Source organism: Mauremys reevesii, linkage group 1 (assembly GCF_016161935.1).
Source record: "Mauremys reevesii isolate NIE-2019 linkage group 1, ASM1616193v1, whole genome shotgun sequence".
In the NCBI taxonomy this organism is placed as follows: Eukaryota; Metazoa; Chordata; order Testudines; family Geoemydidae; genus Mauremys; species Mauremys reevesii.
The window spans coordinates 220,506,375-220,650,553 of record NC_052623.1 but is presented as its reverse complement, the minus strand read 5'-3'; the positions used below and the strand labels follow the sequence as shown (position 1 = coordinate 220,650,553).

The 144,179-nt window shown below is 42.5% G+C and overlaps 3 protein-coding genes across 4 annotated transcripts in view; 1 reads left to right on the top strand and 2 right to left on the bottom strand.

Moving 5' to 3' along the window:
- Positions 1-7,936, bottom strand: part of LOC120370641 (oxidized low-density lipoprotein receptor 1-like) — a 12,986-nt gene extending 5,050 nt beyond the window's left edge. The window contains exons 1-3 of the mRNA XM_039485705.1: positions 7,746-7,936; positions 7,007-7,098; positions 5,647-5,826 (exon numbers count right to left, since the gene is read on the bottom strand). Of these exons, the coding sequence (XP_039341639.1) occupies positions 5,647-5,826; positions 7,007-7,098; positions 7,746-7,936 (463 nt within the window). The remainder of the gene's footprint in view (positions 1-5,646; positions 5,827-7,006; positions 7,099-7,745) is intronic.
- Positions 7,937-61,163: 53,227 nt separating this feature from the next.
- LOC120396095 (C-type lectin domain family 9 member A-like) lies at positions 61,164-110,360 on the bottom strand. Its single transcript, XM_039521016.1, has 8 exons — positions 110,276-110,360; positions 68,848-68,943; positions 66,839-66,934; positions 66,320-66,412; positions 64,090-64,257; positions 62,956-63,107; positions 61,881-61,984; positions 61,164-61,281 (listed from the first exon to the last, which is right to left on the bottom strand). The coding sequence occupies exons 2-8, from the start codon at positions 68,939-68,941 to the stop codon at positions 61,164-61,166; spliced, it is 825 nt and encodes a 274-aa protein (XP_039376950.1). The 5' UTR covers positions 68,942-68,943; positions 110,276-110,360.
- A 15,767-nt stretch (positions 110,361-126,127) lies between these two features.
- Positions 126,128-138,113, top strand: LOC120395942 (NKG2-D type II integral membrane protein-like). Of its 2 annotated transcripts, XM_039520776.1 has the most exons (6): positions 126,128-126,215; positions 128,936-129,039; positions 136,534-136,632; positions 136,906-137,057; positions 137,429-137,535; positions 137,634-138,113. In XM_039520776.1, the coding sequence occupies exons 2-6, from the start codon at positions 128,946-128,948 to the stop codon at positions 137,749-137,751; spliced, it is 570 nt and encodes a 189-aa protein (XP_039376710.1). In that variant the 5' UTR covers positions 126,128-126,215; positions 128,936-128,945; the 3' UTR covers positions 137,752-138,113. The 2 variants fall into 2 exon arrangements, with proteins under 2 accessions (XP_039376710.1, XP_039376711.1); XM_039520777.1 differs by lacking the exon at positions 126,128-126,215 and having other exon boundaries at positions 128,757-129,039.
- Positions 138,114-144,179: the final 6,066 nt, after the last annotated feature.

Here is a 144,179-nt window from a genome sequence, read left to right as displayed (position 1 = left end):
GAAGTTAAACCTCTTCAAAATAAAAAAGGTTGGCCATGTAGGGGGCAAATTCCAGATGCGGATTACCTCTGTTTGGAGGTGCCTTGGCCTGTCACCTTTGCACCCTGCGAGCAGGAGCGCTGGAAGCTACCTAGAAGTGGCGGGGGGACACCAGTGCCCAGACCATGGCCCTGCCCCCTCCAATCTGTCCCTCCCCCACTGGGGGAAGGGTTGAGTGGCATGAAGCCCTCCCGGCACCTCTGGTGCTGCACTACCCACCGGCCTTTCCCCACCCTTTAGCTGCAGTGTTTCCCCTCCTGCCCTGGGCTGTTGGGCCTGTGGACCTGGGCACACGTGCTCTCCCTCAGAGGTTGTTCCCCTTCCTACGTGAGCCTGCACTGGGCTGTTGGGCCTTCTCGTCCCTCTACCTGACTATTCTCCCTCCGCCCCCCGGTGCAGTTCTTTGTCTTCACCCCATTGTTTGGTCATATCCTGCACCCTGGCTGCTCTCTGCTCCTCCCCATATTCCCCCTATGGGATCTCCTCCTTCCTGCAGTTGTTGCTGCTTCCTCTGCCACACCCACCTGCCCCCAGCTCTTCGTTGCTCGCTGAGCGAGTGTCAGGTGGGTCTTCGGGGGGGGGAAGGAAGCCTGGGTGTGGCTTGGGGGAGGGACAGAGGAGGACAAGGCAATGGCCTGGGTGCCGATGGGCCCCCCCACTTCTAGGGAGCTTCCGGCACTCCTGGATGTAGCATCCCCAAATGAAAGACTCATGTGCCACCTATGTAAAAGATGTTACCTCATCCACCTTGTCATTGTAATATCTTGGGACCAACACAGCTACAATACTGCAAACGGTTAAGAAGAAAGGCAATTATCCATCACAAAATGGTGGAGGGAAATTTGTTGATCAGCTTTAGTAATTAGTACTTAGCTAAAATAGTGTCATTTTCCTTGGAAAATTGCTTAGCACACTATACACCGGGAACAGGTACAGTCTAGACATTATATGTCCTCATGTACTTTATGTAACACACAGACAGCGCTCTCAAGATGTCTGCTACTCTCTTACAGGAGTGGCTCATGCTTACAGTATGGGCAGCGTCCTCCCAACCTCTCAATCTTGTTATGTTACAGACAGACCATCTCACCACAGATGATCTGAAAATAAAGCTCTGTACCTGGCATATTGGCTTAGTAATAATGACAGCTGTCATTTACATAGAAATTTCCAAACAAAGATCCAAAACTGCTTGTTTTATAAAGGGACAATGAGTTGAAATAACTCTTAAAGAGCACAGACGTGCTATATTTGAGAATGAGTATTTGCTTATGTGAGACTATAAAGAATAAATTGTATCTAATTAGGCACAATGTAGTTAGTCAATACTTTTTAGCCAAATGTTAACCTGGCAGGATACTAGAACAATATTCCTGTTTATCAGGTTTGGGGGAAATGGGTCTGGTTTTGTTGCAGGAGACCTCAGGAGTTCTTGTTTTCCTAGCCCATGTGAAAGACGCTCCATCCAGTATCACAGTGCTCCCTACAACACTGCTTAAATACAAAACCAGTCCCTGCCCCATAACACGAGTAAAGGGGGGGAAAGTTAATGGGAGGATGTTAGCATGAGAAACTTCTCCCACCCTCTCCAGCTATCAGCCAAATATGTTCAGCTATGCCGGGTCTCTTCCAAGCAGATTTGTTCTCTTGCACAAGTGAGTAAACAAACAGAAAATCATCTTTTAACTCACTCTTCGTTCTCAGGCTTTTGTGCCACCCCTCCCAGAGTCTCCAGCACCTTGCACCAGGCAGCTTCCCAGCTCGAGTCAGCTCAGTTCCCTTCTTGGAGCAGTAGACTCACGGCTGCCTCCCTGAGCACTTAGTGCTTTCCTTTGGGACTCACCGCAGGAGCTAGAGCCACTCTACCCTGGCTTTCCATCCATAGGCACTGCCTCGTTCAATCACTCTGTCCTTTGCTTGGCCTCTAGCAGTCCTTTATAGTCCCAGATGTACCCCAACCCCTTCTAATTGGCTGGATTAGGCTCACCTACTGTGCCACAGGGGCACTAGGCCTGGTCTATTGACCAGGACCAGCTACCCTGTGACAGGAGGCATTCTGTGGCTATGGGAAGTGAAGAGAAGCAGTTGGGTGTGCTGGAAGGGGAGGAGTGAGGGGCTGAAGCAGAAGGAGTGGAAGTTTAAATTGCCCACCCCTCAGCATGCCAGGTTGCCTTTACAAGTTTTCACTCCCTTTCTAGTGAGAGAGACAAACTGTGAGCTGGTCAATATGCCAAGGTTATATAAGGCAAGTTGTAGAGCTGGTTTGGAATTATCCATTGAAATGGGTGATGGAAAATTCCCCAAAAATCAGTGTACTCTGGGAACTGCTGAGCTGGCTGAAGTTGCATGTACAAATAGCTGACTGAAGCACACAGAGGCTTACTACATGAAGAGTCCCCAGTTCAGCAAAGCTGAACATGTTACAGCATTCTTAGGCCTGGTCTACAATTAGAAAATTAAGTTAATTTAATTATGTCACTCAGGGTATGAAAAATCCACAGCCCTGAGCAGCATAGTTAAGCTCACCTAACCCCCACTGTAGACAGCACTAGGTCAGTGGAAGAACCTAGTTACCATCTCTCGGGGAGGTGGATTACTTCCACTGATGAGAGAACCCATCTCATTGGTGGAGGCAGTGTCTTCATTGAAGAACTACAGTGGCACAGCTGTGCTGCTGTAGCATTTTAAGTGTGGACATAGAATCATAGAATCTCAGGGTTGGAAGGGACCTCAGGAGGTCATCTAGTCCAACCCCCTGCTCAAAGCAGGACCAAACCCAACTAAATCATCCCAGCCAGGGCTTTGTCAAGCCTGACCTTAAAAACCTCTAAGGAAGGAGATTCCACCACCTCCCTAGGTAACCCATTCCAGTTCTTCACCACCCTACTAGTGAAAAGGTTTTTCCTAATATCCAACCTAAACCTCCCCCTCTGCAACTTGAGACCATTACTCCTTGTTCTGTCATCTTCTACCACTGAGAACAGTCTAGATCCATCCTCTTTGGAACCCCCTTTCAGGTAGTTGAAAGCAGCTATCAAATCCCCCCTCATTCTTCTCTTCTGCAGACTAAACCATCCCAGTTCCCTCAGCCTCTCCTCATAAGTCATGTGCTCCAGCCCCCTAATCATTTTTTTTGCCCTCCGCTGGACTCTCTACAATTTATCCACATCCTTCTTGTAGTGTGGGGCCCAAAACTGGACACAGTACTCCAAATGAGACCTCACCAGTGCTGAGTAGAGGGGAATGATCACATCCCTTGATCTGCTGGAAATGCCCCTACTTATACAACCCACAATGCCATTAGCCTTCTTGGCAACAAGGGCACACTGTTGACTCATATTCAGCTTTTCGTCCACCGTAACCCCTAGGTCCTTTTCTGCAGAACTGCTACCTAGCCATTCGGTCCCTAGTCTGTAGCACTGCATGGGATTCTTCCGTCCTAAGTGCAGGACTCTGCACTTGTCCTTGTTGAACCTCATCATATTTCTTTTGGCCCAATCCTCTAATTTGTCTAGGTCCCTCTGTATCCTATCCCTACCCTCCAGCGTATCAACCACTCCTCCCAGTTTAGTGTCGTCTGCAAACTTGCTAAGGGTGCAGTCCACACCATCCTCCAGATCGTTAATGAAGATATTGAACAAAACCGGCCCCAGCACCGACCCTTGGGGCACTCCACTTGATACCGGCTGCCAACTAGACATGGAACCATTGATCACTACCCGTTGAGCCCGACCATCTAGCCAGTTTTCTATCCACCTTACCATCCATTCATCCAGCCCAGACTTCTTTAACTTGCTGACAAGAATACTGTGGGAGACTGTATCAAAAGCTTTGCTAAAATCCAGAAATAGTACATCCACTGCTTTCCCCTCATCCACAGAGCTGGTTATCTCGTCATAGAAGGCAATTAGGTTAGTCAGGCATGACTTGCCCTTGGTGAATCCATGCTGACTGTTCCTGATCACTTTCCCCTCCTTTAAGTGGTTCAGGATTGATTCCTTGAGGACCTGTTCCATGATTTTTCCAGGGACTGAGGTGAGACTGACTGGCCTGTAGTTCCCTGGATCTTCCTTCTTCCCTTTTTTAAAGATGGGCACTACATTAGCTTTTTTCCAGTCATCTGGGACCTCCCCCGATCGCCATGATTTTTCAAAGATAATGGCCAATGGCTCTGCAATCTCATCGGCCAACTCCTTTAGCACCCTCGGATGCAGCGCATCCGGCCCCATGGACTTGTGCTCGTCCAGCTTTCCTAAATAGCCCCGAACTACTTCTTTCTCCACAGAGAGCTGGTCACTTCCTCCCCATACCGTGCTGCAGAGTGCAGCTGTCTGGGAGCTGACCTTGTCTGTGAAGACAGAGGCAAAAAAAGCATTGAGTAAACTAGCTTTCTCCACATCCTCTGTCACTAGGTTCCCTCCCTCATTCAGCAAGGGGCCCACACTTTCCTTGACTTTCTTCCTGTTGCTAACATACCTGACATACCCTTAGTTATTTTGGCCCCAATACAGCAAAGCTCCTAAGCACATGCTTACATTGCACTGAAATTAATGGGATTGACCCACATCTTCAAGTGCTTTGTTTAATAAGGGCCATAATGACTGAGAAACTATTTGCTAAAAACTCATATTACTTGTGACTAGAAATCCAGCATTTGAATGCTGCTCTCCAGAAGTGAACAGCTGGTGAGTTAATTCAATCCCTCTGTTCATTAGCAGCTGATGTTGATTCAGAACCATATTCTGTGTTGAGATAGGATTTAATGTTCCTGTATGAATTAGGTAGAATAATATTAATTGAAAATTTAATTCAAGAGTTTTTATAATATTAAAAAATAAAACATATTTTTCTTCATTTTCATCCAATTCTCTTCCTGCAACACATAATGGGATAATTCTCTGCTGGCAAAATACCATTGACTTCAATAGAGATGCCAATGGAAAATGTAGGCCCTTATGTATGTTATCAGTTGTTTAGCCCTTTCCTTGAAGAAAGTGTACACAAGGAGCTCATTGACAGATTCTCCCTGTTCCTGTACAAAAGTAAAGCATTCTAATTAAGCTAAAATGTTGCCGCCTGGACAGCAGAAGTGCTGGAAGCCATTAGAATCAGATCATGGTGTAGACGCTGCCCTCCTTTGCCACTCTGGTCATGCAAGAGGGTGGAAACTGGCTTCTAGGGATATCCTTGGAGTGAGGAGTTCCCTGCTGGCAAACACCATGTTCAAGCCCTGGCACAGGGTATGTATTTGGAGAGAGAGTGGGAGGGGCCACAGATCCCCAGATGCCCTTAACTCCCCCAGGGCTGGGGTCTGTGTCAAAACAGCACCGGGATTAAGGAGCTGTAACTGGCTCCTTATCACCACCACCAAGTCCAGCAGAGACTTGGTGGTGGTGATCTGAGTTATATTTCTCTGGTTAGAAAACACTCATTAGAATTAGTTGATTTTTTAAAAAATTGAATTTCAAAAAATGAAGGAAATTTAGAAACAAAAAATAACTAATTTTTCCATTTTTTCCATGCCATTTCAGAAGTTCTGTTGAAAATTACCAAGACTAAAGTTAAATACAAGAAATACAGTTGTCTGCCAAAGGCAAGGTCCTGTACCTTTTGACTGCAAAGTTTTCAAGAAATTAGTATTCTGGATTTGAAGATGATCTCTCTCCCATGCGAGGTTTTCTAGGATTTCTTGTAGCTCACGAGTTTGGTTTTCCAAATTAATTTGCTGGCAGGTAAGATTTTCCAGAATTCCCTGCTGCTGGCTGAAGTTTTGCTGCCATCTGCATACTAGATGTAAAATCAGAAAATAACATCCCAATGGCTTGCAAGATAGAAGGACAAAGAGATGTAAGTTTATTATTTCCTGTTCCAATTATTTTTGATGTTAAACAAATAATTTTTAAAAATTACACTGCTAAGATTTATAAAAAGTCCTGAGGCACCTTATAGACTAACAGACGTATTGGAGCATAAGCTTTCGTGGGTGAATACCCACTTCGTCAGACGCAGCCTGACGAAGATTCTTCTTTCATTTTAAAAATATTTTTCATGTTCAAGGCCTGTTCTAGGAAATCTGGGGTCTCCTGTGAAGCCATATGCTTGGGTGCCTTGAATGCAAAGGCCAATGTTCAGTGTGTGTGATCTCCCCTAACACACCTACCCTGAACTTCCATACCTTGCTATTTGTGGGGAGAATAGGAAATGATTTCAGACATGCTGTGTCTATCTGTGGAGAGAGTTAAGGGAATACTGGATAAAAGTTTCCTTTTAAGTAGGAGAGGCTGGCAAGCAACAACGTGCTCCAGTAAGAGCCACGATAAAGGGGGAGCCATCCCAGTTCCCTGGGGGCTCAAATTGTTACTACAGAGTTTTCAGTCACCACAAAGATTTTCATACTACACAGTATGGAATAGCATAGCATGAGCTGTGATCAGCACACTAGTATTTTCCATCGCTTAGATGGGATCTCCAGGGACCCCTGTGCCACTATAGGTTTAGTAGCTTTGTCTGAATTGGCCTTCTGTAAATGTGGTGTAACTGAAAGACAACAAACTGCCAACCTGAACAGCATCGTTGTTTATTTGTGGCACAGGTAAAACGCTGGTAGTGACGCTGCTGGCTTCACTACATTGCCCAATGGATGTGCCTCCACTTTGTTTTGGAGAGAACACCATTTGGTATGAGAGATGAGTTGTTTCCTGACCTATCCACATTTTCACATCTAGGTGCCAGCAGATGGCAAAAAATTGTGCTTTTAATCTCTCGGAGTGACCTGGATTTGCATTTCTGACCCAGAGATTAAAATCTATTTTATTACCAGTGTCATAAACCAATGGAAGAGATGAGTTTCAGCACAACTGAAATATCAGGCCCAAGGTGTATCAAATTGGTCACTCATAAACTGAGCCCCCCAAAATCAGTGGCGGCTTTTGAAAATGGGTTTTAGTGTCTTCTCTATAGTACTTACCCAGAGCACCCAAGAGCCCTATGTTACCAGCAAAGCCAAGCAGAGGGTTCCAAAGATTATGGCAAAGCGCCTCCACAGAGGAGAAGGAGAATCTAATAAAGAGAGCAAGAACAAAGACAGACAAACTGAGTCCCTCTCCTGAGACCCTGGGGTCAGACTGGGGCTTGTCCAGACTGCAGCAGATTCTCAAAGCCAGAACCCACCCAGCAATTCCCTTAGAATATCAGACCAATAGTCCATCTAGTCCACTGTCTTGTCTTCAAGAGTGGCCCATATCAGTTCTTCAGAGGACAGTGTAAGTTCCCAATAATGGACAACTATGGAATAGCCTGCCCATATAGGAAGTTTCGTCCTAGCCCCCAGCAGCTGGCTTATGCTGTGAGGCATTGAGGTGGATGTGAAATACAGCAACTTGCAAATTAAGAGCTTCTTTTGATTAGATGCTCAATAATTCTGACAACCAGTGAGTGGTTGGGAAAACAGACTTCCTTTTTGGCTGGTAAGTCCATGAACTCTCCACATCTGCATGATTATTTCCTGCATTTGGATCCCACGTCTCCTAGTAACATGAGATTAACAAGCACAATAGAAAGCAAACATAGAACTTTCCAACTCCTGAAATACCCCATTAGAAACAATTGACAGATAGTCGATGAAGAACTTTGACTATGGTCAGTACGGCCAGACCACAACATAGGGCCCTATGTAGCTCCAACTTCCCACCCCCATGTGTCATTGCCCATCTGGAGCAGCAGTGGCAGGACAATCCACTCCCTTCTCAGACAGACAGGTCACCAGCAGAAGCCCCCTTCTCTTTAGAATAGTAAAACGTGGCTGGAGAGGCAGTTCCCAATGTTCACCCCAGCAGCTAGGGTGCATCTGCTTAGATGGGCTGTCGAGCCCTGCTTCACTCATTCTTTTCTGGCACATGTAGACTCTATGGCTGGGGTAGGGTTGGAGTGCAGTGGGCCTTGAAGTTTACAACTGATTATGATGAATAGGGCAGCTCACACTTCTCAGACCAATTGTTTCAAGCTCTTTGCAGATTCGGGCAGGTGTAAGTGCATTAGTTACGGCCAATTCAAATTTTTAAACCTTTTTCTTTTTTCACAAACATAAGGGCTAGAATTTTTTTTTAATTAAAGCTGGGATTCTAATGTAATCACAGGACTCCAGGAGATGGGGTCCTAGGCATGGGCCTATAGATCCTATGTCTTAATGTGGTCCTAAGTAAAACGCTGGCATGTATAGAGTCAATAGCTTGTAATGCAAGGTACCTTTGTTTTTGGTGATCTCAGCTCTTTGTCTGCTTTGCTGTTGAGTAGGAGTGTGAAATTTCAGTTCTGAATAGGTCACCTCCTGCTCGCTCATTCTGGGGGGATATAGGATAGAAAATTTAGACTCTTCTTTGGTGGACTGAGGTGTGTGATGGGGTTGAATGAGGAATTGACATGACAGGGCTGTGTATTTCTGTCACAGAAAGCAAACAAATAAATAAATCACAACTTTTTATGCCCTAATAGATTGGTCTATGGGAGCCAGAATCTTGGGGTGAATTAAAATTTCATATTGAGCAGGAAGTTCAGTAGTTCTTATCATTTTTATCTGCTGCCAGAAAACTTAGTTAAGCTGAAAAGAAAAGTTGTTAGAACATATCAATAGCTAAAACCAAACAAACCCTAAGAAAACTGAAATAAAGCAACCTGATTCCCTGCAACACCCTATCAAAAAAACACAACTGTAAAGGATCATCGCACTCTCAAAAAAGGTGTTAAAATGACACTCAACCAATTCATTCTGTTGTGTGTATTTATCTGCTGTCTTTATTAGCAAAAAAAAAAAAGTTTCATACTTTTTACTCCTGCTCACTCTGCAGACCCTAAACAACTCAGATGGGTTTTTCCTCATGCAACAATGGTCAACAAGCTCAGGCTTTGAGTGAGAGGGCGAGAACCCTGCACCAAAAATGCCTAGCCCATGTTCTCCATAATTCATATCTATCAGCAAGAATTCACTGATTTCAGGTGCACATATTTTGTATAGGAATAAAATGTCTTGATTTCATTTTGCTGGGCCCAATCTATATTTCTAACCCTTTTACATGACTTTTCTAGAGCTCAGAACACCTTTTCTTTTAATATCATTTGAAAATCTTAACATGCTAGTTACACCCTGTTCCACATAAATACTGAGAGAACTATCACCGATTTCATGTAACCACTCCCCGCTGCCCCATTTAGCTGCATACTCTGCATTCAATCTACGTATTTGTTAGCTTTTGTTCCTGGTTCCTCGGCAAGCTTTCAGTTCAAGAGACAATGCTGATTTCCAAAGAGTTTTCTGAAATTAATATATGTATCCCATTCCTTTCCTTTCCTGGTTGGTAGTGATTTTGTATATTTGTAATATAATGACATAGAACACACAGCACTAAATGCAGAAGCAAAATGCTACAGGGATTGCTCAAAATATTACACCCCAAATATGTTTGTCATTTGTACTAAGTTTTACCAGAATTAAAAAAATTTAAAAGTTATAAATGCATTGAATCCAATTACCACTCATATCATGAACAGGAAAGGAGAGGTAAATCACAGCTACACCAATTATCTACTTTAACAAGGAAGACCCAAAGACCACTTGGCGGCAATACCTTTGTATAGATCCAGAGGTCTGTCAAGTGGATTTCTGGAATAGAACTTTATGAGGTGCACTTGTGTAGTCAGTCCTATATAGATGTCCTCAGGGAAAGAAGAGAGTTGAGAGTCTATCCTCTGAGAAGATGTGAGCTGAGACAGAGGGAGAATTCTTTACTCTGCGATGTTCCAGCTGCATCTGCACAGGAAGCTCTCACTGTGCTAACGTGAAGTGCGCTGCCCCTGCACAAGGCGCTTAGAACAAAGGGACTTTCAGTTGTTTGAATAACTAATGAGGCCGATGGTGTTAATTTCAACGCCTGGTTGGAGCCACTGAGATGCTTGAACTTCTGCAGTAAACAATTGTGTCTACCAAAGACTTAGCTGGTGTCCAAACATTTTTTAGAATACAGTTTTACTCTCCCTCAGGATGGGCTCTTTGCCAATCTGTTCTCTAAAACAGGACTTCTGTAACATATTGACTGCACAGAAGGAGATAGGGGAACCTCTCTGCTGCTTCATCTTTTGAATTTTCCCTAGTCTCTGTGAGAACCTTCCATATCAGAACCCTACAATAAAACTATAATTGCCATGGGCACACCAGCATTGTCACTAGAAGAACCAGTGGGAGCAGCAAAATCAGAATCAACATCAGAAGAGCTTTGAAACTAATGGCTTCTGTATCAGCAGCCTCATAGTCTCTTTTATTCCTTTTACTAGTCACTTTAGTGCCTATGTAAGCGGGGTAATGGTCCCACTATTGTGGGGAACTTTCCTGGCTTCTGCGCTACCCCGGTGAAGTGGGCTAGTGAAAGAATCTGAGTCCTCGCTCCCATTTCCTTTACCCAGAGGCCTGCTTGCCCTTGAAGACTCCCCTTCCACTCTCCTGTCTGGCAGAGTTCCCATAACCCCAGCAAGGCTGGGCCCAGGATTCCTGGGGGGCTTGACCCCCAACCTGGGGGGCTCGACCCCCAACCTGTGGTCACCTAGGACGGGGGCTAGGGTGTCCCCACTCTGGGGTACTCTCTCTGCACTGGGCACCTCCCTGACCCACTGATTATTCCATACAATTTAAAGCAAATACAAGTTGTTTAATTAACAATTAATTTTTAAAAAGAATAAGGAAAAATGGGAAAGGTTACAGGAAAACACATCACCCTGCTCCATGGCAGGGAACATTACAAAGAGTGTCTCTGGACATCAAGGCAGTTCACAGTTTGTTCCTTGTAGGTCCCAGGCCTCTGTCTCAGGCCCTGGCTGTGCTGCAGTGATGCTGCGGGTTGGACACTTGCAATGGTGGTGGCCACACACCTCTGGGCTTTGGGTGGTGGGACCTTTCTTCCCAGCATCAGCCCCCCGTCGGGTTAAGATCCCCCTCCCAGACTGGCCTGCAAGGACCCTTGGCTGGGGGTGTCATTCTGCACCGGGCCCTTTGCCCAAGGTCCCCCCCTTGGCTGGCCCCAGTTGCTCACCACACCTGGCTCTATGGCTGCAGCTCTGCTCCCAGCACTGGATCTGCTCTCCCTGGGCTGTGCCTCTGGCTCTGTGGCTGCAGCTCTGTTCCCAGCACAGGATCTGCTCTCCCTGGGCTGTGTCTCGGGCTCTGTGGCTGCAGCTCTGTTCCCAGCACAGGATCTGCTCTTCCTGGGCAGTGTCTCTGGCTCTATGGCTGCAGCTCTGGCCCCTCTGGATCTGGCCCGGCTCTGCTCTCCAGCTCAGCTTTGAGCCCCTGCTTTCTCCTTAGCTCAGCCCCACTCTGTCTGACCCAGGCAATTCCAGCTCACGTGGAGGACGGGACCCACCCTGGCCTTCTGTCTTCTTGATTAGCCTGCCCGCCCTGTCAATCAGGCTGACCTGGAGCATTGGCCTCTTGCCATTGTTCCTGGGGAGTGTCTCAGGGTCCTGATTTCCCATCACTCATCCCCTTTTAGTGCTGGGAACTAGCAACCAAAACACCCCCACTGAATGTTAGTAAGGGGGCAACAGTCCCCTAACACTTAGGTCAAGAGCAGAAACAGGTGCTGGACAAAGACCGTTTCTGACTTGGGTCAGTGGGCAGATGGTGGAAATTGTGCTAGAATGTGACATGATGATAAAAGGAAGAACCGGGGTGAAAGTAACATAGAAGACTTACTGGCACAGGGCCTGGCTCTGGGCTCCTGGAAGGGGCAGGGCCTCTGGCAGAAGGGGTGGGGCTGGGAGTCAGCCTCCCCCTCCAGCCCTTTTGCACTGCCTGGCCCATGCTGCCTGGGGCTCCAGTGGCTGACAGGGTGGGGCAAAAGGAGTAGCAATGTTAAAGCGCTGCTGTGGTAGCACTTTAAGGAGGGTCCTTAAAGTGCTGCCACAGAAGCACTTTTACATTGACTGCATACAGGCCTGTACCGGTGGCCACTTCTTAACCAGGTATGCTGTACCAGCATCCAGCAGGAACCCAACCCAGCCACCACACTGCTCTTAAAATGGAGGAATCTTAGAGTTTGGCCTTGTCTACTTTACACAGTTTTGTCAGAAAAAGGCAACTTTTGTTGACAAAACAGCGGAGGTGCACACACTACAGCGCTCCTCCCGCCAACTAAACTCTCCTGCTTTTCCAACAAAATAAAACCACCTAGACAAGAGGCATGGTGCTTTTTGCAGCAAAGTTACATCGACAAAGCATCAGTGTAGACACTGCGTTTTTTACATCACCATAACTGGCCTCCAGGAGGTATCTCACAATGCCCACCATGACCGCTCTGCTCACTGGTTTGAACTCCACAGCCCGGCATCCAGCTACACAGATAGGTGCCCCTCCTCTTTCAAAGCCCCAGGAAGCTTTGAAATTTCTCAGCATGGCGAGATCACATAGGTATTGCCCAGCTAAGCATGTCGGCTCCCTGCCTGGACTACAGGGGAGGGCGTGGATCTCCTTGGTCTTTGGGGAGAGGCAGCTGTGGGAGAATTCAGAGGGAATCACAGAATCAAAACATCAATGCAGAATCCTGTTCTCCCCGGCACTAGGACCACAGTGGCGGTCAGGCTGCTGCTGGGTGCGGGGAAGAGACTCCTGCTGTGCTGTGCTGTGTAGAGCCAGGGAGGGAGGAGGGGGGCTGATGTTGGGGTGTCCCCCTCCCCCCACTGGTGTACTGGTCTCTGCTGAGCTGGGGTGATGGCAGGGGCGGCTCTACAAATTTGGCCGCCCCAAGCAATCATGCCCGGGAGGCGCCCCCGAGCCGCGGGAGCAGCGGACCTGCCGCGGGCATGACTGCGGAGGGTCCGCTGGTCGCGCGGCTCAGCTGGACCTCCCGCAGCTGCGGACGGTTTGCTGATCCGGCGGCTCCGGTTGGGCAGCCGCAGTCATGCCTGCGGGAGGTCCAGCTGAGCCGCGGGACCAGCGAACCGTCCGCAGTCATGCCTGCGGCAGGTCCGGTAGTCCCGGGGCTCCGGTGGACCTCCCGCAGGCATGACTGCGGCAGGTCCACCGGCGCAGCCTGCCGCCCCCCTGGGAAAGGGCCGCCCCAGGCGGGTGCTTGCCCCGCTGGGCTCTAGAGCCGCCCCTGGGTGATGGGACAGGGGGACACCAGCTGTCTGTGTACCAGCTTCTGCCTCCGGATTGGCTGCTTTCTGCTGCTGTCTGAACTTAATGAAACAGTGTGCTTACATATGCACTCCCCTCCACACCCACTCCATCTCTGTCTCTCTCTCACACACACTCCTTGTCACAAGCCTGGTCTACACTAGGCATTTAAACCGGTTTTAGGAGCGTAAAACCGATTTAACGCCACAACCGTCCACACTAGGAGGCACCTTATATCGATTTTAATGGCTCTTTAAACCGGTTTCTGTACTCCTCCCTAACGAGAGGAGTAACGCTAGTATCGGTATTAACATATCGGATTAGGGTTAGTGTGGACGCTGATCGACGGCATTGGCCTCCGGGAGCTATCCCACAGTGCACCAGTGACCGCTCTGGACTGCAATCTGAACTCGGATGCAGTGGTCAGGTAGACAGGAAAAGCCCCGCGAACTTTTGAATATTTCCTGTTTGCCCAGCGTGGAGCTCCGATCAGCACGGGTGGCGATGCAGTCCGAAATCAAAATAAAAAAAGAACTCCAGCATGGACGATGCGGATGTGATCGCTGTAAGGGCAGGCAAATCTGTTCTATCAGCGCTCCGTTACAGAAGACGAAATTCAAAATCATTTTTTAAATATCTCCAGACAGATGCCATAGCAGGGACTCAGCGCACTGCTGCGTGGCAAGCGTAACGGAAAGCCAAAGAATCAAATGGACGCTCATGGACTGGAGGACTCAAGCTATCCCACAGTTCCTGCAGTCTCTGAAAAGTATTTGCATTCTTGGCTGAGCTCCAAATGCTTCTAGGGTCAAAAACAGTGTCCGCGGTGGGTCAGGGCATAGCTAGGCAATTTACGCACCCCCCCACCCACCCCCAGAAGTGAAAGGGAAAACAATCCTGTCTTGACTCTTTTACATGTCACCCTATCTTTACTGAATGCTGCAGATAGACGCGATGGTGCAGCACTCAATACCAACATCCTTGCTCCCCCCCCGCCATGGGTGACTGATGGTACAATAAGACTGATACCCATTGTCATCATCAGCCTATTGGCACATGGGGCAGTGCAAAAGGCCTGGTAACCATGCGTACTAGCATCGGTCAGGTCGATCAAGGGCGCCTGGCCCTAATTTTTCCTGGTAGATGGTACAATATGGCTGATAACCATCATCATCATAGCAACAGGGGGCTGAGCTTCATCAGCCCCCACCCTTCATGTGTAAAGAAAAGATTCAATTGCCCCTGGACTAGCAGCAGGATTCTGGGCTCCTCTCCTCCACACTCCTTAATGTCCTATGTGGACTATCATAGCAACTGGAGGCTGCCTTCCACTCATTTCTCACTAACAAGTATTCCTGCATTCTTTATTACTTCATCACACAAGTGGGGGACAATGCTATGGTAGCCCAGGAAGGCTGGGGAAGAATGGAATGAACAGGTGGGGTTGTTGCAGGAGCACCCCCTGTGAATAGCATACAGCTCATAATCTATGCAGGATCTGACACAGAGCAGCTGTGCTCTCTGGTTCTCTGATACAGTGGTTCTCTAGTACACTTGCCCATATTCTAGACAGGACTGATTCTATTTTTAGATACCAAAAAGGAGGGATTGACTCAGGGAGTCATTCCCAATTTGTTTTTGCGCCCTGGCTAAGAGCAGCCAGGGGCACTTATGACAGCAGCAAATGGAACAGTGCAAAAGGACTGGTAGCCATGCCCATCTTATTACCAATTTATGGTATGGTAGATGGTACAATATGGCTGATAACCATCGCTGCTATCATGCAAAAGCAAAAGCATGCAGCTGTGTGCCACTGCTGAATCGCCTCTGTGAGCGGCATCTAGTACACATACGGTGACAGTCACAAAAGGCGAAACAGTCTCCATGATTGCCATGCTATGGCATCTTCCAGGGCAATCCAGGGAAAAAAAGGCATGAAATGCTTGTCTGCCATTGCTTTCCCAGCGGAAGGAGTGACTGACGACATTTACCCAGAACCACCCGCGACAATGATTTTTGCCGCATCAGGCACTGGGATCTCAACCCGGAAATTCAAAGGGGGGGGGGAGGCTGCGGGAACTATGGGATAGCTACGGAATAGCTACCCACAGTGCAATGCTCCAGAAATCGACGCTAGCCTCGTACCGTGGACGCACACCACCGATTTAATGTGTTTAGTGTGGCCGCGCGCACTCGATTTTATACAATCTGTTTTACAAAACCGGTTTATGTAAATTCGGAATAATCCCGTAGTGTAGACGTACCCACACACTCTCCCCTTCCACACACACACACTTCTGTGGGCTTCTGTTCAGAGATGTCAGTTTGGTCATATTACTGAGTGCTACTTTAAAAAATTATTTAAAATATGTTACTTTTCGGGCACACATAGCAATCATTCCAAGGTTCAACTCATGGTGCAAACAAACAATGCCAGGCTCAGCACACAACAGAAACACACATTACTGTGCCTCAGAGTTAATATGCTCCTTCAAGGCAAGCCCCAGCCAAGTAGCCCCCACATTGCGATTCTCTTACAGCCTTGTGTTCATAATGCACAGCACAATACTGAACAGCAGTGCAGGAGCCATGCTTTCAGACAGAGATGGCTGGGTTGCAGGTTACCAGGACAGTTTAAAAGTGGCTGGTAATCTAGGCTGCCCATGGAATGATGGGATTGAGAAGCCTTCATCGTGTGATGCTGTACCTGCCCAATAAGGCATTGCAAACGGTCGCTGTGCCTCAGTGGTTCCCAGATGAGAATTCCAGATTCAGGACAAACTGCTGAAAAATAGGTCACACCCACCCCCAATCTGGTGGTTATTCTTCCATAAAATATACCAGGCCAGTAACAAAAGTAAACTTCTATGTTATCACACTGGGCAACAAGAATTCAGAAATGCAGCCTCCAAATCCCAGCCCTTGTTTCACCACCCGAACAATGATGAGTGGCTATTTAAAACCAATTGAACCAAGCAAAGGTTTCTTCTAATCCCAGTAGATCACCCACACAAGCCAGGCCAATATATAACTCAGATCTTACTCAATAATCATGTTGTTGCCAATCCTTTAGTATCTAATACATAAAGGTTTATTTACAAGAGAAAAGAAACACGATAAAGTTATAATGGTCCAGGAAAACAAATGCATACAATCATTGCAAAGTTCTTGTATCAGGTTTGTAGCAATGATGGAATAAACTGCTGGCTTGTAATGTCTCCAGTAATTTAACTTCCAAAAGATTGGAAGTCCTCAGTTGGATTGCTCCTTTTAGTGTAAGTCCGTAGTCCAGAGTTCACAGCAGGAAAGAGGCAAAATGGAGATGCTTCCAGGGCCTTTTATAATTTCTCTCATGTGGAGGGAATGCTCTCAGTCTTAGTTTGTGGAAAAGTACTGGTACGAGACGGAGTCCAGGGTCACATGAGCAAGTCACATGCCCTTGCATGCTTTGATGAGTTATAGGAGCAGCCATGACCCCTATTCTGGCTAAGGTGTCCACAGGAAGGCTCACTGAGTGGGGATAAACTGTTATGGCTCACTGTGTTTGCTAATAGGCTGTCAGCTTGAGTGGTCCAGTCACAATGTGCTGGTTAGATTGGATGTAAACCACCTGGTATGTGTTACCCTAAGAGAAAACACATCTGAAATACTGATACCTAGTCAATATTCATAACTTTCAATACAAAAATGATACACGCATAGAAATAGGGTAATCATATTCAGCAAATCATAAGTAACTCACTAAAGGATTGTGGTGCCTTCTGGTGCAAGAGTCCTCCCCAAGAAATAGATTAAATCTCAGGGTTTAAACAAGCTGGTGCCTCTCTAGAACATTTATCATGAAGTATTACTATAAATAATGGTAACTAGTTGAGTAAAGAGTGTATTTTGTTCATTTAATGCATCATCACTGCTTTTCTAGTTTGTTCACTTCAGGCTTTACCCAAAATCCACTGAAGTCAATAGAAAGAAGCCGACTGACTTTAGCTGGCTTGAATCAGAGCCATGCTTACTAATGCACCTGTCAGAAATTGATAAGAGGGCATTAATGCAAAGCAGTGAGATTAAACAGTATTGGAGGGCTAGGTCCACAAAAAGATATAGGCCAAGATTTTTAACACCTAACTCATTTATTAGTCTAAATCTCATTTTAAAAGTGATTTAGGGATTTAGGAGCCTAAATACCATGAACTCTCAATGGAATGTAGTCTCCTAGGTGCTGAGAACAGCTATTACTAAATAACTTTATAAATCTAGGCCCTAGACACATAGCTACTATTTTAGGCACCTAAGTCCAACATTTAAATCCCACTGAGATCCTGAAAATCCCTGCTCAGCTGCCTCCTAATTCTGTAGGTTCCTAAAGTCCTTTCACAGATGTGATTTAGGTCACATCCCTCTCCTCAACATTTCCTACTGGTTAGCTCCCCAATCAGTGTGTTGGCTTTTGTGGATCCCATTCTTAGGTGCCTAACTCTCTACACACATTGCATAAAGAGCCTGGACATCTAACCTGACGATGTGGATTCCACTAGTTGGCAAGGAACCTTAAAGGTTTAGTGCTGCAACACTGAGAATTGTGGTGTTGTTAGACTGTGTCTACACTATTAAGACAGCCTATACTGACATAAAGGGTTTTTCTGTCAGTATGGGAACACCACCTCCCTGAACAAAGTTGGCTATGTTGACAGAATCATTCTTTCATTGATATAGCTACATCTACACTGGTAATTACGTCAACATAGCTATGTCGGTCATGGGTGTGGTTTTTCACACTCCTGACCAAAGTAGTGATGTTTGCCTAAATTTTAAGTGTAGACAAAGCTTAGGGTCTTTAATAGATCTACTCCAGAGTCTTTTCCCAATTATTTCTGTTCTATGAAGATTTTAAGGCCAATATTTTCAAATTTGGTTTCCTATATTTGGGCACTGAACCAAGTGGTCTGACTTTCAGTACTGCACGCATAGCTCTTCTTGTCTTTAAGATTTGTATCCAATTTTTGCAGAGCATTTTAAAGACTAAAAGTAGAAGTGATCAAAGTTTGTTCTTTGAAAATTACAAAACCCACTTCAAACAATACATTTTTGTGAAAATTTAATATCATTCAAAATTTCTCATTTCAAAATGAAATTTGTCATTTAAAATTGAACTGAAAACTTTTGGTTTTCATTAGTAATATCCTTACTTCTTCCCTGTCCCTCTTTTCTCCTCTAGAAATGCTGGAGAAGGGGACAATGGAAACCCTGGGGATTGGGGGACAATCATGTTTTCATTTCAAAAGGAAACTGAATTTTGTTTAAATAAACAAAAACAAAAAATACACACTACCAAAAAAAATGGGAACATATAATTTCCTTCAAATTGTTTTACAGAAGATAATTGTTATTTTGACCAGATCTAATTAACAGATGAGAGAGAGAGAGAGAGAGACTTCTATTTTATGTTGTTTGACTTAGAATTAACATTACCCATTGTTTTCTAAAGTGATTTGACTTTCCTCTAGGTGAAAACATAATAAGCAAAGTGGATGTAGTTTTCATTCAATTCTACAAAAGAAGATCAAGTTTTTGTTCCCATCTCCCCATGGCATAGTATATACAGTAACTCTATAAAACTGAAATAAGCAATGAAACTAGTCTGAGAACATAGAATCACATAGTGTACCCATCTGAAAGAAAAGAAACAGATTTTTTTTCAGTTTCCACTCTACTGAGTAATCAATTAATATCACTATTTATAGCAGGCAATAAAGGCAGTTCAATTGACAGTAAACAGGAAAATGTTTAGTGGTAATCTAAAATTGGCGTAACTGTACACAGTTTGTGCAAAATGGATGCAGAGGTTTCCCAGCCCCCCATTGAAGTGAGATTTTCCATTAAGATAGTGGCTACCAAGTGGGTTTGACTATAGAGACTTCCGTTGTAAAGAGCTGTCGCAACTTAATAAATGTGTTATCTTGCTTGACCCGCCCTGCAAAAAAAGAGCTGCAGTGGAACAGCAGCAGCTCAGTTTCTCACAGACACTAATACACAGCCTCAACGTGTTAATTGAAAAGCTTAACTAGATCAGCTTAAAAGTTACAGTTATCAAGCAACAGCATCTGCAAACCAAACTAGTTAGACACTTTTACTAAATAATGTGCAATTGTTCAAGTTCAGAAGTGAATCTAAGACCTTCTCTGCACACAGACTTGTGCCAGTGTATTTAAAGGGGATGGACTAGATGACAGTGCACATCAGGGACCCTGCCTGCAGCCCCAGGCTCAGCACTAACACAAGTCTGCTGAAGAGCTCTGCATGGGGACACACTCTGCAGCTGAGGATACCTGAGGCCTGGCTCCAGCCCCCAATTTAACATCATTGCCAGGCTGTTCTGCAGCCTTGCAAGAAGGACATTCTGCTGCTGCTCCTGCTTCGTGTGTTCCTCGGGACCTGCTCCATCCCAGAATTAGTACCTAGCCAGGCTGCTCTATCGCCTGCAAGAAGAGACAATTTGCTGCTGCTGGGGGCACATGAGTCCTGTCTGCATCCCCCAACTGATGGTCTTTCTGGGTTGCTCTATAGCCCTGCAGGGAGAGGAGTCCTGCTAGCTCTGCCAGGGGAACACCAAGCCCTGGTTCCACCCACTACTGACATCACTGCTGTCCCAAAACACAGCTCTAGATGGTCTCCTGTTACTGCAGAGTGACCATGAGGCCTAGCTCCAAATGTAGCATTAATCTCACTGTTAGGCTGGTAAATAGAGCAGCAGGAAGGGAGACATCCATGGCTGCTGCTGCTCTGCTAGTGCTGCTCCCAAGGAACCGTGAGGCCTACCCAGGGCCGGCTCCAGGCACCAACTTATCAAGCAGGTGCTTGGGGCAGCAACTCTGGAGCGGGGCGGCACTTTCAGGTATTCGGTGGCAATTCGGTGGAGGGTCCCTCTCTCTTGGTCAGAGTGAAGAACCTCCCGCTGAATTGCCGCAGATCACGATTGCGATCACGGCTTTTTTTTTTTTTTTTTTTGACTGCTTGAGGCGGTAAAACCCCTGGAGCTGGCCCTGGGCCTACCTTAATACCCTAGAGCGGGCATCCTAGTCACCCTGCTCTACAGCCCTGAAAGGAGCCACACTCTGCTACTTCCCTCATGGCTGGTTTCATCCCTGGAATTGACATAAGTGCTGGTTGCTCGAGTGTCCTGCGAGGAAGAAGGATCAGCTGCTGCCCCACCTTTGGAAGTGATGCACTGGAGCTACTGATTTGTTCTCATGGCTGCCCTCTCATTGCAGATACTAATTCTCTCATGCCCTTATTGTGGATACTGAGATGCTGCTACTATAACTGCCTATATCTCCCTCCCATATGCCCAGGGCTAGGCGAGAGGAAGGGATAGAGACACTCCACTCTGGGGGAAATGCTATTTGGGCTGCTTGTCACCCACTCTGTGTCCTCTTGAAACACAGACAAGAAGTCCCTGCTCCACACAAGGACTGTATTGTTACAGGAGTGATCTATATCTGTACATATGTAAATAGTTAAGAGCTAATATGCCAGTATATGGCACTCAAGAATGTGTTTCACGGTTCCTAGACTCTATGTAGTACCAATAAACATTTGTTTTTGTACACTGAAGGTGGCTTCCTTTGTGCAGCACTTAACACCTAGGTTTAGCCTGGCCTAAGCAGTCATGGAATGGAACTGCTTGCTGGCTACACTACATACGCCCTCTTGCCAACCCTACTCATCTATATAAGGTACCTATATGATCCCCATTACTATAGTATCTGAGATCCTCATAACCTTAAATGTATTTAGACTTACAGCACCCCAGTGAGGTAAGGAAGAAATTTTACACAGAGCTAGTCAAAAATTTTCCAGCAGAACACATTTCTGTCAGAAAATGAGGATAGAGTCAAATCATTCAGTGAGAACATGTTGATTCCATCAAAACTTTTGACAGAAACCCAGCAGGTGAGCAGATAGCAAGCTGGCCAGCCTGCCTGACTCATTTTCTCCAGCTTCCCCACCCATCTCCCTCCCCAATCTCTACAGCTCCTTGGCAGCCTGCTTGGTAGGAAGCTTGGGAGGGCTATAGGGCTCCTTGGACTTTCTGAGCTACCTGGCAGGGAGAGTGGGAGCTGGGGCTCCCTTGGCTTTCAGGCTCCCTGGCAACCCACCTCACCCCCACCTGGGGAGTTGGGTGGTCAGCTCCCTGGACTGGCTGGATTCCCAGGGTGTTGAATTGCCCAGGAAGTTAGCTCTCAAATCCCTTGGGCTGCTGGCTCCCTTCCCACACCGCTTGTCTGCTCAGGCAGCTGTCTCCTGATTCAGGATGATTTTTTTTAAATGACATTTTTCATAGAGGGAAACTCTGTTTCTCAACCAGCCCTACTTTTATGCCATTTTACACATCCTGCAGATTTACATTTTAAAGCCTATGGGGGAGCTAAGTTTTAACTCAACCTGCTAACCCATGTGTAACCACAAAGTGCCTTGACTTCATTAAGATTTTACCTCATGTTAGCTAACTCAAGTTAAGGACACGCCTTTTTATTTCCCCAGTAAAGACAAGGCCTTGCTCATTTTGCTTTTTCGCTAAAACAGTGCAGGAGCTTCCACCTCCCTCTATGTCATGTCGTACAGAAACAATGAGATGCAGATACCACAATATTGTGAAATACGGAGCCTGCAATTTTATATACAAGTATTGTGTAGCTGGGGTAACTACCTCACACTACCCAGCGGGGTTGTTCCAGTGTAGCTCTCAACTGATACCAGTGGACCCAGTGTACTCTAACGCTGAACCCTCACACTTGCCAATGGACCCTGACTAGAAGCCACCATCCCAGTCTACTTCCCTATTACACACAGAGGTAGGAGAGAGCAGACAAGGGGAGCCACAAGCTGCATGATACAGAGAGACACACCCCTCACCATGCAGTGCAGTGCTCAGGGCCATTAGGTTACAGGACCCTTTGCTGGACCCTTTCTAACCCACCAACTGCACTGGAACCTGCCACAGGGGACAACAGCAATCAGCTTGACATCCACCCTCAGCCTGCTGGATAACTAGAAAGGAACTCCACCCACCACTTGAGGTCCTCCAAGAAAATATCTGCCCCCACATCAGAGAAGTGCACTCCATCCTTTGAAACATTTCTGGAACAGCATACTTAGTTCCCACATGGGAAATGAAGGTACCCTGCTCCCTATCATTTTAATATAAGTACCAGCTTCCCCCTTTCATGTCTTTTCCAGCTTGGACAATCTTGCCTAGTCCGGTGGCCCTTAGAAGCATCTCTGACAGTGTGACAGCATGGCTAAGTGAATGGGAGCAGAACAACTGCTGGTGCATCTGACCATTGGGATCTTAGCTGTTGCCCTATGCCCTACTTGAACATGATCATTAAACATCTAAATGTGAATTGAGAAAATTAATTAAAATGAATTTATACCCTGGAAACTACAGAAAAGTAGTAAAAGTGGAAACATGGAAAAATTGCTAAGGAGGAGTACAAAAGAATAGTGCAAGCATGTAGGGACAAAACCAGAAATACTAGGGCACAAAATGAGTTACACGTCAAGGGATATAAAAAGTAATAAGAAGAGGTTCTTTAAATACATTGGGGCAAGAGAAAGTTGAAGGATAATGTTGATCCTCTACTTAGCACGGAAGGAGATCTAATAACTAAGGACCTCAAGAAGGGATGGATGAGTTCCCAGAAGAAATGAGAAGGGCAAACCTATCTTTAAAAGGGGAACAAAGAGAACCCATGGAAATATAGACCAGTAACCCTAACTGATATCTGCAAAGACACTGGAACAAATTATTAAACAATTAATTTGTAAACACCTGAAGGCTTTTAGGTTTATAAGGAATAGTCAGCATGGATTGGTAAAGAACAAATTCTGCCAAACTAACCTAATGTCCTTATCTGACAGAGATACTGGTCCAGAGGGGAAGCAGTAGGTATGATAAATCTTGATATTAATAAGCCTTTTGATATAGTCCCACATAATATTCTCAGAAGCAAACTAGGAAAATGTGATCTAGATAATATTACTATAAAATGCATGTGACATATCAGGGTACAATTTGGACCAGTGGGGGGGGGGTTGTGTCACCCTTCTCCTGCAATCTTGGATGCCTTGCTTTGCTGCAGTAGCTCACCCCGAGCCAGTCACAAACAGCCGTCCAACATACAAGTCATATCCTGAATGTCTGTGTGTAGCTGCAGCCTGCCAGATATGTTTGAGTTACATTCTGGCTCTCACCAGCCTTGGTTATACTGCAGAATAACCCCAACATGCTCCCAGTCCTGGATTTCCCCCCAGAATTGTATGTCTTGTACTGCCCAGACCTCTCCTGGACAGTCCAAATATATTAAACCCATTACTCCTTTCAGGGAATAATACACCAGTTTATTACCTCAAATAGAGTTTGGACACTGTACTCCAGCTGAGGCTTCAACACTGCTAAGTGGAGTAGAACAATTACCTCTTGTATCTTACAAATGATTCTCCTGTTAATACACCCCACAATGATATTAACCTTTTTTTGCAACCGCATCACATTCTTGACTTTTATTCAATTTGTGATCCAGTATAACCCACAGGTCCTTTTCAGCAGTATTATCACCTAGCCAGTAGTTGTACATTGGATTTTTCCTTCCAAAGTCTATTACTTTGCACTTGTCTTAATTGAACTTCATCTTGTTGATTTCAGATCAATTCTTCAATTTGTCAAGGTCATTTTGAATTCTAATCCTGTCCTTCAAAGTGCTTGCAGCCCCTCCCGGTGTGGTGTCATCCACAAATTTTATAAGCATACTTTCCACTCCATGATCCAAGTAATTAATGAAAATATTGAACAGTAACAGATCCAGGACTGACCGTTGTGAGACCTCCACTAGATAGGTCTTCCCAATTTAACAGCAAACCGTTAATAACTACTTTTAGAGTATAGTCTCAATCAGTTGTGGACCCATTATCACAGGCTATGTCCCTGTATTCACATCCTGCACACAATTGTGTAGGGAGGGATAGCTCAGTGGTTTGAGCATTAGCCTGTTCAACCCAGGGTTGTGAGTTCAATTCTTGAGGCAGCCACTTAGGGGTCTGGGGCAAAAAATTGGTCCTGCTAGTAAAGGCAGGGGGCTGGACTCAATGACCTTTCAAGGTCCCTTCCAGTTCTAGGAGATTGGTATATCTCCAATTATTATAATAATCTTTGTACAAGGCATGCCTTGTGAGGTATCATTTGAAAACTCATAACTTGGTCAGTGTTGTCATGGTGAAATATATGTAGCAACCCTGTATGTGAAGTTATAAGATTTCCTTGTATGTTGTTATTAGCACATATTCCAAAACCCACAGCGCTGCCAGGCAGAAGTTGGGAAACAGGCTATATTGCTACATTTATGAAACTATAGAAATGTAGCGTTGGAAGAGACGTCTAGAGGTCATCAAGTCCAGGCCCCTGCGCTGAGGCAGGACTAAGTGATAGCAATTTGTACTGCAGTGCTGAAAGTTCAGGATTCAGGTGTTGCTCATGATGTGGTAATTATATGTAATAGAACTTATTTTTTCCATTCAAAAAAAATAAATTACATTTTTTTAAATTGCTAAAAGAATATTTCCATTACAAACTGAAGCACTCAAAATTAGAAAATGCAAAATTATGATTGCCTGTGCAAACTTAATTCAGCCCCCCTTGTGTTTCATTACAATGCAGTCTTTAATGACATAATCAAAGACACCTATAAATAGGGGACTTCCTAACCTCTGGGTACTTGACTTTGCAATCACAGTGACATTCTTTTAACATAGTTTTCATAAGTAATTATGTTAACATTGACTAATCTTATTCATAAATATTTCAGACCGTGGGGTTTTCATCACTTTTCTCAAAAGAGACTATTCCACAGTATAAGAAGTTGTTTTTATATGTAGTTTAACATTTATATTGAAGCAGGTCAATGAAGTTGGACCCATGGTACTAGTCACTGTACAGACATACAGAAAATTCAGTTGTTCACTGCTAGAATATGAAATCATTGTTGCAACTTCCTGCTGTCAGTGCTTCAGTTTCACATAATTGTTGCACACACAAAGCACACAAGGAGCCTGGGAATGTATAATGACAGTGTAATTAACTGAGAGAAGAAAATATTGTGCAGCTTCCCATATGGTCAGTGATTGATATTCAGTGTTGGTTGGTGCAGGACATAAAAGCTTTTCAACTGACATTAAAAAAGAAATATGCTCAATTGTAATTCATATTAAATAGGCACATTTATGCTGCAGTAGAGCCAAATGAATTGGTTCATAGAATTTCTTTTTTATTAGAGGAGATTTTCCATTTAACAAGCGGCTATTAAATGGGTTTCACTGTAACTAGGAGTGTTACAAAGAGTTTTCATAACGTAATACATTTGTTAACTTGTTTAACCTGCTATGCAGCAAAACAACAACAGTAGATCAGCTTCTAACAGATGAAGTATCCCAGCTCAAGATGGCAACTCTGCAAACTCAAGGGGTGAATTCTCTTTCCCTTTGGAAGGTCCCTGGTTATGATCGCCATGAATACTGTCATCTTCCTTGTGCCAGTTCAGTAGTCTTTTGCCGAGTAGCCCTCTTTTCACAAATACAGCGATATTGGCCTGTACAGTTATGGGAGAAGGCTTCCCCAACTTTGAAAAGTGCACATTTCTCTCCAGGCTCTTGTATCTTTACTGGAAAACTTTTAAAAGAAATATTTTACTGTCAGACACATCAGACTTGGTGAAATCACAAAAAAAACCCTTATAAAATGCCTAAATCTTGGGGGTAGATGCCAGATATATACAAAGAAAGAAATAGAATCATAGAATCTCAGGGTTGGAAGGGACCTCAGGAGGTCATCTAGTCCAACCCCCTGCTCAAAGCAGGACCAAACCCAACTAAATCATCCCAGCCAGGGCTTTGTCAAGCCTGACCTTAAAAACCTCTAAGGAAGGAGATTCCACCACCTCCCTAGGTAACCCATTCCAGTTCTTCACCACCCTACTAGTGAAAAAGTTGTTCCTAATGTCCAACCTAAACCTCCCCCTCTGCAACTTGAGACCATTACTCCTTGTTCTGTCATCTTCTACCACTGAGAACAGTCTAGATCCATCCTCTTTGGAACCCCCTTTCAGGTAGTTGAAAGCAGCTATCAAATCCCCCCTCATTCTTCTCTTCTGCAGGCTAAACAATCCCAGTTCCCTCAGCCTCTCCTCATAAGTCATGTGCTCCAGCCCCCTAATCATTTTGTTGCCCTCCGCTGGACTCTCTCCAATTTATCCACATCCTTCTTGTAGTGTGGGGCCCAAAACTGGACACAGTACTCCAAATGAGGCCTCACCAGTGCTGAATAGAGGGGAATGATCACATCCCTCGATCTGCTGGAAATGCCTCTACTTATACAACCCAAAATGCCATTAGCCTTCTTGGCAACAAGGGCACACTGTTGACTCATATTCAGCTTTTCATCCACCGTAACCCCTAGGTCCTTTTCTGCAGAACTGCTGCCCAGCCATTCGGTCCCTAGTCTGTAGCAGTGCATGGGATTCTTCCGTCCTCTGCACTTGTCCTTGTTGAACCTCATCAGATTTCTTTTGGCCCAATCCTATAATTTGTCTAGGTCCCTCTGTATCCTATCCCTACCCTCCAGCGTATCAACCACTCCTCCCAGTTTAGTGTCATCTGCAAACTTGCTAAGGGTGCAGTCCACACCATCCTCCAGATCGTTAATGAAGATATTGAACAAAACCGGCCCCAGCACCGACCCTTGGGGCACTCCACTTGATACCGGCTGCCAACTAGACATGGAACCATTGATCACTACCCATTAAGCCTGACCATCTAGCCAGTTTTCTATCCACCTTACCGTCCATTCATCCAGCCCATACTTCTTTAACTTGCTGGCAAGAATACTGTGGGAGACTGTATCAAAAGCTTTGTTAAATAGGACCCTAGACAAGGAGAATTGATTAAAAATATGAAAATTGGGGGACTGGATAGTTGATTAGGGCTAGACAGACTGCAGGCTGGTTTTGAGCAAGTTTCATTCACTCCACACAACTCTGGTAATGAACCTCAATCCTGCCTGGCAGCCCCCCTGCCATTCCCAGTCCTGGGCTCCCCACACGGACCTGCCAATGCCACTCAGTCCTGCCCTGTGGCCCCCCTCAAATTCCAGTCCTGGGCTCCTCACATGGCTTGTATAGGTGTGGGCTACTTCCCTTTTTCAGGGACAGACTTTGATCCCCTTACACACATAGGTGAGTAGTCACTCACAGCAGTAATCCTGCAGATATTAATTGGATTATTACTAATGTGGTTAACTGCTCAATAATGTAAATTAGGGGGTCATAATCAGTCTCTTAGTGATGGCTGAAAAGTCTTTCCTCTGAGACAGCTTTTAGCCTTACCTGTTATATGTAACTTATCTCAGACACGTATGTCTAGCAGTCTGACCCACCTAGGGCATTTATAAAAACAGCTTTTTTTCTTCAAAATGATTTTCTGACAATAAATTACTCAACCAGTTCTACTTCGACCTTAATCTCTGTGCCTCAGCTCGCCATCTGCAACACAAGCATCATGCATCCCCCTCACCTCACAGCAGTGTTGTGAAGATAAATTAACCTATGTTTGTGAAACACTTGGATACTATAGTGATGAACGCCATAATTCTGCCTTCAAGTCTGGCACTGAATGCAATAAATAAGGCCTAGGGGCATGTATTGAACTATGGATATAAAGCAAAATATTGCACATCCATTCTGTGCACTGACTGAGGCAGCCATCCTATGGAAATACAATAGTATGTGGTCATGTAACATGAGTAGTCAGTAGGAGCACCATGGGCCAAAACCAGACCTCCAGATGCTTTTGAATGAATGGCAAAATCTATTTATTTACTTATTGTCACTGCAGTGTCAAAAATGTTTCTCTAGAGTCTGGACTTTGACCAAGAAATTTGGACCTTAACAAAAAATAATAGACTACCTCTGCATAATGCTATGCACAAGGGAGCTGAATTAAGTTTGCACAGGAAACCTTAAGTCTGGTATTTTCTAACTTTTGAGTGCTTAAATTTGCAACCCTAATAATATTCTTGTAATGTATTTATGTATGTGTAATGTGACTTTATTACTTTGACCCTTTAAACCCTGCTCAGTTTGGACCATTCATTAACAGCACTTCTAGAAACTCAATAAACAACTCTGATGAAAATTCAATAAGTGATAACTCTGTGCTTCAAAAAGTCTGTGCTCTGAAACCATGGATTCAGTATCTCAGTCTGAATCTTCATGTTTTTATCCATAAAATAACAAAAAAATCCTCACAACAAGAAAAACTCAGCTCTGTAATCAAAACAAAACATACATCTGACAAATCAAAGGTGTCCAGAGACCCTCATCCTGGCTTCCAATCAGCAAACCCCACTCTCTAGTTCCAAGAAGAAGCTCAGCCCAGATATATGATCTTTCTGAACCTACCTAGACTCAGCTGCACCTGATAGCTTGGACTCTGAAACCCCTTGGAGGGATTAAATGAGCCCTTTCCCCATACTGTCTGACTTAATGCCTCTTTCTAGAGGAAACATCAGCCCAGGTGGGTCAGAACTGTGGGACCTACTTGGGGGTATTGAATAATCTTTATTCCCCTTCCCACTGACATAGTAAAAATTTGGCAAGAAATACACAAGGATAAAAAATAACTGAACAATTTCTAGATGTGCCTGAGACTTACAGGTCACTGGGGTGTGCTGTGCCATCCTGCCACACCCAGCCATGACCGATAGCCATACGGGATAGTCCAATCCAGTGAAATGAGGCATGAGACTTTATGAAACCCTGTGTGGAAACAAAAGCAAATCAGCTCAAACCCTGATATGAGTTTGTGGATATAAGGGATGGGAGGGAAGCTAATGAGTCATGCTCACAGCCAGTATGCTGGCCAGATGTTGGCCAAGCACATTAATTATCCAAGGGAATTACTGTGGAAGGAGATGAAACACTCTCTTCACAATGAGCAGAGAGCGCTAGACCAAGAGAAATCTTGGGCCCTTTACTGAGATAGTAGAAATGTGTTTCAGTCTCTTGCCACACCCCCAGCCCCACTCATGTAGCTGTACTGAGCATTAAACCTGAGACCTGGTGTCATCACACTTCCTTTAAGCCCTTCAGGTAGTTTTAGAATTTTTATTCATTCCCTTCTCTGGTGCCCATAGTCTAGTCAAGCTCTCTTAGGAAATTGTACATGGAATACAACACAGGGCAGTTTAGTGGGCCACATTATCCTGACAATATGCCCATTCATTTTATAACCATATTATATCTCCCCATCACAGGGATATATGGAAGTTATAGTTCAGAATATACAGGAAACAAAACAACAGGGTAAATTCCCTACCAGCTCTTTCTTGTTCTCTATTTTAAGCAGTAGGGATCCCCAAGAAGAGCAGTATTCTTTACTCTTGTGCCATGTTTTCATTTCCTTAGAAAAATGGTAACACTTCTCTCCATGCTGTATCCAGCTCTCTGGGCAAGGTCTGCATTTATCGCCTTGAAAAAAATACATTATCAATCCATCACATTTTTGTGTGATGCAGTTTCATGTGAGTGGTCATAACATATTAGCTGCACTGACATTTTCGTGCACAACCATTCTATACTGGAATAGAGTCTTCAAGTGGCACATGTTTGTGATTTGAAACTAAAAGTAATTAATTCTACTGCTGAGTCTGTGTGTCTCAGGTTCAGCTGATGCATTATCTGTAGTTGGCCATGAATTTGGGACAATTAGAAAACAAACATGCAGAATTCAAGAGGTAGCATCCCTGGTCCAGCATAGCCTCACCGTCCTTACTTAGAAGAGGCTAGCACCATTAATGGAACTAGGCCAGGCACCATCTTCCCCAGAGAAGAACATACGTGCAACCAATGTAACAGAGAAGAGACTGAACTGCAGAGTCACTTTCTGATCAAAGGTCCAACATGTATTCAGGTGCAACTAAGAAACATCCCCAAATTATTAGGAATGATAAAGATTTTTTCATTACAAAGTGAAAAGGAAAAACTGGACCTAAGCCTCAACTTATTTTATTTATTTATGTATTTATTTATTTTGAGAAAGACACCAGGATTTCTTTCATCTGTCACCTTTTAGCACTGTCCTTGGCATGTGCATCTGCAAGCATATCTTAAAATGGAAGAGCTTGATATGGGGTTTGGGGAAAATTTTGAACAGGTATATGCTACATCCCACTAGTGTGCTGACAATGTTGATCCACTTAAATGCTGACCCAGTCTTGTCAGTGAATTGCTATTATTGATGGTCACAGAAATTGCAATTATTTGTGGGCCCTATGAACAAGAGAGGGAATGAGAGCACCCAGAGAGGAAGAAAACATTGTATGTGAAACAGGTGACATGAATCATAGATTATTAGGGGTGGAAGGGACCTCAGGAGTTCATCTAGTCCAACCCCCTGCTCAAATCAGGGCCCAGCCCCAAACAGATTTTTGCCCCAGATCTCTAATTGGCCTACTCAAGGATTGAACTCACAACCCAAGATTTAAAAAGGTCAATGAACAAACCACTGAGCTATACCACCTCAGTTTGCCATTTGTGGGACACATCCTGTCACTCCCTAAGGAACAGGAAGGACTTGGGTGACATAAATTGGAAAGAGATATGCCCATGTTACAAACCCCTGAAGTTAGAGTCCCAGGGATCACAGAGTATAACTCATGCTGGATGCCCAACATTTTTGCATGGAATTATTTGTGGCTTTCAGTGTTAACAACAATTAGATCAGGCCCTTGGGTACTGTGTGCACAGGTGAACAGGAGTCTAATGAAACACAAATGTTATTTTATAGCTATAACAGAATACTGAACGTGAGTTGCTACCTTTCATGTTCATAATATTTGTGAGGTTTATGTTCTCTGCTTGGAGATCATCTCTTTTCTGGTGGCAGATTTCCAGTGTTTTCTGCAGTTGGGTGATATTGTCCACAATTTCACATTGCTTGTTGAGGGTTTTGTTCTGCAGAACTAAAATTCAGAATAAATTCACACATACTATACAACTTATAAATACTCTACAAGTATTTACAATACTCTATTAAATACTCTACAAGTATTGACAATACTCTATTAAAAATGTAGTGATCAATGGTTCCATGTCTAGGTGGCAGCCGGTATCAAGTGGAGTGCCCCAAGGGTCGGTGCTGGGGCCGGTTTTATTCAATATCTTCATTAACGATCTGGAGGATGATGTGGACTGCACCCTTAGCAAGTTTGCAGATGACGCTAAACTGGGAGGAGTGGTTGATACGCTGGAGGGTAGGGATAGGATACAGAGGGACCTAGACAAATTAGAGGATTGGGCCAAAAGAAATCTGATGAGGTTCAACAAGGACAAGTGCACTTAGGACGGAAGAATCCCATGCACTGCTACAGACTAGGGACCGAATGGCTGGGCAGCAGTTCTGCAGAAAAGGACCTAGGGGTTACAGTGGATGAAAAGCTGAATATGAGTCAACAGTGTGCCCTTGTTGCCAAGAAGGCTAATGGCATTTTGGGTTGTATAAGTAGGGGCATTTCCAGCAGATCGAGGGATGTGATCATTCCCCTCTACTCAGCACTGGTGAGGCCTCATTTGGAGTACTGTGTCCAGTTTGGGGCCCCACACTACAAGAAGGATGTGGAAAAATTGGAAAGAGTCCAGCGGAGGGCAACAAAAATGATTAGGGGGCTGGAGCACATGACTTCTGAGGAGAGGGTGAGGGAACTGGGATTGTTTAGCCTGCAGAAGAGAAGAATGAGGGGGGATTTGATAGCTGCTTTCAACTACCTGAAAGGGGGTTCCAAAGAGGATGGATCTAGACTGTTCTCAGTGGTAGAAGATGACAGAACAAGGAGTAATGGTCTCAAGTTGCAGAGGGGGAGGTTTAGGTTGGACATTAGGAACAACTTTTTCACTAGTAGGGTGGTGAAGAACTGGAATGGGTTACCTAGGGAGGTAGTGGAATCTCCTTCCTTAGAGGTTTTTAAGGTCAGGCTTGACAAAGCCCTGGCTGGGATGATTTAGTTGGGTTTGGTCCTGCTTTGAGCAGGGGGTTGGACTAGATGACCTCCTGAGGTCCCTTCCAACCCTGAGATTCTATGATTCTATGATTCTATAGGTCTGCTTAGAGATATGTTTAATTTTTCAGATTTTTTTGGTAGCAAAATAGTAAATGCTACTTGGATATTAAAAAAACCACTGGGTGGTTTTTAAATGGAACATATTCAAAAACAATTTAGTTTGATTTCTAATCTCTGGTATGGAGGCAGTGAATATTTTAAGAGACTGAAAGACTGTCAATTCTTAATGGCTGATTCACCACTCTGTAACTCCAGTTTTGTGTCATCATCACTCCAATGAAATCAAAACTAGATACACTGGTGCTGCCAATATCCAAGCTAAGGAGCAAGGAAAACAGGTAGAGATTTAGGTAGAATGAAGTAACAGGAGTTGACATGGATGTGCTCCAAAAAAAATTCTAAAAAGAGATAAAATCCATTAAAATCTTGCTGAAACTCAGAGGTACAGCCCACAACATTGCTACCATGAAATCCAATCAAGCCACATTGCGTTGGATGAGAGAACCTGAAAAATCTGATGCCTTATCAAAAAAGATGGAGAAATCACTGGAAGGAAGGAAGGAGCTGTCCATAAATTACATGACGTTTTTAGGTAATTTTCAAGACCCTCCCACTCCCTTGTAACACTTTGTTACACTGGAAAAACATGTATAAATAGGGACTCACCTACCTAATGCATTATATAATTTATAGACAGTCCCAAAGGAAGGAAGGAAGGAAGGAAGGAAGGAAGGAAAGAAGAAGACCTAGAAGAATAATCTTGAGTGCAACTTTGAAATCAACTACGTAAAAGGTTCAGAAGAAAAGACGAAAGGTGAAAACATTTAACAACAACACTAGACAAAAGAAGGAAGGAATTAATTGATGAAAGAAGGAAGGATTGGTGGAAGGAGTAGACATTTTCAGGGTACAGGGGAGGGAGAAGAGGACAGAAGATAGGGAGGAGTTGATCTTCTCTTTGAAGAAGTCCTCAAGTTTCTGCATCGGGAAAGAGGAATAGTGAGAGTGGGGAAGATTTCAGCATGGAGTCAAAGGCCACAAATAGGTGACAAGAGTTGTAGGAACAGGATTCAATGAGGGTGGAAAATTAGGGTTATTTGGCAAGGAATCCAACCACTTATAACATGAAAATGTCCCATCTTAACAATGTGCTTCATTTCTAGGGGAGGAAACTCTATGGGAAAAGGGAGCAAAGTCAACTGAATTTAAGGACTCTGCCAAGTAGAATGTGGATGAAACAGGCAGATGAACACAATTATGCTTAATGAAAGCATAGAAGAAGATGAGATGAAATGATCATGAATAAATAGCCATTTTTCTGTTGTTGGTTCACCTGGAGCAAAAGACACATCTAGTACTGCTCCATTTACCGGGAACATCTTCAGTGACATACTAAGATTCCAATGGGTTGTTGTGGAGTTTAGTGAACTCAGATACTAGTGACTTGGTGTTTAAAATCAGATACTGATCATTGGCTCCTTACTGACCCAAGTAAAGCTCTCAATGATCTTGTCTAGACTACAGTTTTTGGATGTGTCCACTAAAATATGTTGATTGACACTCAATGAACACCACAACCAAAAATCCAATCTAGACAAGGACAATAATCTCTACTCTCCATCATCCTCTGTCTCCTGGTCCTCTACTCTACACAGATCCTGAACATGATTTTTTGTACAGAGGTTTGTGGGTCATGAACAGAGGAGATGAAGAAAATAAAATACATCTGGGAAAGGCAGCAAGAAACACCAGACAAACAAGAACATGAACATAAAGCAACACTGCAAGGCATAACACAGCATTGTACTCCTCACAACAAAGTGCTTCTGCAACAGGGAACCCACAGCAGCCTTTTTAGTGTGAGTGGGAAATTTGGGAAATTATGGGGCATGGGGAACAGGGGTCTGCTGGAGAAGACAGGAGGTAGAAAATGCTTTAGTCTAATCCCTGGAATTGGCTGAGGAGGATGCAAGGTGCTCAGTGTATCTGGGCCTATTTGTCTGTTGCCATATTCTTCTATCTATATGTGAGTTTATTTTGTTTCAGTGCCATCATTTTTGGGTCCTGCTGTGCATGGATTCCTGTTGCAACTTCCCCAGTGGCCATAGTTTTACAGCCTTTCCCTAGGAGGGTTCATGACTTCATTATTCTCCACCAAGAGTCCCATACAATTATATGACCAGTTCATTTATGATTAGTTTGTCATTATTTGGTGATTTCCTGTAACTCCCAAAGGTACAAAAAGGAATCAGGTGATGCCTATTGGGAATGGATATGCCCATGTCTCAAAACCCTAAAGCTAGTGAGCCAAGGATCATTGAGTACGACCCCTGCTGGGTGCCCAACACTTCCCGCAAAGATTCTTTTGTGGATTTCCTTGCTCTAACAATTAGATCAGGCCGTTGGGCAGTTTGTGCACAGGGAGAGAAGAACCCTGAGAAAGCTCTTTTGTTAATAAGAGCAAGGTGAATGAAACAAAAATCTTACTCTAATGCCTATAACAGAATAGTGAGCTTCAACCGATACCTTTAATGTTCACAATATGTGTGAGGTGTGTGTTCTTTGCTTGGAGATCATCTTTTTGCTGGTGGCAGATTTCCAGAGTTTTCTGCAGTTGGGTGAGGTTTTCGAATAATTCATGCTGTTTGTTGGGGTTTTCATTCTGGAGAACTTAAATTAACAATAAAGTAACAAAGCTGTGCCACATAAAACTGAAACTGCAGTAACCTTTATTAAATCGATTGTCTTTTGCTCTACAGGTCCACTAAGATAGTAAAAGAAAAAGACTGATTTTGTAACCTGACTAACAAACCATGTGCAAAAACATTATATAACCAACACGGATTTTTAATCTCTGTTAAATTGGGGGAAAGGGTAGTGCTACTATCCCAAGCTCAACCCACAGAATAAGTTTTGTTCCATGTTAGTTATCAAAATGAGGTACCACTTATACAGATTGTTTTCAAAATATGATCATGCTTTGAGCTCCACTGGGCTTCTCCTCAGTGGGGCCTGAATATGCCCATGGGCTCTTCTAGGTTTCTTTGGCATGGCTCCTTTTTGTCCAAGAGCGAATTTAAAAAGTATTATCTCCAAAATGCCAGCCATGTCGCGCACCAAAATTAGCTATTTCTCAAGGCAGATTGTGCTGATTTGTGATCCTCCTTCTCCTTTCTTACATGAAGAATTAAATAGTTAAAGTTAACATTTAAATTATTATCAGTGGGCATCTGAGTTAACACCTCACTGAGAGGAATGGAGCAGCTCATCCCTTTCGGGGCTATTGTTCCAGGAATCACTTAGGCATCTCTGACATTCATTTTTGAGGTTTTCTTTGCAACTATAATAATAGATTGACTTTTTACAAATGAAAGCCGGGATTCTGCAAAGCTAAATAGCATCATCTAAAACAAAATCATTAGGGGCTATTCAGATGAGAGGGCACAACAGTGTCACGGGAAACTATTTGCACACCATTGTCTTCCTCATAAATAAGCACTTCTACAAGAGGCAAACCACAACAATCTGCTGAAGGGAAACCACAACCTCGTTTTAGTCAGAGTGGGGAAATTAAGACGTCAAAGATTAGGGAACCCATCTGAGTAGAATAGGAGGTGGGAAATGATCTAGTCTAGTCATAGGAGATAGATGAAAATGTAAGCTTGTTATTATATCTGAATATGTGGTTTCTTCTACATTTGAGTCATCCATAGGGTATGGTTTTCAAATTGTCTGTGAAATTATAGTGTTGATGGTGAAGATAAACAAAGTAGCACATTGTCAGTTAGTGCTGTGGAGAGGGGTGAGCTTGAAGGTCTTTCTGTAGTAAAGCCTATTTGTCTCTTGAATTTGTGAATCTCTTTCTCTCTCTCCATAGGCCAGGTCTACATTAGAAACTTTTGGCAGTTTAGCAATGTCAGCTTGGGGTGATTTTTGCAATATTATTTTACTGACTAAATGCTTGTGTAAACACAGCTTATACTGGTAAAAAAAAGAGTTTTTGCCAGTACAACTTATTTTGCTCAGGGACCCATTATAAACTATGCCATCAAAATCACCTTTTTGCCAGTATAACCTTCATATACTCTAGCACAGTTTGCTGTTATACTGGCAAACCATTTCTAGTGTAGATATGGCCTTATTGATGAGTTTATCTTGTTCCAATGTCATCATGTTAAATTCTTTTGTGCATTAATACTTCATGCAAATTTCCAAGTAGTTATAGTTTAACAACATTTCCTTTAGTGTGTGTCTCTAACTTAATCTCCACCATGTGTCCCATAAAATTATTTGATTACATCAGCTTTGATTAGTTTGTTCTTCCCATAGAAACGAATCATTGCATTTGATAGAGTTCCACATGTGAAAATATTAGTTAAATTGGAGAAGATGGCGATTAATATGAAAACTGAAAGGTGGATAAGGAACTGGTTAAAGGGGAGACTACAACGGGTCGTACTGAAAGGTGAACTGTCAGGCTGGAAGGAGGTTACTAGTGGAGTTCCTCAGTGATCAGTCTTGAGACCAATCTTATTTAACATTTTTATTAATAACTTTCTCACCAAAAGTGAGAGTGTGCTAATAAAATTTACAAAGGACACAAAGCTGGGAGGTATTGCCAATACAGAGGAGGACTGGAATATAATACAAGAAGATTTGGATGACCTTGTAAATTGGAGTAATAGAAATGGGATGAAATTTTAATAGTACAAAGTGCAAGGTCATGCATTTAGGTACTAACAACAAACTGGGAACTTATTAGTTGGAAGCAACAGAGGAGGATGGCTATATTGATTGGTCACAGGATTACTAGGAGCCATCAGTGTGACGCAGCCATGAGAAAAGTTAATGCAGTGCTAGGATACATCAGGCGAAGTATTTCCAGTAGAGACAGGGATGTGTTAATACCATTATACAAGGCACTGGTGAGACTTCATCTGGAATACTCTGTGCAATTCTGGACTCCTGTGTTTATGAAAAATGAATTCAAACTAGAACCGGTGTGTAGAAGGGCTACTGAGATGATCCAAGGAATTGAAAACCTGTCTTATGAAAGGAGACTCAAAGAGCTTGGCTTGTTTAGCCTAACTAAAATAAAGCTGAGAGGAGATATGATTGCTCTCTATAAATACATCAGAGGGCTAAATACCAGGGAGGGAGAGGAGTTATTTAAGTTAAGTTAATGCAGAGGATGGTATGATGGGGTTGCCTATGATAGCATGTGGCCCATCGGCGACTGCCAGTAGCAAAAATCCCCAATGCCTGGAGATGGGACAGTATATGGAGAGGGCTCTGATTTACTACGGAGCATTCTTTCTCAGGTATCTTCCTGGTGGGTCTTGCTCACATGCTCAGGGTTTGACTGATTGTCTTATTTGGAGCCAGGAAAGACTTTTCCCCTGGGTCAGATTGGCTGAGACCCTGCTGGTTTTTTGCCTTCCTCTGCAGCCTGGGGCATGGGTCACCTGCAGGTTTAAACTAGTGTAAATGGTGGCTTCTCTGTAACTTAAAGTCTTTAAACCATGATTTGAGGACTTCAGTAACTCAGACAGAGGTTAGGGGTTTACTTCAGGAGTGGGTGAGTTTCTGTGGCCTGCAATGTGTAGGAGGTCAGACTAGATGAACTCAATTGTCCCTTCTGACCTTACAATCTATCAGTCTATGAATCAAATGGGTATAAACTGAGAAGAGAGGTACCAAGGCATAACTGACTACTGAGGACTCCATACTTCGGTAAAAAACTGTTTTTGAATGAACAATACAGTGTATCTGTCTAAACTTACAGCACTTACTCTTTGAGTACAGAATGCATTATCTGAGAATATACAGGTAAATGTGTTAAAACAATGGAGCTATGCCAATTTACACCAGCTGAGAATCTGGCCTACTTAGTGTCTCCTCTGCAAGTACTTACCCTTAGCAGCCAGGACACCTATTGTTACCAACAAAACCAGGCAGAAGATTCCAAGAATCACTAAAATGAGCTGCAGGTGTGGAGGCAGGGAGGAAGAATCTAACAGAAAAGAGAAAGGAGAAAATCAAATAAAGTGAGCCCCCTATCCTCAGAATCTGGTGTCAGATTACAATTTCTTTAGGCAGTATCTGTGACACATGGACAGAATCCAACCAACCAGGACTAAAATAAGAACACAGGAAATGCCATACTGGATCAGAACAATTGTCTTTCTATTCTAAACCCAATAGATACCATCCTGTCTCCAACAGTGGCTAGTACCTAATATTTCAGAGAAAGGTGTAAATCACATATAAAGGACAATACACAAAACATCCCTGTGGGAAAGGTTTCTTCCTAACCTCAGGTAGTCAGTGATTGACTTATGCTCTGCAACTTGAAGGCGGTATATGAAAAAAACAAAAAACAAAACAGTAATAGTTTACATTCATTACCGGTGTAGCTAATGAAAGTGACTGTAGCAAATAGACACTCTTTGGTGGCAGATTTGTGACTAGCACTGACTGAAAGATAGAAGTTCATGAACATTTTTCATTTTGTTCAAAATTTCTCATTATTTTTATTGTTTTCGTGACAACATTGAAAAAAAACACATTTCAGTTAGTTTCCAAATAAAAAAAAAAGTGTAAGCATTTTGCTTGGGGAGAGGAGGGTTGCCCCATTTTCTGTCACCTTTTATCTCCCCCCGCCATTTTCCTTTGGAAAAAAGGAGAGATAAACGGGGTTTAATAACCAAAACAAAACAAGAAACCCCAAACCTTTAAATTAAACAACATTTTTGAAGTGAAACAATTTTTTTCTTTTCAACACTTTAATTAAATAATAAAAAATTTCAACCAAAACCAAAAAATCAAAATTATTTGGTCAAAAAGCCGTTTTTGTTGAAAAACTTTTTGATTAAAAACTTTTGATCAACAATAGTTAAGATCTCTCTTTCTGCTATAGACAATTTGGGCCCAGATTTGTTATCAGCTTCCAGTAACGGAACATTAGCAAACACTTGTAGAATATAGATATTCAGGCCTGCCTGTAAAGGCCTATACTTTAAGACAGTAATTCTCAAACGTTTGTACTGGTGACCCCATTAACATAGCAAGCCTCTGAGTGTGACCCCCCCTTATAAACTAAAAATACTTTTTTATATATTTAACACCATTAGAAATGCTGGATGCAAAGTGGTATTTGGGGTGGAGGCAGACAGCTTGTGACCTGCCATGTAATAACCTTGTGACCCCCTGAGGGGTCCCGACCCCCAGTTTGAGAACCCCTGCTTTAAGAATTTAGGTGTATTTTTATCACTTAGCTAGTTATAGAGGTATAAAACAAAGAAAAAAATCACAGTCCACCTGTGTATGGGCCTTCTCTCACTAGGATAGTCTGAGGCCTTGTTCTTAGGCTAAGGTCTTTGGCTAAGCAGCAGGGCCAGCCATAAGCTGGGAAGCAAACGGTCACATCCTCACATTCCAAACCAGTCGATTGAAATAAGGTGGTATTGGGCTGTTAGAAAGATGATCCTGTCCTGATAGTGCCCATCACCACCAGATAAAGAAACAGTTCTTAAGAGGGTTAAAGAAAACATAGTTTGATGGCGTCCTGTCTGGCAAAAAATCACTTATCAATGGTTGTGGTTGTGAAACCCTCATTTCTGTATTGTTTTATCTTTATGGCCCCCACTTTTCTATTGTTAATCTGTCTGGTTCTCTCATTGTTTCTGTCTGCTGTATAATTAATTTTGCTAGGTGTAAATTAATTAGGGTAGTGGGATATAATTGGTTAGAGAATTATGTTACAATATGTTAAGACTGGTTAGTTGAATTACAGTAAAATGATTGGTTAAGGGATAGCTGAGAATATTACGATATAAACTGAGGTCAAACAGGAAGTGGGGGGAAGGGAAATTGGAATCATATTTGCTAAGGGGCAGGGAAAATGGAAACAGGGACACAGGCAAGGCTCTGTGGCATCAAAGCTGGGAAGGGGGGACATGGGGTAACTGCCGTGCGGCATCAAAGTTGGGAAGAGGCACATAGGGTAAACACTCTGCGGCATCAGAGCTGGGAAAGGGGACACTGGGGAACAGACTCTATTGGTGTATAGAGATAAGCCCGACTGGTGTGAAGGGCTTCGGAATATGATTGCTTGGAAACTAACCCCAATAAATGTTGCATTGTCGGTGCTTTGGACTTCTGGTCTTTTGCTGCTTGCTGTCTACATGACAAGAACCAGGGCAGGGAGTGAAGGGAAAGCCCTCTAGCAAACACACTTGAAGAAAGTTAGTTACTGGAGGAAGAGGTTTGATTCTTTACAGTGAAACACCAGCATATATAGAATTAGAAGCTTTTAAGGCATAGTACCTTTATTTTTGGCCTTCTCAGCAATCTGTCTGCTTCGCTGTTCATTAGGACTATGAAATTTCAGCTCTGAGTAGATCACATCCTGCTCACTCATTTCTAGTGGGTTATAGAACAGAGAGTTTAGACTCAGGTGTATTGAGATGGGTAATGGGATATGATGAATAACTGACATGACATATCTATGAAACTCCCATCACAGCAAACAAAGAGCACCATTACCTATTTTATGCCACAAATGAGCTGTCTTTTAGAAAAGCCAATCAAGGTTCTTGTGATGAAAAGAAATCATATACTAGAGCAATGAGTCCAGTGTCAATCTCTTCTCACATTTTCTAATACAGTGTGGAAATTTAGTTGAAAGGGGGCTCAGTTTTCAAAACGTTGGGAATTGGGTTCTAATGTCTGTCCTCTATTTATATTTCCAGAGAATAAAATTTCCCAAACTGGACCTGTCAATACATGTTAGTAATTTAAACAGTGAAATTAAAAACAAAACAAAAGACAAAAAATCAGCTCATTAACACGGAAGGTTTATAAAAACAAACATTAGAAAGTAAGGTTTTGACTTAATCTTTAAAAAATATATTTGAAGGGCAACATTTTCAAAGGGCTCTCCTGGAGTTAAGCATCCAGTTTCCACTGAAATTCAAAGTGAATTTTCCTAAGTGTCTTTTAAAATCCCACTTGAAAAGTGTGGTGTGACAGTCTGGGAATCTGTCAATGTACATCTTTTATCTGAGATTTTGAGGTCTCTGTATGTATGTTTATCAAGCAGCAAACACTGTTTTGAATGTGGTGCTGGTTGCCCACTCTTTTCTCTTTTACCTCCACATTGGACAGAAATTCCCATGGGTGGCAACACAGGGAAATGGAGCCTACAAGTCTTCTTTGAAAGAGACATTTATTAAGGGCTATTAAGCAGTGAACAGACCTGGTCCAGACAGAAAAATAGGATAGCTGAAGACTGGGAAAAGCCAGTTTGCAGGGGTTTGGGACTGGAAACTGGGGTATCCCCAGCAGCAGAACAAAGGAATCAGGTGTTGATTGTGAGACATATAAACTTGAGGGACTCAAACAACAGGGAAGGAACAGTAAGCTTTGGACAGGAGAGAGCAAGAGAGGGGCCTGCTATTATAGCAAGGTGTCCTGTTTATCTGCAGTACCAGCCAAGGTCAAACAAAGAGAGCTGTCCAGTGGCCTGGAACAGAGAGAGAGAGAGAGAGAGAGAGAGAGAGAGGGAACAAGAATCCGTGATTCCAGAGAGAAACTGCGTGCAGGAGACAAAGATCCTGGACAACCCAAAGGGCTCTGCCCAAGCCCAATTGCTATCCCAAATGGTGAGGAACCTGAGGCAGGGAGATGTGTAGACAAAATGATTATTTTGCCTAGATCTGTGTATGTCTCTTGCTATCTAAGTAAAGAGTAATGGTGTTTAGAAGCTATTATGAAGCCGATGTGTCTGATGCCTTTGTCACTGATGAGTTAAAACAGTAAATCTAGAATGCTCACAAGGCTGGAGTTCTGCAAGAGGGTGTGTTTAAGCTACAGAAGAGTCTGGGTGGCAGGGGTCAGTACTGGGCCTAGGGGCCATATGGCCCCATTTCCATAAGATGATAACAGACAGCCTACACCCACGAGATGTGCCAGAGAAGCCAGTAGGGGAAACACTACTGCACTCTATTGATAGCCAAAGAAGCTTCAGAGCTCATGGCTCCAGTGGTTTGGGACTCCACACAGCAGCCTGGGGAGTGTCCAGCACAGATCACTCTTCTGGAGCTGCATGTGTGACATATGGGAGCACAGACTCCAGAAAAACTTAAAGTGAGGTGCTACTCTGAAAAAGTAATTATGTAAAATTGATACCCTCTTCCCCAGTGGGTATGTGATCTGTGCATATTCAGATCATAGCTGCTGACTTGGCTTAGTGTCAAAAATAAGTTCGATTTTTTAAAAAAAATCCTTTTAGCCCCATAGAGCCAATATAGCTCAGACAGATGGAACTGGTCTATTTCTACTTGTGCATCACCTGCTGGAATAGAATTGCTTAGTAAGTTCCCATCAATTGTATCTGTACAAACCTATTACCCACAAAATTAAAATATGCTACCTATTGTTGGTATCGTCCATAGCCAGACCCTCACTACATAATTTCTAACACTCTCAATTCTATGATAGAGAGCAAAACTCAAAATCATCATCCCAGATCCAGCTCTGGACAAGCAGTGTGTCATATTCCATCCTCAGAAAAGGCAAGAATGAAAAGATGAGTCTTGCACCATGCCCTGAAGGTCAACAAACCCAGGCTCCACCAAAATAATAAGAGCAATTTAAGGTGAGCACCCTATACCAAAAACTCCTGGGCCAGAGACCACCAGAGTTCTTCTCAAGAAACTGCCAAGAGAAGCAACATGAGTGTGATTATGTTGCATAAAAATAGCACCTTCCCCTTTTCCTGCCCTTATTTCTAACCTCTCCAGGTCCTATTGTATTGTTTCTCTGACTTTTGTAGGGTTCAGATCATCATCTAGTTCAGTATAATCTTATCTACATCAACCCAAATCATACCGACTCTTGATTTAATACACTGGCATGAGCCATCGCACTTTAGTTTTGGACCCTCACCCATGTTTCAATCAGTAGGACTAGAATCATTTCTCAACCAGCTTCAATTCATTTTTTCAAATAGGATTTTTTGAATGTTTGTAAACAAAGCTTTTCTAAACTCAAGATCTGATTCCTGGCTTGGAAAAGATCTTATAACTTCGATGTAAAGTTTTCAAAAGTGCCTACATTATTAGCCATTTTTTTAAATGTTTACCCTTGGTGTTTAATGGTAAAACAACCAAATACATTGCAGAAGGCAAAAGGAACAGAAATGCAAATTCACATGCTGCAGGGACAGCCCATACTAATGCTAATGTTAATGCTGATTAATGCAATAGTAATGTTTATAACCACTTGTACTAAATTTATAAGAGAAAAGAGAAGACTTAGAGTTAAAAAAAAACCTACATCAATTATCCAGTCTAATAACAAAAGCTACTAAGACATTTGGTGATGATACCTGTGTGGATGTCAGAGATCCTTTGCTGGAGTCCTGGAATAGACGTGTTGATATCTTCGTACGGCATATGAATATGAGAGAGAGTTTGTCTATTGTGTTAGTAGAGAGTCAACATAAAATAAGGGAGGAAAAAATTATTTGCTGTGGTGTTCCGACTACAACTGCACAGGAAGTTCGCACATAACTGGTTTGAAGTGAGCTGCCCCCTCACAAAGTGTTCAGAGCAAAAGGATTTTCATCTTTATGGGTTAAAGCATTATTATGACCAGGGGTCAAATTAAAAAACAAAATTAGTGATACTCTTCCAGGCTTCACCCACAAACCAAACTTTCCCCATCTGAGATACGAAAATGTCACACAACTCTCAGCACATTGCATAGATGTTGAAAATATTGTCCTGTGGGGTTTACTTGGCTTTTCAGGCTTCGCTCCCCCTCAGAGAAACAGTCATGGGAAGGCCAGATTAAGGCACAGATGTAATATGCATATGTCCAGTACCACAGCTCCCAGATTGTGTGCTGGGATCAGAGTCTAAGCATTCATGAAAATATGAATTTTCCTAATTTTATGGTTGCAAAGAAAAGGATGGAAATGTGAGCCAAGTGTAACTGATGCAGTGACTTCTACATAAATCTGCAGACAGCCTCCAGAAGAGGTAAGAGCAGGAGCCATCTGTCCCCTCAGCAACCACCAGAGCAGATCTGGGCCCTGTTGCTATGGGGGAGGGGAGTTGACTATTTGGGGATCTTGGATTACCTCACTGGGCTTTGTGGGATTGGTTCCCCCTCAGTGACTTTGTCTTAATCATGTCTCAGAATTTTGTTGATTTACATTCCATTCTTCTCTCAATCCTGGAAGCATATTCCAGCAAATTTTTCACGCAGCATGAACTCCAGCTGGTCTTTTAGATTCCTGGGGTGTGAAAATCTGTTTGGACTGCCTTTATAGATCACCAGATCCCTCCATTCCGTGATATGTAGTGGGGTTCCCATTCTCAGAAACATTTCCCTGGCACAGAATGAAGACTGAAAAGCCACTTCCTTTTTCCATTGAGGTACTTGAAATACCATCCTCCAGTGGATGTCCAGTCTTAAAGAAGAAAATTGAAACTGAGTACATAGTCCTTGGAAGGAATCTCCCCACTATCCTCCAACCTCTTGAGACAGGATGAACTTTTTAAATGATTAAAAACCACTACTTATTTTTGTATCACCATTATATGCAGCTGGTCTTTCCTTATGGGCTGTAGCAGCTTTCTGAGAACCAGGGCACCCGGTGTAGAGAGAGTTACATTTCTTGAGTGTTTAAAAGTATCATTTTGGCCTTTTACAGCAGTTATGCTATTGGAGGCGGAGTCAAGTTTTTTCTCAAGGCCAAACATATAATGTTTTCATGCTCATTGATTTTGCAGATAGTTTAGCTTCTGAAACTGAAACCACCCCAGCAAGAGGGCAAGACCAGAACCCAGGAGAGGGCAGAGGAAGGTGTAAAAGGGCCATGGGCACCTGCTTGCACGTGTGCAGCAGAAAAATCAGGAGCAGTTTAAGAGCACTCTTTGCAGCAAGAGGAGAAAATTCTGGACTAGTTCCTGGAGGCTGAGAGATGGCATCAAGAATGAGAACATACCTCAATGGACTGGCTAATTGGACTAGTGTTTGACAGAGTCCAGCGCCTACCTGTTACTGGGCCCCTCATCAGCCACTTTCTCCTCCTGCTGCTCCTTCATCAGCCACCCAGGTGCTCCTACAGCAGGAGCTCTGCATCTGAACACACACCTCCAGCCAATCAGGAAGACAATGCTAGATCTGCAGGAGTTCTGAGAAAACAGCAGTTAATGGCTTTTGCGACTTCTGTTTGGAGACACAACTGTGTTGGTCCACAAGCCATTCTGCCTCAGCATTCTCCCTTGGTGAACAGACGCAGAACCATTCAAAGAGACTAGATGTGGTCACAATTCTTGGCTCCCAGTTCTGTTTGAAAACATTGTTGTTTATAAACATTTGCCTTCCAAAATAATGTGAAGAAAATTCTACTTGGGAAAGTGTGTTTTGTTTTATGTTTTCAAATTTTGCTCTGAAACTCATTTTGCCACTCATGAGACATCAGCAGTAGTGTGTCTTTGTGTGGTACTGTGGTATTATATGGTTTGATTTGCCCATTTATTCTCTTTAACCTATTAATGTTACCATTTTTAAAAAAGTTAAGTATCTACCTCATGGTTTTAGGGCACAGGCTGGAGCAGGAACCATAACAGGAATAGGCATGGGCTGAAGCAGAGGCAGCAGCAAGCTGGAGCAGGAGTAGTCAGTCAGAACTACCAGGTAACAGGGAGCATCCCCAACAAGGTAGCGCCGTTGAGCAGACTGGAGTGGCTGCTTTCATTAGCAGCCTATATACCAGCTGGTTTGACCCCTCCTCATGGATTGGCTGGGCCATTAGGACTCACAAGTAATTTCAAACAACATTCCCATATAAATTATGACATGTTTCTACACCCCCCATTTTTGCTTTATGTCCCACTCTCTGATATCATTTTTGGACATGTACATTATTGGTGTGGCAGCCATTTTGATTTTTTAATTTTTTTTACGGGCAGCATTAGGGCTGCTTGTGTGTGTTTTTTTCCCACATTGAGAGCTATTTTAAAAGTTTTAAGGTTAGAAGAATAAATACTTTCTTTTCAGAAAAAAATAGGCTTTTACACAGTTAAGTCCTTTTCAGTTTAGTAAGAAGAGGAATAAGTGTGAAGACATAAGTATGTTAATAGGCCTTTTTAGTGAAAAATAGTTTATGCATTGACATTATTTTGAAATAAAGTCTGAATTACACCTTTTTAGAGAAACAATGTATGTCTTTTGAAATAAAGGCATTAAATGTTAGTAACAGAACATGCTTTTTAAAAAAAAAAAAAGAAGAATTTGTATGTATTTTGGTTATTTTAAAATAAAGTCTAAATGACAAAAAAATAGAGAGCAATATTTTTTTTAAATAAAGACATTAAATGCTAGTAATAGAACATGCATTTTTAGAGAACACTGGGGGGAAGGGGTGGTGATTAAACAAGACACAAAATGAGAGAGGCTGTAGAACAGCCAAGTAAAGCAAAAGACTTTCAGCCTGTTACAGACAGGGAGAGAAAATAAAGTGAGAAAGTTGCAGAGAAAGTTTTAAAACAGGAAAGGAAAAAAGCCTGTGTCACTGCCCAAGGAGCAGAGAAAAGAGAAAAGCACCTTACTGCTGCAGCTGCCACTAATCAAATGCCAGTAATTCCAGGACAGTCAGCCTTGGACAAGTCATGACTCTTGGCTGAGCCAATCAGAAGCTATTCTTTAGGTATATCATAGAATTGCACTTTCCTGATAATGTCCCAAGAGGCATAGCTTTTGTCCGCTAACCTGTTTACAAAATGAGTCTTTTCAAGCAACTGAATGAAAAGACAAACTCTGTACATATCACAAGTTTTATAGAAATACACAAGCCTTTTAAAAAAAATAGTGTTAGCTTGCTTTTTAAAGTTTGCCTACAAGAAAACTGCTCTAAAAACTTATTACTTGTAAACTGTAAAGAAAGCTTTAGATTTACACATTTTATACAAAACTCACACAGGCTAACTTAGAAGAAAGCTAGCTTATGTAAAACAGTTGATAGAATTCTTATCTTCTGTAAAAAGTGTTATCTAGTGAAGTGTTAACAAATAAACTTTTAAAACACCAATCCAAAGGAGCATACATGTAAATTTATTTATTTACAAAATGTATGTAAATTTAGCAGTCATCCTTATTTGTTCTTAGTTTTGTACCAGGAACTAAATTACCTCTTTTTTACATAAAGCCTTTAATATTTGTCTTTAAAAATAGTAGAAAGTCCCTCATTAAAGTTATGTCCAGCCTTTCTACACCAGTTTCCCTTATCCCCTTATCTTTAAAAAGCAGTGTTAGTTTGCTTTTTAGAATTTTGCCTAAAAGAATTGACCAGAATGCCACACTGACACACCTACAAGCTTATCACTTGTAAATTGTAAAGAAATCTTTAATATTTAGGGTGTAGTATAAAACCCACAGTTGATGGTTTTTATAATCTAAAATAGTTCTTAAAAAACAAAAGCCATGGTTTTATGACGGCATGAAATCCAGAGATAAGGCTGTAGCCTTTGACTATGTTATCTGAAGAAACAGCCCCAACCCACCCCAACTCCTTTTCTGAGTTTTTTTTTATTTAAAATTTCATCTTTCCATGTTCTTTTTTGCCAAACATACAGATTTTAACCATAGCAAATAAAGTTTTTAAAAATAAACTTTTAGAGGTTTAACATGTAAAGCAGGATAGTGGGGATACAAGAGCTGTCCTAGACTTTAGGAGAATGTTGATAACTAACTGAAATCATTTTTAGTGAAGCAATTTTGTAGGTAGCCATTACTTGTTAGCTGTCATGCTTTAGCATGGGCAAGCATTTATCATACAGAAATATTTTCCCTCTTTGAGGCACTGGACTACCAGAAATAATAAACAAGATTAACAGAAACATTGCGGTATTACATTCTTACAAATATTTTATAGCAACACCTGCAAAGCAACAATTGCATTTTAATTTCTCTTTTATTTATCAATTACATTCAAGGGCCCCTAAAGGTTGATTTTTCTCTTTTAATATAACACTTTATATTTTACTTGTATACACTAATTACATTACACCACGTAAGGCACTGCATTTAGCCATATGGAGTGGAAATCCATCAACCTCACGAAGAAATTTGCACAAGTACAGACAGATATCATCTTCCTCTCCAAATGCAAATGGATGGATAGTCATACCAAATGGACTACAGGTAAAAAATCCACTGCTATCTACATACTACACAGACCACAGTGAGAGATTATGCCATACTCTATCAAAGAAACTGAGGAACCACCTGATCAGCATCCTATACAGCAAACAGGAAAACATCAAAAAAGAGCTCTCCAACCTGGAGACTCTCATAAATAACCAAACTTCCATACAAACAGACTAAAATAAGACAGGAGATCTACATTACTCACTTCACCTCTCTACAAAGGAAAAAGGACTGTAAGCTGTCTAAACTCCTACCTGCCACATGGGGACACAACAGTGGTACCCCTAACCCACCCAGCAATATTGTCAATCTATCCAACTACACACTCAGCCCAGCAGAAAAGTCTGTCCTATCTCGGGGACTCTCTTTCTGCCCTGCCCTGCCACCCCCACAAACATGATACAGTTCTGCTGTGATCTGGAAGCCTACTTTCGCCGTCTCCGACTCAAAGAATACTTTCAGGACAACACTGAACAGCCCACTGATACATAGTTACCCTCCCACCAACAGCACAAGAAGAAGAACTCCACATGGACTCCTCCTGAGGGTCGAAATGACAGTCTGGACCTATACATTGAATGCTTCCGCCGATGTGCACAGGCAGAAATTGTGGAAAACCAACACCGCTTTCCTCATAACCTAAGTCATGCAGAATGCAATGCCATCCACAGCCTCAGAAACCACCCTGACATTATAATCAAAGAGGCTGATAAAGGAGGTGCTGTTGTCATCATGAACAGGTCTGACTACCAAAAGGAGGCTGCCAGACAACTCTCAAATACCAATTTCTACAGGCCACTTCCCTCAGATCCCACTGAGGAATACACTAAGAAACTGCACCATCTACTCAGGACACTCCCTACACTAACACCGGAACAAATCAACATACCCTTAGAGCCCCGACCAGGGTTATTCTATCTACTACCCAAGATCCACAAACCTGGAAATCCTGGATGCCCCATCATCTCAGGCATTGGCACTCTCACTGAAGGACTGTCTGGATATGTAGACTCTCTACTCAGACTCTATGCCACCAGCACTCCCAGCTATCTCCGTGACACCACTGATTTCCTGAGGAAACTACAATGCATTGGTGACCTTCCAGAAAACACCATCCTAACCACCATGGATGTAGAGGCTCTCTACACAAACATCCCACACACAGATGGAATACAAGCCATCAGGAACAGTATCCCTGATGATGCCACAGCACAACTGGTTGCTGAGCTCTGTGCCTTTATCCTCACACACAACTATTTCAAATTTGATGACAATATATACCTCCAGATCAGTGGCACCACTATGGGCACCTGCATGGCGCCACAATATGCCAACATTTTTATGGCTGACCTGGAACAACGCTTCCTCAGCTCCCGTCCACTCATGCCCCTTCTCTACCTACGCTACATTGATGACATCTTCATCATCTGGACCCATGGGAAGGAGACTCTGGAAAAATTCCACCACAATTTCAACAGCTTCCACTCCACCATCAGCCACAGCCTGGACCAATCTACATGGGAGGTCCACTTCCTAGACACCACGGTGCAAATAAGTGATGGTCACGTTAACACGACCACCCTATACCGAAAATCTACGGACTGCTATGCCTACCTTCATGCCTCCAGCTTCAATCCCGGGCACACCACACAATCACACTACAGCCAAGCACTGAGGTACAACCGCATCTGCTCCAACCCCTCAGACAGAGACCAACACCTACAACATCTTCACCAAGCATTCTCAAAACTACAATACCCACACGAGAAAATAAGGAAACAGATCAACAGAGCCAGACATGTACCCAGAAGCCTCCTACTTCAAGACAAACCCAAGAAAGAAACCAACAGGACTCCACTGGCCATCACATACAGTACCTAGCTAAAACCCCTCCAACGCATCATCAGGGATCTACAACCCATCCTGGACAATGATCCCTCACTTTCACAGGCCATGGGTGGCAGGCCAGTCCTCGCCCACAGACAACCTGCCAACCTGAAGCATATTCTCACCAGTAACTGCACACTGCACCATAGTAACTCTAACTCAGGAACCAATCCATGCCACAAACCTCGATACCAACTCTGCCCACATATCTACACCAGCGACACCATCACAGGACCTAACCGGATCAGCCACACCATCACCGGTTCATTCACCTGCACGTCCACCAATGTAATATACGCCATCTTATGCCAGCAATGCCCCTCTGCTATGTACATCGGCCAAACTGGATAGTCCCTACGAAAAAGGATAAATGGACACAAATCAGATATTAGGAATGGCGATATATAAAAACCTGTAGGAGAACACTTCAGTCTCCCTGGACACACAATAGCAGATTTAAAGGTAGCCATCCTGCAGCAAAAAAACTTCAGGACCAGACTTCAAAGAGAAACTGCTGAGCTTCAGTTCATCTGCAAATTTGACACCATCAGCTCAGGATTAAACAAAGACTGTGACTGGCTAGCCAACTACAAAAGCAGTTTCTCCTCCCTTGGTTTTCACACCTCAACTGCTAGAAGAGGGCCTCATCTGTGGGGTTGCATCTTCCCTATGCTGCCTTGGTGGAAAGTTACGGCAGCGGACATCAAGAACAGAGGGATGAGATAAAGTTGTTGTGAGAAAGTAGGGAACTGCCAGAGGGAGGAAGATGCCAGGTGGCCTAGCTGGGATCGGTTTCAAGGTGATAAACAAGTCCATAAATCAGATGAATTGCATGGGAAATGGAAAATCAGTAAGCAAAAGGCCATGTGTGTGAAAAGCGTGTGTATCAGACAAGGAACCAATCAGCAGCAATGTGATGTTGGTGTGTCTGACGTTTGCTAATATGGAGAAGTCTATATAATATGATGCATTGTACTTAATAAACGATTCAGCTTGCAATCATATTGGTTGTTGTGCTTTATCCGGCCCGCATGCATCCTCCCTGATTGAATTAACCTCGTTATCTCTAGCCTGCTTCTTGCTTGCATATATATACCTGCCCCTGGAAATTTCCACTACATGCATCTGACGAAGTGGGTATTCACCCACGAAAGCTCATGCTCCAATACGTCTGTTAGTCTATAAGGTGCCACAGGACTCTGCTGCCATTTCAAACAGTTGACAAGAAGGTGTGAGTAACAGTAGGGTGCAATTAGTATTGGGGAAATTAGGTTTAGGTTTTGTAAATACCCAATCACTCCCAGTCTTTATTCAGACCTAATCTGATGGTGTCTGAAACCTGAAGCCTGTGTCAAATGGCTTACTGAAATTCAGGTAGATTACATCTGCTTCATTTCCTTTGGCTAAAATATCAGTTATCTTCTCAAAGATGGAGATCAGGTTGATCTGGCAAGATCTACCTTTTATAAAACAATGTTGTATTTTATCTCAACTACCATTAATCTCTACGTCTTTAACTACTTTCTCTTTCAAAATTTGTTCCAAGATCTTGCATATAATTGAGGTCAAACTAACAGGTGTATAGTTTCCCAGATCACTTTTTTTCCCTTTCTGAAAAATAGGAACTGTATTAGCGGTTCTCCAGTCATAGGGTACAAGCCCCAAGTTCACAGATTCATTAAAAATCTTTGCTACTGGGCTTGCAATTTCATGTGCCAGTTCCTTTAATATTCTTGCATGGAAATTATCCAGGCCCCCCAATTTAGTTCCATTAAACTGTGTGAATTTGACTTCCACCTGGATGTGGTAATTTCTACTTCTATATCCTCGTTCCCATTAGCCAACCTGCCACTACCCCTAAGCTCTCCATTAGCCTTATTAAAAACTAAGGCAAAGTATTTATTTAGGTGTTGGTCCATGCCTAGACTATCTTTGATCTCCACCCCATCCTCAGTGCTTACTAGTCCCACTTCTTCTTTCCTTGTTTTCTTTTTATTTGTATGGCAATGGAACATTTTACTATTGGTTTTAATTCCCTTTGCAAGGTCCAACTCTGCTTGGCTTTTGGCAGTTCTCACTTTATCCCAACACTTTCTGACCTCCAAGAGATAGCTTTCCTTGCTGATCCCTCCCATCTTCCAATGTTAATAAGTAACTCTGGATGTGACTCTAGGTCAAATGGGTGTGACAGAATGTACCCCTGTAAAGGAACCAGAAGCAGGAGCCAAAGGTTCTGGGGCTGTGTGGAAGTGTCCCAGAGAGCCAGCAGGAAGCTACTGTTTACAGGATCTTTGGGCTGGACCCCAGAGTTGTGGTTGGGCCTGGGTTCCCCTTCCCCCCACACACACACACACACTTGCCGCTGAAGAAGTGGCCAGGCTATGGACTGCCAAGCCACTGCAAGGAGCGGCTAGACTGTTCCGGAAGGAGTACTCCAGAAGGAGGGAACCCGGATAGTGACATGGCCGGAGGGCTGTGCCATGAAGCAGAGGCAGTGAGACTGGAACTGCAGTGGGTCTGCAGGTAGAGACAAGGATGGAAAAGCCACCACCACCAGAGGGCACACCCACTGATAATTCCTGAAATGGCCAGCAGGAGGTGCCAGTGTGATGAGTGACCCCACGACACCCTTTATTCACATCTTACACACTATTGCAAAAATCTTTGAACAAAAGTATACCTTGTAAAGTATCATTTGAAAACTCATACTTTGCTGATATGTATCATCCTGATAACATGTGTGTGGCAGCCGTTCACGTGAAGTTAAAAGATTCCACTTTATGGTGTTATTAACAAATGTTCCAAACTGAGGTTGGCAAACAGGTCTGTCTCAGACAAAGGAATGTGAGCTTTGCTTAAGTTGCATTTAAGCAGTAAACAAAATCATGAAGAATGAAGGGAAACAAAGGAAGCTCAAACAGATGAGAAAAAAGCAACAGGGAATATACTTTAACATACACTCTTTGTATCTTGCTACTCAGTTGGAAATGTTTTCAAGAGGGGGTCTGAAACTATCAAAAGGCGGGACAAACACATCAAGGCGCCCCTCACTGAAACTGAAGGGATAAAGGAAGCAGCTGTTGGACTGAGGGAGGGGGTCTTGACCTCAGAAGTCTGGTAGGTAAGACTGCTGAAAGCATGTGGTGAGAAAACTTTGCTCTGAATTTAAGATATTTTGCTAAGTTAGGTAACAATAATGTTTTATCTTTATTTTTTCTTGTAACACTTTCTGACTTTTTATGCCTCATTACTTGTACTCACTTAAAATCTCTCTTTATAGTTAATAAACTCGTTTAATTGTTTTATCTAATCTAGTGTGTTTAAATTCAAGTGTCTTGAAAACTCAATTTGGGATGGTAAGTTGTGTGTATATTATTTCTATTAAAGAAATAACTGACTTAATGTAACTTTTATTGTCCATGATAGGGATGGGCAGAACAGGACATACATTTCTGGGGGGAAATTTAAGACAGAGGGTGTGTTGGGGGTCACCTTGCAGTATAACGAAAGCAGGTGAGAGCCGGATTGTAAATCAAGTGTATCTGGCAGGCTGCAGTTACACACAGACACTCAGGGTGTGGCTTGCATGCTGGAAGGCTGTTTGTGAGAGGCACGAGTGGAACTCCTTCAGCAAGGCATTGTAAGGCACCCAAGATTGCAGGGGAAGGGTGACACAGCTGCTCATTAGTCTAGATTGTACCCTGGTATGTCACAATGGGATTGTCATATTGTTGATGACATGGTTTGTAACTGCAATAACATACTCTTCATCCCTCTTCAGTGCAGATACAAGGACTTGTCTGTAGGAGAGAGAGAGAGAGAGAGCCTGGAGCACTAGGCCTGGTGGAAGACCTGAGGCCTGAACCATAGTCAGCAAAGTCAGGCCATGCCAGGAACCAAAATCAGGTCATGTGTTAAAGCATATGCTTACAAGTTTACCATCCAATACATGACCTTGGCAAAGGTATTGCTAGTGTTACCAAAATACAGACATTCCTAAGAAACAACAGATATTGGGTATGTTTCCAAAAGATTAGCCCAAGTACATCCTGCCCTAACACAAGATAAGATGGTTTGACTGAAGTGATGAATAGGGATTGTGTTCCTCCTCTACCTTGGTTGGTCCTGCACTTATTTGGCAGATTTGCTCACCTCAGTGATCTGGGTCAACTCCTCCTGTGTCTGATCAGGAGTTGGGAGGTTTGGGGGGAACCCGGGCCCGCCCTCTACTCCGGGTTCCAGCCCAGGGCCCTGTGGATTGCAGCTGTCTATAGTGCTCCTGTAACAGCTGCATGACAGCTACAACTCCCTGGGCTACTTCCCCATGGCCTCCTCCAAACACCTTCTTTATCCTCACCACAGGACCTTCCTCCTGGTGTCTGATAACGTTTGTACTCCTTAGTCACCCAGCAGCCCACACTCTCAGCTACTTGCGCCTCTTGCTCCCAGCTCCTCTCATGCACTTCCTCTCCTCTGGCTCCCCCTCCCTGACTGGAATGAGCTCCTTTTTAAACCCAGGTGCCCTGACTAGCCTGCCTTGATTGGCTGCAGGTGTTCTAATCAGCCTGTCTGCCTTAATTGGTTCTAGCAGATTCCTGATTACTCTAGTGCAGCCCCTGATCTGGTCACTCAGGGAACAGAAAACTACTCATCCAGTGACCAGTATATTTGCCCTCTACCAGACTCCTGTACCTCACTGGCCTGGGTCTGTCACAGGATGTTTTGCCCAAGACACCTGGAGCAAGATACAAGAGGCAGTAACAAGCAGATGTCATGAAACACATAAAGGGATACCTAAGTTGTGTTCTATAAATGTCAAGGTACATCCGTGTAACCCTTTGTGTGGTGTAGGGGACAGCAGAGATTCCTGCTGCTGGCTGATCTGTTCCTTGCCACAGAGAACTCATGTCTTAGTATACCTGTAACCACAGAGCCAGGCACTAGTACTGTGCCATGAGGACAATACACATGTCTGAGTGCCTTTGTCACCAAACCGTACCTGTAGTCTTTCTTTACATTGAGGTCTGCTGAATTAGCAAGCTGTTCTATTGTAACCCACAGGCCTAATAGGGAGATATCTCTTTAAGAGCTCTATTGGGGAGTGGGTAGGAGTGGGTTGTGTCTGGGTCATTGTTGCTAGGCAGATGCACAATTAACACTGCACAACCAGAAGTTTCTGGAATTGGGTGTGGTAGTTTTGGGTATACTCATTAGATTCCATGTTGCTGGGGTCAGACTCCATGAGAGCAAGCAGTCATGGCAGCTGCTTTACAAAAGGCCATGTGCCCTGTGGGGGCTGGGAGAATCTGTGCCCAGGAGCAGAAAGCAGGCTGTTTTCCCTAAGTCTGAAGCATTTTGCAGAAGCTTAGTGATATTGTTAATCCTCCAACATGCAAGTTCTGGCAGATCCGATACCATGGTGATCGGAGCTCTATAAATATATGTAATAATAAAATTATTATAATATTAATAGTGATAATTTGCAGTATCTCAGAATTTCTATACTATGAAGTGTAGTCATATCTGAACATAGTTTTCAGTAACTGTGTTAGGTGAATTGTGGCTGAATATAGTTTATCTATATGTATGGAGAAGAACAAACATTCAGCATTGTGTTAGCTAACCATCACTAAACCCTTACTATGAGCTCCATGATGAAAGCACAGTCTTTTAATCGATGCAGTTTGTTCTGTTGATTGAATTGAGACAAGTCATGAAGTGACTTACTCCTAACAAGAAGTGCAACAGAATCAGACTCATTGTGATTATAACTGACAGCATCCAGGATTTTCCAACAAGATGATCTGACCTCCCGCAAAATGAAGATAAAATCAAAGGGTAGGACATTTTTGATCAATTCTTCATTGCTAGAATGTAAATCATGTCTTCGTTCTCCTGCTGTCACTGTTTGAGTTTCCCATGTGAAGTAATGTGAAGAAAAAAATAAAGGCAAAAAAATGTGTTCATGTGACTGGTTGGATCACAGAAAGCCCCTTGGGATCTGGCACCCGATATGCCAAGACTACTTCTACCCCTGCCTTCCCTGCCAGCTCAGGACCCCAGCATCCTGTCTTGCTGAGCCAGACACTCCCGTCTGCTCCAACAAAGACTCAGGGTCTGAATTACTTGCCCCAAAGCTGCAGGTTTACCTGAAAGCAGCTCACAGAAGTGTGCTTGTCTTTAACATTCAGATGCTAAACTCCTAATGGGGTCTAAACCCAAATAAATCCATTTTACCCCGTGTAAAGATTATGCAAGGTAAACTCATAAATTGTTCGCCTTCTATAACACTGATAGAGAGATATGCATGGCTGTTTGCTCCCCCAGGTATTAATACATACTCTGGGTCAATTAATAAGTAAAAAGTGATTTTATTAAATACAGAAAGTAGGATTTAAGTGGTTCCAAGTATCATAGAATCATAGAATCTCAGGGTTGGAAGGGACCTCAGGAGGTCATCTAGTCCAACCCCCTGCTCAAAGCAGGACCAAACCCAACTAAATCAAGTAGTGACAGAACAAAGTAGGTCACCAAGCAAAATAAAATAAAATGCGCAAATCTATGTCTAATCAAACTGAATACAGATAAGCTCACGCTTAGAGATGCTTCAGTAAGTTTTTTTCCTCAGACTGGACACCTTCCAGGCCTGGGCACAATTCTTTCCCCGGGTAAAGCTCTTGTTCCAGCTCAGGTGGTAGCTAGGGGATTCTTCATGATGGCTCCTCTCCTCACTTTGCTCTGTTCCACCCATTTATATATCTTTTGCATAAGGCAGGAATCCTTTGTCCCTTTGGGTTTCCACCTCCCTTCACTGGAAAAGCACCAGGTTAAAGATGGATTCCAGTTCAGGTGACATGATCACATGTCACTGTAAGACCCCAAGCCTTCATTCCTCCCAGCCTAATTTACAGGAAGGCTTGCCTGTAAACAGAGCCATCCAGTCAATTGTCCTGGTTGATGGGAGCCGTTAAGATTCCAGGTTTCGGAGTAGCAACCAAGTTAGTCTGTATCCGCAAAAAGAACAGGAGTACTTGTGGCACCTTAATGACTAACAAATTTATTTGAGCATAAGCTTTCGTGGGCTACAGCCCACTTTATCAGATACATAGAATGGAACATATAGTGAGGAGATATATATATACATACAGAGAACATGAAAAGGTGGGAGTTGCCCAACCAGCTCTAAGAGGCTAATTAATTAAGATGAACTGTGGTCAGCAGGAGAAAAAAATACTTTTGTAGTGATAATCCAGATAGCCCATTTAAGACAGTTTGATAAGATACTTAACATGAGAGAAATAGATTCAGTGTGTGTAATGGCTCAGCCGTTCCCAGTCTCTATTTAAGCCTAAATTGATAGTATCTAGTTTGCATATCAATTTAAGTTCAGCAGTTTCTCCTTGGAGTCTGTTTTTGAAGCTTTTCTGTTGCAAAATTGCCACCTTTAAATCTGTTAAATCACTATATGTTCCATTCTATGCATCCGATGAAGTGAGCTGTAGCACACAAAAGCTTATGCTCAAATAAATTTGTTAGTCTCTAAGGGCTAGTCTACACTTACCGGCTGGGTTGACGCGGTGAGTTGGACTTCTCGGAGTTCGAACTATCGCATCTAATCTAGACGCGATAGTTCGAACTCCCCGCGCGCTCCGGTCGACTCCGGTACTCCACAATTGCAAACGGTGGTGGCGGAGTCGACCTTGGAGCCGCGGACTTCAATTCCGCAGCGTCTGGATGGGTGAGTAGTTCGAACTAGGGTACTTCGAATTCAGCTACGCTATTCACGTAGCTGAATTTGCGTACCCTAGTTCGACCCCCCTTCTTAGTGTGGACCTACCCTAAGGTGCCACAAGTACTCCTGTTCTTATTAAGATTCCAAACCGCCATTAATGGCCCACACTTTGCATAATTACAATAGGCCCTCAGAGTTATATTTCATATTTCTAGTTTCAGATACAAGAGTGATACCTTTATACAAATAGGATGACTACTCAGTAGACAATAAGCTTTGTAATGATACCTTACAAGAGACCTTTTGCTTGAAGCATATTCCAGTTACATTATATTCACTCATTATCAATTTTTTATAAAATCATATAAACTGCAATGTCACAGTTCACTTTCCACTAAGTAAACTAATTGACCTTAAGTATTGCTTTATTCAGGAAATACAGACTTTTCAAAGGACATCGAACAGGAAATGTTTAGCTGTAACTGGTATTGAATAGGTGCAATTATACTGAATTTGTGCATTATCAGTGAGTGCCTACAATTTTTTTCTATTAGATGAGATTTATTGTTATGCAAGTGACTGTTAAGTTGGCTTTCAAAAAGAAATAAAACTGCTCCAGTGAAACCACAGCAGCAACTCAGCGTCTCACACATGCAGACACCCACCTCAACATGTTAACTTCAAAATGTCAGTGGGACCATTTAAAAGTTATAATTGTTAAGCCAGAGCACTTAAAATTAGACACTCACATGGAGTCCAGGCATTCTTACTAAATAGTGAATCTGGCCCTAAATGTTAAATACAAAAATAGATTTGCTACATCATATATTCAGATCATTAGAAATATCATATATTAAATTTAACCACCTCACTAATCCTCACATTCCATAATTAGTGCACAGCTTTGTCAGGAGTCTTTCCCCATTCCCATAAAATCTTTAGTAGGGTTCTCAATCTGTTGAATGAAATCAAGATTATGACCTTGCTTTACACTACCACACAGTACAGTAACTACAAGATCAAAGCTTAAGTAATCAGAACCCTGAAATATTTGGAGAAGCTGCTCTCATATCTCCAGACTTTCAGCTAATAGGGTGTAAACGTGTTACACTGACCATATTCAAGTACATTTAGGGCTTGATCCCAAGCTCACTGAAGCCCCCTCCCTCCCTTGTGTAGGTTGTGCAAGGTGTGCAGACTGACACTATACGGGAGACACCTTATGGCATTAAGGTAACTCAATTCAGTAAAGTTTAAATCATATTGAATTAGGTTTAATACCTTTTGGGTACATTGTATTAAAAATGTTGCTGTGTCCATGCTTTTGTGGAATTGTATGTAACTGCACCAGGAGCACATGGGTGCTAATGTAATTCCACAGGTCATGAGCCCTTTGTAGCCACATGGAGAGGTTGCCACATATTAGTTCAAACTGGATTCTCTACAGACCAACAGTCAATGAAAGGATTTATGGATAAATAGCCCTGGTTTTAAACAGGATCCCTGATCCACAAAGGGCCCAAGCCTTAGGGAACCATTGGAAGGACTTGGCCTGCTGACTTCTCCCTGATCCTGGGGCTGGCAGGGGCTAACCTGGCCCTGTGAAACTAAGACCAGCTTGGGCAAGATCTTCAGCTAGTATGATCTGGTGAAGTTTCATTGACTTCAGTGGCTCTATATCAAGTCACACCCGCTAGGAATCCAGCCCTTCATCTCTTATTGTCATTTCAATTCTTGTTAAAAAATACTGAACAAACAGGTTGCTGAAGGAGACTGTGAACATTCCAGAGAATAGCTTCAAACACATTTAGACTGGGACTCTAAACGAGCATCCGTAAAGTGCGCAAACAGGAGGGGAGGAGGGACAGCTCTGTTTTCCCAACATTCAGCACAAAGCTCCCAGATTGGTCCTTTGGTACTGGGAGTAATCTGAATATTGTTGTGGTTTTGATAAAGTAACCAATTATCACATAGTCCAGTTTCCTGGGTGGCAAGATAGACTGGAATTCTCCAGGGGACTGGTCTGTGACTCCATAGTAAGGCAGTTATAATGCTTTAGGAGTTCACACTTGTTACTGGGTTTGTGAAATCTAATTATAGAACACACAGCCAGTTTGGGATCTCTGCCCTGCTCCTTGACAGCCTGCCCTAAGGTTGACACTCATGGTCGTGAGCCACCCCAGGAAGGGAAACAGTGCCAAATTTAAGTACTTCATTTGTTTAAGCACAACTCAAGTTGTAGAGACTCGTGATGTTAGCTCTGCAGGCCTCCAGTTCAACCCATGGACGTAACCATGATTGCAGTTGCTATAAAATGGAAGCTGATCTGGGATTCACACTGCTGTGAGCCTGAGCTTTCTCTGTTCAGGGAAAGTATGTAACCCACTATTCAGTGTGAGTGACATATACCCCTGTGTGCCCAACCCACAGAGCATGTGAGTGTGTTACAGCTGCCAGCTGGGGAGTTATTTCTCTAACTCAGGCTTTTAGCTCTAGACATCCACAGCTCAATCCCCAGTCACCAAGATGGTGATTCTCTTCCTCTCCCATTCCTCTTTTGTCTCTGTATGAGCCTCATTGATTGTATTTTGTTTGAATTTACACTCTAAGCTCTTTGGGGCAAATTGTTTTTTTTTTCCGTAAAACACCCAGTGCACAAATAACACTCTATATTTTTTACAAAGTATTTATTAATATTTGCACTAATGGCCTCTGAAATCAACTCTTATCAACCCAGGTGGGAACGACAGTCATTCAGTATGGTGGGAGTGCTCTGGTTGGCTGGAGAACATTCCAGTTTGGGGTCTCTGCCCTGCATCTTGACAGTCTGCTGTGTGTTTTATCACCTGAAACTGCAGCCCCTCAGTCTGAATGGTAACACAGCAAATTGAAGTGATTTCTCTTTGTCTTTGGAACATCCCAGAATACGTGTCTCGGATGCTGTGATCCTCAGGCTTCAGCTAAGCAGCTCTCTTCTCACAAATACATCGATATCGTTGTGTACAATTATAGGAGGAGGCTTCTCTTGCATTCAAAAGTACACAGGCCTCTCCAGGCTCTTTCTTCTTTACTTGGAACCTGGGGTGGAAAGCTACATTTAACACTCAGCCATGCCATTTTTTAAAATCACAAACAGTCTCATTATATTTGGCTGCCTAAATATTGGGGTTAACTTGTCTTACCCATTAATTTCACTTCTCAGAATAACATGTCCTGCAAACTGAGCTATGAAAAGCATTTCTTTGTGATTTGGAATTTTTTTTGGTGTGAGATTGTTAATTTAGCTGAGATGGACTCTTGTTTTCTATTTCCTGCAGTTGTTGTACAATTTAATGTTCTCTTCTTTTTCTCATTAAGTGTAATGGTGGCATCAACCTTAGTCAATGTTTCAGCTTTGAAATGTCTGACTTTAGAATATTTGTGAATGTCTATATTCATTTGTAGCTCAGACAGAGTTACACCTACCACTGTTAATGTTATTCAATTGTTTTATTATGTTGATTCGTTTAGATTTAAAAAATCCAAATGGCACCACTCCTTCCTGTGAGAATTTGTAAAAGTAAAAAATACACAATAATTCTATATGTTCAGTAGCAATGCCAGAGTGCAAATTCTGTAAGAAATACACAAGGATGTAAAACACAAGTGAACAACTTCTAGATCTGCCAGAGACTTACAGGTCAGTGGAATAAGTTGTGCCATCCTCCCACAGCCAGCTTGTAACAGCTCCCGTACGGAATAGTCCAATCCAGTGAAAACACGCCAGTCTGTTTATGAAATCCTGTTTGGGAACAAGACTAAATTATTTACATCAATCCCCATTGGTAGGCGTATGGATACCAGGGATGAGAATGAGGTTGATGTGTCCCAAACAGGACCAGTGTGTTGTAATGCCCATACATTAGCCAATCACACCCCATTTTCTCCAGAAAGTCAGCCATAGATTTTATGGATCTTTTTGCCCAATTTAATCTGTACCTGTCCCTCACGGGAAGAAACACAGCTACCGTCCTGGCTGAGAAGAACTGATAGGATACCCTGGAGAATAAGTCAACACAATTGTCCCATCAGCCAGGGGTATCACTAATGAGAAAGATGAGGAATTCTCTTCCCAATCAGCACAGACACTAACCCAACAGCATTTCCAGCCTCTGTTAAAGAGAGAAAAGGCTTGATTTTATTCTCAGATGGGTTTCATTTCATTGACTTCAGTGGAGGAAGTCCTGATTCATGATGGCGTGAGAACAGGGGCAGCTCTAGGCATTTTGCTGCCCCAAGCATGGCAGGCATGCCTGCGGGAGGTCTGCCAAAGCCGCAGGACAAGTAGACCCTCCGCAGGCAAGCCGCCGAAGGCAGCCTGCCTGCCGCCCTCGCGGCGACCGGCAGAGCGCCCCCACTGGCTTGCCGCCCTAAGCACGAGCTTGGCGTGCTGGTGCCTGGAGCTACCCCTGAATGAGAGGATACTCAGACTCTAGGAAAGGACTCTGTGCCTTCCTCATGCTATACACTCCCTTTAATCACTCCTGAAGTCAGTGATAAAATTTGCATTCTCTCCTTCTCTGGTGCCCAAAATTTGCCCAGTGTCTCTTGGGGACACAGCTCTGAATACAACACAAGCAGTTTAGAGGGTCATTTTACCCTGCCAGTGTTATTTTTCATTTTATACCCATATCCCACTTCACCACCAGATGGATATTGGGCAAGTATAGTTTGGAAAATACAGGAAAATAAGGCAAAGGGTAAATTCCCTACCAGTTCTTCCTTGTTCTCTATCCTCAGCAGTCTGGAGCCATGAGACGAGCAGTATTCTCGACTCTTCTGCCAGGTGATCCTTTCATGTGTAAAATGGTAACACTTCCCTCTGTGCTGTATCCAGCCCTCAGGGCAAGAGCTGCCTTTATCTCCTTGAAAAAGAGAGCAATATAGACCCGGCATATTTCTCTATTGATGGGTGCGACACAGTTTGATACTGAATGTCACCGTGTACTAGCTAGTGTGTATATTTCTCACTGGGAATGTAGTGTTTGTCTTGCCAGCTAGGATGAAGCTGATGTTGGTGCCTGAAAAATAACCTGGCATATGGGATACTTGGGTCAAGGCTCTTTTCTGAATCAGGCAGAGCAGGGACTTAACCCTGATTCTCCCTCATCCCGCGTGAGACCCCTCAACACCAGGCTATTGGCTGCTCTGGGGTTTCTCTGTTTTTTTCATAGAAAATGTAGAAAGGTTTCGGTTTTATCCCAACATGAAATGGGAAAATTTTGAATTCTCAAAAGTGCTCATGGGACAGGAAACTTGTTTCCCATCCAGATCCATTCAGATCACAATGAACAAGAAAGGTAATGAGAGTAATTGTGCAGGAGCTAGCAACAGTGAGATGCCTTTCTGAACAACTTGCTTCTGTTGCAGATGAGTCATAATCATCATGGCCTGGTTTTCAAAGTGATATCAGCGATGATGTTGACTAGGATGAAAACCTGATATCCAAGCTAGCGCAGTGTCAACGCTGTGGGAGGGAAGTGCATGAGGGTCTCTATGTGCAGCAGCCTATTTGTCTGTTGCATTTGTCAAAATCCCTCTGTTTATCAGTGTCTTTCCCTTGTACTGTTGAGAGATGTAAGTTGGGAAGAAGCCACCCAGCTTCCCCTACTTTGAAGCTAGTGAGCCAGGGATCATTGATTATGTCCACTGTTTAGGACACCATATTTTTGCTAAGATTTGTTTGTAGCTTTCCATGTAATTAATATTTAGATGAGGCCCTTGTACATTTTGTGCATAGGGGCAGAAGTACCTTTTGTTGTTAATAAGGACAAGGAGAGCTGGATTCTGATTAAGCAACAATATTACCATAAAGGATATAACAAAAGAGTGAGCTCTGATCGATACCTTCCCTATTCACAACATTTGAGAGTTCTGTGTTATTGGCTTGGAGATCATCTCTTTGTTGCATGCAGTTTTTCAGGGTTTCCTGCAACTGGGTGAAATTTTTCAGAATAGCCTGTTTCTGGATAAGTTCCTCATTCTGTCTTCTCACTTGAAGGGAAGCCTGGAGAACTTAAATCCACATCCCAAGAAATCAGTTAAAACAAAATTCAATACACTTATATAAATTGTTTGCCTTTTGCATTATAAGGATGCTAACAGCGATTGTGACAGTTGTCATTATAGCTTACATACTGGGGCTTGAACTGGAGACCTTCTAAGCTAAAAAGCATAAACTGATACAATTTGAGTGCAAAGACGTAGTCTACCCTGGAAGGATAGGTCAAAATAGCTACAGTAGTCAGGAGTGTGAAAAAAACATTACCCCAAATCATGTAATTATACCAACTTAACCCCAGCACAGATACAGCTATGTAAATGGAAGACTGTGATGCTGCTACCATCATTTCAGGAGTAGTAGGTCACGTCTACACTTTGGGGTTATGCCAGCATAGCTATGACAATTTAGCTATGCTGGTACAGTATCCATAGCATAGACATACCCAAAGACAGAAAGGTCACTAGTCATGTGCTGTAACAAGTCATATCCTCTGTGGATCAGCACACAGGGAGACATGTAACCCACACTCATTAGTGGGTTACACAATGTGGAATTTCAGTTTTATTCTAAAGTTAAAGGAATTGGTGTAACACTGCTTTGCCATTTACAAAACAATCTCCATAGGTTTAAAATCTGACTAACAGAATATGTGCCAAAGATGTTTTTGTCAAAATGTCTTTTTGTTTAAATTTCCTGGCTAGCTGTTCTCATAATTTACACTGATGTAAGTGAGAACAGAATGACATTTCACATTTGAACTGGCAAACTGAGCAAAATTGAAAAATCAGGAAACCATTCAGAAGCACAAAATATGGAGCCACATAGTTCTGTAGCATGATTAAAGCTGAATGAATCATTATTTTTTTGGTTTGGAGCTGAAAAATCTGGAACAAAAATTGATTACTTTTGAACCAAAACTTTTTTTTCACTTTTTCTTGCCAAAACAAAACAAAACAAACAAACAAAAAAATTAATTTCAGAGCTAAAGGCGGCCAAAATAAAATGAAAAAACTGAAACAAAACAAAAAAATTTGGGGGTTGTGGTTCACTTCATTTTAAGGGTGTTTTTCAATCCAAAATATTTTTTCAGTTCTTCCTTTAGTTTTGTTTTCAGGTATTTTTCATACTTTTCATTCTCAAATCATTGAAACAAACCATTTCACTTTTTAAAAAATATATTTTTTTGCCCAAAACTCTTTAACAAATTCTATCCAAATTCATGATTAGTTTCAGTGCGTGGAAAAATGCTTTTTTTGGCTAATAAAATATTCACTGAAAATAATTCACCCAGTCCTAGTCATGATGCCATTTCTAACCACATTTAAACTGTAGTCAGAGTTTCAAATCAACTTTAGTCTTAAATCAGAAGGACTCTTAGGACCACCCCTCTCCCTAGGATTCAGAGCTGGAGCTGCAGCACAAGACGTAGCTTCAAAGTGATGTCTATATAGGTATTTGTAGAGCATTAGTGCAAGCCCTGCTAGCCTTATGGTACGTCCGGTAACCACCGGATTGGCGGTTAGTGATCTATCAGGGATTGATTTATCATGTCTCATCTAGACGCGATAAATCGATCCCCGAACGCACTCCCCGTCCACTCCGGAACTCCACCACGGTGAGAGGCGGAAGCGGAGTCGACGGGGGAGCCATGGACGTTGATCCCGCGCCGTGAGGATGGGAGGTAAATTGATCTAAGATACATGGACTTCAGCTATGCTATTCTCGCATAGCTGAAGTTGCGTATCTTAGATCGATCCCCCTCCCCCCGAAGTGTAGACCAGGCCTGAGTCTGTTGACCTGGGATAAAAGGCTTGCTCCTGCTTGTTCCAAAATGCTGTGTAGACACACCCTTAAAGGCATCTCAGCCTCTCACATGTTTTACTGGTAAAATTCAAATCACAGCTCAGCAGGCTACAGGTTCTGAATACCAATTGTTTTTCACAAAGTAATGCAAACTATGACAGGGCCTCACACATGCATTTACACATATTACTCAAATACTTATTAGAATATCCCTTCTAAATGTTATAATGGTTCAGATAATGGTTTGTTGCCTTCTTGGCAAATACTTACACTTGGCACCCAAAACCCCTGCAGTTACTAGCAAAGCCAGGCAGAGGAGCCCCAGAATCACTGTAATGAGCCATGGTGAAGATGGAGGATAGTCTAACAGAAATAAAAGAGAAAATGAAAGCAAAAATGACTAGATCTCTGGTATCAGGTCAGAACTCTCAGCCACACCAGTCTACCAAAGACAGAACCCACCTGTATGGAGCTAAACCAATCCAATAATAATAGCTATTGAATATGTGCTCAATAAATCTTGTGTGAACTGAGAAGACATGGGGAAAACAGTCGCTCCTGGTGAAGTCCAGATCTGTCACATCCCAATTTCTGCCCAGGCATTGGCACAGTGTGGTCCTAAGTGAGCTCCCATTAACATGCCATTTCCTTCCACAGTAGACAAAATTCTAATTTTATTGTTCCTTAAACATGAGGCCATGGGCAGCGGCTACACAAGGCAGAGGATGTTTGACTATGAACACTTTGATAAAAGAAAGTAAGGAGCCAGAAGCTCATACTGCATAATACCTTTGCTCTCTGCACTTGTAGGTCTTTGTTGCCTCTGCTGCTTTGAAAGAGTGTGAAACTTCAGATCAGAGTAGGTTATTTCCTGCTCACTGGTTTCTGGATGGAAAGACAGCTCTATGAAATTGTCATCACAGTAGGTGGGAACATAACTTCATAGCTGTTAAGGCTAAAAGACACCATTATGAGCATCAGGTCTGAGTTCCTGTGTAATGTAACACAGACCATAGAACCTCATCCTGTAATACCTGTTTCCAAGACTAATAATGTGTGGTTGAATTGGGCCATATATTTTAGAAAGAGAGTAAATCTTCATTTAAAGATTCCAAATGGTGGAGAATTATCACATTCCTTGCTTACCTGTTCCACTGGTTAATTACACACATTGTTCAAAATTGTGTCAGATTTCCAATTTGACCTTTATCAGAGTCATCCAATTAGGAAGCAGAAACAATAGCGTGTGACTTAGGTGACCGATCACATTGATCCAATAGTGAAGTATGAACAGTGAATTCTTGAAGCAGTAGCCACTGCAAATAGTTGACGGACTATACAACATAAACTACACACTGAATAATTTCATATAGAAACCCATCTTTTAAAAATGTAAGCCTGTTCTCAGGTAAGTCATGAACAGAACAAGGGGTGAATTCTCTGAGAGTCAGATTCTTCACTTGTGACTCATGTTGAGTTGTATCTTATTCTGTGAATATGAATAAGGAAAGGAATCAGAATCTGGCCCTGATTTTTTTTCCCCTGCAGTAATGGACAAGTAAGACTGAGTAAAATTTAGTAAGGACATCAGGATTTGGCCCAAAGGCTGTAGCCAGTTAGAGTATGTCCATCCTGGAGAGAAAGCACATAGTAAGGTGGTGAGTACAACATTTGTTTCTTATTAAATTCTGCTATCTTCAAAAAAACCTGACCTTTTGAAGCTACACCCTGCGGAGAGAGCCATTGACTGGGGATTACCTATTCTCAGAAACTGCAGATCAAAGGCCTGAGCTGTACAAAGTAACTGTTGAACTGTCCAGTTGGGTATCTGGCTTCTGATCATAAAAACTGACATGAATTCGGGACCAAGAGTTTGAAAGACTCACCCTGAGCCCTGTGTTGGAGCTGGGGGTGACCTCAGGTAAGCTTTTAGCATGCATATAGGTTCTTTTATTGTTTTAAAATATGTTTTATCTTTAATGCTTTTTCCCTAAGAATAAATACAGTTTGCTTTGTGAAGGTTGGTTGGTAACTGGAATACACTGTTATAGCCCTTGTAAAAGAGTTAACTTCAGGTGCTGGTCCCCGATCAGACCTGCTAGGAAATCACAATGAGATGCAGAGGTACTGAAGGCCTAACCCTCCAGAAGGCTAGATGTGAGTCTCTGCCTCAAGAGATGTGACATCTGGGAAGCTGAAATCTTCAGTGGGTGCCCTCAAGGAAGAGCTGGAGGAAGGTCAAAGATGTAGTTAAGCCTGGAAACATGTCTATGCTTATGCTCATGTCCAAGAGACCTTTCTCATGAGTGATGGCTCCAAAGCTTTGCTGACTGGCAGAAAGATTCCATGGTGAGGCTGCAGGCCATGGAAGTTCTGGAAAACCTGAATAGGGAACTCAAGATGGAAAATATTGGCTCACAGAGCAATCCACCCAGGTGCCTTCTCCTATAGACCAACTGGGGTCAGCTGACCTGTCACAAGCGAACTAGTCTCTTCCCTGATAAAGGGCCAGTACCACCCTGTGACACAAGTGTTTATTACTTCATAATCAAATAATTGTGTTCCAGGGCTTTGTAGGCACAAAACCAACTCCTTCCCACACCTGGAGGGCTCTTTTATATCACACAGACTGACACAAAACTAAAAAAATAGTTTTACTGGCATTTGAGAAAAAACTCTGACACAGATTCTTGATGTATAACATTAGGATTTGTAGGATAAAGTTCAAGAGGGGGAGTTGAGTGGGACTAAAAGCATAATGTTAGACATAGATTCAGGAGATTATAAATATACAGTACCTATGATCCTGGTGTGCTTTGGTCTTTGTTTTCTCTTCTGCTCTGCAGGAGTATGAAATCTGAGGTCCATATAGGTCACTGACTGCTCACTCATTTCTGGTGGGTTATGGGACAGAAATTCCAGAGATGGGGTTAGTGAACTGAGATGAACATTGGGATTTGTACTTCAGTGAAATGACCTTTTAGTGCCAGTAAGAGCATCAACATGAACAGGAGCAATGTAACAGGACAGCTGCTCAGTGGCTCAGTATGAGGGCTCCTGCGTTGCTCTTGGACACTTAACTCCCACATAACAAAGGCCACAAGAAACATATTCTACCATTTATGGCTAGCTAGGCCACTCCATCTCATCCCAGTGGGTGATGATTTGGCCTCACATATACACACTTTTGGCACCTCCTGGCTGGTCTAGCAATGGTCTGTCTCTGGGCATGAAGCAATCAGCCTCGGGACACTCCAACAACTACAAAATGATGCAGCATGTCTCCTCAACAACACAGGCTGCTGCAAGCACCTCACGCCAGTCCTCCACTCACTGTAATGGCTCCCTATAGAATGCCAGGTCAAATTAAAGATCTCAGTCCTTATCTTTATGGTGCTCAATGCCTGGCCCCACAATACCAAAGAGATTGCCTAAAGTTCCAGAATCAGGCCATGTGACCAACAACTCTGCTTCTTTGGCACAATGGAACTTTGTACCACCAGGACAAAACTTGTCTATACAGGAGACGGAGCTTTTTCAGGGCCAGTCTGGGATCATGGAGGAAACTTCCACAGGAACTAAGAACCACTTCAAATATCACCATCTTCTGCTACAAGTGCAAGGCACACTTTGTCTTGGCTAACATAAACATATAACACAGAGCACATATAATTTATTTTAAAAGAAAACAACCCCACCCCCTCCAAACTACACTTTTCACACAATTTCCCCCAATGCGGGGAGAAGAAAAGTACAAACTGTGATAGATGTTAGTCACCTCCCTTAGCACACCTTTGAAAGGTACTCAGATATATGGTCATGAAGGTTGCATAAGAACATGTGAAGAATAGAGCACTTTATCTCCTTCTGATCCTGGTAACTACCTGTATTTATAAAAAAAAGGTAAATATTATAGACTGATGCAGGCCCTACCTAATTACCGATGCAATTTAGTTTCCATTAGAAGTTCAATTTGGGGGCTCTACATAAATCACCAAAAAGGCAACTTTGACTTAAAATTGATATGAGAAAGTTAAAAATTTCTGCAAAATTTGAAGTGATTTGAAACAAGTTGTTGGTCATATTTCTACCCTAAAAATATTGCTTTTCATTACAGTTCAAATATTCTTGTAGACAATTTCTTTTTGCCATGTAATTAAAAAAACATAAATAAATACAATTTAATTTACTAGACTCCCCTTGAGATCAAATAACTGCTGGCAATTGCTGCTAATTTAAAAAAAAAACAATTGTTAGCCCATTTCTTTGCAAGGGAAGAGCTCACAGTGAAACCTGATTACTGAGGACCTTTGTCAATGAGGGAAAAGAAATTTTCCACTGAAAGTCACACAAAGGGAAATGCTAAATTCCCTAAAGTTTGCTGATAGAGCCAGCTGAAAATTTTCCATCATAACTTTTTTGTAATGGTAAATTGGGGGTTTGACCGAACATAAACATTTGAGGGAAGGATCTGCTTTTCTTTCTTTTTTTAGGAAGAAAACTCAAAATCCAATCCTCAAAATTTTCATCCAGAAGATTCTGGGCAAAAAACGGACAAAACCACTAGTACAATTAAACATTTTCAGACAAAAACTAAAAATGTTTTGTTTTTTCCATTAATACTCAAAACTTTCCATGGAAAAAATCCCACTTTCCAAACTAGTCTATTTGTGGGGATTTCTCCTCTTTTGCAGAACTCTGTAGAGGAATGTCCCCTCCCTATTCTCCACATAAGCTTCCTGTTCTAGCCCATTCTCCCCTTTCACTCATCACGTCAGCACTGGATCTCTGATACCTATAGGAAGGAAGACATGCTCCTTGCATGTCAGAGGGAATATAAACATGGGAAGGGAACCTGAAGAAAGCAGGAGGAACTGATGGGGAGAGAAATCAAAACAGCACTCTCCATTCCTGTGGTTCTAGTGAGATCTGAGATCTGTAGCAAAGGAGAACACCTAAGAAGCCTTCTGAAAATCACTGGATCCACTTTCAAGCTTCTGCATTTCCTGGGGTTCTGAGTGTGATGTCTGTTTTATTTGAGGTTAGTTAATTCTAATGTTCTTGAAAGGCTATATACATACTGTGTCCTTGCAATTTTAACTTCACCTTAACAAAGTTCTTGTGTGAAACTGAATATACTTTGGTTACCTCCATGTTTACTCAAAGGATGTGGAAGAGCAAGCAACTAAAACACTTCTTTATTTTTATTGAAAAAGGTAAACTACATGTTTTAAACCCCATATTTTGCTGTATAAATCTTTGTGCATCTTCATGGAATGTTAAAGAAACTACTTATAGCCTGACTCATGTCAGAAGAAGCCGGGAAGAGATAGTTACAAGGAGATGGCAAGTACAGTCATGGTACTGTGTATCAGAGGACAGCCTTCTAGCACTCTAGAAGTGCTGTGCCTTCTCCTTAAAATACTTTGTGTAAATTTGAGAGCCTCTAAATCCATGAATATGTCCACTAATTAAAGTAAATTCAGGTAAAATTCAACAAAAGAACTGACTGATGAGGAAAGATTAAGGGCTTGATGTAAGAATTGCAGAAAAACCCTAACTCCCATGGAACTCAATTAAAGTTGTGTGTTGTTTAACAGTCACTAAGGGGCCTATCATCACTGAGAAAAGAAAAAAAGTAAAATCACTAGAGATGGCATGGATGCTACTTAAACAATAATAGAGTCTCAGAGAATAAACGAAAAAAGAACCAGAAAGGCAAGGAATAAGCCAATATGGCTACATGGTAGGATTCAACAGGCAATTCAAGCCAAAGAGAGTTACTTCAAAATTTGGAAATCTGACTCTACTGAAGGCAATAAAGAGGATCATAAATTACAGCAGGGAATAAGTAAGAATAAGATTAGAAGACTCAAAATGATTTTGAAGAGCAAATAGCTAAAGGTGTAAAAACAAACAAGAGATTATTTAAGTCTAGCAGAAGCAGAAAGCCTATAAAAGAATCTGTGGGCCTGCTGAATAATCAGCAGTTATAGGGAGTGATTAAGAATGAGAAATGATTTCTTTGCATCAGTCTTCACCACAGAAGATGGGGGGCGGGAAATTACTACCCTGACCTGCCATTTTCTGGTAACAGAGATTGAACTGTGGGAAGAAGAGGTGCTGGGGCCACCTAATTATTTATAAATCAGTAAGTCACCAACCTAGATGGTACATCTCAGGAGTTCTGAAGGAACCCCAAGTATGAATTACCTGAGCAGCTGCTAACAACAATATGCTGTCTCATTAAAAACAGATAATTTGAGGGTAGCAAATGTTGTACCTATATTTGAAAAAGGCTTTAGGAGAGCTCCAGGAAAATATAGATCAGCAAGCCTTATATCTGTACCTGGTAAATTGGTTGTAAAGATATTTAAAACAATAACAAAACACATGGAAGATCATGATATGATAGGGTCTAACTGGCACAGATTCTGCAAAGGATAATCATGTCTCATGAATCTTTTAGAATTCTTTATGAGAACCAGCTAGCATAATCTCTGTAGAATTTAAAAAGGCCTTTGAGAAGGTCCTACACAAGAGGCTAAGTCGTCATGGGGTGAGAGGCACAGTATAGTAATGGATCAAAAACTGGGTGCAAGGCAGAAAGCAGAGTAAAGGTCACTTTTCATCTCAGAAAAAGGTTAACACTGGGGGGCTCAAGGTTTCCTACAAGATCCCATGTTGTATAATGTGGCTTAAGTCAGTTAAAACCTGAAAAAATTGAAACTGGACTGGACAAAGCCTTGTAAGGTAGACTGCAGAGAACAGTTCTTCACTGAAGCGTGATAAGACATTCTAATTCTATGTCTTTCCATCTTCCTTTTCTATATGTCATTAAACAGTGCTCATTAAGAATAATTATTTACAGAGATCCTCTGCACTTGGTCCCTAAAAGGCATCAGTCGGAAGGTATGAAACAAAAAACTGCTTCCCTAGTTGTCCATTGCATATAAATTGCATAGAATTGTAGTGTTAGAAACCAGTCTTGTGTATTGCAGTTCTCCTTCATTGCCTGCTGACTTCATCAGGATTTCAGAGCAGATTCAGCACCTCCCAGAATCCAGTCACTAGTATCCGTAGTTCTTTAATCTTTTAGAATTTGATTTAAAGCATATTTAATGGCCATGCTAGAGTTCAGTGAATCATAGACTCATAGACATTTGAGTTATAAAAGACACCACAATCTAGCTGTAATTCATTTAGAGTAATATTTTAAAGAGTGTCTTTGTCATTGAAAGTCAATGAGAGTTAGGCTCCTAGATTCCTAAGTCACAATGAATATTTAACTTAGACTCCTGAAGTCACTTATGACCAGATTTTCAAAAGGTATGTAGGCACCTAAAGAAGTAGATAGGAACCTAATAGGATTTTGAAAAGCACCCAGGCACATAATTCTCATGGGAGTTAGGTACCTAGGTGCTTTTCAAAATCCTATTAGATGCCTATCTACTTGTATAGGTGCCTTTGGAAAAATGTTACCCCTAGTCTATTCGTTTGGCCAGTATAAAATTGTCTCTATGGTATGAGAGATAGGATTAAAATAACATTAATATAAAGAAAGAAAGAAATCGTAAGGGCAAAAAAGCAATTAGTTAAAAAGAAAGTAGGCAAGGGCAAATAGAGAGCAAAACCAGACAAAAAGTCAAGACTTACAAACCCAATGAAAACACAGAGATAAATAGGGAAATCTTAGAAAGCAACCAATACTACAGAAGAGAGGAGTGCAGGAAAAGAAACATGCCATTTGAACACTTCCCTCTTTCCCTCCCCTCTATTTAGACTATATGGGTTACTGGGCAAGGAATTCTCTTTTTCTCTCTGGAATCTTTCCCGCACATCGATGATTTTATATAAATAATAAATAGCGATTAACTAGAGCTGGTTTAAACTTTTCAAATTTTGACAATTAATTTTTTTTTCAAAATTAAAACAAGTGAGGGTTTTTTTAATTTTTCATAGTTCCCCAACTCCCATTTTTCAATAACCTATAAAGTTTCAATTACATTCAAAATTTTGCAAACAAAAACAAAACTTTCCACAAAAATATTTGTCTCCCTTTTGGGGACTAGATCTAGTACCTATATCTATAGGGCCTGATCCTACAATATACAATGCATGGAAGAACTGCTGTGCTTGCATGGAGCTCCATTAAAATCATCTGGGCTGTGCCAGGGTGCGGCAGTCACCCATACATTATACATTGCAGTATCATAGCCACCGAGTCCAATTCTGCAACAGGCTGAGCACCCACAACTACCATTGACTTCATCACCTCACAGTACTTGATCATATTACCGCGTGCTTTGTCCTATGTTGTTTGATATTGTTTAGCCTGAGTCCGTAAGAGGGGGGAAATGTCACCTCAGACATTAAATAAATACTAGACTATAATTGCAAGACTTCCCAATGCAGTTTGTATTAAATTTTATCCAAGGAAGAATAATGTAATGTACACACACACACACACATATATATATCTATAGATATCTTTCATTATAGCCACTGCTATTCATCTCCTGAATTACAGGACAGGTAAGGGAGATAATCTATAGCAATTATCTTAGTAAAAAGGAAAGCCCCTGGAGAAAAACTGGTATTACTTTTGTTTGTGTTGTAAGGTTTACAAGCCAGGTTTTAAATCTTCTACTTGCCTTGTCTTTGCCCACAGGGAGAGAGATGGGCAGTGTGATATCACCATTCGAGTGATATGATCACCATTCGAGTCCTGTTATAAGAGGGACAGCACCAGCCAAGAGAGGAATAATTATTTGTTCTGCAGTGTTCCGGCTGAAACCGCACAGGAAGCGCTCATGTAGCTGATTAGAGAGGCACGGCCCTTGTCCAAAAGCACTGAGAACAAAGAGACTTTCCTCTTCAGATGGCTGAACCATCACTGACAACACCTGTTGTTTTAACTTCAAAAGCTACTCGGTGTTACTGAAATTAGAATCATAGAATCATAGAACCATAGAATATTAGGGTTGGAAGGGACCTCAGGAGGTCATCTAGTTCAATCTCCTGCTCAAAGCAGGACCAATCCCCAGCTCAGTAACTTTCAGAACAAATACTCAACTGAAGTCCAAGCATATACAATCCTTGCTTTAGTTCTTGGATGGGACCTTTCATATTTACTCTCCAAAGCCATAGATGTCAACAGAAGGATTCCCACTGATTTCAGTGGTCTTTGATTTGGGGCCCAAACAGGAATCACCACCATCAACATCAGAATTCTTGGTTTCAGCATCTTCCACCCCACAATCAGCTTCCTATTTGGCAGTCAAGCATGGAAAGTGAGAAGATGGAGGCAACCTTTAGCTTGGCTGAATGGGTAGATTCTGGGATATATTGCCTATTAGTGACATTGCATCAAGTCAGGAATCCAGCCTTCTCCGTATATAGCCCTTAGAATGGGAAAGACACAAGAAGAACTTTGGATGAAGCCTTTCACTGATGACATTTTTGGGTCTCTAGTGGTATGGATTGTGGTCTCTGCTACATCTCTCAGCTCTGAGAATGTACAAGAAAATGCAAAACAGATGTTCACATCTGGAAAAGGGGCAGTGATAGGTGATGATGATGATGATTTAATAAGTGCTGACAGTGACAGAGCCCTGTACAAGACACAGACATAGACATAGAAACATACCTTGCCCTGAGGTGCTCACAAGCTAAACTCAAATGAGACATAGAACACACAGGAAGGCCCAGAGGAAGTCTTTATCTTGGAGATTTGGAGACTGTTTCTGTGGGGGAAAACAGTGAACCAAATTCTGCCCTCACTTATACTGGTGCAAGTGAGTAGTATTTCCACCCATGTCCATGATATTTAGCTCAGTCCTCCACGGAAGGTGTCATATGAGAGCTGACTAGCTCATTACACAATACACACTTCATAGTCATAGCTGCAAGAAAAGTAGCAGACACAAAAGCAATGGAACATGAAATTTTAGGCTCTTCTCACAATATTTTTCTGTTTTGCAAAAAATCGAAACATTTGTTTACTGGAAAAGAACCCTGAAAATGGCAGCTTGAACCTTGAAGTTAGTAGCTGTTTCCGTTGCAAGTAGCTTTAACAATGAAACGGAAGCTGCTAATCTCAACCCAATGCCTTGCAGAAAACCATCTGCTTTAAAAAACAGCAACCACAGCTTAGCTCAGCTACCTCGAGGTGTGAACTTCAACATTTAACTGCACTGTTTTAAGGCTAAAGATACTAAGAAATGAAATCTTCAAAATGGACATTTTGGTCATGTCCAGGCACCTTTAAAACAACTACATCTGTATTAAATCAAACCCAACGGGCCAAATCTATCCTTAGTGGAGGAGTCAAGAGAGGATTAGACCTATATATGGCTAATTCTGTCAACTCCCACCACTGAGAACAGCCTAGCTTCATCCAGTTTGGAACCCCCCACTTCAGGTAGTTGAAGGCTGTTATCAAATCTCCCTTACTCTTCTCTTCTGCAAACTAAGCCCAGTTCCCTCAGCCTCTTCTCATAAGTCATGTGCCCCAGCCCCCTAATCATTTTCATTGCCCTCCACTGGACTCTCTCCAATTTGTCCACCTCCTTTCTGTAGTGGGGGGCCCAAAACTGGACGCAATACTCCAGATGTGCCCTCACAAGTGCTCAATAGAAGGAAATAATCACTTCCCTCGATCTGCTCGCAATGCTCCTACTAATGCAGCCCAATATGCAATTAGCCTTCTTGATAAGAAGGGCACACTATTGACTCATATCCAGCTTCTTATCTACTGTAATCCCCAGATCCTTTTCTGCAGAACTGCCACTTAGCCAGTCAGTCTCCAGCCTGTAGCAGTGCATGGGATTCTTCCATCCTAAGTGCAGGACTCTGCACTTGTCCTTGTTGAACCTCATCAGATTTTTTTTTGCCCAATCCTCCAATTTGTCTAGGTCACTGTGGACCCTGTCCCTACCCTCCATCTTATCTACCTCTCCCCCAATCTTAGTGTCATCCATGAACTTGCTGAGGGTACAATCCATCCCATCATCTAGATCATTAATAAAGATGTTGAACAAAACCGGCCCCAGGGCTGACCCCTGGGCACTCCGCTTGATACTGACTGTCAACTAGACATCAAGCCATTGATCACTACCAGTTGAGCCCAATGATCTAGCCAGCTTTCTATCCACTTTATAATTCATTCATCCAATCCATACTTCTTTAACTTGCTGGCAAGAATACTGTGGGTGACCATATCAAAAGTGTTGCTAAAATCAAGGTATATCATGTCCATCACTTTCCCCATATTCACAGAGCCAGTTATCTCATTATAGAAGGCAATCAGGTTGGTCAGCCATGACTTGCTCTTGATGAATCCATGTTGACTGTTCCTGTTCACCTTCCTCTCCTCCCAGTGCTTCAAAATGGACTCCTTGAGGACCTGCTCCGTAATTTGCTGGGGACAGAGGTGAGGCTGACCAGTCTGTAGTTCCCCAGATTCTCCTTCTTCCCTTTTTTAAAGATGGGCACTATATTTGCCTTTTCCCAGTTGTCTGGGACCTCCCCCAATTACCACAAGCTTTCAAAGATAATGGCCAATGGCTCTGCAATCACTTTAGCCATCAGTCCCCGCTGCAGCCATGGCAGCTGACAGCTCCAGTCCCTGCTGCAGCAGCAGGGGCCAAAGCTGAAGAAGTGACGGATGTTCGTTAAAGATGCAATGATGATTGATGATGATAAGAGCTGGCAATGTGTCTCTCCATCACTGTATCTTGAGGAACACAGCAGATTCATTCCCCAACTAAGTTCCTATGCCAATATTGTTATATATGGTTTATGTGTGAAGCCATAACTATTTACAACTCATATGACTAATAAGATAATATATTTTGGTGGGTCTTTCTTGCCCCATAATTGCTGTGACAGTTATCCCTTATAAGTGTCCCAGGTTTTTATATGCTTAGTTCTGAGACTATCTGGAGTTCTATGGACATAGAGGCACTCAGAATGATTAAATACAGTCTAACACATAGAATTCCTGAACAGGGTTACTTATTGGTCAAGAAACAGTGTTCTGAGCTATAGAATTGAACATAACTCTTTGTTAGATTCTAAAGATTCTAAAGAATAGTTAATATATAAATGAATCAAACATATAGACAGTAAAGGACTAAAAGGGTCAATATTAACTAACAAGTACTACAGATAACTAGCTACAAATAAATTTAGGCTGGAAATTAGGTTTCTAGCCATCAGAAGGGTGAAATTCTAGAACAGCCTCCCAGTAGAAGCAATAGGAGCAAACAACTTGACAGAACAAGAAGCAATGGTCTCAAGTTGCAGTGTGGGAGGTCTAGGTTGGATATTAGGAAACACTGTTTCAGTAGGAGGGTAGTGAAGCACTGGAATGGGTTACCTAGGGAGGTGGTAGAATGTCCATCCTTAGAGGTTTTTAAGGCCTGGCTTGACAAAGCCTTGGCTAGGATGATTTAGTTGGTGTTGGTCCTGCTTTGAGCAGGGAATTGAACTAGATCACCTCCTGAGGTCTCTTCCAACCCTATGATTCTATTAACTTAACTGGTTTTAAGATAGAGCTTGATTTATTTATGAACAGAATTATATGAATGTGGGGAAGGGGTGTTATCTGTGGCAGGAGGCAACTGGATTTGATAACCCAAGAGGTCCCTTCCAGTCCTATGTTTATAATCATTTCACAGGGTTTCTTTCTATTAGAGCTGATAGACTATTTATTGATTTGTTAAAGGCTGCTACAGTGGCAAAAGCTTAAGAAAATATTCAGTCAAACACAGATTTAGAAACATAATAGTACAATTGGTTTTAAAAGTCCATTTCTGTTCCTGTGATGTTATTAAAGATTGCCTCAATGCTGGCAGTTACTGCTTCAGCTGTCACCAGCTGACAAGGGCTGCCACTCCTTCTGCTTACATCACATTTTGAAAACAGGGGCAGGGTGATACTTAGTAAAAGGGCCAGGAAATCTTCTGGTGGTGGGAGGAGAAAGGGGAAAAGAGAATGGAAGTGCTCACATTTCTGGCAACTACCTTCATCCTCAATAGAGTTAGTATTGCCTGTGGACACTATGCAAGTTACACTAGTTCAATTATAATCATTCATGCCTAACACACATGCTAGAACTGAATTGCATAAAACTGTTCAAAACAGTTCTTTTCTGAGCTACAAATAGGCCAAAAAGCTGCTTCTTCTGTTTTTTTTTACCAAGTTGGATGTGGGTCTTCAATAGGGCTTAGAGGCTGGGGTTTTGAAAGAGCTGAGGGCTTATCTAGACACAGAAGTCACACCAGTATAAGATTTGTCAGTACATTACTACCAAAAAAATATTTTGGAGTGCATTCCTGCTGTGCAACATCTGTATTTGTGCCCACACAGAAGCATGTTAATGTCCCCAAAACACAGATGTACCGTGGGTTCGTATCCCAGTGTCCTTTAAAACACTTGAACATTCACTGTACTATAGCAATTTTTTCAGTGAATTGTTGGATACCCACAATGCCTTCTGGAATATCTGCTGGTGTGATAGGAGATTGTGGATGCATGGAGTCAACTGCCCAAAATTCCTTCTGACCAATCCATGGTTCACCTCTTTCTTGCCTTTTCTGAAGATCTAGACTGTTCTCAGTGGTAGAAGATGACAGAACAAGGAGTAATGGTCTCAAGTTGCAGAGGGGGAGGTTTAGGTTGGACATTAGGAAAAACTTTTTCACTAGCAGGGTGGTGAAGAACTGGAATGGGTTACCTAGGGAGGTGGTGGAATCTCCTTCCTTAGAGGTTTTTAGGGCTGGGATGATTTAGTTGGGTTTGATCCTGCTTTGAGCAGGGGGTTGGACTAGATGACCTCCTGAGGTCCCTTCCAACCCTGAGATTCTATGATTCTATGATTCTATGAACTGCACACTTTAAACATATTGGAGGCGAAAAGGAATGCTGCACTCCTGTCAACCAGGATGGAACGTATAATCCTGTCCTACTGGACAGGACACAACAGGCAGGTAAACTCAACAGAGGACTTAAAGACAGAGGGTGCGCTCCTGTTCCTTGAGCAACTGCATACAGTCAAGAAGTGGGTAGCTATCTCAATAGGGAAATTTGCAACCCTATTCTGATTACCCATTAACTGGTAGCAATTTGGCACTGGGGAGTTGGGCACTTTTAGACTCCTTTGACAATCCCACCCTGTATAAATAGAAGGCTTGATGCCACTCTGACCATGAAGATAGGAGTTGAGTGATATCTTTGTGCATGTTCAGTGAATTGGGTACTAGGACCACAGATTTTTTTAAATAAAACCTGTATCTGAAAAGACCTTTGTTTCTATTTATCACCAAAATCAACTTGAAATATTAAGAGTTGGTTGTCTAATTCTAAGTAAAGTTGTGTGAAAATTTTGAGAATTCATTGTTATTTTACAATTCACAGAAGTTTCCAGTATACTTCCAGCTCTTAATTGTTTTTTGCAAACATTTAATAGTTGTTTGGTAAAATTGTACTATATCTTTAAGGAGCACACTTTAGCCATACCCTTAACACTGCCTACTGTGTTCTGGGCTGACAATTTAACTTTACTTGTTAATATGTTTAAGGAACTTAGTTTTATTTTCTGGTAATACAAAAAAAAATCTAATATAAGGAACAAAATTCTACCCTGGTGTCATTTCTCTGGAGTCAGAAGTCACCAGTGAATTGAATTGGTTAACATTTTTTTACCAAAAAATATTTCCAATAGAAAGTGTAGTTTCATCAAAATTGAAATTTTCTATGGGAAATATAAATTTTGACTTTTTTTTATTTTCCTGATCTGAAAATAGAAGTTGTTCATTTCAAATCATCATTTGCAAACTCAAAGAAATTTTGGGAAAAAGTCAATTTTTTCCCATTGGAAAAATTAAAACAAGAAAATTATTATTTCAAATCATCTTCTCCATATGAAATTAAACATTTTGGTTTTAAATGTCAAGTCAAACTGATTTTTCATTTTGTTTTGACAAATTATTTGATTTTGGAAAATAAACAATTTCATCTTAGTGGTTTTGGGGATTAGTTTGGGTAGATACTTTTGTCTCTGCCTATCCCTTTGTCCCACTGGACACAGGGCATGGGATAAGTAAGAAAGTGTGTGAAAGTGGTAGAAAACCCTATTTTTCATACTTTTGTACAGTTTTCAAAGTGGAAGAAGTTGAAAACTCTAAGAAATGTTTACAAGTAAGTAAATAAAGTTGAAGAAATGAAAAAGGGGGAAATTTAAACCCAAAAATGGAAAACTGAATTGAAAGCATATATGATAAATTTAAACAAAATGAAAAGTTTTGTTACAAAATGTCATTTTGAAACAACTTGAAAGGAACCCTATTGCTTCAATTTAAAATAAAAATTCACACTGAAAACTTGACATTATTTCAGGCCAAAAATTTCAAATAGTGAGTTTCCCTGTTAAGTTTACTGTTGAAAAAAGTTTGGTTTTATGATCAGCTCTGTTAGTGCCCAATGAGGATAATTTTTTATTTACTATATAGAACTGGTGAAGCTTCTTCCTTCTGAGGATCTCAATGTGCTTTATGAATGTCATTTGATTTAGCCTGTCACAGCAAACCTAGGAATTCAGTATTATTGTCTGTGTAACAGGACACTTGGAGGGCCGAGTAGCCCAGTGGTTGGAATGGTTTACGTCTAGCCCCCTGCTTGAGATGCCTCATGTTGGGTATTTGGTTGTCATGGTTTTTGTTCCTATGGCAACTGAGTTAGATTATTAGGGGATAGCTCGGCCATCTTCCGCCGGTTGAGTGAGCTCTGTGTCTGTAAATAAAATGGTAGTTTTGTTAGCTGTCTGCTCTCTGGCCTCAAGTGATTTCTTCCTAAACCGGCTGCCCCCAAGGATATGACAAGTGGTGACGATGGATGAGATTCCGGTGCTGCTCCAGTAACAGAAGGAAGTAGAAGTCAAGGTAAAGAACAAACAAACAAACAAACAAAAAACTGCTTGTTTGCACTGACTGTGAAAGTGAAACTAAAAATCATGGCTACTCTGACCAGGCCACTGGAACCTTTTGATGAGAATATAGAGCAGTGGCATGTGTATACTGAGCGTTTTGAGCTTTTTGTTATTGCAAATGACATTACAGAAGCGAAGAAGGTGCCAATATTCTTAAGTGTTGTAGGGGCTAAAACCTACTCCCTGCTACGCAGCTTACTACACCCTGTTAAGCCTGAGACTAAATCTTACAGTGACATTGTGGAAATCCTGGGGTCCCATTTTTCCCCAAAACCACTGATAATTGCTGAAAGATATAGGTTCCACAAAAGAGACCAAAAGGAAGATGAAACAGTTGTACAATTTGTAGCAATTTTAAAAAAGCTAGCAGAACACTGTGAATTTAAAGAGATGTTAAATTATGCCCTGCGTGACAGGTTAGTGTGTGGCCTCTACAGTGAAGCTATATGGAAGCGCCTACTGACAGAGGCTCAGCTTACATTACAGAAGGCTGTTGATATTGCTGTCTTCATGGAACTGGCTACAAGGAAGGCGCAATACATCGGTGCATCCCCTAGGGTGCAAAAAGTGTCACAAGAACTGTTAGGCCTGAATGAAAATATAGCAGGCAAAACAGTTATGCCAACCTGACTAAAGTCAGGCTAAAAGAGGTTTCTGGGTAATCCCAGAGTGGAAAAGTACTGAGAAGCAGCATTGTTTTACAGAGCCCTGGAAAACGTGAGATAAGCCTGAGATAAACCAGGGATTGCATTGCTGGCATACCATTAGCTGTGCTAAGGACAGTGTTTGAAGAGCTGATAAGAAACTCTAGCATCCCACGGTTCAGATTCTAACTTTTTGGTTGAGTTATAGGTTTGTTTAAAACTCCCCTGTATTTTTAACTTTTGGGTGTTGTTAAGATATAATTAATAATCTAAAGTTGTAGACATAAAGTCTAGGCATGTGTGTATATTAAAAGTGTCTAGTTTTAAGTTGTTAAACAAAGGGGGGTGGGTTTTGCTCAAGTGAGTGATGTATGACGTAATAAAACTGTCTATAAAGGCTAATACTAAGCTGAAAAGTGCTGCTGGTTCTCACTGGAGACGAGCGGCCCTTTGTTGATGCGTGCACTTGTCAATAAAGGGCTTTTGATCGGACCTTGCTGGTGTTGCCTGTCTCTCTGTGAACAGACAACGAATTTCGCTGTCGGGGTTAAAGTCCCCAACAGAACCGACCCACAAAACGGTGCAGAGTCAAGAATGTTACTGCTGTGGTAAGCCGGGTCACTAGGCATCAGAATGCTGGTGTAAGGACCTGGTGTGTCGACGCTGTGGCAAAAAGGGACACATTGAGTGTGCCTGTAAACAAAAGAAAAAGAGGCCTGTGGTCTGGCTGACAAAAAGAGGAATCCTGCATACCTAGAGCAGACCCAGGATGATCAAGGTGACACCTCATCGCAAGAGGAAGTGCCACTGCATGTTTTGTCTTTGGCAGTGGGCTTACATGAATACTGGGTAACCCCACTGTTGGATGGCAAACCTATACGCATGGAACTGGACACCGGTGCAGCCGTCTCGCTGGTCTCCAAGACTGTGTATAAAGAAAAGCTACAGCATCTTCCGCTTAAGGCAACAAAAACTGTTCTGAAGACGTATACAGGAGAAGCTGTGCCCATGTTGGGCACTATTGATGTTAAGGTGGAGCTCAATGGACAGGCTGCTAAATTGCCACTGTTTGTGGTGAGAGGTAACTACCCAGCCTTAATGGGTAGGTCTTGGCTTGGGAAGATTCAACTGAACTGGGCAGAAGTGCACCGGATGACTAAAGAAGAAAGCAGTCTAACCCCTATACTAAGGAAACATGCTGCTGTTTTTGGAGATGATTTGGGAAGTATGAAGGGACTCACTGTGACATTGAACATTAAACCTGACAGTCCACCAAAATATCTGAAAGCCCGAACTGTGCCACATGCCATCAGGCCAAAAGTTGAAGCAGACCTGGAGCGCCTGGTCACCAATGGAGTCCTAATACCAGTTACCCATAGCTCATGGGCACTCCTATCGTTCCAATAGTGAAAAAAGATGGCTCTCTCCGGATTTGCGGTGATTTTAAAGTCACTGTCAACCCAGTGTTGTGTGCAGAGCAATACCCGCTTCCCCGCATCGATGACCTCTTCGCAGGCCTGGCTGGGGGACAAAAGTTCAGTAAGACTGATCTGAGTCAAGCATATTTACAGATGTACGTCGATGAAAAGTCCCAAGAGCTGTTGACTATTGTGACTCATAAGGGGCTTTATCGATACTGTCACCTACCCTTCGGAATAACGTCTGCTCCCGCCCTGTTCCAGAGGGCTATGGACCAGATCTTGTGTGGCTTGTCAGGAGTTCAGTGCTATCTGGATGATATCCTGGTCACTGGAAGAAATAAAGAGGACCACTTAAAGAATTTAGAGGCTACCCTACAAAGACTGGAAGAGTATGGCCTATGAGTTCGCAAAGACAAGTGTGAATGCTTCAAGCCCTCTGTTGAATATTTGGGACACATCATTGATTCTGCGGGTCTTCATAAGACCCCTGCAAAAGTTAAAGCTATTGTGGAGGCTCCCCCACCTCGAAATGTAAGCCAGCTGCGCTCATTTCTAGGACTACTGAACTATTATGGAAAGTTCATCTCACGGTTAGCCACACTGCTAAAACCACTTCATGAGCGATGTGGGATTAGAATGTGAGATACTGAGCTGATTATGCTGGGAGTTGTGTGTGAAGGACTGGCCTTGGGCTTGTTCTCATTGGCCAGCTAATTGTAAATAGGATACAGGTGTGTAGGATAATTACCCTATGGGTTACAGCTGCAGCTGTGTTGATTTGATTAATCAATTAGTAATTGATTGACTACCATATTGTATATAAGAGCACGCTGGGAAATGAATAAAGAGAGATGTATACACACACACGCTGTCTCTCTCTGCTTGGGCTCTGTTCCTGCTCCTGTGATGCAACAGAGCTCCTTGGGCAGAACAAGGCCTGGAAGTGGACTGAAACCTATGATGTTGCATTTAACAAAGCTAAGGATGCATTGCTAAATTCTGCAGTTCTAACGCACTTTGATCCATCCTTACCCCTGCAATTGGCCTGCGATGCCTCCCCTTATGGAGTGGGAGCAGTTGTGTCACACATTATGCCTTCGGGAGAAGAGAGACCTATTGCTTTTGCTTCACGCACTCTAAGCAAAGCAGAAACTAACTATGCCCAAATCGAACGTGAGGCATTAGGAATTGTTTTTGGAATTTGGAAGTTTCATCAGTACCTGTTTGGGCGAAAGTTTACTCTTCTCACAGACCATCGACCTCTGACATCAATTTTTGGACCCTACACAGGCATTCCCCCATTAGCTGCTAGTCGTATGCAACGTTGGGCATTGTTACTTTCAGCACACACATATGAAATCAAATATCGAAATCCACTCTGCGGCAATGCAGATGGCCTCTCAAGGTTGCCTTTGCTGGTCAAACATCAAGATAGTGCCCAAAAGGAAATCTTCTACTTTGAACAGGTAGAGAATACACCCATCACTGCTACTCAGATAAAGAAGGCAACTCGCGTTGACCCAGTATTGTCCGAAGTTATGGACCTGGTGATGCATGGAAAATCTCGACAAACCTCTCCGGTCTCATCCGACCTTGTTACCTACATGTCCAGAAGGACGGAGTTATCGGTCCAATCTGGTTGTTTGTTGTGGGGGAGACGTGTCATTATTCCACCACCACTGGGATCACAGATGTTAGAACAGCTACATTCCGGTCACTGTGGAATAGTGCGCATGAAGGAAATTGCACGAAGCTATTTTTGGTGGCCTGGATTGGACAGTGCTATTGAAGAGAAGGCAAAAGCTTGTATGTCATGTCAGGGTGTGAGGAATGCACCCCAGTGGGCACCCCTACACCCCTGGGACTGGCCTGAAAACCCGTGGCAACGTATTCACATTGACTTCGCTGGCCCCCTTGAAGGAAGCATGTTTTTGGTGGCAGTAGATGCCCATTCTAAATGGCCAAAAGTCTCTATAATGCAGTCCACTACTGCAGAGAGTACTATCCAGAAACTATGAGGACTCTTTAGTCGTTTTGGTCTGCCAGAACAACTTGTGAGCTACAACGGACAGCAGTTCGTCTCTCAGGAGTTTCAAAATTTTATGAAGGCAAATGGGATACACCACATCACGTCAGCACCATATCCATCCACCAACGGATTAGCTGAAAGATTTGTGCAGACAATGAAACACGCTTTGAAATCAGCAAGGGGACAACACTCCATTCAAAAGCGTCTGGATACCTTCTTACTTTCCTACAGAAACACACCTCATGCTACGACCCAGGCATCCCCAGCCTTTCTAATGATGGGACGACAGCTGTGCACTTGCTTTGATCTGCTGAAACCTTCTGAATCCCGACAAATTGTGCAACATCAGCAGCAATATCAAGTCATCAGAGCAAAAGACCGAACCTTTAGCCCGGGACAGCCAGTTTTGGCTCGAAATTATGCTTCCAGAGCTAAATGGGTCCCGGCCACAATCATCACTCAAACAGGACCTGTTTCCTACACAGTCCGGACTGCAGAGAATCTTACCTGGCGGCGACATGTAGATCAGCTGTTGCCAGGTCATGCCAGTCCTCAGGACACATCTGCAGTTGAGGGGTCTGACTTCACCTCTTCTGGTGAGACACCGAATCACGAATCACCTGTTCCTGACTGTTGTCCTCCATTACTGCCGGCAGCTGAGATACCCCTTTGCCCAGCACGAGCGGATACCACCTCCTCACCTGTTCGTGCTGCGGACCCTGAGCCCATGGTACTTTTGGGTGCAACAACACCAGAAGTTCGCCGTAATCCACCTAGAGACAGAAGGCCTCCTCATCGGCTGGATCTTTAGCTAGGGCGAACCCACGGTTATGGGGCAAAATAATGCCCAGGGTTTAACCGGGAATGGAGGCAGTCTAACCTTCCTTCTCTAGTCTAGTGTGTGTTTTATTTAAGGGATGTTCTTATTGGGGGGGGGAGGAATATGTGGTGTATTTGGTTGTCATGGTTTTAGTTCCTATGGCAACTGAGTTAGATTATTAGGGGATAGCTCAGCCAGCTTCGGCTGGTTGAGTGAGCTCTGTGTCTGTAAATAAAATGGTAGTTTTGTTAGCTGTCTGCTGTCTGGCCTCAAGTGATTTCTTCCTAAACCGGCTGCCCCCAAGGATATAACACCTCAGTCTTTAAGGCAGGAAGTAGAGTAGGGGGATCAGGGCTACCACTCCACTGGGTTCCAGCCCAGGGCCCTGTGTGAGTCCATCTCTGAGTAGAGGACCTCCCAGCAGGGAATCTACATCCACTGCCCTGAGTTAATTCCTACCCTTGCCCTCTCAGTCTGGGGTGTGGCCTCCACAACCCAAGTCACTCTGATGGCTTGTCTCCAGAGCAAGGCTTCTCAGGACAAATTTTTGTGTGGCTGTGAATGCAGCCATCAACTCTTGCTGGTGGCCACTCTCACACTTTTCCCTAAAATGCTTAATTAGTTTTAGGAAAAACAAATAAATATACACAATATACACAGCCAAATCATAGTAATTTATTTATTGCTAACTAGTAAGACTGCTGTGAAAAGTGATACTTGTATGTTTGTTAATTTCACTTTTCACAACTTTTCACAGATGACTTACTAGCTAGCAGTAAACAAACATACAAATATCACTTTTCACAGCAGACTTACTCAGCCCCAGTAAGCCTGGGGACAAATTAAGACCTGGATGGGGGGTCAGGGTAGGCAGCAGGAGCCAGAGATGATGGGTCGGAGGGGGGCTGGAGGAAACAGTGAGGGGCCAGAGCCTGAAGTCCCATGACTGGGGAATAGGGATGGAGCCCAAAGCTGCACAGCCAGAGCCCGGGGCCAGCTCCTGGGTAGCCAGACCTGGAAGCCCTGCAGCAGGAATCTACCACCCCAGGGCTGAAGCTCAAAATCTGAGCCCCACCACCCCTGGGAAAGTGGGGAACTCACCAGCTGCCTGCTCCTCCAGCATTGTGACCCTCTGTCTCCAGAGGGGTGGGGGAACAGGGCCCAATCCCTGCTTGCAGCCCCAGCAGCCAACACCAAGGGGATTCATCTAAAAACAACAGGGAAGGGGAGGGGCTGCTGCTTTGCCCCACCCCCCATCACAGCCCAGGAGGCTGTGGCCACAAGAAAAGTCCCTGGTGGCTGCATGTGGCCATGGTGGCCGCATTTGAGAAATGCTGGCTTAGATGGTGAACATTGTGAGAGGGGTGTGGCTTATGACACACCCCTCTCCTTGGTACCTCCCATTGGTTAGCTTAGGTAGCTCTCTGCCTGGCATGCTGGCTTTTGTGGATTGCATTTCTAAGGTACCTATATCTCTCCATTCATTGTATAAGGAACCTAGGCATCTAACTTGGGATTTGTAGATCACATTGTTGTTCCAAAAAAACCAATGAGGAGTCCTTGTGGCACCTTAGAGACTAACACATTTATTTGGGCATAAGCTTTTGTGGGCTAAAACCCACTTCATCAGATGCATGGAGTGAAAAATACAGTAGGCAGGTAGATATATACAGCACATGAAAAGATGGGAGTTGCCTTACCAAGTGGCGTTTCAGTGCTAACGAGGCCAATTCAATCAGGGTGGATGTGGCCTATTCCCAACAGTTGACAAGAAGGGGTGAATATCAACAGTAATTTGTTACAGTAATTTTCCAGGTGCCTAAAAGTTAGGTGTTGGAAAGTGCAGCGTTGCAACATATAAGTTCCTTTATGGATCCTGACCTAAATAATTTACTGTATGGCCTTTGTTATTATTGATAATGTTCATGTTTAATAGAGCTGTTCAAAATATTTCCACTGAACCTTTTATGATGGAAAATTTGTTTTTTGATAACATGAATATTTTTGAGAAAACTGTGCTTTCTTTCAAAATTTTTGTGGTTTTTTTTTGTAGGAAAACCAAAAAAGCTGAACAATATTAATTTTTAACCAAAATCCAAAAATATGGAGGGTTTTGGCCAAAAACCTTTCGTTTTATTGCACTTTCTAGTCACACATATTTTGGTTTTCATTTTTTGAACAAAAAGTCAAAATTTTCTGCTGAAAATGTCAAAAAAAATTATAAATTATAAAATTCTTCCTTAACTTCAGTCTATTTTCTAGCAAGATTCTGGGTCTTTTTGCAAATCATTACTTATTTTGCTTCAAATACTTAAAAAACAACAAGCATGTATAATTCCTCTAGTTCTTTTTGTTTCTCAAATTTGCCCTCATTTTGAGAAATGTCATTTTCAGTCTTTCACTCAGCCTTTGTAAGTTTCCCAAGGACTTGTCAAATTTTAGAAGTAGCAGCAAAGAGCCAGGTGCGCCAGTTCCTGGGACTTGCCAGCTACTATCGCTGGTTTATTCCCCAATTTGTGGCAATCACAGCCCCCTTGACCGGGCTTTTGACCAAGGACAGCCCCCAGCAGGTAGTTTGGACCCAGGAATGCCAGATGCTCAAAGAAAGTCTTTGCCGTGAACCAGTCCTACATAGCCCCGATTTTGATTGGGGGTTCATCCTCCAGATGGATGCCTTGGAGGTAGGACATGGGGCCATCCTGTCCCAAGAAGTGGATGGGGAAGAACACCCAGCCAGAAGTTGTTTCCCGGGAAAAGAACTACGCAGTGGTGGAGAAGGAGGCCCTTGCGGTAAAGTGGGCTTGTGATGCCTTGCATTACTATATCCTCGGAGTCCCATTCACGTTGATCACCGACCAGGCTGCACTCCAGTGGTTGGCTTGAATGAAGGATAATATGAGAATTCAGCATTGGTACCTGGCGCTACAGCCCTATGCCTTTACTGTTCACCATGGGGGGGGGGGCGTGTAGTGAGGTGGCTTGATTCCCAGCTGCTCCGGAGGGGAACGAGCCCCTCCGATCGCCAAAGTGGGTGGAGCCAGTGGAGCTTGCACCCGCCCCCCAGAGGTCAGGGCACAGGACAGGAAACACAAAAGCCAAACCCCAGAGCTCACTAGAGCCCCGGCCACCGGAGAAGCCAGACACCTGTGACCTAGCTCCCAGTGGGGAGACTCCGGCAGTCCGCAACCAACCCGAGGTCTGGCCAGACCAGCCGAGGCCTGATGCTGACCAGATCCTGGAGAAGCTGTTAAGCCTGCCTGTGGCAAGCTACCCAGAGGAGCTGCCAAGCCTACCGCTCGCCGAGTACCCCAAGGAGCCCATGGTGCTTGATTCCATGGAGGACCCCATCCAGACGCAGGTACCTCTAGAGGGGGAGGCAGGAAGTAGCCCGGGGGCAGCCAACCCTAGTCTGGCTGGAGCACACCCAGAGCCAACGTCAGTGTGTTGTGGCCAGGACCCCCACTGACACAGCAGCAGGTCTTCTGCCGCTGCTAGGGCCCCAGGCTGGGACGCAGTGGAGCGGGAGGGCCTGCGTCCCCCCTGCCACCCAACTTGTGGGTGGCAGACTCCCCCTCTCCCTGGCCTTTGGAGGCTTCGGTTTACTATCAGCGCTCATCCCTGCTTGAGGTCCTGAGCTCCGGGCTGTTTGCTGACCCACCCTGACCCAGGGCCCCGGCCAGTTCCTGAACTGTTTACTCAGCTCCTGCCAGAGGGCCGGAGCTCCTGACTGTTTGCTGCCCAGCCAGGCTAATTCCCCAATTCACCAGACCTAAGTAGTGAGGCGGCTTGGTTCCCAGCCACCCCGGAGGGGGACAAGCCCCAGCTGAACCCCTCTACAGAAGGATATCCTGAAGCTTAACAATCTTTATTAAAATCTCTTTGTTCCAAATTGTGAATTGAGGTTTTTTTTCCTAAGAATGGTCCCCCGAATGTGTACAGATATTAACTCTAGTGCTATCACAGCTTTATGGTGATGAGTTATCCTCAGGATCATTGAATCTCATGGGATGCTGAGCACCTCATCTTGCCAGAGCAGAAATTCTCTCTTACATGGGTGGTGGTTATTAAAGGCCAGGACAGGATAAGCCTCCCCTGACCAAGGACCCACGCATGTTTCTCCTGGAGGCCCCATCCTTCCGCCCCTAGAACAGGCCTGCTTATTAAAGGTGAAAGTGCTTAATTTGACCCCTCAAGGAAATGAAGAGGCTGACTCTCTGATAGTCAAAACAATGAGAAGTCCTTGTGGCACCTTAGAGACTAACAAATTTATTTGGGAATAAGCTTTCATGGGCTAAAACCCATTTCCTCAGATGCATGGAGTGAAAAATACTGTAAGCAGACTATATATTATAGCACATGAAAAGATGGGAGTTGCCTTACCAAGTGGGGAGGTCAGTGCTAATGAGACAATTCAATTCAGGAAGAAGTGGTCTATTCTCAACAGTTGACAAGAAGGGGGGATTACCCAGGGAGGAAAAATTACTTTTGTAGTGACTCATCCACTCCCAGTCTTTATTCAGGCCTAATTTGATGGTGTCCAGTTTGCAAAATAATTCCAGTTCTGCAGTTTCTCATTGGAGTCTGTTTTTGAAGTTTTATTGCTGAAGAATTGCCACTTTTAAATCCGTTATTAAGTGTGCAGGAAGTTTGAAGTGTTCTCCTACTGGTTTTTCAGTGTTACAATTCTTGATGTCTGATTTGTGTCCATTTATTCTTTTGCATAGAGACTGTCCAATTTGGCCAATGTACATGGCAGAGGGGCATTACTGGTACATAATGGCTTGTGTCACATTGGTAGATGTGCAGGTGAACAAGCCCCTGATGGTGTGACTGATGTGAATAGGTCCTATGATGGTGTCTCTTAAATAGATATGCGCACAGAGTTGGCAACGGGGTTTGTTGCAGGGATTGGTTCCTGGGTTAGTGTTTTAGTTGGGTAGTGTGTAGTTGCTGGTTGGTTTTTGCTTCAGGTTTGGGGGGGCTGTCTGTGAGCTAGGACTGGCCTGTCTCCCAAGGTCTGTGAGAGTGAGGGATCATCCTTCAGGATAGGTTGTACATCCTTGATGATGCGCTGGAGAAGTTTTAGCTGGGGGCTGTAGGTGACAGCTAGTGGCTTTGTGTTACTTTCTTCGTTGGGCCTGTCCTGTAGTGGGTGCCTTCTGGGTATCCTTCTGGCTCTGTCAATCTGTTCCTTCACTTCAGCAGATAGGTATTGTAGTTTTAAAAATGCTTGATAGAGATTCTGTAGGTGTTTGTCTGTGTCTGAGGGATTGGAGCAATTGCAGTTGTATCTTAGAGCTTGGCTGTAGACAATGGATTGTGTGATGTGGTCTGGATGAAAGCTGGAGGCATGTAGGTAAGTAGAGTGGTCAGTAGGTTTCTGTTTTAGGGTGGTGTTTATGTGACCATCGCTTATTTGCACTGTAGTGTCCAGGAAGTGGATCTCTTCTGTGGACTGGTCCAGGCTGAGGTTGATGGTGGGGTGGAAATTGTTGAAATCCTGGTGGAGTTCCTCAAGGGCTTCTTTTCCATGGGTCCAGATGATGAATATGTCATCAATGTAGCACAAGTAGAGTAGGGGCCCTAGGGAACGAGAGCTGAGGAAGCGTTGTTCTGAGTCAGACATAAAAATGTTGGCATACTGTGGGGCCATGCAGGTACCCATAGTAGTGCTGCTGACTTGAAGGTATAAATTTGCCAAAATGTGAAATAGTTGTGGGTGAGGACAAAGTCATAAAGTTCATCCACCAGGTTTGCCATGACATTATTGGGGATACTGTTCCTGACGGCTTGTAGTCCATCTTTGCATGGAATGTTGGTGTAGAGAGCTTCTACATCCATAGTGACTAGGATAGTGTTTTCTGGAAGATCACCTATAGATTGTAGTTTCCTCAGGAAATCAGTGGTGTCTCAAAGATAGCTGGGAGTGCTGGTAGCATACAGCCTGAGGAGAAAGTCCACATAGCCAGACAATCCTGCTGTCAGAGTGAAAATGCCTGAGATGATGGAGTGTCCAGGATTCCCAGGTTTTATGGATCTTGGGTAGCAGATAGAATACCCCATGGTCGGGGTTCTAGAGGTGTGTCTGTGTAGATTTATTCCTGTGATTCTTCAGTGAGTTTCTTGAGCAGATGGTGTAGTTTCTTTAGTAACCCTCAGTGGGATCAGAGGGTAATGGCCTGTAGAATGTGGTGTCAGAGAGTTGCTGATAGTCCTACATTATAATTATACAGGAAAACTTATTCTAAGAGAAAAGGCAACCTGTTACATATGCTTAACAGATGTTGCATTTCTCATAGACTTTAAGGTCAGAAGGGACAATCATGATAATCTAGTCTGACCTCCTGCACATCGCAGGTCACAGAACCTAACCCATCCACTCCTGTAATAGACCCCTAACCTCTGACTGACCTCGAAAAATGGTTTAAAGACTTCAAGTTATAGAGAATCCAGTATATACATTAATTAAAAGCTACACGTTTAAACCATGCCCTATGCTGCATTGGAAGGGGGAAAAAATCCAATCTGACCTGGGGGGGAATACCTTCCTGACCCCAAATATGTCAGTCAGAACCTCAGCTTGTGGGCAAGACCAGAGGAGCTAGACAAATTAGAGGACTGGGTCAAAGAAATCTGATGAGGTTCAACAAGGACAAGTGCAGAGTCCTGCACTTAGGACGGAAGAATCCCATGCACTGCTACAGACTAGGGACCGAATGGCTGGGCAGCAGTTCTGCAGAAAAGGACCTAGGGGTTACGGTGGACAAAAAGCTGAATATGAGTCAACAGTGTGCCCTTGTTGCCAAGAAGGCTAATGGCATTTTGGGTTGTATAAGTAGGGGCATTTCCAGCAGATCGAGGGATGTGATCATTCCCCTCTATTCAGCACTGGTGAGGCCTCATTTGGAGTACTGTGTCTGGCTGGGATGATTTAGCTGGGTTTGGTCCTGCTTTGAGCAGGGGGTTGGACTAGATGACCTCCTGAGGTCCCTTCCAACCCTGAGATTCTATGATTCTGTGACCTACTCAGAGCTCTCCTCATCAGGTGTCACATCACTGGCCATTGGAGAGATTTACTTCTAGCAGCTGCAGGTAGGCTACATGCCACAATAGGCAGTGTCATCATACTATCCCCTCCATAAAATTATCAAGATCAACCATGAAGCCAGTTAAGTTTTTCATCCCTACTGCTGCCCTTGGAAGGCTGTTCCAGCACTTCACTCCTCTGATGGGTAGAAACCTTTACCTAATGTAAAGCCTAAACTTGTGGATGGACAGTTTATAGCCATTTGTTCTTGTGTCCACATTGGCACTGAACTTAAATAACTCCTCTCCCTCCCTGGTATTTATCTCTCTGATGTATTTATAGAGTGCAATCATTTCTCCCTTCAGACTTTGGAGGCCAGGGTGGCGGAACTGGAGGAGCTAAGAGAGGCAGAGAGGTGTGTTGATGAGGCTTTCCGGGACACTGTAGAATTGTCCCACCTCCACTCAGACAGCCCCTGCACTGTTGAGGAGGAAAAAAGGCCCAGGGAAGCAGAGCAGTCAATGGGAGCAGAGGGAAACCTTCCCTTAGTTGGGACCCTCCTTCCAGATGGTGCTGGGGTTGCCTCTCGCACTGAGGTTACCTCTCTGGGGGAAGGAACTCCAGTTTCTAGGAAAAGGCAGGTGTTAGTAATGGGAGATTTGATTATTAGAAATGTAGATAGCTGGGTTTGTGATGACCGGGAGAACCGCATGGTGACTTGCCTGCCTGGTGCGAAGGTTGCGGATCTCTCGATACATCTAGACAGACTTATGTGTAGTGCTGGGGAGGAGCCGGTGGTCGTGGTACATGTAGGTACCAATGACATAGGGAAGGGTAGGAGAGATGTCCTGGAAGCCAAATTTAGGCTGCTAGGGAAGAGACTGAAATCCAGGACCTCTATGGTGGCATTCTCAGAAATGCTCCCAGTTCCATGCGCAGGGCCAGGTAGGCAGGCAGAGCTTCAGAGTCTCAACGCGTGGATGAGACGATGGTGTAGAGAGGAGGGGTTCACGTTCATTAGGAACTGGGGCAACTTCTGGGATGGGAGGAGCCTATACAGGAGAGATGGGCTCCACCTAAATCAAAGTGGAACCAGACTGCTGGCACTAAACATTAAAAAGGTTGTAGAGCAGTTTTTAAACTAGGAGATGGGGGAAAGCAGACTGCAGCAGAGTAGCATGTGGATCAGACACAGACTTCTCTTAGGGTAGAGTCTGATGATAGAGAATCTCCAGGTTATAGTCAGGAGCAGAGGACGGAAGAAGATAATGTAAGGGCCAGATCAGATGTTAAACAGTCACATAAAAAAGAATCTGCAACATCAGAAAAGGGCAGACAAATAAAAAGGGACAAGCTTTTAAAGTGCTTGTACACAAATGCTAGAAGTCTAAATAATAAGATGGGTGAACTAGAGTGCCTTGTGATAAAGGAGGATATTGACATAATAGGCATCTCAGAAACATGGTGGACTGAGAGCAATCAATGGGACACAATCATTCCGGGGTACAAAATATATCGGAAGGACAGAACCGGTCGTGCAGGGGGAGGAGTGGCACTATATGTGAAAGAAAATGTAGATTCAAATGAAGTAAAAATCTTAAGCGAATCCACATGTTCCATAGAATCTCTATGGATAGAAATTTCATGCTCTAATAAAAATATAACATTAGGGATCTATTATCGACCACCTGACCAAGACAGTAATAGTGATAATGAAATGCTAAGGGAAATTAGAGAGGCTATCAAAATTAAGAACCCAATAATAGTGGTGGATTTCAATTATCCCCATATTGACTGGGAACATTTCACTTCAGGACGAAATGCAGAGATAAAATTTCTTGATACTTTAAATGACTGCTTCATGGAGCAGCTGGTATGGGAACCCACAAGGGGAGAGGCAACTCTGGATTTAATCCTGAGTGGAGCGCAGGAGCTGGTCCAAGAGGTAACTATAGCAGAACCACTTGGAAATAGTGACCATAATACAATAGCATTCAACATCCCTGTGGTGGGAAGAACACCTCAACAGCCCAACACTGTGGCATTTAATTTCAAAAGGGGGAATTATACAAAAATGAGGGGGTTAGTTAGACAAAAGTTAAAAGGTACAGTGACTAAAGTGAAATCCCTGAAAGTTGCATGGGCCCTTTTTAAAGACACCATAATAGAGGCCCAACTTCAATGTATATCCCAAATTAAGAAAAACAGTAAAAGAACTAAAAAAGAGCCACCGTGGCTTAACAACCATGTAAAAGAAGCAGTGAGAGATAAAAAGACTTCCTTTAAAAAGTGGAAGTCAAATCCTAGTGAGGCAAATAGAAAGGAGCACAAACACTGCCAACTTAAGTGCAAGGCAATAAGAAAAGCCAAAGAGGAGTTTGAAGAACGGCTAGCCAAAAACTCCAAAGGTAATAACAAAATGTTTTTAAGTACATCAGAAGCAGGAAGCCTGCTAAACAACCAGTGGGGCACCTTGACGATCGAAATACAAAAGGAGCGCTTAAAGATGATAAAGTCATGCAGAGAAACTAAATGGATTCTTTGCTTCAGTCTTCACGGCTGAGGATGTTAGGGAGATTCCCAAACCTGAGCTGGCTTTTGTAGGTGACAAATCTGAGGAACTGTCACAGATTGAAGTGTCACTAGAGGAGGTTTTTAGAATTAATTGATAAACTCAACTTTAACAAGTCACCGGGACCAGATGGCATTCACCCACGAGTTCTGAAAGAACTCAAATGTGAAGTTGCGGAACTATTAACTATGGTATGTAACCTGTCCTTTAAATCGGCTTCGGTACCCAATGACTGGAAGTTAGCTAATGTAACACCAATATTTAAAAAGGGCTCTAGAGGTGATCCCGGCAATTACAGACCGGTAAGTCTAATGTCGGTACCGGGCAAATTAGTCAAAACAATAGTTAAGAATGAAATTTTCAGACACATAGAAAAACATAAACTGTTGAGCAATAGTCAACATGGTTTCTGTAAAGGGAAATCGTGTCTTACTAATCTATTAGAGTTCTTTGAAGGGGTCAACAAACATGTGGACAAGGAGGATCCGGTGGACATAGTGTACTTAGATTTCCAGAAAGCCTTTGACAAGGTCCCTCACCAAAGGCTCTTACGTAAATTAAGCTGTCATGGGATAAAAGGGAATGTCCTTTCAGGGATTGAGAACTGGTTAAAAGACAGGGAACAAAGGGTAGGAATAAATGGTAAATTCTCAGAATGGAGAGGGGTAACGAGTGGTGTTCCCCAAGGGTCAGTCCTAGGACCAATCCTATTCAATTTATTCATAAATGATCTGGAGAAAGGGGTAAACAGTGAGGTGGCAAAGTTTGCAGATGATACTAAACTACTCTAGATAGTTAAGACCAAAGCAGATTGTGAAGAACTTCAAAAAGATATCACAAAACTAAGTGATTGGGCAACAAAATGGCAAATAAAATTTAATGTGGATAAATGTAAAGTAATGCGCATTGGAAAAAATAACCCCAACTATACATACAATATGATGGGGACTAATTTAGCTACAACGAGTCAGGAAAAAGATCTTGGAGTCATCGTGGATAGTTCTCTGAAGATGTCCACCTAGTGTGCAGAGGTGGTCAAGAAAGCAAACAGGATGTTAGGAATCATTAAAAAGGGGATAGAGAATAAGATTGAGAATATAGTATTGCCCTTATATAAATCCATGGTACGCCCACATTTCGAATACTGTGTACAGATGTGGTCTCCTCACCTCAAAAAAGATATTCTAGCACTAGAAAGAGCCAGAATGTAACCCAAGTGTATCTGGCAGGCTGCAGTTGCACACAGACACTCAGGGTGTGGCTTGCATGCTGGAAGGCTGCTTGTGAGAGGCACAAGTGGAACTCCTTCAGCAAGGCATTGTAAGACACCCAAGATTGCAGGGGAAGGGTGACACAGCTGCTCATTAGTCTAGATTGTACCTTGGTATGTCACAATGGGATTGTCATTGTCCTGGTCTGAACCCTCACTTGAAACTGGGCGGTTTCAAAGTGAGGACCAGCATGTCTTCCCCCCACCCCAAAATCCTAGGGTAGGTCTCCCCTTCGGCTGCCACCACCCGGTCAATTCCGTGGGCCGGGACACCCCTGTTTCCCCCCTTGGGAACACAGATCAATTCACAGAGGAGGAACCTTCCCCCTCCCCCCTCTTCCCTCTCTCCAGCCTGCTCCGGAGACAGAAAAGCCTGGATTCAAACGCCTTGAATCTCTACACACAGGGAAGCAGCCCACTTCCCCCTCCCTTGGAGACATGACTGTCTCTCTTAGATTCAAAAAGAGTTCTAACAAAGAACACAGACAAAGGCTTCCCTCCACAGAGATTTGAAATTATCTCGTCTCTGATTGGTCCTTTGGTCAGGTGGTCACCAGGTACTGCATGTTAACCCTTTACAGGTAAAACAGACTTTAACCCTTAACTATCTGTTTATGACAGTCATATTGTTAATGACATGATCTGTAAGAGTAATAACATGCTCTTCATTCCTCTTCAGTGCAGAGATAGGGACTTGTTTGTGGACTTTACTGTAGTAAAGAGAGAGAGCCTGGAGCACTAGGCCTGGTGTTAGACCTGAGGCCTGAACCATATCAGCAAAATCAGGTCATGCCATGAACCAAAGTCAGGTCATGTATTAAGCCAGATGCTTACAATTTTACATTACTTTGGTAAAGGTATTGCTAGTGTTGCCAGAACACAGGCACTCCTAAGAAGCAGCAGATATTGGGTATGTGGGTGAACAGACTCCAAAAGATTAGCGCAGGTACATCCAAATCTAACACAAAATAAGATGGTTTGACTGAAGTGATGATTAGGGATGTTTAGCCCAAGACACCTGCACAAAAGGAGGTAACAAGCAGATGTCATGAAACACATAAGGGGGTACCTAAGTTGTAATCTATAAATGTCAGGCTACTTCACTGTAACCCTTTGTGTGGCCTAGGGGACAGCAGAGATTCCAGCTGCTGACTGAGCCATTCTTTGCAACGGAGAACTCGTGTGTTACTGTACCTGTAACTCCGGAGCCAGGGCACTAGTACTGTGCCATGAGGATAAAAAACCTGGCCAAGTGCCTTTATCACTGAACCGTACCTGTGGTCATTCTTTATGAGTAACATTGAGGTCTGCTGAATTAGCAAGCTCTGTTATTGTAACCCATATGCCTAATAGGGAGAGATCTCATTAAGAGATCTATTGGGGAGTGGGTAGGGTGAGTTGTGTCTGGATCATTGTTGCTAGGCAGATGCATAATTAACACTCCACAACCAGAAGTTTCTGGAATTGTATGGAGGAGAACAAACCACATTCAGCATTGTGTTAGCTAACCATGACTAAACCCTTACTATTAGCTCCATCATGAAAGCACAGTCTTTTAATCTGCAGTTTGTCCCGTTGATTGAATTGAGACAAGTCATGGAGTGAGTTACTCCAACAAGAACAGAATCAGACCCATTGTGATTATTAGTGACAGCATCCAGGATTTTCCAACAAGATGCTCTGACCTCCCCAAAAATGAAGATGAAATCAAAATGTAGGACATTGTTGATCAATTCTTCATTGCTAGAATGTAAATCGTGTCTCCAGTCTCCTGCTGTCACTGTTTGAGTTTCCCATGTTTATTGTGTAATTAATGGGGTGAGGGGGAACAAAAGCAAAAAAGTGTATTCACTATCCACTTAAGTAAACTAATTGACCTTAAGTATTGCTTTATTCAGGAAATACAGACTTTTCAAAGGACATCGAACAGGAAATGTTCAGCTGTAGCTGATATTGAATAGGTGCAATTGTACTGAATTAGTGCATTATCGGTGGGTTTCTACAATTTTTTCTATTAGATGAGATTTTCTGTTATGCAAGTGACTGTTAAGTTGGCTTTCACAATGAAATAAAACTGCTCCAGTGAAACCACAGCAGCAGCTCACAGATGCAGACACCAACCTCAACATGTTAACTTCAAAATGTCAATGGGACCATTTAAAAGCTATAATTGTTAAGCCAGAGCAGTTAAAATAAGACACTCATATGGAGTCCAGGCAGTCTTATTAAATAGACGATCTGGCCCTAAACGTTAAATTTAAAAAAACAGATTTGCAACATCATATATTCAGATCATTAGAAATATTGTATATTAAATTTAACCACCTCACTAATCCTCACATTCCATAATTAGTGCACAGTTTTGCCAGGAGACTTTTCCCATTCCCATAAAATCTCTAGTAGGATGCTCAATCTGTTGAATGAAATGTGTCAAGGTCAGTAATAAAAAGATTAAATAAGATTGGTCCCAAAACCAATCCCTGAGGAACTCCACAGTACATCTTTCAGTATGACCCATTGTAGTCTCCCCTTTAACCAGTTCCTTATCCACCTTTCAATTTTCATATTGATCCCCATCTTTTCCAATTTAACTAATAATTCCCCAGGTGGAACTGTATCAGATGCCTTACTGAAATGGAGGTAAATTAGATCCACTGTGTTTCCTTTGTCTAAAAAATCTGTTACCTTCTCAAAGGAGATCAGGTTGGTTTGCCACGATCTACCTTTTGTAAAACCATGTTGTATTTTGTTCCAATTACCATTGACCTCAATGTCCTTAACTACTTTTTCCTTCAAAGACCTTGCATACTCCAGATGTCAAACTAACAAGCCTGTAGTTACCTAGATCACTTTTTTTCCCTTTTTTAAAAATAGGAACTATGTTAGCAATTCTCCAGTCATATCGTACAACCCCTGAGTTTACAGATTCATTAAAAATTCTTGCTAATGGGCTTGCAATGTCATATGCCAGTTCCTTTAATATTCTTGGATGAAGACTATCTGGGCCCCCCTATCTAGTCCCATTAAGCTGTTCAAGTTTGGCTTCTACCTCTGATGTGGTCATATCTACCTCCATATCCTCATGCCCATTTGTCATCCTACCAATATCCCTAAGCTCCTCATTAAAGACTGAGGCAAAGTATTTGTTTTGATATTGGGCCATGCCTAGATTATCCTTAACCTCCACTCCATCCTCAGTGTTTAGCGGTTCCACTTCTTCTTTCTTTGTTTTCTTCTTATTTTTATGGCTATAGAACCTTTTACTATTGGTTTTAATTCCCTTTGGAAGGTCCAACTCTACATGGCTTTTGGCCTTTCTCACTTTATCCCTACATGTTCTGACCTCAAGAAGGTAGCTTTCCTTGCTAATCCCTCCCATCTTCCACTGCTTGTAGGCTTTCTGCTTTTTCTTAATCACTTCTCTGAGATTCTTGTTCATCCAGCTTGGTCTACAACTCCTGCCTATGAATTTTTTTCATAAAACATATTCCATTTATGTCATATTTACATTCATAAGCGTATTTCTATAAAGCATTATGGGGTGCAACATCACAAACATTCTACTTTTTATGGCTGGCTAGGACACTCCATCCCATCCCAATGTTATACACACCTTTGTCACCTCCTGGCTGGGCTAGCAATGCTTTTTAGCTGGGCATGAAGCCATCAGCCGCAGGACATTCCAACTACTACAGAAAGATGCAGTATGTCTCCTCAGCAATACAGGCTGCCGCACGCATATAACACCAGTCTTCCATTCACTGGACTAGCTCCCTATAGAATACCATGTCAAATTAAAGATATTGGTCTCTATCTTCATGGTGCTCAGATTCCTAAAAGATTGCTTGAAGCTCCAGGATCAGGCCATGGGACCAACAACTCCACTTCTTTGGCACAATGGTACTTTGTACCACAAGGACAAAGCTGGTCTATATAGAGACAAATTCCTCATTAGCAAACTTCCACAGGAACTAAGAACCACCACAAACATCACCTTCTGCTCCAAGTGCAAGGCGCAATTCTCAAACTTTGCCTTTGATAGCATAAACATATAACAGAGTACATATAATTTATTTTAAAGGAAAACACACACACACACACACCCTCCAAACTACACTGTTCACATAATTTCCCCTAGGACAGAGGAGAAGAAAAGATCAAAGTGTATGTGACAGATGTTAGTCACCTCCCTTGGTGCACTACTGAAAGGTATTCAGATAGATAGTGATGAAGGTGACATAAGAAAATGGGAAGAACAGAGCAGCCTCACTTTATCTCCTTCTGATACTAGTAACTGCCTGTATTTATAAAAAATAATGTAAATATAATGGAATGATGCAGGCCCTATCTAGTTACAGCTGCAATTTAGTTTCTATTATAAACTCAATTTTGGGGCTCCACATAAATCACCAAAACAGCAGATTTGTATTAAAATTAGTAGGTGAGGACTTGGCCCAAGGTAAAGTTTTTCTGCAAAATTAAAAGTGAGTTGGGAGAAGATGTTTGTCAGATTGCTACCTTCAAAATACAGTTGGCCACTCCCAGTCCCTATTCATGCCCAAATTAATGCTGTTAAATTTGCAAATGAATTTTAGTTCTGCAGTGGCTGGCTCACTACAAAAGCAGCTTTGCCTCTCTTGGAATTGACACCTCCTCATCAATTATTGGGAGTGGACTACATCCACCCTGATCAAATTGGCCCTGTCAACACTAGTTCTCAACTTTCTTCATATGTCAGTATATAATGCCTGCATCTGTAATTTTCACTCCATGCATCTGAAGAAGTGGTTTTTTACCAACAAAAGCTTATGCCCAAATAAATCTGTTAGTCTTTAAGGTGTCACCAGACTCCTTGTTGGTTTTGTAGATACTGTGACAAAGTTCCTCCTCTACCTTGGTGGGTCCTGCGCTTATTGGCGGATTTGGTCACCTCAGAGATCTTCCTCTCTGGTGGAACCCACAGTCTGGGTCAACTCCTCCTGTGTCTGATCAGGAGTTGGGAGGTTTGGGGGAAACCCGGGCCCGCCCTCTACTCCGGGTTCCAGCCCAGAGCCCTGTGGATCGCAGCTGTCTATAGTGCCTCCTGTAACAGCTGCAAGACAGCTACAACTCCCATGGCTACTTCCCCATGACCTCCTCCAAACACCTTCTTTATCCTCACCACAGGACCTTCCTCCTGGTGTCTGATAACCCTTGTATTCCTTAGTCCTCCAGCAGCACACTCTCTCCTTCTCCTTGCGCCTCTTGCTCCCAACTCCTCTCTCTCTCTCTCTCTGGCCTGGTCTACACTAGGTGTTTAAACCGGTTTTAGGAGTGTAAAACCGATTCAACGCCACACCCGTCCACACTGAGAGGCCCTTTATATCGGTATAAAGGGCTCTTTAAACCGGTTTCTGTACTCCTCCCTAACGAGAGGAGTAGCGCTAGTATCGGAATTACCATATCGTATTAGGGTTAGTGTGGCCGCAGATCGACGGTATTGGCCTCCGGGCGGTATCCCACAGTGCACCACTGACCTCTCTGGACAGCAATCTGAACTCAGATGCAGTGGCCAGGTAGACAGGAAAAGCCCCGCGAACTTTTGAATATTTCCTGTTTGCCTAGCGTGGAGCTCAGATCAGCACGTGTGGCGATGCATTTAAAAATCAAAATAAAGAAAGAGCTCCCGCATGGACCATGCGGACGTGATCGCTGTAAGGGCAGGCAAATCTGTTCTATCAGTGCTCCGTTACAGAAGACGAAATTCAAAATCATTTTTAAAAAATCTCCAGACAGACGCCATAGCAGGGGCTCAGCGCACTGCTGCGTGACAAACGTAACGGAAAGCCAAAGAATCAAATGGACGCTCATGGACTGGAGGACTCAAGCTATCCCACAGTTCCTGCAGTCTCCCGAAAAGTATTTGCATTCTTGGCTGAGCTCCAAATGCTTCTAGGGTCAAACACAGTGTCCGCGGTGGGTCAGGGCATAGCTCGGCAATTTACGCACCCCCCCGCCACCCCCAGAAGTGAAAGGGAGAACAATCCTCTCTTGACTCTTTAACATGTCACCCTATCTTTACTGAATGCTGCAGATAGACCCGATGCTGCAGCACTCAACACCAACATCCTTGCTCCCCCCCCGCCATGGGTGGCTGATGGTGCAATACGACTGGTATCCGTCCTCGTCATCAGCCTATTGGCACATGGGGCAGTGCAAAAGGACTGGTAACCATGCAGACTAGCATCGGTGAGGTCTATCCAGGGTTGCTGGCCCTAATTTTACGTGGTAGATGGTACAGTTTGGCTGATAACCTTCGTCGTCATAGCAACAGTGGGCTGAGCTTTGTCAGCCCACACCCTTCATGTGTAAAAAGATTCAATTGCCCCTGGACTAGCAGAGGGATGCTGGGCTCCTCTCCTCCACACTCCTTACTGTCCTGTCTGGACTATCATAGCAGCTGGAGGCTGCCTTCCACTCATTTCTCACTAACAAGTCAGTGTGTCTTATTCCTGCATTCTTTATTACTTCATCACAGAAGTGGGGGGACAATGCTACAGTAGCCCAGGAAGGCTGGGGGAAGAATGGAATCAACAGGTGGGGTTGTTGCAGGAGCACCCCCTGTGAATAGCATACAGCTCATAATTTCTGCAGGATCTGACACAGAGCAGCTGTGCTCTCTGATACAGTGGTTCTCTAGTACACTTGCCCATATTCTAGGCAGGACTGATTCTATTTTTAAATACCAAAAAGGAGAGATTGACTCTGGGAGTCATTCCCAATTTTGGCTTTTGCGCCCCTGGCTAAGAGCAGCCAGGGGCACTTATGACAGCAGCAAATGGTGCAAAACGACTGGTAGCCATGCTCATCTTTTTACCAATTTATGGATTGGTAGACGGTACAGTATGGCTGGTAACCATCTCTGCTGTCATGCAAAAGCAAAAGCATGCTGCTGTGTAGCGCTGCTGAATCGCCTCTGTCAGCGGCATCTAGTAGACATACGGTGACAGTCACAAAAGGCAAAACAGGCTCCATGATTGCCATGCTATGGCATCTGCCAGGGCAATCCAGGGAAAAAAGGCACGAAATGCTTGTCTGCCGTTGCTTTCCCAGAGGAAGGAGTGACTGACGACATTTACCCAGAATCACCCGCGACAATGATTTTTGCCCCATCAGGCACTGGGATCTCAACCCGGAAATTCCAAGGGGCGGGGGAGGCTGCGGGAACTATGGGATAGCTACGGAATAGCTACCCACAGTGCAACACTCCAGAAGTCGATGCTAGCCTCAGACCGTGGACGCACACCACCGATTTAATGTGTTTAGTGTGGCCGCGCGCACTCAATTTTATACAATCTGTTTTACAAAACCGGTTTATGCAAATTCGGAATAGTCCCGTAGTGTAGACGTACCCCCCCTCTCTCTCTCTCTCTCTCTCTCTCTCACTCACACACACCTCACTGACTAACTGGGAGGCTTTTAACTAGTTCGAGCCAGCCCTTGATTGGCTTCAGGTGTCCCAATCAATGTAGCTCTCTCTACTGCCTTCTAGAAAGATCTTATTTGGCCCCAGGTGTCTTGATTAACCTGGAGCAACTGCTATTTGGTTACCATGGTACCAGGGATTTGTTTAGCCTGGGGCTGACATATCTGTTCCTCACTACTTTACTGTAGCCATCTGGCCTTACCCCATCACAATACAGACTAATACGGCTACCCCTTGATACTTGTAGAATCAGAGACAGCCTTCTAGCACTCTAGAAGTGCTGTGTCTTCTCCTTAAAATACTTTGTGTAAATTTGAGGTCCTCTAAGAACCAAAAATATATCCACTAATTAAAGGAAATTCAGAGAAAATACAACAGAATACATCTGTAATCTAATCAAATCTTATCTGACATATCTACAGTATTTAACTTTCCTTCATTATGGTATGGTTAAGGGGCAGAAGACTCAATAGATTATTTTTTCTTCATGATGTAAGAAGTGCAGAGAAGCCCTAAGTTCCATGGAAGTCAATTAAAGTTGTGTGTGGTTTTAACAATCACTAAGGGATCTTGAAAAAGCAAATAAAGTAAACTCCCTAGAGGTGGCATGGATGCAACTTAAACCATAATAAAATTTCAGAAAATTCATGTACCAATGAATGAAAAAAGAACCAGAAAGGCAAGGAATAAGCCAATATGGCTACATGGTGGGTTTTGAGAAGCTATTCAAGCCAACGAGAGTTTCTTCAAAATTTGGAAATCTGATCCTACTGAGGCTAATAAAAAGGATCATAAATTACAACTGGCAAGAGGGAAATTAGAAGAATCAAAATGAATTTTGTAGAGCAAATAGGTATAAAAACAAACAAGAGATTGTTTAAGTTTAGCAGACGCAGAAACCCTGGGGAAAAAAATCAGTGGGTCTTCTGAATCACCAGAGCTTATAAGGAGCAATTAAGGATGAGACACTGCTGAGAAGCTAAATGATTTCTTTGCATCACAGAGGATGTTGGCGAGATTCCTACCCTGACCTGCTTTTTTCTGGTAACAGAGATTGGTTTGCAGAGATTGATCTGTCAGAAGAAGCGGTGCGTGAGCAACCAAATAATTTATAAATTAGTATGTCACCAGGCCCAGATGGTACATCTCAGCATTTTGAAGATGCTTAAGTACGAATTAGCTGAGCAGCTCCTAACAAAAATATGTCATCTCTCATTAAAAACAGACATTATTCCCGAGGACTGGAGGGTAACAAATGAACCTGTGTTTGAAAAAGGCTTTATGGGTGATCTGTGGAAATATAGATCAGCAAGCATTATATCTGTACTTGGTAAATTGGTTGTAAATATAATTTAAAACAACAACAAAACACCTGGAAGATCATGATCTGATAGGGTCTAACCAGCACAGATTCTGCAAAGGAAATTCATGTCTCATGAATCCTTTAGAATTCTTTAAATATGGCAATAAGGTAGTAGATAAATTAGAATCAGCTGATATAATTTATTTCAACTTTCAAAAGGCCCTTGAGAAGGTCCCACACAAAAGGCTACTGAAGAAGTTAAGTTGTCATGGGGTGTGACGCACAGTATAGTCATGGATCAAAAACTGGCTCCAAGGCAGAAAGGAGAGTTGTAGTAAATGGTCAGTGTTCATCAAGGAAAAAGTTAACATTGGTGGCCTCAAGGTTCTGTATGAGATCCCATGTTCTATAATGTGTTTATTAATAGCATGGAAAGAGGTGGCGAAAATAATGAGGCAGCAAAATAGCAATGCTCTTTAGGTCAATCAGGACCAGCGAGGATTGTGAAGAACTTCGGAGAGACCTAAACAAGCTAGGAAAATGGGCAACATGACTGAAAATGAAACCCAATTCAATAAATGCAACGTAATACACATTGGAAGGGAAAGTTTAAACAACTCGTACACCTTACAGAGGTCTAAATTAATGTATCAACTCAGGAAAGGGACCCAGACCTCATTGTAGATAGATCAATGAAAACCTTTGCTCTGTGTGCAGCTGCAGTCAACAAAGCAAACAAAATGTTAGGATGCATAAGTAATAGGATAGAGAATTATACAAAAATATTATGCCTTTATATAAATCACTGGCCTGGCCTCATCTAGATACTGTGTACAGCATTGGTCATCCCATCTCCAAAAAGGCAATTGTGAAGAAGAAAAAAAAAAAGAACGATCAAGATAATGGGAAAACCCACATATGAAGACAGATTGAAAAGACTGGAATTATTTATTTTAGAAATAAGATGAAGAAGAAGGACCATGATAACATTATATAAAGTAATAAATAATCTAGAGAGGGCAGAGCAGTAAATTCTGTTCTCTCAGTCTCTGTAAAGGGACATTCAATTAAATCAAAAGGTGGGAAATTCCAAACTGATAAAAGTAAATACTTTTTCACATACTATGTAAATAAACTGTGAAACTCACTGCCACAGGAAGTCAATAGGCCAAGAATTAATACGGATTCATAAAGGGACATTTATATGGATATCAGAATATCCAGAATTGTAATTAATGGTAACAACAATTTTAGAGAGTCCTGGCAAGGGACATAATACCTTTTATTGGACTAACTTCTGGTGGTGAGAGAGACAAGCTTTCACATGGCTACAACAACACTGCATACAACAAAAGTTAGGGAAGGGATATTAAACCTCATGAATCAGTGTTTACGTCAACCCCTGTTAGAACTCAGAATGAAGCCTAGTGTCAGGGGCAGATTATTCCACATATGACTAATGTGAGGGTTTAAAACTTCATTGGGAAGCATCTGGTGCTAGCCATTGTCAGGGGCTAGATACTGGGCATGAACTAGTCTGATCAAGTGTGAAAATTTCTGTGTCCCTTCTTATAACAAGTATTTGAAGGGTGAATGCAAGAAAGCTGAAGAGAAATTCTCTAACATTTTCTTAGGTATTATTAGCAGTAATGAGGAGAAATTGCATAAAGGGAAAATGAATGCTGAATATCATAAAGTGTTCCCCTGTAGCATAGCGAGCCCAGGGCCGACCGGGGGCGGGAGAGCAAGTGGGGCAATTTGCCCCGGGCCCCACAGGGATCCCCACGAGAATATAGTATTCTATAGTATTGCAACTTTTTTTTAATGGAAGGGGCCCCCAAAATTGCTTTGCCCCAGGCCCCCAGAATCCTCTGGGCAGCCCTGGGCAAGCCCTGTTAGAATGTGGCTTGAGTCAGTTAAAACCTGAGTAATTTAAAACTGGACTGAGCAAAGCCTTGTAAAGTAGACTGTCGAGTACAGTTCTTCATTGCTACGTCTTTTCCATCTCTCCTTTCTATATTTCATTAAAGAATAATAATTCAGAATGATTATTTGCAGAGATCTTTTGGACTTAGTCCCTAAGAGGCACGAGCTGGAGGGTATGAAACAAAAATCTGCATCCCCAGTTTTCCATTGCACATAATTGCAGCTTTAATAGCCAGTCCGATGAATTGCAGATCTCCTTCAACTCCTGCTGACTTCATAGGCATTTCAGAGTAGATTAAGGGGCATTCAGCACCTAACAGGATTCAATCACTAGTATTTGCAGTTCTGTAATCTTTTAAAATTTGATTTAATGAACATTTCATGGCCACTCTAGAGTTCAGCAAATCATAGACTCATAGACATTTGAGATGTAACAGACCACAATCTAATTGTAATTCATTTAGGGTAATGAATCTGCTTGCATCCGAAGAAGTGGGTATTCACCCACGAAAGCTCATGCTGCAAAACGTCTGTTAGTCTATAAGGTGCCACAGGATTCTTTGCTGCTTCATTTAGGGTAACATTTTCAAAAGTGAGTTTGGCTTTGAAAATCAATGACATTTAGGTTCCTAAGTGCCTAAGTCACTTTGAAAATGGGCACCTAATAGGATTTTGACAAGCACCTAATTCCCATGAGACTTAGGTGCCTTCAAAATCCCATTGGGCAACTATTTGCATCTTTAGATGTCTAAACACTTTTGAAAATCTGGTCCTTAGGGACTTTTGAAAATATTACCCCTAGTCCAATCCTCTGGCCAAGATAAGATTGTTCTCTATGGTTTTTGAGGTAGGATTAAAATAGAAAGAAAGAAAGAAAGAAAGAAGCTGCAAGGGCAAAAGAGCAATCTATTAAAAAGAAAGCAGGCTAAACAGAGACCAAAACCAGGCAAATAGTTAAGGCTTACAAACCCATTGAAAATACAGAAATAAATAGGAAAATCTTAGAAATAAATAGTACACAGGAAAGGAACGAAGGCAAAGAAGAAACATCTCATACGAACACTTCCCTCTTTTCCTCCTGTGTGTTCTCTAATTAGACTGTATGGACTAAAGGGACGCAAACTCTGTTTTTCTTTCTGTAAACTTTCCTCTCCCATTTTCCAATCAACTATAAAGAAGGTTACAATTTTACCTTTTGAAGTTTTAATTATATTAAAAAATGTTCAAAACAGAAGAAAAAACAAAATCTTTTCACAAAAATATTTTACTCCCCCTCCCTGTCCCATTTTGGGGACCAGCTCTAGTAGCTATATCTATATGGCCTTATCCTACAATGTACAATGCACAGGTGGACCGCTATGCTCGCATGGAGCGCCATTAAATTCAGCTTGGCTGTGTGAGTGTTCTGCAGTCCACCCACACATTGTACACTGCTGTATCAGAACCACAGAGTCCAATTCTGCAATGTGTTGAGAACTCTCAACTCCCATTGACCTCATCACCTCACAATTGGTCTTCTTTCCAAGTGCTTTGTTCAGTGCTGTTTGATACTAGCTTGCCTTGATCCATAAGGGAGGGAAAATGTCACCTCAGACATTAAATAAATACTAGACTACAATTGCAAGACTTCCCAGTGCAGGTTGTATTAAACTTTATCCAAAGAAATAAAAAAAGTAATGTACAAACACACACAAGGGATGTAATCTATAACAATTACCTTAGTAAAAAGGAAAGTCCCTGGAGAAAAGCTGGTATTACCTTTCTTTGTGTTGGAGGGTCCACAGCCTCGGCCTGAAGTCCTGGACTACAACTTTAAATCCTGAACTTCCCTTGACTTTGCCCACAGGGAGAGAGATGGGCAGTGTGATATCACCGTTCGAGTGTCCTGTTATAAGAGGGACAGCACCAGCCAAGAGAGGGATAATTATTTGTTCTGCAGTGTTCCGGCTGAAACCGCACAGGAAGCGCTCATGTAGCTGATTAGAGAGGCACGGCCCTTGTCCAAAAGCACTGAGAACAAAGAGACTTTCCTCTTCTGATGACTGAACCAGCACTGACAACACCTGTTATTTTAACTTCAAAAGCTACTTGTTGTTACTTAAATTCTGAAGCTAAGTAACTGTCAGAAACAAATACTCAATTGAAGTCCAAGAACATACCTTTCTTGCTTTAGTTCTTGGATGGGACTTTTCATGTTTACTCTCCAATGGCCATAGAAGTCAACAAAAAGATTCCCACTGACTTCAATGGTATTTGGGCTGGGGCCCAAACAGGACTCCCCACCACCAGCAGTACTAGTGGAATGAGCATCATCATCAAGGAAGGCTAGCTCAGTGTTTTTGAGCATTGGCCTGCTAAACCCAGGGTTGTGAGTTCAATCCTTGAGGGGGCCACTTAAAGATCTGGGGCAAAAAATTGGTCCTGCTAGTGAAGGCGGGGGCTAGACTCGATGACCTTTTGAGGTCCCTTCCAGTTCTAGGAGATTGGTATATCTCCAATTATTACCTATCAACATCAGAACTTGTGGCTTCAGCATCTTCAACCCCATAAACACCTTCATTCCTATTTGGCAGTCAAGTGAGGAAAGTGAGAGGATGGAGATGGCATTTAGGTTGCCTGAATGGGTAGTTTCTGGGATGTGCTGTCTATGAGTGACATTGCATCAAAGTCAGGAATCCAGCCTTCTCTGTATACAACCCTTAGAATGAGAAAGGCACAAGAAGAACTTTGGATGAAGTTTTTCACTGATGACATTTCTGGGTCTCTAGCGGTATGGGTTGTGGTCTCTACTACATCTCTCAGCTCTGAGAATGTGCAAGAAAATGAAAAACAGCTGTGCACATCTGGAATAGGGGCAGTGCTAAATGATGATTTATTAAGTGCTGACAGTGTGCACAGCTGAGTACAACATCTGTCCCAAGGTGCTCACAATCTAAAGAGAGAGAGAATTCAGATCAGACATAGCATGCACAAGGAGGCCTAGAGGAAAGTTTTAACTTAGAGATTTAGAGAATCTTTCTAGAGGGAGAAACAGTGGGCCAAATTCTTCCCTCATTTACACTGTGCAAATCAGTATCTCCACCTATCTCCATGAAGTTACTCCTTATTTACATTATCACTGAGAGCTGAATTTGGCCCTGCATTTTTCCTGATATTGGTTAGAGTCTGTAGAATCCATGGAGGAGTGAATTTCCAGATCCCAGGGACAAAGCATCATGAAAATGACATCACTGAAACTGGGCCCAGGACAAACTAGTTTGGGTACAATACATATATGAACTTTCACCCAGATTTATCCAAAACAACAAATGTTTTACTGAGGTTCATAAAAATTGGTTTGACTTTGTGTTTAATTTTTGCATTTCTTAGTTTCAGCTGGGACAAGAAGTGGAAATGCCTGAGCACTGCTCAGTGAGCAGCAAACTTTGACCTAGCAGTCTCTAGCAGTCTCCTTATGTGGTTCTTTCTGGCTGCAGGGCCAGTCTCCTCCTCTCCTGCAAGCTTTCCCCAGCACAGTTTTCCTTCCTGCCTCTGCTCAGGCTTAATTTCTGGATCCACCTTTCTTTTCCTCTCCTTGCTGAGACTCCTAGTCCTCCCCTCTCCTGCAACCTCGTAGCAGCTTCCTCTGGCTTCTGCAGACCACACTATTCATCTCCTGACAGCATGTTTCCTGGGATATTCGCTATTGCTTCCTGCAAGCAGCATTCTCCTGTCCTTTCCTGACTCTCTCTCTTCCAGGGCCTTAGGGACTTGTGGGCCTACTATGAGCTTTCAGGTAAGGCAAGGGAGGGTCCTTTCCCAGAGCAGTTGCTAGGCTCCAAAATGACTGAATGTTCTCTGGGATCAATCCTGTGAAGGCCCTCAGGATAACCAGATTCCCTATTAGCTATGCAACTCAGCTCATTGTGATGGCCTTTGGGTCATTCCTGGATCTTTGGCTCAGTCCTGCAGGGAAGATGTCTTATGAGAGCTGGCTGGCTCATTACACTATATACACTTCATAGTCCCAGCTGCAAAAAGAGTAGAAGACACAAAAACAATAGCCCCTGAACTTTTAGGCTCTTCTCACAATTTTTCTGTTTTGCACGGAATCTAAACATTTGTTTACTATAACAGAACTCTGAAAATGGTAACTTGAATCTTGAAATGTATAGGCCATTGCAAATAGCTTTAACAGTGAAACAGAAGTTGCTAATCTCTACCCTATGCCTGGAAGAAAGCCAGCAGCTATAAAAAACAGTGACCACAGCTCAGTTCAGGTACCTTGAGGTGTTAACTTCAACATTTAACCAGACTATTCAAAGGCTGAAAGATATTAGGAAATGAAATCTACAAAGTGAACATTTCAGTCATATCCAGGCACATTTAAAACAACTAAATCTGGATTCAATCAAACCCAATGAGCCAAATCCATGCCTAGTGGAGGAGTCAAAAAAGGATTAGATTTATACGTGGATAATGAGAACATCCACAGAGACATTACATAGGGAAACAAATTGGGAATATATTTTGGAAGGATTAAAAATCATCATGCTTCAGGGCATAAATCCTGCATTACCTGGCAGGGTTAGAAAATAATTCTCCCTATAGGCAGGTTTATCTAGTAAGAGGCTTCTTGCACCTATCTCTGAAGCATCTGGACCTGGTCACTGCCAAGGACAAGATACTGAATTAGCCAAACAACTGCTCTGACAACAATTTTTTGAACTAAGCCACAAGATAAGAAATACTTGTGAAACTAATTTGCATATACTTATGAACAACAAATAGATCAACAGATATCAGAATCGATTTGTGAACAAGTCACTAAACAAGAGAATAAATATTGTCCAGGGTATAAAAAATGGGTATAAAGTGGCTAGAAATAAATTTAGCTTGGAAATTAGGTTTCTAACCCTCAGAGGAATGAGGTTCTAGGACAGCCTCCCAGTAGAAGCAGTGGTGGGCAAACAACTTACTTGGTTTTAAGATAGAGCTTGATACACTGTTGAACAGGATTATATGAATGTGGGGAGTGGGGGGTTGCCTGTGGGAGGGAGGAACTGGATCTGATAACCCAAGAGGTCCCTTCCAGTTCTATGTTTATAATCACTTAACAGAGTTTGTTTCTAATAGAGCTGGTTGACGATTGATTTGTTAAAGGCTGCTATAATGGGAAAACTTTAAGAAAATATTCAGTCAAACTCAGATTTAGAAACACAATAGTACAATTGGTTTTAAAATCCATTTCTGTTCCTGTGGTGTTATTAAAGATTGCCTCAATGCTGTCAGTTATTGCTTCATCTCGGAGCAGCTGAGAAGGGTTGCAACTTCCTCTGCCTATATCTCACTTTGACAACAGGAACAGGGTGATACCTTGTAAAAGGCCAGGCAATCTTCTGGTATTAGGAAGAGAAAGGGAGATGAGAATGGGAGTGCACATATTACTGGCAACTACCTTCATCTTCAACAGAGCTCATATTGCCAATGAACACTGGTTTACCTATAGTCATTCATGCCTAACACACATTCTAGACCTGAATTGCATAAAGCTGTTCAAAACAGTTCTTTTCTGAGCTCAGAACAGACCAAAGGGCTTTAGTGGACCAAGTTAGATGTGAGTTAACAATAGGGCTTATAGGCTGGGGTTTTCAAAGGAACTAAGGACTTGTCTAGACATAGAAGTCACACCAGTATAAGATTTGTCAGCACAATTCTACCAAAAACATATTTTGGAGTGCATTCACACTGTGCTGCATGTGTCAGTCTTTATGCCCACACAGAAGCATATTTATGTCACTAAAAGCAAGTTGCACTGTGGGTTCATATCCCAGTGTCCTCTGAAACCTCCTGCACATTCATTGTCTTATGGCAATTTTTTTCTGTGCATTTTGGGATACCTGCTGGTGTCCCTGGGAATTGTGGATGTGGGGAGGGGGGCAAATGCCCAGAATTCCCTCATGACCTGTCATGCCATTTCTGAACTTCACACTGCAAATATATTGGAGGTGAAAAGGAATGCTGCCCTCCTGTCAACTAGGATTGAACATATAATCCTGTCCTACTGGACTAGATACAGCAGTCAGGTAAATTTAACATAGGACTTAAAGGCAGAGGATGTGCTCCAATTCCTTGAGCAACTGCACTCAGTGTAGTAGTGTTCTTAAGTCCAGCCAACAATATTCCCCGTTTTCATCAGCTGAGTTACACTTGCTTGTTTTGGTTCCCGTAAGGATTTTCTCACTTTGCAAACACTTCCTTCTTTTTGGATTGGACTATCCTGTAATGGACCAAACAAGACCTGGGTTGGGAAGGATGGCGCAACCCCTTCCAATGAACTGTTTTCAGAGTAGCAGCCGTGTTAGTCTGTATCCGCAAAAAGAACAGGAATACTTGTGGCACCTTAGAGACTAACAAATTTATTTGAGCATAAGCTTTCGTGGGCTACAGCCCACTTCATCGGATGCATGCAGTGGAAAATACAGTGGGAAGATAGAGAGAGAGAGAGAGAGAGAGAAAGAGAGAGAGAGAACATGAAACAATGGGTGTTACCATACACACTATATATATCTTCCTACTATATTTTCCACTGCATGCATCCGATGAAGTGGGCTGTAGCCCACGAAAGCTTATGCCCAAATAAATGTGTTAGTCTCTAAGGTGCCACAAGTACTCCTGTTCTTTTTCCAATGAACTGTAAGTGTCTGATACATCATGCCCTCAAGATGCATAACACCACCAAAATTCCTGAGATTTTTGGAAGCAATTTGGAGGGTTTTAGAAATCCCTTATCTCTACCAGATTCCTCTCCCTCCTCCACCACTCCCCCTTCATTAACACTATCTTTAGCCCATAACTTGCATGACTAGCAGTGAAGTTTCTTTCCTTCCCAGGTTACCAGAGGAGACTATAGCTTACACTTGGGTGCTGAACAAATCTTTTTCTAGTAGAAGCTGGGTCTCCACTTGGTAAACCCTTTCTAGGCTTATGACTGTCTCAAATTGTAAAGTTTCTGATCTGATGTTAGAAAATGTAAGGGTTATTTCATACTGAAAGGTGAACTGTCAGGCTGGAAGGAGGTTACTAGTGGAGTTCCTCAGGGTTCGGTTTTGGGACCAATCTTATTTAATTCTTTTATTACTGACCTTGGCAGAAGAAGTGGAAATGTGCTAATAAAGTTTGTGGATGACACAAAGCTGGAAGGTATTGCTAACACAGAGAAGGACCAGAATGTCATACAGGAAGATCTGGATGACCTTGTAAACTGGAGTAATAGTAATAGGATGAAATTTAATAGTGAAAAGTGCAAGGTCATGCATTTAGGGATTAATAACAAGAATTTTGGTTATAAATTGGGAACACATCAGTCGGAAGTAACAGAGGAGGAGAAGGACCTCGCAGTATTGGTTGATCACAGGATGACTATGAGCCGCCAATGTGATATGGCCATTAAAAAAAACTAATGCAGTCTTGGGATGCATCAGGTGAGGTATTTCCAGTAAAGATAAGGAGGTGTTAGTATCGGAGCGAAGGCCCTCCTGCTAAATTGCTGCAGATCGCGATCGCAGCTTTGTGTGGGGGGGGGGGGTGTTTGTTTGTTTTGTTTTGGCTGCTTTGGGAGGCAAAACCCCTGGAGCCGGCCTTGCTCATTGGGAAGCAGCCTCTAGTTTCACTCTACAGAAAAGTGATCAGTAGCAAAGTCACTGTCCCCTCTGAGCATCTGTCCCCTTTTTCTAGGCTCACGGGTATATAATTGGGACATAACTGGAGCTAAAGCCATATTTACATTTCGCTTTCTCAGTGCACAGATTTGATATACCAAAGAATCTCCATGACGATGCCTGCGCTGTTATTGGCTTTAATAAGGTGGTGACTGCAGTTTGTTCTGAATCCTCACACATCCACTATATCTGTAAGAAGACAATGGGATAACTATAGATCCTCAAGATGAGAAAATTGCAGGCACAAGAACATGCCTGGGTTATCCAGATGCCAAAAGGATATTTCCTTCTATAAGCATTCTCAGCACATGTACACTCATATGCACACAAACACATACTCTTACGCAGGCACTCACAAACCTGTTTTCAACTGATCATAAACAGCAATGGCATGATCATCATATCTGGTTGGACTACACACAGGACAAATTCCAGACCTCTTTTCATGTCACCACAGAGACCAACAGACAGACTTTCAGTGGGCAAGTGGTCTCTGAACAGATGTTGAAAAAAATGCAAAAAATTAGTAAAACTAAAATCTTCTTGTTAAAAAAAATATAATCAGCAATAACAGTGATTAATCTTTCAGCTGTCCCTAAGCTGATCAGATACGGGCAGTCGGATATGGATATTCACTAACACTGGTAGTCATCACTGGCATGGACATTGAGGGCAGGTGCTGTAGGAGTCCCAGTTCATGGAGGACAATGGAAGTACCATGATTTACACCCGTTGATCACTTGATACAGAGTGTGTGCAGATGTTCTGAGCAGGTGTCTGGAACTTGTTTGGTTCATGGGACCCTAGATTAAATAGTCTCTTACTGAAGGCTTTCAAACAGAGTCATCCTGCATCTAATGTGTTATGGGGCAATCCTGATTTACCATAAGTTTGTCCTTTATCTGCAGGATGACAAAAGAGTCCCACATTAATTTCAGAATTCACAACAATGTTGCGTCTTTGTGCTTTGATAGTGTATCACTACATGATATTATTTCAGTCAGTAAGATGGGATGGTACCTCATCACTCAGTATCATAACAAACAATTGTGATTTAGCCTCTTGGAAGCCAGCATTTGCTTTTCTGTGCCTTCTCCTTTTCCTGCCAGCAGTCTGTATGCTGCAGGGCCATGGATCTCTGGTGGCAGACAAGTCTGTTGCAGCCTCCAAAAGACTTTACAGAGGTGATCCATTGTAATTCTGTCCGAAGTAACTGTACAGGCTATAAAACACAATATAGCAACTCACTGATATATTGACTGCCACACATGTAATATTGGCCTCAAGCGCTCACAGAACTCTCCCTGGCTGCTTTCTCAGTCATACTATATTTTGGTGACAAATCCCTTTTCGTTGTCTCTCTTCAGAACCCCATCCAGCTAGTGCATCTCCACAATAAATTTCACAGAAATCCTCTTCTCGGGCTGCCCCACATTAGTGAGACATCACCATAGGCTACAGGTACAGTAATGGATCTTCACCCTTGACCGTACTGTAGCAACGCTAAAGAGCTGAACAATTAAAGGGAAGGAAAGATTTGCTTCCTTTTTCACTCCTGCCCAACAGTTTCTAACTGCACCCTGGAGGTGCAAGGGGAAGTAGAGTGCTCCTGGAGAGAAAGGGGAGAAGAACATTAAAGGATTTTCTGTATGTCCTTCAAGAGGGGAGGCTAAACTTTGGAATCTATAGTTATGTATTTATTTTGCATGTATAATTATGTGTGTGTTGGAAATCTTTATTATTTATGTAGAAAACTATTTAAAATCAATACTATATATATCCCAGAGCTTATCTCAATTAGAGAACAGAAGGATGGTGGAAAGGTAAGGTTGTGTCAGCAGCATAAATTGCAGTGAACAATGAAGGACTGCATGGTAGTGTGAAACTGTTTGGATCCTTTAGGTGTTCATTTCTCATTTTTGGAGTTTATGTTGTCAAAGTTAGACTCAGGACTCACAGTTTGTCAGACCACTCTGTTTTATTAGCACAGCGCTCTGCTAATAACACCCAGATAATGTGAGCACCATGCAAGACACAAACTATCTTATTTATACAGATAAAAGGGTGAGAACTTAACAAGGTAACAAAGAAGCAGAATCAGATAAGTTTACCTGGGCTAGGCATGCATATCTTATTTCCTTACTAACTATTACCCATCTTCTGTTAATGTTTCGCCATTAGCACCATTGTTTATGCCTAATGTTTCTTTTCCTGGCACCTGTATTTCAACATTTCTTATTTCTGCTTAAAGGTACATACAACATTTCTTTAATCCATTCTTATTTTTACAATATAATTCATTCTACTTTCACAATGTTAATGAGCAACTTTACTGCTATTTAATGATGTTTTATGTATGCAGGTGCCTGTCTGCTCTGATAGATAGATAGATAGATAGATAGATAGATAGATAGATAGATAGATAGATAGATGAGAAACTGTACAAATATTGAGTAAAGTTGTATGTAGACTAGGGGCAGGTAAAGTGGAAATGCATAAACAATATTAATTAAAGCTTTCATTAGTGTTCAAACTAGAATTTATTCCTCAATAAATAAGTTGACTATACAACTGAAGGTATTAGATACTTTTACTAATTAATTTCTAAAAATTTATATAAAGAAAATTAATAAAACATAAAAACCAAAGTACGTAAATGATCCGATCATTTACCTGGTGTTGGTCCTGCTTTGAGCAGGGGATTGGCCTAGGTGACCACCTGAGGTCTCTTCTAACCCTAATGTTGTATGATTCTAAGTACTCTTGTAGCTAAAGGTTAATTCGCTTTTAAAATATGCATGTCTACATTCTTACTAGCTACAGCCGTTGAGCCAGATAAAGGCATCAGGGCATATTGGAAATAAAGATCCAGATCCAATTTTACAGTTTGAGCATCTCTTGACTGAGAGGTCTGTGCTCCCACGGAAGAGCAACCATAGATCTTTGGAGAAAAAGAGATGCAGAAAATATGTACATACTTATTACAGCAGGAAAAGACCTCGTATGGGGACTGACTGATGTAAAGAAATCTTTCCTGGGCTATTTTTAAATCTGAGCTACACACTGATTCATACATAGACTTATAGAGTCTTTTGGACCACGCTGGTGTCCTGCTCCATTGGGATTAAACAGATGATTCAAGAACCCAGTAATCACCCCTACTTATCTGAGTCATATGAAAGGGGAGTTGTACATCTTTTGATCCCAACTCTTTCCCCATGTGTTTTGTAAGGTCATTCATTTCTTCCCACTCATGACTCTTTAGTACTCCAAGAAGATAGGGGTTCAAATGACCTGGTCAGTTACCCAAATTATTTTTTTAAATGCCATGAGAATTGATGCTCCTAATTTTCTGGATGACACAGTGATGTTAACCCTTGATTTAGTCCGAGCTCCATCACTGTGCCATCCAGACCCGTTCTGAACCCAGAATAGGAATGCAAAGCAGGAGCTCCAGAATAGGAAATAGTTCCTGGAGAGCACTTCAGAGACTGAAAGACCTTCACAAGCAGCTTATAGTGCTTTATAAAATGAAATTTTCTATAAGATCGATAACACTTTTTTATTTTTAGTTTTACACCATGAGAGTGACTGTTCACATCACCTAGAGGGGGATGTCAGACTAAACGAATGAGCAGGTAACCTTGGTGTGCTTGAGTTCAGAATTTAGTATTATGTTAAATAAAGGGAAATGCAGTTAAAAATTTTGTATATCAAAGGTAATTGAAAGACTCTTATTCTGGAGGTGAAAGGACACTCTCTGTGAGGTTTCTTTTTAGAAATAAATAGATATGAGAAATGTTCTGTGATGTCACATCTTACCTAACCCTCTCTTACCCCATGGTATTACCCACCCAAGTTTTAAATAATCAGAATAATTGCATTTGGGAGGCTATTCCTCAGACTAGTAGATCTAACTGTTCATTTCCAGTCTGAAATACTCTCCTGTGCTCACTTTCATAATTTTACTCCTAGTCACACTACTGTTACCCCTTCTAAACCAGGTGTAGGCAAACTACAGCACGCGGGCCTCTTGCGGCCCACGGGCCATTTTCATGGAGAGCTGGGCCACGGGCTTGCTGCGCTCCGGCCCTCGGCCACGCTCTCCTGGCCGGAGTACGACAGGCTCCCCGGACCTGCTCCCCGGGCCAGTAATTTCGTGGCATTTTATAGTCCATTTTTCATATAGCTCTTGAAAATAAAATACTTCTCCGGAGCTTTTTCAAAAGCCTCAATGAAAGGGCCTTTGAGGAGGAAACCGCACCCTCTGCTGGTTCTCAGGAAAAGCTCTCTCTGTCATGCAATAAAACTTCCTAGAGGACTATGGACTGTAATTGTACTTCATACATTTCCAAACTGCATATTCTTACTGGGTTTACACTCTGGGGTTCACCTTAGACTCCTATGTAGTGGAGTCTGAGTTTGATATGTAACATGTCTGCCGATGTGTATGTAAACACAGCTATAGAACCATTTTAATATAGGTTTCAGAGTAGCAGCCATGTTAGTCTGTATCTGCAAAAAGAACAGGAGTACTTATGCACCTTAGAGACTAACAGATTTATTTGAGCAGCCCACTTCATCGAATGCATAGAATGGAACACATAGTGAGGAGATATATATACATACAGAGAACATGAAAAGGTGGGAATTGCCCAACCAGCTCTAAGAGGCTAATTAATTAAGATGAACTGTTATCAGCAGGAGGAAAAATTTTTGTAGTGATAATCAAGATAGCCCATTTAAGACAGTTTGACAAGATGTTTAACATGGGGGAAATAGATTCAATGTGTGTAATGGCTCAGCCATTCCCAGTCTCTATTTAAACCTAAATTGATAGTCTCTAGTTTTCATATCAATTCAAGTTCAGCAGTTTCTTGTTGGAGTCTGTTTTTGAAGCTTTTCTGTTGCAAAATTGCCACCTTTAAATCTGTTACTAAATGGCCAGAGAGGTTGAAGTGTTCTCCTACTGGTTTTGAATGTTATGATTCCTGATGTCAGATTTGTGTCCATTTATTCTTTTGCGTAGAGACTGTCTGGTTTGGCCAATGTACATGGCAGAAGAGCATTGCTGGCACACGATGGCATATATCACATTGGTATATGTGCAGGTGAATGAGCCCCTGATGGTGTGGCTGATGTGATTAGATCCTCTGATGGTGTCACTTGAATAGATATGTGGACAGAGTTGGCATCGGGCTTTGTAGCAAGGATGGGTTCCTGGGTTGCTGTTTTTGTTCTGTGGTGTGTGGTTACTGGTGAGTATTTGCTTCAGGTTGGGGGGCTGTCTGTAAGCGAGGACAGGTCTGTCTCTCAGGATCTGTGAGAGTGAGGATAGGGTGTAAAAATAAAGTGCTAAAAGTGCTATTCTGCCATTGACTTTAAAGGGTTCAGGATCGGACCATAGTGCAGCTATAGACTACAGCAATTTCTAACTTCAAGGGGACCCAGTCCATTTAAAATGTAGGCTATTTCAGAAAATGAGATAGAAATGGTTTCAGAGCCTACACGTGCCTCCGAAGTGCCAATCTTTGTGATTTCACAGTCATATATTCCTTTTGCTGAAAATATGCATTTTTCCCTTATTTCAGTGTGAAAGACCCACAAAAACAACAGGGAAAACTGAGTATACACACAAAGTGCTGTTAAATGCACAAAAGTAAGAACACTGAAGGAGAATTTTATTCCCTAAGTCTATATTATTTAGAGTCATTTTAGGTATTATTTGAAAGTATCAGAAATTTTATTGAAAGAAAAATATATGACAGGAACAAGCCATTCTCTACATCTCTGATGCAGTGAACTGAGATAACTCAGAGATTGAGATATAGGCCTTCCATAAACTGGAGCTGGAACTCAATACAGCACTATATAAATTTAAAAAAGTATTTACCTGTAAGACTGTGTATATAAGAAATATATAATGTGACAGACCCAGAGCAGTGGGGTACAGGAATCTGGTCCTTTTTAGTACCGGGACGTGGGCGAGCACTAGCTGAAAGCCCCTCCTCCAGCCTAAGGAGGGGCCACGAAACCTGGAACCCAACTGAGTTTGGGGGACAACAAAGGCGACAACAGGAACAGGAGTGGGGGTCAAAGGACCAAAACTAAGGAACCGGAAGAGGACACTGAGCAGAGAACCCCGGACAGCACCCACTGCTCCTTGAAGACATCTAGAGAGCCGGCGGACGCTGCCCAGAGGAACTCTGCCTGGATACGTGAACGGATGAAAGAACGAAAAACAGCCCCACAGTCACAGGCCCCCCCCTCTCCCTGGTGTCACGAATGGCCACGTTGGCCATAGCTAGGAATCTGGTACAGGGCAAATATACTGGTCACTGGATGAATAGTTTTCTGTTCCCTGAGTGACCAGGGGCTGCACTAGAGTAATCAGGAACCTGCTAGAACCAATTAAGGCAGACAGGCTGATTAGAACACCTTCAGCCAATCAAGGCAGGCTAATCAGGGCATCTGGGTTTAAAAAGGAGCTCACTTTAGTTTGTGGTGGGTGTGTGAGGAGCTGAGAACAAGAGGCGCAAGGAGCTGAGAGTGAGAGGGTGTGCTGCTAGAGGACTAAGGAGTACAAGCATTATCAGACACCAGGAGGAAGGTCCTGTGGTGAGGATAAAGAAGGTGTTTGGAGGAGGCCATGGGGAAGTAGCCCAGGGAGTTGTAGCTGTCATACAGCTGGTACAGGAGGCACTATAGACAGATGCAAATCCACAGATCCCTGGGCTGGAACCCGGAGTAGAGGGCAGGCCCGGGTTCCCCCCAAACCTCCCAACTCCTGATCAGACACAGGAGGAGTTGTCCCAGACTGTGGGTTCCACCAGAGGGGAAGATCACTGAGGTGTACAAATCTGCCAATAAGCACAGGACCCACCAAGGTAGAGGAGGAACTTTGTCACAATAAAAACACCTGCTAGAGTTCTCTAGACATTCCTGAGAGCATAAACACTTTAGGAAAGAAAGTGAGAAGAGAGCAATAAAGAATAAAGTTTGCTAGATGCTAGTATTTTAACAGAGCCCCAGATAGATGCACATCTCTCACATAAGTCTTTGTACCGTGTAGGTGTTACTTGTCCAGACAGTACTGTGAAAACACTTCATCTATTGTTTGCTGCACTGTCTCATAACCTGTCCCTCTATAATGTCTATACAGAGTGTCTATCAAAGGAAAGAAATACTTTTTCTTGCCCGGATCCTCTTGTGAGGCAGCGTCTTTAAATTAGAATATTCCAGTGCTTGGATCTTGGATCCAGATCTTGGATGCAGCTGTTCTTTAATTGTACCTGTTGGCCTCAAGTATTAGAGGTGTGATTCCTCAGGCACACTCTATCACCTGGGTTAAGAGAGGGGAAGTGTGACATTCTATACCTTGGAGAAGCGCCCTGTAACCCCCACATTCCTCATTTATATATGATTGTGATCTTACATACAAAGCATGCCTTGTAAGGTATCAGGGGAAAGGTTATGATCTGCTGAAAGTCATTTATCTATTCATATATGTATATCATTAATGCATAAGAAGTTATGAGAATTGTGTTATATGGTTGTCACTAAAACATGCCGTAAATTGGGGAATCAGTCAGACATTAGCTCCCCAGAGGCAACAGCAAAGAAAGTAACCAACATCCGGGCAGGGTTTCAAACAACCCATCAACAACCACTGTCCAGCAAGGGAGCTATAATTCAGTGACTCTCCTGCATGAGACCACACCAGGGGAATTGCTCAACCTTGCCTGAAGACACATACTGGGACTTTTCTTCTGCCCCCACCTATGCTGCAAGCAACAGAGACACTCAGAAGAAGACTGAAGACTCCAACAGAGGATACTGGCCCAGGTTTAAGGAACAAACCTATATATTAAGCCAGTCCTTAATCCAATGGGGTGAGAAAAACTGCTTAATCTAGATGATGCCCAGTCTAATAGGGTTGAGAGTTTAGACTGCGTGCTTATATTTTATTTCTTTTGGTAACTAACTCTGACTTTTTGCATATCACTTAAAATCTATTTTTGTAATCAATAAATGTGTTTAATTGTTTATCTTTACTAGTGAGTTTGTATGAAGTGTGTGGCAAATCTGCTCAGGTTTGACAAAGGCTGGTGTATGTCCACTTTCCATTACTGAAGTGGTGAACCAATTAATAAATTTGCACTGCCCATCATGAGCAGTGCAAGATGGTATATTCCTGGGGTACAGTGCTGGGAGCTGGAGGGATTTGGCTCTGGTTCCTTTCTCTGTGAGATTCATGAGTGGCTCTAGGAGCATTCATGCAATATAGCTGGGTGTGGGGCTTCATATGCGGCTGTGCTGAGTGATAACAATTGCTGCTGGTCACTTGCAAGGCATTGTGAGAGACATCCCAGGCTAGAAAGAGTTAAGGGGGCACAGCGGTCCCACAGTCCCAGGCTGCATCCTGGGGATCCCTTCAAAAGGAGATCAAACGTCCTTTTATCAAAGCAATATGATTTTCTTTCATCTTCCATATGGTTTTTGTATTGACTGATGCTGAAGCTGTGCTCTCATTGCAGCTTCTAATTCTCTCATCCCCTCTTTGTGGACACCAATGAGCTACTGCTGGAGCTGCCCATTTGCTTCTTCTACCTGCCCCAGTTGAGTGGGGGATTCTCCATCTTGTGATGTCTTCAAATCAGCCCCGATGCCTTGCTGGAAGATAAGCTTTAACAAACACAAGTAACTGGGCCCAGTATAGGGGTAACTAGGTGAAATCCTATGCCCTGTATGTAATACACAGCAGGTCCAATTAGATGGTCTAATCTGTGAATGTATGAATCCTGTGGTGATGTGACGAAAAGTGATCCAGACTTGTGTGCCTGGAATAGGTCAGAATAGCCTTGCACAATGAGTGACATTAGTGGAGTATCTGCACAGGCAAACCCATCAGTAAGGCTGCAAGTCTGTCATGGAGGTCAGAGAAGTCACGGATTCTGTGACTTTCCAGAGCATCTGTGCCTTCTGCAGCTGGCAGGTGTGACTGACCCCAGGGCCACCAGAGCAGCCAGCAGTGGCAGCGGTCCTGGCCACCTCCCATCAGCAGTGGCGGCGGCAGTCCTGGGCAATCCCCCCAGCAGTGGCAGTAGTCCCCCCACAGAGCACAGCAGGCACCCTGGAGCACCAGCAGGCACCCCCAAAAGTCCCCCAACTATCAGTGGGTGCCCCAAAGCATACCCCCAGCACCACCAGATGTGTGTTTGTGTGTGTGTGTGACTTCAGGGTGGGAATGGCTAATCTGCATGCAATCGTGTGTGTGTGTGTGTTTGTATTGTGCATGTCATTTCCTTTTGTTGTTTAAGGGAAGTTGCTCCTTTTAGCTGACAACTGCAGGGTCTGTATAAAGAAAAGTATCATGTGTGTTTGTCTCCTTTAGAGCTCTACAGAGATATCCCACCAGATATGTCCCTGAAAAGAGTCTGGTCCAATACTGGTGGCACTGATGGTAACGTAAACCAATGAAAATAAAAGAACATTTCAAGTTCAATGGAGCAGACAGACCCCCAATCTCCCTCCAGTCCAGGCAATGAGACAGGAAGCTCCTGCTTTGGAGAACTGGTTGGCAAAGAGCCCATCCTGGAGGTAAAAGCAGGGAAGGTGAGTAGACCAGGTTTTTAAAAGTGCTTCCACACAAGCTGAGCATTTTTTTCTTAGTCACAGTTGTTTCATGCAGTATTCAAGTATGTAAATGTCCAAACCAAGCTCTATAGTTAATGCCTGAGGCCTACTCAGTAATGCTTTAACCCATAAAGATGAAAGAGCACATTGTATAGGTGCAACATCCGTCGAATTAGCAAAGCGAGAACTTCCTTTGCGGTTTAAGCCGGAACATCGCAGAGCAAATAATTTTCCTCTCAGTTCATGCTGACCCTCTGCTGCTCTCTGTCTCCACCAAGGATTTTGAGACAGGACTAGACAGGTACATGTCCTAAAGTTCTGTTCCAGGACTCCTGCTCACTGACCAGAAGACACCTCCACAGGTATCATCTCCAAATGCTTGTGGGGTCTTTCATTGTTAGGGAATGTAACTGCTGTAGGATTTTTCTCTTCAGACTAACTCAGGAAGTGAGTGTTAATGGGTGATGTTTTCAAAAGTGCCTAAGAATCAGATTGAAATCAGTGGGATTTAGGAGCCTAAATAACTTTTAAAAATCTGGCCCTAAGTGAATTATGAGCACAATTCTTGTTGAAAGTCAATGGGACTCTAGCAGGGACAGTCTGACCTCTTTAAGGGCAGTAGGGACTGGAGGTCAGCCAACCCTTGTTCTCTGGTATGGCTCTTCAAGTTTTGGGGAGTTTGGATATACATGAGGGCCTAGGAAGTGTCAGAGGGAGATACTGGGAGGAAGGAAGCACTCTTGGGGAAAAAGAGTTTGGGGAAATACATAGTTGTTCTGTTCCTCTAAGGGCCCAGGAGCAGAAGCTTTGTAATGCAGTGTGGGGCAAAACTCCCCTCTCTCACAGCCAACCAGGATCAGCCTTGGGAGGGAGGGAAGCATATATACTGACTGCTCCCTCATGAAAGGCAGACTCTAGCAGGAGGAGAACTGGTGCCTGCTGACCTCTCCAAGCCAGCAGGTGAAAGGACTGAGTAAAAAGGGGCCATCTGGGGAGAAGTTGACTAAGAACTGCAGCTGGCCTGTATCAGAACCCAGCTCCAGGACGATAGCTGTGGAATCCTCATCTAAGGAGAGTGAGGCTGTTTGAATTTTCATCATGCTCCAGGAAGAAGGGCTGGAGTCTCCTGAACTTGGGGAGAGGACACTTCTCTGAATTAGTACCCAGGATCAGAAGAAAGATTAGACTCAAGGGGCTAAAAAAGAGGTTTTGTATTCTGTAGGAAAGGTTAATAAGGAGACCCCCCACACACAGGGGGTATCTGCTTGGATTACTTGAGTCTGAGAAAATGATTGCAGGCACCAAGGGAAAGCTGAGCTGTGCAGGACCAGAAAAGGGCATGCTCAAGGGCAGTACCCTGTTACAGGGACTTATGCTCCTAAATCTCTTGGTGTCTCTTGAAAATCCCAACCGTTATTTTTATTTAAAAGGATTCTCTTCATTTCTAACTTTTGTATTCTCCCCCCACCCCCTTAATCTAAGCAGCACAAAAGCGGGTTTTGGATGTATGATATTGGTCAATCCATGTAGCTAATGGTTCTGCATTTTTAGCACTGTGAGGTTTTTTTGTTTGTTTGTTTTTTTGCCATATCCACCATATCTACAAGACCACCAAAAATCAGGATATTAGTAAAGTGTTTGGTACACAGTCTGAAAAAATCTTGTTTTTTAAAAAAATCATTCAAGTTAATTTAGAAATGATCATAAATCCATTGATCTAGAATTTGCTGAGGGGGGCCATAAAAATAAGGCTAATGGTAAACATCAGCTTATTGAATCAGGGGTGGGTTTCCAGTGAAGTGCCGCTAAGAATCAGCGATAGTTCCTCACTTATTCAAGGTCTGATGAAATCATCTGGAAGAAAATGCAAGCAAAACATTCATAAAATTTCCATCTCATATTGAATTGGAAGGCATTTGGAGCCCTAGAGATGTCAGAGAAACAATGCAACAGAAGTTAGAGGGTAGAAATATGGACAGGATCCAACAAAATGAAACTGAGACAAATGAGCTATCCCTATTCAACATACAACTGAGAAGCCCTAGATATGGACTCACTGGGAGTCTAGGGAGGGGGCTTTCAGTGGAAGATCTTAAATTCTAACTTCCCTTGCTGGTCTGCTATTCTGTGAGGTTTTTGTTCTTCAACACATAATGCAAGACTCATCATTTTATTACTGCAATTTCTTAAGGAGAGTCTTATCCAGGAATGGGGTTATATGAGATGTTTTCAGATTTTCTCCCTTTAATAGTACCATGATTCTTTAAATTAATTAGGGTTCCTTCCTGGGTAAAATGTTCAATTTTTTCAATGGGCCATAACCTTCTAAGTCATTAAAGAGCTTCCAAAAAGGGATTCAGGAAAGCACTTAAGCATGTGACATTAAGGTATTAAACCCACTGAGGTTCAGGAGTAAAAAGTAGACACCATTATTTTAGTTACTAAAGTCAGCAGATATGACTCATCCTGTACATGCAAAATTCTCTCTTTAGGGAGAAAGTGTCATTTTTACATCACAATTTGTCAGAATAGAGCTATACTCAAAGTTCTTCAAAATATGGTACCTTAACTTTGCATTTATATATTTTTCAGCATTTTTAAAACAAAGTTTTGCCTTCATTTACAATTTCTTCTTGTTCTAATGTTTTTGCAAAATTTCTATCTTTTGATTTGTAATTTTGTAAATTGTGGGGTTTTTTACTTATTGAAATGCATTGGACAACTTTAATTTCAGTTCAGCTAATTATTTTCTCTTGGAACATTAAACAGAGATCAGACATTTTAAAAGGTGATAAGAAACGCATCTCTCTGAGCTCCCTGCTCCAATTCTCTGCCTGGCTTCTCTCAACCAACCTATTGTGATACAAAATAGGTCTTGATATTCTTTGTCTGCTCTGATGATAAATAAGTAGAGTCTGATTCTTCATGTAACTGCACCAGTTTTATGTTGATGTAAGTCCATAGGTATCACTGGAGTTACACCAACATGAACCAGGTGTAACAAAGGGGAGAATCAGGCCCACAGATATGTTGTCAGCCACTTCCATCCACTAAATCAGAGTGTAAACATTATATCCTGTAGTCCACCAGAAATGAGTGAGCAAGAAATAAACTACACTGAACTGAAATTTCACACTCCTACTCAACAGAAAATGGGGCAAAGAGCTGAGAAGACCAAGAACAAAGGTACTGAACGTAACAAGCTACTAACTCTGTACATGCTGTTATTTTACTGTCCAGAGTCAAACCTCTTAGTCCAATAACTTTCCTTAACTTAACCCTGACATTACAATATAAAAATAATAATAATTGGGGATTTCAACTATCCCCATATTGACTGGATACATAAGAATGACCGTACTGGGTCAGACCAAAGGTCCATCTAGCCCAGTATCCTGTCTACCGACAGTGGCCAATGCCAGGTGCCCCAGAGGGAATGAATCTAACAGGTAATGATCAAGTGATCTCTCTCCTGCCATCCAGCTCCACCCTCTGAAAAACAGAGGCTAGGGACACCATTCCTTGCCCATCCTGGCTAATAGCCATTAATGGACTCAATCTCCATGAATTTATCCAGTTTTCTTTTAAACCCTGTTATAGTCCTAGCCTTCACAACCTCCTCAGGCAAGGAGTTCCATACGTTCACTGTGTGCTGAAGAACTTCATTTTATTTGTTTTAAACCTGCTGCCTATTAATTTCATTTGGTGGCCCCTTGTTCTTATATTATGGGAACAAATAAATAACTTTTCCTTATTCACTTTTTCCAAATCACTCATGATTTTATATACCTCTATCATATCCCCCGTTAGTCTCCTCTTTTCCAAGCTGAAAAGTCCTAGCCTCTTTAATCTCTCCTCATATGGGACCTGTTCCAAACCCCTAATCATTTTAGTTGCCCTTCCCTGAACCTTTTCTAATGCCAATATATCTTTTTTGAGATCAGGAGATCACATCTGTATGCAGTATTCAAGATGTGGGCATACAATGGATTTATACAAGGGAAATAAGATATTCTCAGTCTTATTCTCTATCCCCTTTTTAATGATTCTTAACATCCTGTTTGCTTTTTTGACCACGGCTACATACAGGGGTTATTTTTTCCAATGTGCATTACTTTATATTTATCCACATTAAATTTCATTTGCCATTTTGTTGCCCAATTACTTAGTTTTGTGAGATCTTTTTGAAGTTCTTCACAGTCTGCTTTGGTCTTAACTATCTTGAGCAGTTTAGTATCATCTGCAAACTTGGCCACCTCACTTTTTACCCCTTTCTCCAGATCATTTATAAATAAGTTGAATAGGATTGGTCCTAGGACTGGCCCTTGGGGAACATCACTAGTTACTCTTCTCCATTCTGAGAATTTACCATTTATTCCTACCCTTTGTTCCCTATCTTTTAACCAGTTCTCAGTCCATGAAAGGACCTTCCCTCTTATCCCATGACAACTTAATTTACCTAAGAGCCTTTGGTAAGGGACCTTGTCAAAGGCTTTCTGGAAATCTAAGTACACTATGGCCACTGGATCCCCCTTGTCCACATATTTGTTTGACCCCTTCAAAGAACTCTATTAGATTAGTAAGACATAGTTTCCCTTTACAGAAACCATGTTGACTTTTGACCAACAATTTATGTTCTTCTATGTGTCTGACAATTTTATTCTTTACTATTGTTTCAACTAATTTGCCCAGTACTGACGTTAGACTTACCAGTCTGTAATTGCCGGGATCACGTCTAGAGCCCTTTTTAAATATTGGCGTTACATTAGCTAACTTCCAGTCATTGGGTACCGAAGCCGATTTAAAGGACAGGTTACAAACCATAGTTAATAGTTCTGCAACTTCACATTTGAGTTCTTTCAGAACTCTTGGGTGAATGCCATCTGGTCCCGGTGAATTGTTAATGTTGAGTTTATCAATTAATTCCAAAACCTCCTCTAGTGACACCTCAATCTGTGACAATTCCTCAGATTTGTCACCTACAAAAGCCAGCTCAGGTTTGGGAATCTTCCTAACATCCTCAGCCGTGAAGACTGAAGCAAAGAATCCATTTAGTTTCTCTGCATGACTTTATCGTCTTTAAGCGCTCCTTTTGTATTTCGATCGTCAAGGTGCCCCACTGGTTGTTTAACAGGCTTCCTGCTTCTGATGTACTTAAAAAACATTTTGTTATTACCTTTGGAGTTTTTGGCTAGCCGTTCTTCAAACTCCTCTTTGGCTTTTCTTATTACACCCTTGCACTTAAGTTGGCAGTGTTTGTGCTCCTTTCTATTTGCCTCACTAGGATTTGACTTCCACTTTTTAAAGGAAGTCTTTTTATCTCTCACTGCTTCTTTTACATGGTTGTTAAGCCACGGTGGCTCTTTTTTAGTTCTTTTACTGTGTTTCTTAATTTGGGATATACATTGAAGTTGGGCCTCTATTATGGTGTCTTTAAAAAGGGCCCATGCAACTTGCAGGGATTTCCCTTTAACTTTTGTTTAACTACCCCCCTCATTTTTGTATAGTTCCCCTTTGTGAAATTAAATGCCACAGTGTTGGGCTGTTGAGGTGTGTTATAATTACCTCTTGGACCAGCTCCTGCGCTCCACTCAGGACTAAATTGAGAGTTACCTCTCCCATTGTGGGTTCCTGTACCAGCTGCTCCAAGAAGCAGTCATTTAAAGTATCGAGAAAGTTTGTTTCTGCATTTCGTCCTGAGGTGACATGTTCCCAATCAATATGGGGATAATTGAAATCCCCCACTATTATTGAGTTCTTAATTTTGATAGCCTCTCTAATCTCCCTTAGCATTTCATTGTCACTATCACTGTCCTGGTTAGGTGGTCGATAATAGATCCCTAATATTATATTCTTATTAGAGCATGAAATTACTATCCATAGAGATTCTATGGAATATGTGGATTCACTTAAGATTTTTACGTCATTTGATTCTACATTTTCTTTCACATATAGTACCACCCCCCACTCCACCGCATGACCTGTTCTGTCCTTCTGATATATTTTGTACCCCAGAATGATTGTGTCCCATTGATTGTTCTCAGTCCACCAGGATTCTGTGATGCCTATTATATCAATATCCTCCTTTAACACAAGGCACTCTAATTCACCCATCTTATTATTTAGACTTCTAGCACACACATATCACCACAGGACAGGTTGCAGAGATAAAGTTTCTTGACACCTTTTAAATGACTGCTTCTTGGAGCAGCTGGTCTTGGAGCCAACAAGAGGAGAGACAATTCTTGATTTAGTCCTAAGTGGAGCACAGTATCTGGTCCAAGAGATGAATATAGCTGGACCACTTGTTAATAGTGACCATAATATAATTAAATTTAACATCCCTGTTGTGAGGAAAACAGCACAGTGGCCCAACACTGTGGCATTTAATTTCAGAAAGGGGAACTACACAAAAATGATGAAGTTAATTAAACAGAAATTAAAAGGTACAGTGCAAAAAGTGAAATCCCTGCAAGCTGCATGGAAGCCTTTTAGACACTGTAATAGAGGCTCAACTAAAGTGTATACCCCAAATTAAAAAAAAATAGTAAGAGAAACAAAAAAGATCCATCATAGCTAAATAACAAAGTAGGAGAAGCAGTTAGAGGCAAAAAGGCATCCTTTAAAAGTGGAAGTTAAATACTAGTGAGGAAAACAGAAAAAGCATAAACTCTGCAAATGAAGTGTAAAAATATAATTAGGAAGGCCAAAAAGAATTTGAAGAACAGCTAGCCAAAGACTCAAAAGTTATATTAAAAAAAATGTTAAGTACATCAGAAGCAGGAAGCCTGCTAAACAATCAGTGGGGCCACTGAACAATCGAGATGCTAAAGGAGCACTCAAGGATGATAAGGTGATTGCAGAGAAATGAATTCTTTGCATTGATCTTCACAGCTGAGGATTTGAGGGAGATTCCCAAACCTGAGCCATTCTTTTTAGGTGACAAATCTGAGGAACTGTCCCAGATTGACGTGTCATTAGAGGAGGTTTTGGAACAAATTGATAAACTAAACAGCAATAAGTGACCAGGACCAGATGACATTCACCCAAGAGTTCTGAAGGAACTCACATGTGAAATTGCAGGACTACTAACTGTAGTCTGTAACCTATCATTTAAATCAGCTTCTGTACCAAATGACTGGAGGATAGCTAATGTGAAGCCAATTTTTAAAAAGGGCTCCAGAGGTGATCCCGGCAATTAAAGGCCAGTAAGGCTGACTTCAGTACCAGGCAAACTGGTTGAAACTATAATAAAGAATAGAATTGTCAGACACACAGATGAATATAATTTGTTGGGGAAGAGTCACCATGGTTTTTGTAATGGGAAATCATGCTTCACCAATCTACTAGAATTCTTTGAGGGGGGTCAACAAGCATGTGGACAACGGGGATCCAGTGGCTATAGTGTATTTAGATTTTCAGAAAGTCTTTGACAAGGTCCCTCACGGATGGCTCTTAAGCAAAGTCAGCAGTCATGGGATAGAGTGCAGACTGCAAAGAGCTACAAAAAGATCTCTCAGAACTGCATGAGTGGACAACAAAATGGCAGATGAAACTCAGTGTTGATAAATGCAAAGTAATGCACATTGGAAAACGTAATCCCAACTATACATATAAAATGATGGGGTCTACATTAGCTTTTATCACTCAAGAAAGAGATCTTGGAGTCAGTGTGGATAGTTCTCTGAAAACATCCACTGAATGTGCAGTGGCAGTTAAAAAAGCAAACAAAATGTTTGGAATCATTAAGAAAGGGATACATAATAAGACAGAAAATATCATATTGCCTCCAAAGAAATCCATGGTACACTTACATTTTGAATACTGCGTGCAGATGTGGTCAGCACATCTCAAAAATTATCTACTGGAATTGGAAAAGGTTCAGAAAAGGGCAACAAAAATTATTAAGGGTATCGAACTACTGCCATATGAGGAGAGATTAATGAGACTGACACTTTTCAGCTTGGAAAAAGATGACTAAGGGGGATATGACAGAGGTCTATAAAGTCAGAACTGATGTGGAGAAAATAAGTGAGGAAGTGTTATTTACGCCTTCTCATAACACAAGAACTAGTGTCACCAAATGAAATTAATAGGCAGCACGTTTAAAACAAACAAAAGGAAGTATTTTTTTTCACACAACACACAGTGGAACTTCTTTTCAGAGGATGTTGTGAAGGCCAAAACTATAACAGGGTTCAAAAAAGAACTAGATAAATTCATGGAGTATAGGTCCATCAATGGCTATTAGCCAGAAGCTGGGAATGGGCAATGGATCACTTGATGATTCCCTGTTCTGTTCATTCCTTCTGGGGCACCTGGCATTGGCCACTGTCAGAAGACAGGATACTGGGCTAGATGGACCTTTGGCCTGACCCAGCATGGTCATTCTTATGTTCTTGATATCACGTCAGCATTCAGAAAGTTTAATGTATTTTCCTCTATGTGCCTGCCAATTGAATGTTACTGGAAGCTGATCATAGCCCAGCATGCAAAATGCATGAACTATTCATGCACAGGAGGGAGAGGTCACAGACTTGGAAGCTAACAAAGGTATCTGTCTGATCTAGTCATGCTCACTGGCTGCCTGGCTAAGTATCCCACCAGTCAGCTATTTCTGGTCTGGATTAACTTGTTTTCTTTCTTTTCTCTGTAAAAACCCTCATGTTACAGGTCCAACCACCAACTGTCTGTGGTCAGGAAAAGCTACCACAGTGGGCAGGCTATTCTATAACTGTCAATTATGTTAAATTTTCTTCTGAGGTAATCTGTTATTGATCACCATCGGAGACAGTGTTCACTTTGCCTGTCTTGATCCCTTCTCCTTTCTGTTAGAGTCTCCCTCTTCATCACCACAGTGGAGGCTCATTGCACTGCCTCTTGGGATCATGTGCCTGCCTTTGCTGGTAACTCTGGGGATATTGAGTGCTCAGGTGTGATACAGTAAATTGCAGCAGTGTACACAAGGAGTTCCACAGTTGTGCATACTTTTATCTGTGTAACTTTGGAAATATACAGTAAGAATTGTGAGAGAAATTAGAATCTTCATCTTTTTTCCCCAACCAATTTTTTTCACTCTCTTTTCTACCCTCTTTTTTACTTCTGCCTCCCCACCACCCAATCAGGGAAATTACATATAAAAATTATGTTACTATAATATTAAAGTTAAAAGTTTAATCACTGAAAAGCTACAGCAGGGAAAAGTTCACTCATTGCACATACTGTATATGGCACAACTCTATGGTGAGCAGGGGCGGCTCCAGGCCCCAGCACGCCAAGCGCTTTGCCGGTCGCCGTGAGGGCAGCAGGCAGGCTGCTGTGCTTGGGGCGACGAAATGCCTAGAACCGCCCCTGATGGTGAGTTTGGGTTACTTTGCATCAAAGAAGTGCAAATCAACCACAAACACAATAGATACAGATCCTGGCAGATTCCTTTGCGTAATTGGATTCCCAGGTGGTGGTATAGAAATTCTAGTGGCTCCTATGCCACCCACATCCTGGCTCCAGTTGTGTGGGCATAGCTGGGACATCTCTATAACCCAAAAATTCCTAAATGCTATAACAGCTTCTTTTGGTAGGTGGCAAATGGCAAAAATTAGAGGCAGCCTGCTCTTATTTATGTTGGGGACCAGCCCTGTGCTCTGACAGCCCCACGACCAGAGAAGTAAAAGTAGTTTTTAAACCATCTTTACAGAATCTGTGCTAAGAGGTCTTCAGCTACAGTTCAGGATTACAAGTCATGCAGATAGATTTTTATCTTATTTAAAAGTAGTTGCAACGTCAGTGAATCAGCATAAGTAGGTGAATCTTAACTTCCTTGTTTCTAAAATGTTGAGGGGCAGATCTTCAGGTAGTGTGAAATATAATAGTTCTGAGGTATTTAAATTTCTAACTTTAACCATTAACAATAAATTCATAGAAGTCTTTGCATTTCATAAAATCTTTAATATTTTTCCCAAGCAGGTATAATTGAAATATATAGAAAGGCAGTAATAGAGGAATAAATGTGCTTTTCCTGTTCTTTATTAAATAAAATTATGCATATTTCTATCTTCCTAGCCATGCAGAAATCTCACATGGTTCTATAGCAGCTGGGGCCTCTCTTGCTCTGGATTTTTTTGTTCACCTTTGATTCATTTCACTACAATCTCAGCATAACAGGAGAAATTGCACGGTTAGTGCATATTCCAGTAATTTCAGTGGGATTTCTATTTTACCAAAAAAAAAAAATAATAATAATGGAAGAATTTCAGACCTTGTCTCAAGACACATCTAAATTCCAGTTGTGTATTCCAAACAGCTGTGAAACTTGAACTGTCCTTTCTGAATAAACACCCTCCCCAGAAATATTGGTGTAAAATATCTGTTTGACCTGTTCAGATGATCATTGAAATGTCAGCAAACTCACTTTTGCTGTAGAACTGAGGGGGAAATTTTATGGCCCTCATGGCTCTGGGAATAACTGACAATTCATTCACCCAAATGAAGTATAGTGAATGGAGAAGGTAAAAATGATCAACTTGATATCTCCAATCAAAGAAAAATAATTGCATACTGTCAATCCCTGTTATTTTGGGGCTGTTACTTAAGCCTGATGGAGCCTAGATACAGTTAATCCCACTGTGACACTGTATTCTTTGAATGTCTTTTTGTTTATTGTCTGCCTTTCCTTTCTGTTAGATTTTCCTTCTCCATCTTCCCCATGGCGATATGTTGCAGTGATTCTGGGGATCCTCTGTGTAGTATTGTTGGGAGCTGTGGGGTTCCAGAGTGTCAAACGTAAGTATTTTCAGGAAAGGCAAAGAAAAGATCCTGAGTTTCAGGAATTTCAGCAAAGAGGTCAGTGTTACTGACAAATTTCAGGTGACTTGAGTGATCTCAGATCAGCTCAATTTCCTTTTCTACCAATACCACTTTTATGAAAGTCTTCCCCAGGCAAATATCTTGCAGGTTTCAGAGTGGCTTGGATGTGGTCTAAAACCACTGTCAAATGGCATGATCATGAGCAATACCTTAATAAAATCAATCTATAAAATGTATTTCCTGTTGAAGGAGACAACTGCAGCCTTTGCCCAGAAAACTGGATACTGCATGAGGAGGACTGTTACCATTTTTCTACTGAATGGAGAACTTGGCAAGAGAGTAAAGATTATTGCTCTTCTCAGGGCTCCAGACTTTTGAAGATACACAGCAAGGAAAAACAGGTAGAATTCAACTTTGGGGACTTTTCAGACTACAAACAGCAAATTAGTCAGAGACCAGGAGAACAATATTTGATTTCATGTCTGTAGTGCTGCATGGAAGAACCTGGTTTGACTCCATTCTAACATCTCAATTTCCAAGTTGCGCAGGTCTGGGAACAATGCAATTACAGTTCAGCTGGTGCTTATAAAAGCAGGTCCTCACATATCTCTGTCTGCAATGACTGTCATCAAGCATAAAGAGGCACTGTTCCACCCGCCCCTCCCCACCCTGAGAGGCCCACTTACTCAAAAAGAGCAGGTGATAAAAGGATAGAGTGAAAGGTCCAAATACTGATGTGAGACTAAGACAATTTTTTATTGTTCCCATACAGGATTTCATAAAGCCTCTAGCATTTTCTTATCACTGGATCGGATTATTCCGTAATGGGATCAATGAATCCTGGGTTTGGGAGGATGGCACAGCTCTAACCCTTAACCTGTAAGTTTCTGGCATGCATAGTTAGGGGCATTAATAACAACTTCTGACTTTGCCATGTGACTTACATAGTCAACAGTACATGTATGTTTCATTTTCAGGTTTGCAGAACATCCAGATTTTAATAGCGGTGACTGTGCTACTTTCAGAACTGGAGAAGCCCACTCCTATGATTGTGCACAATCAAAACCCTATATTTGTGAGCAGAGGGCTGCTTAGATGAAGCCTGCTATACCAGCTTAAGAAAGACTGGAGAAAGACACTGAGGCTTCTTCAGTGGCCCTCAGTGCCTCACTGAGGCATAACAATTCATGGAGCTCCTAGTAACTGGAGCTTTTATGCTGCCCTTTAACAAGGTGCTCCCCTGCTTGGCTGACCATGGACCTGTTTCCTCCCCACTCCTTTTGAAGTGATTAATGCAGCTAGCTGCTTGAGGAAAGAGCACATCTTGTTATGCAGGGAAGAGCAAGAACTACAATGGCCATTCCCTGCATGCACCCTTCCCTGCCTGCATGCTCATGCAGAAACTGATAAAAAATCTTGTCCGTAATAAATCATCTCTGTTTTCTGACAGATTTTCCTCCCAGCTGAAAAATACTAGTTGTGTATATATATGGTTCTTGTTACCTAGAGACATGCATAGAAGTCGCCATTTTGTGGGCCGGTCTTACTAGTCCTGATTAAACTTATCATATTTTTGTTGTTTAAAAAAGTATCTGAGTTTTCTATTATAGTGCTGTCATAAAGTGTGCTATCTTGGACACGGCGTGGGGAGGAGCATATACAAGACAGTCTGAGCGCCAAAAAAAAAAAAAGAGGATCAAATTAGTTATCTTCCTCCAGTAAACTAAATCTAACTAGCTGCAAGATTCCATAACTTCCTCTGGAGATAAACAGAGATAAGCTTGACATGAACTTTGAACTACTTTTTATTTTTATATTTAAGGAAAAACTTCAGTGATTGGTTATAACAACTTAGGGCCACATAATCTCTTCTGTGCTAGAGAAGTGCAAAAAGATTCTAAGATGTACTACACAATTGAGCTTTGTAAGTTAATAAATATACATAGCAGAAACTACAGTAAAGGGTCACGACATACAGAAATATATAGCAATTTCTTCAATATCTTTGTGTCACTGTTAAGAGCATCTGGACCTGTATAACTCCTCTATGGTTCAGCAAGGGCACCCACTCTAAACTCCTGGCTCCTCGGCCATCACCTCTCTTGGATGGAGATGTGCATCTTTCTCCCTCCTGACTGGAATATTTCTGGATTGCACAGTTCTGTGCATATACTGTGACCTCCTCAGCAAAGTCAGCCTGCCTAAGCCAGCCTGCTTTACTTTTATCCTCAAAGACAGTAAACAGTGTAATTGCCCACAGTTAAGTTACCACACAGCTCTTTCTAAGCAAACACATTCTTAAGGTGAAAGCATTACAGAGAAAACATTAAAAACAATAAAAGAACCTATATGCTTGCTAATAAGGTTACCAGCTATTACCCCCAACTCCAACAAGGGCTCTGGCCAGTGAACAGTTCTTTAAACACTACACAGAGGTTTCTCCTGTGACCACAAGGTCATCACAATTTTTGCTGACAACTAGCCCACCCAGTCTTATGGGGCCTCAGTAGGTCAATGTCCTTCTAGCCTTTCCCTAAGGATTGGGGCATCCCTTGAAGCAAATTCCCTGTCTGCTTGCCAGATCAAAAGAGGCTTTAAGTCAGTTTGAAATTAGGCTATTTATTTGAAAGTCCTTTCTTTGTTAATTGGTGCCCGGAAATAGTTTGAATTAGTATTTGCTAGACTATCCAGGTGGTGGTATCTCTCTGGAGATGCTATAACCTGAGTTAATCTGTTTAATCATCTCCCACTGTTCTTAGTTCCCAAAAGATGTGGTCCCACTCCTCCATGGAATTACATATAATCCCTCACCCACAATGACAAACTTAGTTCAATAACATTTGTCCAGGATATGGTTATATCTCTTACACTTTGCATTCAAAGGTGCATTTGAAAATGTCTGCTGAATCCTTATCTACCCACAGAAACATTCTTAATTTCCTAGACTAAGGTGAAGTTTTTTGCCTATAGCAAATTACTGCTATCACATAAAACTCTTAATTGGAAGGTCCTGATATGTTCCATCTTCTGCAATGACTCTTTCAGGGCCTGATCCAAACCCCATTGAAGTCAATGGGAGCCTTGAATCAGACCCTCAAACAGCACAATCATTAAAAAACCAGTCAGTTTTTAAGTGTCTGACACACTGCCTGTCCCCCAAACTTCCCCTGGAGAACCCAGATTCAAACCCCTTGAATCTCACCAGAGAGAGAGAAACAGCCAGTTCCCCTCCCCCCCCCTTCCCTCTCTCCAGCCTGCTCAGGAGAGATTACACACCCAGTCAAATCCTTGACTCAACACAAAGAGGGACTCACCTCCCCCTCCCCTTCCCTAGTCCTGGAGAGAGATACCTTGATTCAAATTCCTTGAATCAAACAAAGAGGGATTCACTTCCCCCCCCCTTCCCCTGAAAATCCAAACAAGGGAAGAAATCAATCAAGTTCTAAAAAAGAAAAGATTTTATTAGAGAAAGAAAAAAGTACACTTTTATATATACAGGGTTTAACTTATAAAAACTGGAGAGACTTCCCCTCCCTCCTCCTCAGAATAATCAGAGTAACAGCAAACAGAAATAAAGAATGTGGAAGAATTTCCTTCAGCAAACACACAATTTGTTGCCCTCCAGTGGAGGGCAACAAAAATGATTAGGGGGCTGGAGCACATGACTTACGAGGAGAGGCTGAGGGAACTGAGATTGTTTAGCCTGCAGAAGAGAAGAATGAGGGGGGGGTTGATAGCTGCTTTAAACTACCTGAAAGGGGGTTCCAAAGAGGATGGATCTAGACTGTTCTCAGTGGTAGAAGATGACAGAACAAGGAGTAATGGTCTCAAGTTGCAGAGGGGGAGGTTTAGGTTGGACATTAGGAAAAACTTTTTCACTAGTAGGGTGGTGAAGCACTGGAATGGGTTACCTAGGGAGGTGGTGGAATCTCCTTCCTTAGAGGTTTTTAAGGTCAGGCTTGACAAAGCCCTGGCTGGGATGATTTAGTTGGGTTTGGTCCTGCTTTGAGCAGGGGGTTGGACTAGATGACCTCCTGAGGTCCCCTCCAACCCTGAGATTCTATGATTCTATGAAGTGTTTGGATACATACACACACACACACACACCAAATTTTAATTTGAGCATTTCCCTCAGCATGAATATTCCTCTTCAACAGAACTGGTATGGTAGAAGCTTCACTTTAGTCAAATCTACTGGCAACTGCCAAGTTCTCTTTGTAATGATGTGCTTATTTTGCCTTTTCCACTTTCAAATAAATACAAATAAAACCCATGCAAAACGTCTTTTCTGTGGTGTTTGCCATTCCGTGCTAAGAATTTTCATCTATATTTTTGTAAATTTTCCAAGATTATGTACATTTTTAGTTGATCAAAGCCTCTTCTGCCCCTGGAGTTTTCAGGCACCGTGAAGACCTCAGTTGATACAAAAGACAAACCAGTATTTTAGCAAAGTGAATTCCAAGGTGGTCAGGCAATTCAAATTGAAACTCTCTCTTGTAAAGATACATATGTCCACCCCCACAGAGCTTTGGTGAGAAATACAGCACATGTGCAAGCCAGTTACCACTTCCTATGTGGTGTCAGCCGAAGAAGGCACATAAGCGTCCAGTTCATGTACATGATATCTGCGACACACCCAGGGTAGGACACTGCTATGGGGTGATATGCTGTTCTTTTTCTCCCCTTTAAATATTCTCTTGTTTGAGGAAGAAAGCCCTGCAAGATAGAATTCTAACAGTCATTTTGTGCCTCATTTATTCACTTCAGTGTAAAATGAGGATGCTCAGCACCTTAGGATCTCACTTTGGGAAAGCAAAATACTACAAGTATCAGAGGGGTAGCCGTGTTAGTCTGGATCTGTAAAAGCAGCAAAGAGTCTTGTGGCACCTTATAGACTAACAGACGTTTTGGAGCATGAGCTTTCGTGGGTGAATACCCACTTCGTAATGCACCCACGAAAGCTCATGCTCCAAAACGTCTGTTAGTCTATAAGGTGCCACAAGACTCTTCGCTGCTTTTACAAAATACTACATTGCATCTTAAGAAATAAAAGTATTGACCCAAAGTGTATTGATGGACCCTAGCCAGCTACCAAAGGCCTGTGACCTGGATTCACAAAAGGTCCTTAGATGTTGTGATGCTGAGCATTGCAACACCTCACTTTTGGGCACCTAGAAATATACAGGAACACACTGTGATACATGTGCACACTGAGTTAGGTGTCTAGGCTCCTTATACCAGGAATGGAGAGAGACAGGCAGAATGGGATTCAGAGAAGCCAGCATACTAGGCAGGGATGTGTCCTAAGCCCCGCCCCACTCAGGGAGATAGGAGCCTGAGTCCAGACTGCACAGATGTGCTTAGCCCTGATAGCGATTCACGCATAGGAACCCCTATCCTGGAGGCAGTCAGCTAAGGCACGCAAGCCTCTTCTTGTGAGAATGAGTTAGTCAGGTGCACAACTCTACACAAAACAAACAGAATAGAAGGTGGTGGTGCCTACCTCTAACCAGGGGTTAGAGTACTTGTCTGCGATGTGGGAGAACCAGCTTCAATTTCTCTCCCTCACTTGATAGAATCATAGAATCTCAGGGTTGGAAGGGATCTCAGGAGGTCATCTAGTCCAACCCCCTGCTCAAAGCAGGACCAAACCCAACTAAATCATCCCACCCAGGGCTTTGTCAAGCCTGACCTTAAAAATCTCTAAGGAAGGAAGGTTTTTGATAAGGAGAAAGAATTAGCACCAGGCTCTCCCAACACTCAGGAGAGCATGCTCTAATCATGGGGTTAAAGGCTACTCTTATAGTCACCTTCCTCGCTCTCTCTTGTTGAAGTTGTTCCACTCTGGATAAATAACTAAAAAGTGACTGGAGATGGGGGACTGGACCATAGGTCTCCCCCTCCCAGGTGAGTGCCCTAACCTGTGGACTAGAGTTACTGTCTTGGTATTTAAAGTTATTTTACTGTGTCTAAATACTTAAGTAATCAATGGGACAGGAAGAGAATGGATGCAGGGTCCAGTTAACCTGCTCCACTCACTCTTTAATTATTTATCCAAACTGGAACAACTTCATCAGGAGAGGCAGAAGAAGCCTCACATCGGATTACTATGCCACAAGAAACATAATCCCAGCAAAGGATGTTTTCATGGTACGTCCAGTTCCACTGAAAACAGAAAGCTGTGGAAACCTCATGTGAAAAGTCTGTTTGCTCAGGGTCTGAGTCTGTGTCTTTTGAAGTGAATGGTAAAAAAAATGCCACTGACTTCAAGACTAGCAGCCCTCAAGCTTTGTAAAAGTTTGGATGCCTATTAAAAAAAAAAACCTCATAAGCCCCCAAATATTTTCAGACAAGACTTATATGTCACTAATTATCAAATAGACTATACAGCATGCAAAATAATCAGTATGATTATTCTAATACATTTATCCCTGTTCCATACAGACTCTTCTGAGATGCAGGTGGCAGGGTGAAAAATTGACTTAGCCCTTCTCTCCACTGGGATGTTAGTCACTAGTGTAGTGTAGTTGCCATGTGGCAAATTAGTAGTGTAGACACAACTGACATCAGTGCAGTGAGGTTTGCTCTGGGACAGCTTCCCCTCAACTAGAGTAAGCTTCCCCAATACAAATCACACTGAACCAGTATAACTCACCAATGCAGCTATACTGGTGACTAAAACCCTAGTATAAACAAGGCCTGAAATTCACAGTAAAATGACATGCACTTGTACATGTCCTGAGCAAAGGGTGCCATATAAAGTATAATATCCAAAGCCTCTGTCACCACTAAATCTTGGCCTCAAATCCAGCAGCTCGTTGTTATTCACAGAGTATGTATGCTGTCACAACATTAAGTCAAAATAGCTATGTGATCATCAATTTATTAACACAGCATATAAGGCATTGCCACATTTGTCACAGAGTAGCCATGTCTACTGTTCACACAGCAGATGATATCACCACCATGTAATTTTCACAATACTCTACCATCACCTTTTATTCTTACCCTATCCATGTAATCTCCATATTGTTCTAATATTAGCTGTGTCATGACAGTAACCAGATATATTTTACAATGATAAAGTAACATCTCAAAAAACTAAAGAAATTACTCCAGGAGCTAGATTCTGAAAGGATAAATGTACAAGAAAATAAATTGCTCTGCATCACTTGGGCAGAATGAACGCTCATCAGATGCCTTCCCTGACAGTGTGATCTCAGTGAGGACTTCTCCCTGAGATGGTGGGATTGGAGCTTTTACCCTTGAGCAACCCTTTGATACCTCAGCCACCACTCACCAGGGGCGGCAGGTTTGTATAATTTTTGGTGGTGCCCAGAACGGGTCCCAAGTCCTCCCCATCCCACCCCAAGCCTCTGGGAGGGAGTTTGGGTGCGGGAGGGGGTTTGGGTGTCAGCTCTGGGAGGAAGTTTGGGTGTGGGAGGGGTGTGGGTTCTGGGATGAAGTTTGGGTGCTGGGTGCAGGCTCTGGGGTGCAGGAGGAGGTGCAGGGTGTGGGTGCTG

Coding starts and splice junctions, on each gene's coding strand:
- LOC120396095 (XM_039521016.1), bottom strand. CDS start 68,941: ATGAGTGAGCAGTCAGTGACCTATATGGACCTCAGATTTCATACTCCT. Junction 66,935..68,847: donor AAAGCACACCAGGATCATAG/GTACTGTATATT, acceptor CTTTCCATCCAG/AAACCAGTGAGCAGGAAATA. Junction 63,108..64,089: donor AAATGTTGTGAATAGGGAAG/GTATCGATCAGA, acceptor CTCTTTTTCAAG/GAGATAAAGGCAGCTCTTGC.
- LOC120395942 (XM_039520776.1), top strand. CDS start 128,946: ATGAGTGAGCAAGAAATAAACTACACTGAACTGAAATTTCACACTCCT. Junction 129,040..136,533: donor TGAGAAGACCAAGAACAAAG/GTACTGAACGTA, acceptor CCTTTCTGTTAG/ATTTTCCTTCTCCATCTTCC. Junction 137,536..137,633: donor ACAGCTCTAACCCTTAACCT/GTAAGTTTCTGG, acceptor TTTCATTTTCAG/GTTTGCAGAACATCCAGATT.